This window comes from Spea bombifrons, chromosome 5, assembly GCF_027358695.1.
Source record: "Spea bombifrons isolate aSpeBom1 chromosome 5, aSpeBom1.2.pri, whole genome shotgun sequence".
Lineage (NCBI taxonomy): Eukaryota > Metazoa > Chordata > Amphibia > Anura > Pelobatidae > Spea > Spea bombifrons.
The window spans coordinates 21,490,277-21,634,455 of record NC_071091.1 but is presented as its reverse complement, the minus strand read 5'-3'; the positions used below and the strand labels follow the sequence as shown (position 1 = coordinate 21,634,455).

Genomic DNA, 144,179 nt, shown 5'->3' with positions numbered 1-144,179 from the left:
GATAGAAGAACTAGAAATTGGACTTTGTCGGTCAGATCCCCCTGGGACTGAGAGAGCTGACATGTTTTTAATTTATAATGCAATTTACTGGCACACTGTCTGTGGGAAAAAGCATAAAAAATACGTACAAGTTAAAATTGGACTACTTAACAATATTTTTATGACTGGTTAGAGAGGAACAAAATAGTTACTGATAGTATGAATATTTAGTCAAATCGATATAGAGCTGTTGTGTCACTGTTAAGCAGAAATAGTCCATTTTGTTTGGTAGTAACTGCTCAAAATTTACCAAATTGTTCCAGATTTACTTTGAATTTATTGGTGTGAGCCCTGACCCAGGCCAGGGCCACCAGCCACCCCTTCTGTGCCACCTTCCCTACTACCTCTGGACCTTCTGCCTCAGGCCTAGTCAGCCTAGGCCAGAATATGCACCTGATGTATAGTCTGGTGTGACATGATTTGAAATCAAATAACCCTTGTTTAAGGGTTTTAGCGTTTCTAGGTCATGCAATGAAAGTTGCTCATTGGGTTTCACTGAGTAGTGTACATACATTATCATGAAAATCTGGTGTGTTTTGCGAGGCATCACTGGTTGAAGGTGAAATCTCTTTGTTGTGAGGCTTAGGCCACAAAGTCTTAGCAAGAGAGGGTACCTGTCCCATGTACTGCCCTGATATAAAGATTTCGCCCCACTGTGTGTTTTACTTGCAGTTCCACATGCAGCCACCAGAATGTCTAGAACAACAAGGGCTTTAGGCAGCATTTACACCTTGACTGCATCCTTTCTGTGTATTTTTTGTTTTGGACGTTCTGTGCAGTACATTTTAATTGTGTGCACTGAAAATTTTGCAACATTATATTATTGGAGTATTACTTTAGTCTCAATGGTGCCAGCCATTCCCTGAGACTTAGAATTGTTATTGGCCATGTCGTATCCAGTTAGTTGGAACCAATTGAGACTCACCTCTGAATTCAGTGTGTAGGCTTCCTGAACAATGGATTTTGCCAGGACTTCAGAAGAGCTCAAAATTGTATGGGCGTTAGGTATATGATCTCCTTTATCGTCTCTCGGAGCGGGGGCTCCGTGTACCCAACACAAGAGACAAGCTAATATTGAGGTCAGAATCTGAGCTCGTCTCCAGAAGTAAACTGAAAGAAAGAAATACTTCATCACTTGAGAAACGTACTTATACAATCCTTTATGTAACATAAATATATATATTGGCACCATACGGTGAGACCAAGGACTGATGTGTCTTTACATCTAGACTAAATGCGCTGAATGGTTGTTGTCTATATATATTATACTGTATTAAACACTGTAATGAAGATGAATTGCAGCATTAATATTGAATGATAAAGAAACAATTGCCTATGAATTGAAGGAAACCTTTACTATTGCATCAACAAAAGCCTCTTTCTTCAGAAATGCCATCATGCCATGAGCTCAAAATTGACCTTAGAACATATTCTTAAAGAATTATGGAAACAGATATGTGATGTTCTATTCTATTGAGTCAAAGCATTCAATAAAACAAGAGATCACTTTTCTATTGTAACATCTGGTATAACTTAGTCTTGGATAGTTTGACTTACTTGTAAACTGCATTTTTTTTCCTTTTCTTTTCGTTTTGTTCTACCACTGTTGTTAAATGATTAGGTCCCGTTGAACGCTGATGGAGTGAAGGCATGGTCCTTTATTTTATATCTATGTGAGGCTTATTTCATCACTAGCCTGGGGATTCCCACTTTACTGTGTCTTCTTGTTTTTTTTTTAAGTAAAGACTGAAGAAGTTGTTGGAAATTACAGACAATTGTGAAATAGTAAGTTAAAAAGAAATGTTTTAAGAATGGAAGTTAACTTTTGCCCATGATGAGTGGACATGGTAAATTTATACTCATAAGGCAAATGAGCAAACGTAATGTTCAAAAATAATATATTCTTTTTGTAATCTTTTCCAAGCAGGGAAATATCTAAGAAACATATTATTTCTTTACTACGGAGCTCCTTAAGTGACCAGATGGATTATAACCATAAAATATGACAAGGCCAGTCTGATTTAGCCCAGCTGGATTCCATTCCATATAATTACTTGATACTCCTGTCGTTAGATCACTTAGCCATCTAACAGTAGACTTTTCTCTTTGTCTTTTACCTTTCATATCACAAACAATCACTTTAGGTATTCACCTAACCGGTTATACCCTTTTCTACCCCAAAACTCCAACTGCCCTCCACTTCATAAATAATTTATCTGTCTTTGTAACTCTTTCCTTCTCTGGCACTGACCTGACCACTATGTATGTGCTGCCTCTGGGTCATGGCCATACCTGGAAACTCTCTGGGTTTGACCCGGAGATTGGCGGGTGAAGCACCGCTTCTCCGATTCAAGACCCGAATCCCCCTGGGTCGCGGGAGCGGGGTATTCACAGGCCTTGCTCCCTGCCCATTTTTCCTTTAAAAGGGGCCGTCCGCTGACGTCAGTGGGCAGCCCTGGCCGCGTCCTACAAAGGAAGTCTCCGGGTAGCCGGCGACCAGAAGTTCCCAGGTATGGTCAGGGGTACTACTTGGCATACAGAGTAGCACTAGTATGTGCATTCATGCGAACCTTATAAATGAACTGACCCTGAGTCTCTTGAAATATTAACCTTTTAATAGCCCACTGTGAAGAGACTATGTAGTGATTAACCAAATGTGTTACCCAAATGGCTCTATTACAGACACTCATAGAAATTTTGACTTGTCTTTATTGATACAGTAGCATATCATATCATTCATAAATACTGGTAGCAAAAGCACCAATTAAGAATATTTCATATGAGCTTAGCAGTGTAGAATAGGAAGGAGTCAGCACCACTTCTTTAAGGACGCTTACAACATTGCACATTAACTCCTTCCCATACTCCTTTAGCTCACCTTTCCTAGTCCCTCTCCTGCAATACTTTTACTAGTGTGGCTGCTCCATCCCTAACATCGGCACTTTTACCTATTGTGTAATACACCCAACTCCCTCTAGATTGTAAACTTGTTTGACCAGGGCCCTATGTTACTTACTACAGGTTATGTCCTGTCCACCCATTGTACAGCGCTACGGAATTTGATGGCGCTATATAAAGCAATAAATAATAATAATAATAATAACTCTGAATTCTCCAGGTGTAATGATAAAGTGCTAGGGAGCTCAGATACAGAGGTCTGTGTTAAAGGGAGCACAGATCTCTGCTTTATCAAACAAAACTACACTGTAGGTTGGTCAAAATAAATCATCTCATAGGCAGAAATATAGCCCAGAGCACCGTAGCCCACTGTTGGGATATCTGATCACCCCTTTTTTAATGAGGATTCATTATGGCTTGACCTATGAGCCATACAAAAACATAGCTCAGCTTATTTGGAACATGTTTCAGCAGGTTTCTTATATCAATGAGGGTGTAATCGTACCATATGGAATGTATGTACTATGTAAGAATACTTTGATGGCTACTGGACAAATGCTTACAGTTGAGTTTAGGAATTAGAATGAGTGGACATAGAACACGTATATATTATTATCAACCAGGCATATTGCTTATGCGGTCTTTTTTCTAGTTGCTTTGAATATGGCTATAATTATCTCCTAATCATCAGGGAAAAACACTTCTTGCTTTAAAAATAGACTAGTATTTTATTGTTTGCTATTTCCCCTTATAATGCAGAAAAAGGGAATTTTGTATTAGGTTTTTATACCCCGTAAGCAATAATTATGTAAAGTGTTTTCTTATTCTACATTTAGAACACTTTTTTTTGCGCAACCAGATTTGGAAAGTGCAGGAGATTAGTTAAAAAAATGTCAGATGCCCCTATTCAAATATACAGGGTTATCTGCTTTCTTTATGGGGGCAGTCTGAATAGCGGGCATGCTACACGGACCCAAAATGGGACACACGTGCGCCTCAAAATGTAGCAGATCTACACCTAGCTCTACTAAGAGAACGTTCGCTGAACACAATGTAGTTATTTGTCCTTCACTTATGCCTATCCTGTTTGGGAAATCCAAAGACACTATTGCAAAGTAGGTACAAAAGACAATTTCTTTTTTTTTGTGTTGCCACAAAATTTGTGGAGAAATATATGTGTGAAATGTGTCAACATGGCTATGGTTAAATGCAATATTTTGTTTTAAAATATATACTGTACATTTAAGGGGCCGCTTCCTACTGGCTACCCGCCATTACAGGTGGCATAAAGTCATGTACAACTTGAAAATGTACCCCATAAATACAATAAATTGATGAATATATTATGAACAAGTTTAAGTTAATGATTTTTATGAATTTTTTGTTTTACATTTGTATTCTTTTCTAAGTGGAACAGTGGCTTTAATCACTCCTTATTGAACACAATGTTAAATGTCATTTAGTCCAGTCTAAAATCATTGTAAATGGACACATTAACTGCTACAGTACACGTTGTTTCTCCTCGCTGATTCTATAAACTTGTGTCTTCTAAATGAAGGCTATGTTTAAATAAATGGGGCCACAGATCTAAAACTACTGGCTTGAGAATACATATAAAGAAGATCAGTTATCAAATTATTAATATTTATAATAGTTTTGTCAGACCATTTAGAAGGTGCTAAAGGATGCAGATATTCTTGTTTTCCCGCAATATAACATTGTGTCATTGGTAGCTCATCCATAAACCATTCTCATCTATGTCTGATCACCATAAAAACTCTGAAATTCGTACGCATAATAAAGTGGAAACCATATACGTCTTCTTCAGAAAAATGTTCCGACGCCCACAGGAAGCCATTCTGATCTGTCATTTATTTATATAGTTACAAAAAAACAGAAAAAAACAGTGCATGTGGCACACGCTGAAATTATGGTGAATGAATTGCTTCCTATATTGTAAAATACTCAACCGTTCTTTATCATGCATCTACTTCTGTTTTCTGCTTCTCTAACACATGTGGAATTCTTAAAAAAACAGGATTATTTGTACCCTTAACCACAATGAGCAACAGAAGCAACATGTAGGTGTATAAAGTGACATGACAAGTCAATACAACATTTTGAAACTCATTTCCTTGATGGTTGAAATAGTCGAGTCATGATATTCCTAGAGTTTTGGTTCAGTGTTGCTTCTCTAAGAAAATATGTTTTGTAATTGTTCCAATGTTGTCAGAACCCAACCAGGGGCGGGCTGGGCCGAAATCTAATCTAAGCGGCCCCTGGGTGCTGATGCCACTAGCCGGCGCTACTTTAATACTTTTTTTTTTTTAAATGTTTTTTTTTCATTTAATAGCCGATCCGGCTTGCCATATTACATTTTTTTTAAAAAGCATTAAAGTAGCTCCGGCCTGCGGCATCAGCACGCATCGGCCAGTTTTCCAGCAGTCTGATGGCCGTATAGTAATGGGAGCAGCGTGAGGGGTGAAAGCTCCACCCCCTCGCACTCAGACTGCTGGAGCACCGGATGTCGTGTCACTGACATCCTGTATACATAGAAAACAGTCTGTTGCTACCAGAGGATGTAGGTTTAGATGAAACCCCCCCAAAAGTAGAAGTAGAAGGTTAGTAAACCAATTTATTTTTGTACAAGCTATGTAATATTTTTTTTGTATTCATTAAAAACAAAAACAATTGGTATGTGTGTGTGTGTGTGTGTGTAAGTGTGTCCATGGGGGACAAACAACATAATGCTTTTTTAAATTATTAAACAAAAAAAGAAATCTCTGTGTCTGTATGTGTTCACAAGTTCAGCTCCTCCCAGTGTCACCTCTGTCCCCAATCAGCTCATCCCAGTGTCACCTCTGTCCCCAATCAGCTCCTCCCAGTGTCACCTCTGTCCCCAATCAGCTCCTCCCAGTGTCACCTCTGTCCCCAATCAGCTCCTCCCAGTGTCACCTCTGTCCCCAATCAGCCCCCCCATGTCATTGCTGTCCCCATTCAGCTCTTCAGTGTCAGCTCTGTCCCCAATCAGCCCACTTTAAGGTATGATCCTGGTAGGGTACTCATATTAGCCTTTACAATTTTCCTGCTGCTGTGTACTATACTTCCCATAATCCTCAGCCAGTATCATGGGGGCATTTAACTGGCTGAGCATCAGGGGGACATTAGGTTTTGCTTTTTTTTACCATCCTTTGTTGCTATTAAATTTACTTATGTTGAACCACATTTGAATCATATTTGTATTTTTATAATAAATATGTGTTCAGGAAAAGATGGGCATGTATGGTGGGCTGATTCGTGGCACAATGGGCCACTTCACTTGACTTGCCCCCCAGGCCTTAGGCTGCCAGCCCTCCCCTGAACCCAACACACATAGTACTAGAGGAATACTGAATATACCGTATTTGTCCGAATATAGGCCGCACTCCCCCCCCACACACTTTAAGTCTTTAAAGTGGGGGTGCGGCCTATATTCGAGGTCTAGCGCAGGAATGCGCAATTCGTATCGCCCGACATCCAGTTCCGGGCGCCGGGCAGGGTTAGGATACAGATCCCCCGCAGCACTGCAGGGGACCTGCAACCTACGCTCCGATATGCTGAGACAGCCTCCCCTGCCAGCACTTTCCACGGGGGGGGGCGGCACGGGAGATTGTTAAAGCACATCGTGCAGACGTGCCAGCAGCGAGAGGTTGTTAACGCTTGCTTCGCCGCAGCTGGTGAACGTCTGCGCGATGTACGTTAACAATCTTCCTTGCCAGCACTTCCCACGGCGGAAGTGCCGGCACCGGAAGTTGTATACGCGTACTGAGCTGAGTCTGCACTGAAAAGTCTAGGGGGGGCACATCTTGGGGGCAGAGTGGCGGCAGCATATCTCGGGGGGGCAGAGTGGCCGCATATCTGGGGTGGGCAGAGTGGCAGCACTAAGTGTTTTTTTTTACTAAGAAATGTTTTTCTTTAAAAAAGCACCTAACTTTTAGGGTGTGGCCTATATTCGGGAGCGCCCTATATTCGAGCCAATACGTTATATCCCTCTCTGTTCCCTTTTTTAGGAGCCAAGAACATTTGTTGGGTATTAGTGTATTAGAATGTTCTAAAACCTTAAAAGTCACAATAATGTGTATAGAAATAGCTGAAAATATTTGTAGCATTTTATCTCTCTAAATACCTTAACTACTATCATTAAGAGTTTTTTTGTGTGCTTTTAAAGTTTATTTACGCATGGATAAAGATTTGGTCACAGGAAATGCCACGGTGGAGCTGGATCCCACAAGATTTAGCTTTTTTGGTAGATGAGTGCCTCTAGGCTCTCATCTCTCCTTGAAGACTTTCGTTGTCCCTCTAAAAGCACTCTTATGAGGTACCAAGAAGATCCAGAACCCCTTTAGGTTTTGGCTGAGGGGAGAAGGAAGGGGCGGCATTTCCCTTTAAAGAGTGTCAACCTCTGAGGTTTTTTGGGACCATACTGAGTGTATCTACATTCTAGTGTGATCCCTTTTATTATGGTTGCTGTGCCACTGGAGCGTTTTCTCTGCTTTTAATAGATTAAAAGAAAATATTTAATACTTAAAGACCTTTTTTAAAGACTGCATACTATTTACAAGTTGTGACACGTCCCCCATTTGCTTGATATACAACCCTATTTTTGTTTATTTCGCTCCTATATTTTGGAGATCTCCACATCGGCGAGTCCGATATCGCTTTGGAGGTTGCTGGAGTATATATGTAACAGGTTCACCAAGAGAGCTGTAGTAACTCCCAGAGATCACCCACATGTATCCTCCTGTTGTCCCCGGAATAACTTCCAGCACCAGCCAGCATGCGCACCTTGGAACCCTGCTATGTGTACCCAATAAGTAGACACAACTACCTTGAATTGAGTACAGCAGGAATGAACAGTTTATTGATGTAAAACATATACTCATATAGCCACAGAACTTCATTAACATAAATTAACATTGATAAACAGGTACATGTAGACAACCCAACCTTTAATACCCTTTAGCTACTGAATATCCCCCTGGCAGCCATCCTGTTAATGGGATTAGTTTACACAATGGAGTTCCTGCCTGTGCAATCTCTGTTTGGCAGCCAGGCTGGAGCCATATCTGACTACCTTGGGGCCTTGTATGACAGGTCATTCTGTCACAATATATATATACTTTGCTGATTTTTTATTGTGGTAGTACATTCCCACTGGTGTTTTTGTTTGTCTTTTCATACATTGTGTTAATAAATAATTATTTCTTAACTGACCCATCTTATGCCCAAACTAATGCAATGTATTAAAAGGAACTCCATTTGTCACAAAATCACACCTTTTGATCTAGTTACATGTAGATTAGGACAGATGATTAAATATGAAACAGAAATTACCCCTTTCCAAATTATGTTTATTTTGATAGCAGATTAGCGAGAGAACCCACCCTCATGATAAACTTTTCTGCGTACTTAGATTAGGTATTGGTCAGCTAAATGAGAGAATAATTCCAATGAAATAAAAAAGAGAACTGAGATAATGATTGTATACTTTGGGTATCTCTCTCTACATCATTTTTTGTAATGAGTGTTTTTTCTAGTTATTTTTGTCATTTTATTCTCATGGGCACCATCCTTTATTTTTAGAAGTTGTGATGGACTTTTTTTCTTTAAAGATCAGATGAACAGATCCACATTTTCTCATTTATATAGTTTTTGTCTAAGTGTTAGGAGCCACTGTTTCTTTGGAAATTACCGTTTGCTTTGTGTTTTTATTTTGCTCTGGTCTGTTTTTTGGTTATTGAAGGTGCCCTTTTTCTCAAATTACATAACTATTGTTGTAGGGAAGGCTGGCATATTGTGTTTTATTATGGATGAATGAAAATATATCAGCTAGGGCTATTGGCTTTTCTTGTCTAAAACCTCCTTCAATGTTTATGCCCCCTTTATCTAATGCTCCTATAGTGGGTTTATTGGTTAGCCTCGTGGAGGAGGAAATTGATAAGACTTGGATCAATAGTACAGAATCTGGTGGACCTGACTGTACCCCAAATGAAGTCTATTAGGAAGTTGGAAAATATGTCATGGATTATTATCAAGCTTCCTGATAAGAGGGGGAAAAGTGGCTGTTCTGTATGAAAATGACTAAAAGAGAGAGAGGTCCATCAATATGTGCAATATTTGATCCAGATCTATATTTCCAGTTGCCAAGCAATACATTAAATCAGGTTCAGGCTACACTTCTGGAGATTTTGCACATGTTGCCCTGTTAAGGTACATCGATGATATATTGGCCCTTTGGACCAGTGCCCCTGAATCATCTGGGTCTTTTATGTTTTAGCTTAACATGAATGACTTTAACCTTAGATTAACCTCTTTTAGTTTTCAGGAGATTGCATTCTTGGATGTAAAAATCTGTAAATCTGGGGGATTCCGGAGAAAGATGAATATAGGAAGGAGACATCAACAAACAATCTTCTCTTTGCAAGTATTTTTTTTTTATATCAAAGTAGCTCTAAAACACACCTTTAATCATGTTTCATTCCAGGCTTGCTAACTCCTGACTCCAATTAGCTTTTGTTGAAGTGGTTAGTCTAGGGGTTCACATACTTTTTCCAATCCACACAGTGAATGTTTTAATAATGTATTCAATAACAATAATAATAATTTGTGCTCAGGGCCGGCCCTACAATGGAGCCGACTGGGGATATTGCCCCAGGCGGCAAAGTGCCGCCCCAATCGGGTTTTTTTTTGGTTTTTTTTGAAGCGGAGGAGAGAGAGAGAGGGGCGCCGAGTGGTTTTCGCTTACCCGCTCGGCGCCCCTCTCTCTCTCCTCTGCGGCGAGTCTCCCTGTTCGGTCTCGGTGCCGGCTTGTAATGCAGAGCGCCGGAAGTGATGTGAATTTCCGGCGCTCAGCATTACAAGCCGGCACCGTGGCAGAGCAGGGAGACTTGCCGCAGGACTGTTTAAAGGTAAGTACCGGGGGGGGGTAGATAACGGTGTCGGCGAAGTTTAAAATGCCGCCTTTTTAAACTTCGCCCCAGGCGGCGTTAAGTCTTCGGCCGGCCCTGTATGTGCTATAAGTTACTTCAGTATTGTAAGTTAGGTCATTTTAAGACAAATGTATACATAATGTATACATAAAGTATACATGTATACATATACAAATGTTTACATAAAGACAAATGTATACATAATTTATGTATACATAAATGCTGGTTAATATATATATATATATATATATATATATATATATATATATATACACTGATCAGCCATAACATTATGACCACTGACAGGTGAAGTGAGTGGATGGGATACATTAGGCAGCAAGTGAACATTTCCTTCTTCATGTGTTCAAAGCAGGAAAAATGAGCAAGCGTAAGGATCTGAGCGACTTTGACAAGGGCCAAATTGTGATGGCTATACAACTGGGTCAGAGCAACTCCAAAACTGCAGCTCTTGTGGGGTGTGCCCAGTCTGCGTTGGTCAGTACCTATCAAAAGTGGTCCAAGGAAGGAAAAGCGGCAATCCTTTGATAGGGTCATGGGCAGCCAAGACTCATTGATGCACTTGGGGTGTGAAAGCTGCCCCATGTTATCAAATCCAATAGACGAGCTACTGTAGCTCAAATTGCTTTAAAAGTTAATGCTGGTTCTGATAGAAAGGTGTCACAACACACAGTGGATTGCAGTTTGTTGTGTAAGGGGCTGTATAGCCACAGACCAGTCAGGGTGCCCATGCTGACCCCTGTCCACTGCTGAAAGGTCTAGTGGAGTCCATGCCTCGACGGGTCAGAGCTGTTTTGGCAGCAAAAAGGGGACCTAAGCAATATTAGGCAGGTGGTCTATATATATATATATATCCTTTTGGTAATGAATATTGTTATATATATATATTTTTCATTATGTTTGTCCTTTTATTCTCAGTGAATGCCATATACTGGAGTACTATTGTGTCCTGTTATTACATCACTGTTAGTAACTCAGTTCAGGCCACTTATTTGTAGAAGTGGAAGTGCCCTCTCTACAGGTGCTGAGGTGCAGTACAAGCAGAGTATGGTTCGAGCTGGCTAGACCTCCACACAGGGCTAGTGCAAGGATTTTTGCCACCTTAGATAAAACCTCATTTCCACTATCTATCTCTCCCCTTTCTTACTACCTATCCCTCCCCATCACTGACTGTGCTGAAGCCCTGTGGTGGTAGTGGGAGGCCTATGTCTCACTGCTCTGTTGCGGTGCGCACGGCTTCACTGCTGAGCGCCGGGATATGATATCATATGCCAGCATCCAGTATAAATCGCCTATGGGTATGGGTAGTTCTCCATAGAGCTGCCTCCAATTCACAATTATTCTGTATTTCTATTCTATTCTATATTTGTGTTACCCTTTTTGGGCAAATATTACACGAGCTGCCTGACTGACTCTCTCCATTTTGCAAATACATATGGTAAAGCAAAATTCCAGTAAATTACTATTTTTGTCCTGTAATTTCCTAATAAAAAAAATGCCCATTTTGAACAATATGTGAAAAAACTGCATTTTTAAACAGCAAAGATTACATATCTCTCCATAAATTGTCAACCAAATCTTGGCGTCATCAAATTAACTCACAGGAGTGACATGCAGAATAAACATTAGGAATTAAGTGGTATTTTATCTGAACAACAGGAAGCTATCATTCTTAATTTACAGCCGACAGCTTCCCATTTCATGCTACATGGCATTAGAATACACAGAAAAATACTGAAAATCAGATTAAAGTTTAAACGTTTACAACAGAGTTCCAGGCAATTTAGCCTAAATCGTTTAGCCACATGCACGTTGTTTCATGTGTGTTGTGTTTCATTTTGAATCCAATGCAAGTAATAATAATAATATTTTAATATGGATTCATTAAAGGTTACATTTTATTTATTTTTGGTTCTTTTTCTTTTCTCCTTTGTTAATGGCTTGCATAATTCTGTATGTGTTAGTATGTGTGAGCATGAATTTGTAAGTGTGTGTGAGTGAGTGTGTAAGCGTGAGTGTGTAAGTTTGTCTAAGTGTGAGAGTGTGTGTGAATATGTGTGCCAGTGCGTATGTGTGTTTCTGGGAGGGGGACAAGGGGCTCATGGGGTCACCTGCTTTACCTGCCTCCACCCCGAGCCAGAAGGTGCCAGCCTCCCATGGTTCCAGCTGTCAGAGAGGAGATTTCCCATGCACTGGGAGGGATTTAAGGTGTTACATTTGCATGGTGTCCTCTTTGTAAACTCATAGGGGGATTCTTCAGAATATATACTTAGGTTAAGGTAGACTATCCAACCCTTCACATTATATAATGGTAAAAAATATTCCTCCCTAACCAAACCAAATTGAAAAAATTAATCAAAACCAAAGATTTGTTAGTCGGTTTATCCAACAAATGTGCCATTGTGCCATTTTATTATTTTTATTAGTATTACTATTTTTAAAATATTTAAAAAAGTGGTTTAACACAAAGATGTATTACATATGATACAATAAAATGAATATAAAAAAGTATGACAGAAATGCCAAATAAAATGGCAACTATTTGTGGCCCAGAAAAGGGTATGTTTTAAATCAGTAATTTTAAAAGTGAATCATTTGTTCTCACTTCCTCTCTTTATATCCTGTATTAAAACAATCCTAGTGAGTCTGATTTCCCCTACGTCAATCCAGTGTTGAACTCTCTGCTTTGATGATACTAAAGTTTCATAACTGGACCTGGGAATTCTGCCTCACAGTATGGCAAGCAGCCAGTTTAAAAAAAAAACATCTTCGCTACAGAAAATAAAATAAAAATCATTATAGTAGTGCCCAGAAGCTACGTCAAACCAATACTATTTCATGAAAGTAAAACTACAGACCGATGTAAGAAACAACTTGAATGAAAGTAGCTAAGAAATATTTCACTAAAAATAACGCAAGAACGGAAATGTATAAACATGGCTGGGAACTTACTAACTAAATGGGTGATCTTTTCCTGTGGGGTTTCCCATTACCATGGGAGGAATGGCAACTACTGGCTAAGGGAGCGTGCCCAGCAACCAGTGATGTATTTACGTGGGGTACTGCCCTAGTCATAACCTAGTGCTGTATATTAATGGCCTAAAAGAGGTTATCGATAGTAAAACTCCAAAATTGCAGATGGCAATAAATTGTGTAGGATATTAATAATGATTGATTAATAATAATTGATGATTGCTAAATGAAAAGTTAAGCATTTGGATAATACAAATCAATGCTAATGTGTCATGTGTGCATAAATAGGGTCAGGTTGGGGAAATTATCACTTGAAAAAGATTTTGGAGTGCTGGCAGACTCCAAACCATACATAACGCCAAGAAGCAGTTAGCAAGGCTAAAATTATTAGCATTCATTAATAAAGCTACAGATCAATTCAAGATCTGAAAATATGACCACGTCTTCATATTACAGTACTGGTTAGACCCCATGTAGAATATTCAGTTTTGGGCACCAGATTGCAAGAAGGATGTGATTAAGTTGGAAAGAGTAAAAAGAAGAGCTACATAGTAATTCAACAGTTGTTGATTTAGGGACTATTTTGGCTGCTCAAAGCATGAAAAGCATGAATCAATTTATTTCTCTCTGACCCTTTATTTTGTTTCACCCAACTACAGGTCCTGTTATTCCATAAAAAAATAAAATGAAATTCTGAGTACATCAATATAGGAGATGACCATATGATATACCGTATTTTTCGCTCTATAAGACGCACCTGCTGATAAGACGCACCTAGATTTTAGAGGAGAAAAAAAAGGAAAAAATATTTTGAGCTAAAAAATGGGCTAAAATATTTATTACAATAACTGAATAACTTAACATGAACAATAGCCAACAGCAGCATTAAGAACCATCATTACCAATCCACAGATTCCACACATACCAATCCACACATATACCAATCCACAGATTCCACACATACCAATCCACTCTCACTGTCACTCAGTCTTACTGAATGATTTCCTACCTTCTTTTCTACCTCTTTTCTTCTTACAGCAGTCTTCTTCTTACAGCAATCCTCCTCTTCGCTCCTCTTCTTCTGTCTTCTTCCGGGTCAGAGGGCACTGTGGGCGCGGCTTCAGTGCCGCCGGGGTTTGTTGTCAGATCCCGGCGGCACTGAAGCCGCGCCCACAGCAGCAGTTGCCGCGCGGATCGCAAGGGAGCAGTATCGGAGGTCTTTAACAGACCTCCGGCTCCCTTGAGTGATATTAAGCCGGTTCAAGGGAACCCGCTTAAAATCACTCAAGGGAGCCGGAGGTCTGTTAAAGACCTCCGATACCGCTCTCTTGCAAGCCTGCTCCTCCAGCGGCGGACATTACTGTCCGTCTCTGGAGGGGTGCCGGGTGCCGGCAAGTTGGCACCCCCTGATGAGCGGCACCCGGTGCGGACCGCCCCCCCCGCCCCCCGCTAGGTACGCTACTGGGCGGCGGTCTCCAGATGAAGACCTCCCCTGGACGGCGAAGCGAGACAGAGACTGTCCGGGACACTTTTGGTGAGTATATCGTTGCCCCCCCCCTCCCTGCCTGCATCTTCGCTCCATAAGACGCGGCTGATTTTTCATCCTACTTTGGGAGGAAAAAAACTGCGTCTTATGCAGCGAAAAATACGGTAATTCTGATATTTCATTCTCTGTCAACATTTCTGTTCAAGAACTTGCTTTCTCAGCCCGACCTTGGTTTTATTGTATAAACTCTGATAGATTTGACTCTTAATCCTGTTCTTACTATGATTCGCAGGATGTTCTCGATGCCTAAAACTATGAACTCAGCCTTGTGTGGGAAGTGGTTTTCTGGTGAAACACTTGGCATTGATGGTACTACCTCTGTATTGTGTACTGTGCCGCCACAAGTAATCTGATGCTTAGGGTTGGAAATTAGTTAAACACATGTCTTATTTTAATAATAGCGTAATACTGATGTGCCACAAAATATTTTATTATTTTTTTCTGTTGACACTTGTCGATACCTTTTGGTATTGTTACATTAGGCCAGTATAAGCTAAGAGTTAAATAGTACTGTTGAATGTTCAAACCCTTTCAAGGTACAATATTGGCCATTTTTTTCAGGGATCAAGGATCAAGGAAGCAAATCGGCTAGCATACTTTACAGATGTCCATTAAAGATGAGGGACTTTAATTTTAGTTAGACTAGATAGTCAAGAAAAAAATGATGTGATTGTTTCTTAACGTTGGAGAGGATCCATTCTAGAAATAACGGTATGCTGCAAAAACTGTCCAGAAGGGGGATGTACAAACATTTATGTGCAAGGAGCAAACATAAAAAAGCATCTAATAGGGGATATGATAGGATTATAAAAAAGCATACTTGGAGCAATCCCCTCTGCTCTCTGATGACCTGGTTATTAATATGACTGTACAAAGAGCAAGACGTAATCCATTCACATATGAATAAATGACTTAAGTTAAGTGAAAATAGTTCTTTATACAATAAAGACATAGTGTTATTCATTTTGATAGGTGTCTTTAAATATGGGCTTGGTGACTTTTTTAGCAAAGAAAAATATACAGGGATCTAATTAGTTATAATGAGTTATAGCTTGGGGATCCAGTGAGAAATCAGATCTGCCATTTTGGATTTAGGAAGGATTTTTTCCTCCTTTTTGAGGCACAATTGGAAATCACTTCAATGTTGTTTTTTTACCTTCTTCGGGATCAACAGGAATGCTCATGTGATAGACTTGTGTCTTTTTTGGACCTAAATTGCTTTGTTACTATATATATAATAAGCTATATAGATGAAAATGCATGCTTTAACAAATGTAATTTAAATATATTAGATATATGCAATAATTAAATTGTATGTAAATGTACTGATCCCTTTTTACAGGCCCAGATTGGCCGTCAGTGTAAGACTGTAGCATGAGGCTGCATGTACCCTGCAGGTTTCCGCATAAATGCCATTTATCTGCAGCTGACCTTAAGGTGCCAAGGCCGATTTTAATTGCTGCTCGTTTATATTTGTGTTGATTTTGTAAATGATTTCAAAGTAACAAATGGTTTGATATATTGTTTAGATGTGCCAATATCAGTGTGTTGTGTCACATTCTAAACCAAACTCGCATATTTTTTTGGCCGCACGTTCTTACAGAGAAGACAGCAGTGGTTAGGGGTACAGAAATACTGAATTGTGTTCTGGAGACCAGTCCAGAGTTGGATTAACGTAAGGGTGAGAGAGCTGAAGTTCCAGGCTTGTTAGCAGGTATGAAACAAAAAGAGAGCACTAAAATACAATATATAATGCCTTTAAATAAAACAAATGCTAATTTTAAGGGATAATAAAATTACATATCTGCAGCCAGCTGGTGGATACACTTATGGGACGTCCAGCTTTGTATATCCATTTGGTAGCCTCAAATTAAAGGATGGGATCTGCCCCATGCTAAACAATGGTAAGTGGAAGGTGGCATAGGCTACCGATTCACTGGGCATTTGTGTGGCCGATCCAACAATATGTCATGAAGACCACAGACTGCTTTATAATTTAGAAGAATATATTAGATGCTCTGAGGGTGACACCTGCTGGCTGGCTTTATCCCGTATATGTGATTACCAATTAGACTATGTTTGACTAGGTAAAATAAATATGCTTTTTTATTTACATCCTATAGCTGACAATAGTATGAAACTGAAAATTCTAACTTTTTATAGCATGCAAATTGTTTTATTTTCTATCTGGTAGTATGGCTAGCTTCTATTTGCAATTTTTGTGTTTTTCTTTAATTTTTGTTTTTTTTTCTTTGATTTTTTAAAAGCTAGAGCCTAGTTTATTGACCTTTTTATGTAGCCAATCCCAAAAATAGAATCTCTGGAATACTGGATTAAAAAAACAGCTGTACGCTATCACATACAAAGTATATACTAAATTAAAGTGTGTGTGAGATGGTAAAGGACCAAGGGGTAGATCTCAGGTCCCTCATTTTAACCAAGTCAGGTTCATGTCAGAAAAATGCATCCATAAGAACAGAGTTACGTTCTTCAACTTTCCCATCATCACTGGCTTTGGCTACTACTCACTCAAGCTTTACTCAATGAAATCAAATAACTTAGTATGATTCAAAGTACTTTCCTGAGATGTGAATGACATTATATAACTTGTCAGCATTATTTTGTTAAAGTTACCTATGTGATAATTTGACCTGACCATTAATTAAACATTTTAACTTGTTCTCGTCGCCAATATAATCAAATAGATAATATCTTAATGATCTTTGTTTCTGTCATCTTTATGGTTTTATGTTGACAATATATTGGGTCGACTAAGCTTATATAGACTTCACTGAAGTCAGGGGCGTAATATAGGCCACTGCTGTGCAAAGGGGAAAGCAAGTCAAAGGGGCACCAATGCTTCTTAGTGCTCAATTAAGCCTTTTGGCGCTGTCATTTTTTAAAATAAAAGTACCGTATTTGCTCGATTATAAGACGAGGTTTTTTTCAGAGCAAATGCTCTGAAAAATACCCCTCGTCTTCTAATCGGGGTCGTCTTCTAATCAGACCTCAAATAGAGGTCTGATTAGGAGACTAAGATCCAGATCCCCCGCACCGCTGCAGGGGACCTGGATCCTCCTGTCTCCCCCCCCATCATACACACACTTACCGGTGCTTCCTGCTGTGTTGCCGGGGCAGCGGGTTGACGTCTACGCGATCCGCGTAGACAACGTCCGCTGCAGCCGGAAGGAGGTGTGGCTAGCAGCGGGGGTTGTCTGCGTCCGTCGCGTAGACCTTCCCCGACTGTCAGAGATCAGAGTTCCCCGCACCGGTGCGGGGAACTCCGATCTCTGACAGCCGGGGAAAGTATACGCGACGGACGCATACAAACCCCCGCTGCCAACTCCACCTCCTTCCGGCTGCAGCAGAAGGCGACGTCAACCCGCTGCCCCGGCTGGAAGCACCGGTAAGAGAGGGGAGAGAGGGGTGAGAGAGGGGGAAGGGGGTGAGAGAGTGAGTGTGTGTGTGTTAGTTAAATGGGGGTATAGGGTGTGTGTGTGTTAAATGGGGGCATAGGGCATTTCTGGAGTGGCGGTAAGGGGGCATTTAATAGAGCACTCTGCCTCCTGAAATGCCTTATACCTCCCTATATGCCACTCTGCCCCATAATATGCCTTTTAACCCCCTAAATGCCAGAGTGGCATATAGGGGTATAAGGCATTTCTGGAGGCAGAGTGCTCTATACAATGCCTTTTAACTCCCTTAATGCCACTCTGCCTCCTGGAATGCCTTATACCTCCCTATATGCCACTCTGCCCCATAATATGCATTTTAACCCCCTAAATGCCAGAATGGGATATAGGGGTATAAGGCATTTCTGGAGGCAGAGTGGCACATAGGGGGTCAAAAGGCATACCATGGGGCACAGTGGCATATAGAGGGTTAAAAGGCATATCATGGGCCACAGTGCCATATTGGTGTGGCAAGCCTGGGGGCAGATGTGCGTAACTGGGGGGCAGGTTGGAAAATACAAGGAAATAAAAACAAAAAAAAATATTTTTCTCAATCATAGCTTTTATTAAAAAAAATAGTTTACATGAATTAACATTTACTGGTAAAACTTTTTTCCTTTGGGGTCGTCTTATATTCAGGCTTTTTCTATTTTTCCTAAGTTAATATTCAGATTTTGGGGGGTCGTCTTATAATCAGGGTCATCTTATAATCGAGCAAATACGGTATATTCAATGCATATACAATATTTCATTGAAATCACTGGTTTGTTCCTCTCATAATTTTTTCTGTAGTATTCATTGCTTTTAATATGTGTCTCCTTGTGGAGAGTGGAACTGTCGTGTCTCAAAAACCTTAATAAGAGACAAAGTAAACAAAAAATAGAAAAACAAGTTATAATAAGTAGGGACTATTTTACCTTATATGGTGCACTGGTTGATGTTCTTCCCTCCAGAAGCTCTCCATGCTTTCCCAGGATCTTGTGACCAGGCAATCACAGTAGCAAAGTTCATAGTATTCAATGGGCAACAGATTTGGGTCTTTTGTTGCTCCATTTTCTGCCTTGGTGAGGTTTCCCCTAGAGGTCACCTCATGCTCTCTCTGAAGCAACCTCCTTTGGGTTGGTCAACACTAGAGCCTGCAGAAAAATAAGTTTCAATAACAAATTGAGTGAAGTGACATTGCGGCTGTTAGAGATGTTTAACAATAATGTATCAGTTAAACAAATAGACAAGCAAACATGGGGTAAAGTTCCAACCAGTTGAATATGGTAAAGAAAGAAGCTGGGTCAATGGAAGAAAGATCTCGCAATGGTCACCCTATCATAAAATTGCTGTTTGAAGGATCTGTATAATTATTCATCCTCATTAAGTTATATCACTATATTGTTATGTTGCTAATTGACATTGATTGGTTTCCTAAGTGTTGGATGAGGAGAATGGAGAGAAATCAAGAAGTTGTAAAATGATTAAGTATTGATAGATGCGCCTCTTGAGACATCAGTCTCAGCTTTCTTTACAAAAACGTTTAAACCACATATCTCCCAAAAAATGATACTGATTAACAACCAAAATAATTAGCTATAGGTAGTTTTAATAAATAATTGTATTTATACAACATGCTATAATGAGATATTTCCTCTTTAGGTAACAACAAACACCCAACTTCACTTAAAGAGATATAAAAGATAGCTCTTGAGTTATTGTGGTTATTGAGGTTATTGTGACATTTCTGTTCACTGATATCAATGTCCACGGTACATTTGAAATAGTTTCTGATGTGGCTTGGGTGCAGTTAATGTGAGAGACAGTAGGTGGCAAACTGAAAGCAGTTTCTCACCACCCCTAAGAATGTATGACTTGTCTAGCTAAAGAAATGTTTTAAACAAAACTAAATATATGTAAACTCTTGTTATAACCCAAAGACCACTCCTATAGATAACAGAAAGACAAATAAAACCAAGTTTCCTTTAGCCGCAACCTAGCAAGGGTTGCAGGTGAAAAGTCATGCTGTGCAATCCAGCTAGAAATACATGTGTGCTTCTCTACAATGCAGAGGGGCCAACCCTTGTGATGTTTGTGTCCGGGCAGGGACACTTTGCCAATTCCTGTATTTATGTTTCGTGTAGTTGGATGAAGATAAAAAACATGATCGTTCACTTGTAGGGGCTAAATGTCTAAAAATTACTGACGTTTGAGTTGTAGTATTTTTTTAGATCGACTTTCAGTCACACAACTTTAAGTTTTGTTGTTTTGGATATTTTATGGGATAGGCTAAAACTTTCATGACAAAGCCAATTAATATTAAGGCAAACATATTTTCCACTTTTAAAGTCTAAATGATGCGATGGAGACTTGAGTAAGTTGATGAAAAGTTCAGAGAACCATACAATATATCCTCCCAACACCAGAAACCTCCAACGTTAATAGATTGTAAGCTAGCAAACAACAGGACCCTTTTCTCTTTATGTACTAGTGTGTTTTAACATGTGTTAATGATATTGTTACTCTTCTATATCGTCAATGTTAATGCTATTGTTAATTCACATTTTTTCCCATTGTAATAGCACAGAGGGATCTCTATAAGGCTAGATTTCCACTTGGTTTTTTTTTTTGCTAAAAACGCCAATAGCGCCACCTGGCGTTTTTTTAGTGAAACACGGCTGCAGCCAGATGTTAGCTGTTCTTCAATAGGAAATCGCAAAATGCCATTTCCACTTGGCGTTTTTCTGTTTGGCGTTTTTTCAGTCCTCTTTGGCGTTTTTCTGCTTTTTTGGGCTCTGTGGCAGTAGAAGTCTATGGGAGAGAAAAAACGCCATGAAAAAGCCATGTGGGTTTATTGCCTTGGCGTTTTTTATGGCGTTTTTTCCACAGTTACAATGCAGAGGATGGACCCAGTATCTGTGTGTCCAACGAGAAATAGGCTGAAAACAAACAGTTTCACACAAAACAAAGTCCTGGACTGGTTCATATTGAATTTTACACCATTTGGAACAAACATGCCATTACAAACAAACATACCCAACGCATCAACTGGATCCTGCGTGCCAAAAGCAACAGCAAACAATTTGCACCATCATTTGGGGCCAATCTTCCCAGAGGAGCAGACATTCGGAATAAAGCATGCCTTACAAACCACAGAAAAGAGACAAAAGGGTCTACCAAGTAAATGACATCAGGAGAGGGCAGATACTTGCCATTTATCCTAATCCCTTTTAGCTGGGTGAAACTTCTAACTTGTAAAGGCTGGAAAAACTGCCTAAGGTCAAAAAAAGCAATTTCCACAGAAAGGCTAAAACGCCAGAAAAAACGCCAGAAAAAACGCCAAAACGCAGGTAAATGCAGTGGCAGTTTTCTTGGTGTTTTTCCTGGCGTTTTTCATCAAGAAAAAAACGCAGGACAAAAACCCAAGTGGAAACCTAGCCTAAGGCTAGATTTTTAAAGGTCTACCTGGTAGGTAGAATTCTGTTGGCATCAGCCAAACCCAGATTTGTCCATCAGACATTCCAGATAGTGAAGCTTGATTCATCACTCCAGAAAGCATGTTTCCACTGCTCCAGAATCCAGTGACAATGTGCTTTACACCAAGCTGACGCATAGTGATCTTCAGCTTGTGTGCAGCTGCTCTGCCATGGAAACTCATTTTATTAAGCGCAGTGTTTGTGCTGATGTTCCCTCCAGAGGCAGTTTGGAACTCTGTAGTGAGTGATGCTATAGAGGACAGGTGTCTGTTTTTTAGCTACATACTTCAGGACTGGGCAGATCTAGCAGGGCAGAAATTGCATGAATTGACTTTGTCCATCCAAGTGGGAAACTGTGGCAATTGCTGTAAAGATTATATTTCTGCAGTGTAGTGTGACTTCCCCTGCAGCAGTCGTGCATGTTTGGGTAAATACAAATTACTTCAGCTAAAGACATATGCCCATACCTGCGAACTCTCCGGGTTTGACCCGGAGTTTGACACGCCCCGCTCCCCACCCATTTTTCCCTTTACATGAGGGTGTTTCCCCCCGACATAGCAGGAACGCCCACCAACGTCAGTGTGCAGTCCTGGCCGCGTCTCGCAAGGGTAGGCTCCGGGTAGCCAGTGCCGAGAAGTTCCCAGGTATGCATATGCCTCTTGTTTATACTTAAATGTGATGGATCTGTTGGGGAAGAAGTGAATGTTGCTGTTTGGCCATTAACCAATCAGCATCTGCTCTAAGGATGGAACATTAAATGCAGTGCATGGAGCAGGTAGCCAAATGTGGCTGCACAGAAGCACATACTCACTTCCAGCCAAACTCTAGTGCAGGCATGTGTGAGTGCTCCAGGTGATCTAATGAGACCACACGCATGCATGTACAGAAAATGCTCACGTTGATTTTAATGGAAGAGCTTTCCTGACAGTAGAGTGGTGTCCTTCATTAATTTTAGGTACGCGTAAATAATTCATATTAGACTACTTAATAAGATTTGTGGGCTGTATGTAGTATTAAACTACCAGTTTACATTTTCTAAAATAAAATGTTGCTCAAAAGGGCTCTGAGCTTATGTGATATTACATTCTGAAAATGTAAAAGGTTTGGAAAAGTAATAATGGGAGAGGAAGAACTGAAGTAAATACAAATTGGCATCAGCTACTTGTCAAACAACATATTAATGATATGTATATATTTTACAAGCTGTCATGTTAATAGTCATTTATTAATCCACCAGGTCTGATCTTGCATGGGAGTGGAATAAGGTTTGAGAATATTACATAAGAATGACTTGAGCTTTCAATGCAAGCACATTACGTATCGAGAAAGTGAAACGTATACAAAGAAACTGTTATATTATATAGGTAAATGTTTATATCGTATGTTATGAATACATGGCTATATAGCAAATATACTATATGCTACGGTTTTGATTCGGGCTAACACTGGGCACTGACTTTGTGGCTGGGCCTGGCAATGGTATATGGCTGGGTGCAGACTAGGGTGACCACATTTTATTTCTGCCATTCAGGGACACACTATGAAGCCCATGAGATCACACTCATGAGATATAAAAATTAGCCCCTGCTGCTGATATTTATTAATATTAGCCCCTGCTGTCAATATATATATAAATATTAGCCCTTGCTGCCAATATATATATAAATATTAGCCCCTGCTGCCAATATATATAAATTTTAGCCCCTGATGCCGATATTTATTAATATTAGCCCCTGCTGTCAATATATATATAAATATTAGACCCTGCTGCCAATACATTTTATATTGAAAAAAACTGGACCCTACGCAAGCATTTCCTTTGGCCCCGCTCCAAGTTCCCCAGCATGCAATCACCCCCTCCGCTCCTGCACCACAAAATAGGTATAGATCAAATAAACAACACATAAAACAGTACTTGCATGTATAGATCAACTGAATAAGACATACAAACCTACATAACTACATACATAAATAATGTATGGAAACATTGCATAACAGAGATAGATCAACACATTAACACACAAACCCAGCTTTGCATGTATAGATCACATGTGAACACAGCACTGAAGGCATAGAATCCTGTATCCTGTATTTGCAGGTATACAATAATAACGTATGGGAACATAGCATTGCAGGTAAAGATCAACAGAACACACAAGCCCAGCATTGCAGGTATAGATCAACTGGAAGTCACATGTAAACTCAACACTGATGGTATGGATCAAAAAACAAATGGAAATAGCACTGCAGAACTCAGCAATAAAGGTATAGATAAAACCCCCTAAATTAAAGGCATAGATCACAGGTTGTACACCCCAAAGCCAGCCATGGTGTCCACATTGCCCACAGAACCTGACCAGCACCCAGATAACACACATAAGACTTGCCATCTTTGTCCCCAAACAGCCCACCATGAGTCAACTTTGTCCCCAAACAGTCCGTCCTATGCCACCTTTGTCCCATAAACATCCTTCCTGCGCCATCTTGGTCCCCAAGGTACAAGCACCCTGCTTGTGCCATCTTTGCCTTTCCACAAATTTATTATACATCTATGATAAACACAAACACTTTTACAGTCACTCACTAATTCACACTTTCATTCACATAATCGTTTATCTCCCTCATTCAGACAATTCATCCACACACTAATTAATACTCTCCCTCCTTCAGACAATTCATCCATACATGAATTCATACTCTCCCCCCTTTCTCACTATCTACCCCCTCCTTACTATCTACCCCTCTCCGTCCCTTCTCATAATCTACCCCCTCATAATCTACCCTCTCCCTTCTCATTATCTACCCCTCTCCCTCCATCCCTGTTATCTACCCTTTCCCCCTTTGTAGTTCACTTACCTTCCAGAAGTCCTGAAGTGAGAGCGTGAGGCCTCTGTCTCCCTGCTTTGCCACGGTGCGCGTTGCTGAGCGCCGGAATATGATGTCATATTCTGGCACTCAGCATGACATGCCGGCACCGCAACCGAGCTAGAGGCCTCGCGGTGGAGACAGAGGGGTGCCGAGTGGTTGCTGAAAACTTAATGAGCGACCGCTCGGCGCCCCTCTCTCTCCTCTGCGTCCAAAAAAAAAAAACGCCACTTCAATTCCGGGACAATGCATTGTCCTGGACTGAGGCTACCCGGGACCCGGGACTTAAAGTGCCATTCCGGGCAATCCGGGACGTGTGGTCACCCTAGTGCAGACATACCCCTCCGCTGACGCTATCGGTGGTCAAGCTTATTTCTCAATGCTGAATTGGGCTTTTGCCAGAGGCAGGCCAGGATGTGGATGGACAGGGCCTTAAAAGTTTGACATGCCTTTTATAAAGGTGCCTTTGGCAATTCTAGCAATCATTATAATGTGATCAATACATCATTTAAAATACTTACGTTGAAGGCAATATTACTAAGAAATATATATAATATGTGATACACTACTAAAGTTTGGAATGTTCCCAGATCCCGTATTGTGGTTTTCAAGATCAGAACACATCACCAGGAAACATGAGTTGGAAAACACAAATTCTCTGGTCTCCCGATTAAACTCGTGGGAAGAGCTGATATGTTACAGTGAGCAAGTTCATGGAAGCTGGGGGGAAATCGGTTCTTGTAAGCATTGTTATTTGATGTGGTTCTTTTAATGTCTGTGTTGTCTTTTGCTGCTCTTGGATATGGCGTAGTCACCTATGATTACATGAAACTGACCACTTTCCATCTGTCGACAAAGAAAACATTAGCATCATTTTGCTGATATTTGCTTGTCTGACATTTTTGGCTCTGTCGAGAATAATACAGCTGTGTGGAAGTGGAAATGTAGGTTTATGGCGGGCAGCCTAATTTTCTAACCTTGTAGCTCGATCTCATCCTGGCCATATGTCCCGGAAATACATCACAACAATATCTGTAATCCTCTTCCAAGTGCTGAAGGTGACATTGTAATGCTTCCAATAGATCAATCTACATCTACTGAGCTATAGGGAAAGGATCTCTACCATAAACATTTTTTTATGTTAAAAGTTTAAGTAGTGTTGAGCACTATCATAATTACCGGTAATATGGACAAGATTATGTCTGCTACTCTGTTCCAAAAGTGCCTTTGTCAATAAAATAACCATATATTAATTGAACATAACAACTGTCTGTGTTTTGTTAAAATATGTTGAAATGGTTTAGAATCTGTAAAAGGTTTTGTAACACCTTCTCAGGCTCTATATAATAATTTCATATCTGTCAAAACATCATTCTTATTAACCTGCCCGAAAACCATCTCTGTATCACATTAAATGGCAAATCATTCCTTTGCCATTATTGATGTCACATTAAATCTGGCCTGTTGACTTGTAAAATAAATGAGATGGCAATGATAGGTTCAAAGGCTTTGTTTCCATAGCGGCACTAAAGTGTTTGTCTTGTTTTTACAGGACCACTCCAGCATTATTTTCATGTAAAAGGCATATTTCAGTTCATTTTGCAATAATGCCGTGTACTTTCCATGGACTTCTGTCTAATTTTCCTCATTTATCTCATTTGCGACTTTGATGACCCCAAGGACAGTCCTAACTTTTGACCTGGTCAGCATTACACCATCGGAGTCATTCTCTCAATTTTTTTTCTTCTTCTATATACATCCTCAAACATACACTTATTCCACACATTTGTGTGGTTTCTTCTCTCATGTGCCTTCAGAATTGATTGAGAAAATGAGGAAATGTTATAACAATATTGCAAGTTTAATTGTAACTTGATATGTTGTATGTGGCCCCCCCCCGGCCCTATTTTTCTTTCTGTATCCTTAAGAAATAAAAAAAAACTGAAAAAAAACAAAAAGACATATAAAAAAATGTAAAAGTAATAAAGCACAAGAGAAATGTAATCAAATGAAAAGTAGGTAAACAAATTATGTACAAACGTGTTCGTTGTACTCTTTATTGTATGCATATCTGTTGCATGTATGATTGCACATAGAAGCACTTTGTCAGGACATTCCATGTGCATACATGACTCACACAACTGCTGAAGCTGCACCTCTGTTAAAGCCACACAAGGGCAAGCAAATATCCCTATTTTCTGGGGGACTCCCCTGAAACTTCTGATCCTAGAAAACAACACCCGTGACGAAAAAAATTGACAGGTTTTACCTCTCCTGTTACTTCCCAAACAGTGCACCAAACAATTGTAAAATGTAGTTACCATCAACCCAGAGCCCACTCCCTGACAACTACCTCTGCCATGTCCTGAAGCTTACAAAATCATGTAGAACTTTAGTGTCTTTTTATACATGGTCTACAAAATAGATCTGGACCTGGAGCCTCTGGGCGAAACCCAGTGAGTTCCCAGGTATGGTGTCACAGCCAGCTGCCTGAGTATATATTAGCAGGTACTAAGGCAGAAGCACGGCCTGAAACAAGGTCATTACATTTTTTAATGAAGCAATTCATACATTGGGACACATTATCACAACTGCCCTACTTTTACATGTACCCACTGGGATACCACTTAGGAATCATGGACTACGAACATCAGTAACATGAGCTGTAAGTGAGAGGGTGAGGGAGTGCATGATAACAACTTTGCAAATAGTGGAGGCTGTTGTGGTATTTGTCTCCAGCCTAGCTCAGAAAACTAGACTTGCCCTTCCACTCTGCTTGTACCCTCCTGACAAGCAGGGATGTGTGTTTAAACCCCATTATCTCACCTCTACATTGGGAACCCATAAGCTCCCTTCTACTGTAATTCCAGCATTAATGAGGTTGAAATGTCTAGGTGTGGGGGTCACCGGTGGTCTAACAGTAGGGAGTAGTGTTTTCTGTGATCATATCTCCCAACCATACTGATTTTACCCAGGAACACTAATAGCTTTCTGTAAAATTATAGTGGGTAAAAAAATTGATATTCACAATGAAGATTTAGGAAATAGGTTGTGGTAATGTGTATTATATTGAAAGGAAGTAAAAGCAGCGTTTCAGCAAACATCTATGTACTCAGCTGTAGCTGGCTTGCTTTGGAAATCAAACAAAGAAAAAGGAGGGAGAACAAGGTCAACAATTCTAAACATATCCATGCTAAAACCATATTCTGGCTGGTCTTTTCTATTAAGTATAAAGGGAGCTCATGTTTTGTTTTTAGTCAAAGTTGAAAACTTTCATGGGACCAATATAGACAAAATCTAAAGTCCCATAAGGTTTACGGAACTAAACTGTTTCTGTTGACATGGTAAGTGCCTACCCCATCCGAGAAAGATACCCAGTGTGGTTGAATGAACAGTATCCTAAAGTGGATAAATTACATTTTGACCAGGAATATCCACCTAATCAAATCAATGACATTACAGATCTGAACTTAACAAACACAAAGGTTTGAGAACAACTCAACCTAGAACTGTCAGCCGTTTAATGAGACTGACCTATGGTGTATGCCTGCTCAGAAGCATCTCAAGTTGTAACTCACTTGTGCCGTTACAGAGAAAAAGTCTCCATTGACCTAATCAGTCTGATCTTGCTCACAAGGACAGCCCAGAACTGATATTAAAGGCTAATTTCCTCTGCACAAGGAAACCAGCAATGCCAGACGTACATTTCAGCCTCCATGGAACTTGCCAGTGGGGTGCAATTGGCACAAGGAAGCAAGAAAGTCCATGTCTAGACTAACCTGTACACTTGAGGTGGATGTCAAGAATTCCCAGAAGGGTAAATTAACACAAAGTTTTGAGAACAACTCAACCAAGAACGGCAACTATCCTACGGTGCATCTCTACTTGGGAACATCTCATGTTTAAGCTCATTAAGCTCATTAAAGACAAAAATTATCCATAGACATATCGGTCTGATTCTGTCCATCCTTTGAGATCTCTTGGGGTTCTCCTGAAGCATAAATGTGACGTGGACCTCTATGTTCATTGTATTCCAAAAGAGATACGTATTGCACCCAATGGCAAGGCTAATGGAGGCTGAAATGTAATTCCCTTGTGCAGGGGAAATTATCTGCGCATTTCAGTTTTGGACCGACCGAGATGTTTGGAGATTTGCTCCCAAGCACAGACACATCATAGGGCAGGTTACCAAGGTAGCCCAAGTTCAATTGAGATGTGACAATGTTCTCACTCAGCACACTTATGTTTATTTTCTCATAGTTGTTTAATTTAGTGCAACTTGCTCTGATATTCCAACTTAATATGACCATAAAAGATTACTCTGCATTAAAAGAAGGGTAGATTTAAACACTCTTGTGAAAGCTTGTCGGAAACAATGAATGAATCAGTATATAAAAAATCAAATATATAACCATTTTCTGTAGCTGAATAAACTGGGATTTCGTACAATTTGTCCCAAATTCACTGGGATTTCTGGTGTCCCTCTGGGGCGCCTGTATACTTGATTTAAATTGCTTCAAAACCAATTATTTGAGTAGGGACTGGTCAAAATGAAATTACCAATTGTATCTATCAGGAGGATCCTTGCAAATTTGCATTTGAATGAAATGAACATGCCAGATATCATGTCATACCCAGCATTCTCATTCATTGAAGCAACAAATCCACATGAGGAATAGTTAAAGAAAGAGTCATCTATGCAATTGAAGAGACACATAATTTCTCCTCCTCATAAGGTTGTTTGGTCCCTAAATAGTGAGTTTTAAGATATCATGGGGAAAGAATAAGCATTTTCTTATTTGTAAACTTCCTGGTTTTTTTCATGCATTGAGAAGGGACGACAAAAATGTACCTGTTGGTCTGATTTTTATAAAATGGAAAATCATTTCATTATTAATTGTCACTGGCACTGAGTTTGTGGTCAATGGACTAATATTCTTTAGTTTGCATTCATAAAATAATAGAATAATATATCAGAATTGAGAAACATCTTTTTTGTTGCCTTAATTCAGTGGTATAACACTATTGTGTCCACTCAAACTGTGTTCAGGGTCCCCACTCCCCATGTATATGATCAACTATCTGTGTCTCAAAACATTGAGCTCCTGTATGCATTTATGTGGAGTTATTACAGCATAAAACACAAGAGGATCTATTCACCAACCAAGCGCAGGCTGGCAGAGACGTTGTTGGATACTGAATTAAGTCTGCGCGCTGGTACTGGATTGCACAGACGTGAGTGGACTTGAGCAGCAGCAAGTGCGACAACAAGGTGGTAGAAAAGCTGCAGTATACGTAGAGTTCATATTGAAAATTGTGTCAGTGCCCCCAAACAGCTTGTCTGTGCCATCTTTGTCCCCAAACAGCTTGCCAGTGCACCCAAACATATCGTCTTTGCCATTTTTGCAATTAATCAGCTTGTCAGTGCCTCCAAACAGCCTGAACCAAAAAGATGAGCAATAGGATATCCCAGAGAAATCCATTTTGCTGTTGTTCTTTTTTTAAAAATGTTATTATTAGTTTTTTTGTTTAAATATAGCGGGGTGGGGGTTGTAATTTTGCGAGTTAGAGTTGAGGACATGCAAGATCACATTGAACTTGCCTGACTTCACCTGTAATTTGAAAAAAATTAGATTGCAGGCTCTCGCAGATTAGTAAATCAGCCTAGAGTTAAGCGTGGTCAGTCAAGTTAGTAAATAGACCCAAAGGTACAGTGTGCATAAAAAGGCCAGTGATATAATGACAAACACAATGTTCTCTTTTAGTAACAAATTAATTAGCGAAAGAAGCCAATATCCTTGTCCCCCAATGCAATGCAACGGCTGTAGAGACTTATGTTATCCTCCTGCCAAAGCTGTTAATTAGTGGGTTTTCTGGCCTTGTGATTCTTAATTAAATTGTGTGGTTATCAATTTCCACTTTTTGCCAATGTGTGTGAGGTCTAAAAGCAGCAAGGCAACTCTTCTTTTTTTTTTTTTTTTTATACCAAAATAAGCATGATAACCAAATTGTTTGAAAGAGTTAAAATAATGTGTGTATTATCAATTTAATATGAATGTCATTAATCTCTAGCATTAACATACTAATTTGCCAAGTAATAAATGTATCCTCTTATTATAACCTTATTGGATTCACCAAAGTACCGTATATGTCTCATATGCACACGCAAGAGTTATCAACTGTTTAATATATATGTTAATGAGCAGCCACAAGACTAGGATACCAACATTATTACGCTCTGGATTAAGTCCAGTTTTTTTGAAACTGTAAATAGGGTAACTATATATATATATATATATATATATATATATATATATATATAAATATATATATAAAGAACAACATTTAAAAAATGAATTTGAATATAACAGCCACAATGTTAGGGTATTTGTGTATTACACATAAAAATCCTTATATTTAGGAGCCATAAAAATGTACTCTCTAGGTGTCAGAATAAATGCATGTAAACAAGCAGTGATGAAGAGGAATGATGCCCTTTTTCTTGTGAACAGCTCACCTTTAACTGTTTAAAAGGATACAAATATAACAAGAAAGTCCTGATTTCTATCCGGTGGTTAAATTGGTAGCCACCACAGTACAGAAGATTAAGGGAACATCATTTGCACTTTACTGTGTGGTGTCCCTGTTTCAAATACATGGGGAAGTTCTGTAGAATCCTCCCATATGTATTTTCCCCTTTGCCTGTCCCCCAGCTATTTTTCTTAGTCAAACAACTGTAGCATTGGCTCATCAGCCATTGTGTGGGGGGATGTCTAAAGAGACCGCCATACACATGCGCAGATAGTGCTCCTTATCATTTCAGTGGGAGCACTTTCCTGCCACTCATTAGCTGCTTCGTTCAGCCCATCAGTGGTGAGAAATGTCAGACCACAGAGGAGGTGGGGAGCTCCAGCTTTTACGTAAGGTAAGTAATTTACTTATTTACGTTTTTAAAGAATGAATTATTATTAATATGCAATATTTTGTTTAACGTGCTTCCCGGGAATATTACAGGACCAAATAAGTATGACAGTGATGAAACTCAAATTGATAAATTGCACAAAGTTTCTCTACCAGTTCCCGAGCCAAACTAGACAAATACACATCAGGATCATCAGAGAATTCAGCGGTGGCCAAAGTGAAGGTTAGATGAGTACAATCATTGCCTATAATCCAATCCATTAAATAAAAAATCCAAGCATTATATGGACCATATCAAGGAAGAATTCAACGAGAATCAGACCATTGATAAATGAAACGATAATGAGAACTAATCTTGTGATGTTTTGCTTTTGTCTACTAATGACCTGGAACCAGAAATTCCATCCTTTCTGTGGTCTCCAGCTCATGCTTTTTCCAGGAAAAGTAGAAACGGATACATCTTAAATTAGTGTGTTCTGAATGCTTGCATTTATCTTTAGCGAGAAGTTCAGTGGCCGTAGATATTGATAATATCCAATGCAATGCTTCACTTTATCCTAATGCTCAATATTAGAATATTTCTCAAAGCTCAGTATTGCATTTATTTTCTTTTATGTTTCCTCTCTTTATCTCTTTTTTCTTTATCCATTCTTTTTTTTTTCTACCATTAACTATGCATAATTCATGCATTCAAGTACCAATCCAATCAAGTGTCTTCTGCTCAAAAAGACTATTTAAAAAACACAGTTTATGGTTTTGTTTTCCCTCTCACTAAAGTTCAGCTATAACTCCATGTTTAATGAATTAGCACAGTTTGTTCTCTCAACTCTCTGGGACTTATTCACTAAAGGAAGAGTTATCGGAGTCTACATGAGAGTTGTAGTTTCAAATCCCTAGCTTCATTATTCATTATGAGGGGATTTCTCCAGCAGGAAGGGATGAGATTACCCTGTATAATGCACAATTCAATGGGTGAATAGACTTTGAAATGTTTCACTGACTTAAATACACATTATAAAGGACAAGCCAAGCTATTCCTGCAGCACAAGCCACTGGGATTCAACCTTTATAATGTCAACAAGGTATTTTGTAAACTCGTCTTTTAACTCTCCCTATAGTAAATGGACTTCATTTTCTGCTTGAGGGAAAGTGTGATTAGAGAGAGTAGTTTTATATTCTTCTAAACCACATGAACCCCATCCCCACCTGCTTTAAAAAGTTATTGTTCATTTTTTATTATAAAAATGAATACATATTGTGCACCTACTCATACTATGTTTCTTAATGACTTATGCCTTTTCTCTTTAAGAGGGTTGTACTTGTTTGCTTGGAATAAAAATCCTTGTTTTAAGAAGCATTAGTGGAGGAGTGCGAGATGTGAGATGCACCATGGACAAATAAATGTAACCATTTCCATGTCACTAACTAAAACCATGATTAACCCGATTAGCACGATTTGTAAAGCTAGGGTATAACATGTTTAAATAAAGCATTTTTCCTGTAATATGTTATGGTAAAAACTGTGCTTGCTGCTACGTGACAAATAAAGGTTTAAAAAACGAAATACGGAAAAAAAAAATTTTCATGATGCACATGATGTTTGCTTTTTCGAAAGGGTACATACAGTAGTTGTTTGCATCCTGTTTCTGCAAGGGAAGAATGAATGACTGAAGAATATGTGCTTTGTTATGCAAGGATACATTCACTGCATTCTGTTTGTTTCATTCTTTCTTATCATTTTACAGTCACAAATTAAAGTTTAGGCTTAATTATTGAAGCATAAACAATAGTGTGATGGGCTGTTTTTAATTTACACTTTATTTTAAAATGATTATATATAATTAAAGCTGATAGTTCCGAGTCATAAAAATTCTAAAAATATACATGATTTCACCATTTGACCTTCCCCATTGTTTAGGTATTGTGCTTCAGCGCTATGTATGAATGAATGACTCAATGAGTTCCTATAGAGCAGCAGCATAGAGATGTAGATAGTAGAACGCCAGGATCATGGGATTTCCGGCACCTGTGCATATGACCTCATCTTTCCCTAAATAAACATTACCCCTCCTCTTTCTATCTACTCTGAACTTTTTCTCCTGACATAACCTCTTCCTGGCAATAGTCTGGTTGACAAGGCCCTTTTTTGTATTTATATGACTGTCCCCCTTTGGAAAGGCTAAGAAAGATGGGAGGTGTGGTATATCCTGGGGCATGTGGAAGCTCAGAGGGACCATGGATAGACCACAACTCCCAACTTGGAGTCTCGATGTTGTCTAGTGAGGAAGCACATGATCTGCTCATAGGGCTGTCCCAAGGTATTGTGCTGCCTAGGTCCAAATATGTAATCCAATCCCCCACGCACACCAAAATCACAGCCACATTATGTGATATCGTGATTAGTAAAACCAAAATGAAATTTATCATGAACTGACACACACATAGGCAGACACGTGCTAACTTACACAGACACACACAAACACACTAACAAAAACACATTCACACTAACAAAAACACATACACACACTAACAAAAACACAAACTCACATATCCAGACACATACTAAGATACCAAGACACACACACTAACATACCTAGACACACACACTAACATACACATAAACACACACATTAACATACCTGGACATACACACACACTAAAAATCCCACAGACACACAAACATACCCAGACACATGCATAAACATAAGCAAACACACACTAACATACCCAGGCACGCAGATACTAGCATACCCACACATACATACAGTTACACTACTACTCACTATCTATGGAGAAGCCTAAGCCCGTCCTTAAACACAAACCAATGTTTCTTTGTTGCCAGATACAATCTTTAGCCCACTCTGACGTGTGTATGCTGGCAGGTGTTATTACATTCTATTACATTGATAAAACCACATCAACATTTATTAGCTTAAGATGTCAGAACAAACACAATTCTCTATTAAATCATAATAGGTTAACTAAATCAAAGATTGGATTATACTAAAACTCATCTGTTACAAAATCAGATTTGTTTACATCTCAGGAAAATCTTGTCATCTTCCTCGTTATTATACAGTCCAGTGCACTTGGGTGTTGGTTGCTCTGACAACCAGAATGCGAGAGTATTACACTTATCATTTAAAGGAGAAATATCAGCGTAAAGCGAGTGTTTATTACAGCGCTGAATACAATGCACTGTGGTGTCCTCAATTCACATAAATGAAACGCCCTTCAAATGGAGAAGTTCTGTTAATGAATATGCCTGAGGGTCCAATACCCGCATTCTTCAAAGGAAATCAGGCAGCGGTGGGAATATACTCGCCCCCATTACATGTTCCACTAACCTTATTTTCACTCTTGGAGGAATAACGAGGGTGGGGTGTGAAGGGCAGGTGTCCCAGGTATGGCAGAACGTGTCGGCACCGGAGAAAGGAATTATATATGTATATTCACAGTTGGGTATGGAGGTACAAACCCTGTCTAGGCTGTAGAACCTATCAATTAGTTGACCACATCATGCACTTCTCCCTATCCATCCATTTCACCCATAAGCACAAGATTTGCACTCCGTCCTTTCTTGAAGGGTGAATGGCTCCAAAGGACCAGGAACATGGTTGTTTGACCATGAGCTGCTGGAGAGAGCTATCCGGCATAGAGTCATAATCATTTATGAAAAGGTCTGGAAAATATTGGTGCGTTATCTCCAAATAGATCTCTCATTATCAGCTCAATAATCAAATTGATAAAGAAAAGCAATTATATGTGTACCTTAGGACAAGGTGTGTCATATTCATTTTCACCAAGATCAGAAAAAGGACAAAATGTTTTGTGTGGGAAACAAGGCTACATGTGTAAACTAGATCCTAAAGCAAAGTAAAACACTATAAATATTTAGTGAAAGCAAGTCTGGATTTCCCATCATATAATGAATATTGCTGTAAAGAGCAACACAGTCACATTATCACATGAATACAGGAACAGTCTCAATATTTTGGCATAGCCTGACTTTTATTGGTAATAAGGATTGTTGGCTACTTAGGGAGAACAGGAGACTCCTCTGAATATCTCATCAAGTTATGAAATCAACTGAGGTCTGTGCTTTTGCTGAAAGACCTCCATCACAACTTGACTTGTTCTTTATGGCGCATCGAAATATGATGTCATATGATTGGGTTCTACCTCAATGTGACGCACGGAACCTAAAGCAGTGTAGGTTCATTTCTGGTTATATTTCACTTGTGAGCATTTCCATCCTACATCATTCTACTTATATCTCACCCATGTTTTCTTTCTTTGATTGTGGTTAATAGGAACATGATGGGGTTCACTAGAAGACTCCAAGTGAGGGATTTAATGTCTGGGAAGCGGAGCAGCATTTGCTCACATCACCTACTCTCTATCTTCACCTGTTACCCTTTTTGGGGCTAGCCATGCCAATCAATAGTACGATAGCCCATAACACATGTTAGGGCATCTTACTGGCCATATGTGGAATTGCAAGTAAAGGAAAAGATTTCAGGTAATGGCCCCAAATCCTTCAATCAGAGCATCATTGGGGGCACCTCCACCCCTGCTGATGTCCATACTTAGAAACATAGAAAGTCACGGCAGATAAGAACCAGTAGGCCCATCCAGTCTGCCCAACTTGAACAATGATGTCCACGTGTTCATATCAACATGTGTGGACATCAATAAATCACGAGACACTTAGGTTGGTATCTATATACATACTTGGGAACTTCCAGGCTCTGGCTAACCTCCCTCTTTGGGGTGACTGATGATGTTTATGGGGGGTGCTAGCCCCAAGTTTGTATGGGGACGAGAGGAGAAATGGGTAGGGAGTAGGGAGTGGGGGATGATATCCACTGCTCCCACGGCCATACCCCGACACCAGTGCCCATACCCCGACTCGTGCCCATACCCCGACACGTGTCCATTCCCCGACACCAGTGCCCTTACCCCGACACCAGTACCCATACCCCGACACCAGGGTCCATGTCCCGACACCAGTGTCTATACCCCGACTCCAGTGTCCATAACCCAACAACAGTGTAGATACCCCAACACCAGTGTATATATCCTGACACCAGTGTCTGTACCCCACCAGTCTATGTGCCCTGACACTAGTATATACCTCGACACCAGTGTATATACCCCGACACTAGTGTCCATGACAAGGCTTGTAGAAGCCATGGCTGTTTATGGGGCGTTCAGTAAAATGCCGTTCACATATCGCTGCCTGGTGGGAAGTGTATTCCATCTACCTTGCTGGTGTTGGAATCACCTTGGAGATGAGGCCATGATAAACACATATATGTTTGTGTAATGGAAGCCTTTGCATGCACCGCGTGTGTTCTAATGGCTCGTGCATGTTGCTGAAATGCACTGCAGCAGCCGCACTGGGCTCCACATGCAGCGCGCTGGATCCCTGGCTTTGCGGTAGTGTTCCGTCCCCTCCCTCAGGAGGCAGGGGTGTGTTTGCGTGTCTGACAGACGGAGGTGAGGCTTCAGCCCGCAGATACATCGTGCTCGCGTCCCTGCCAGCTGTCCCCGGTGCTGGGAAGCCGAGCTGCCCGTACCATGCGCCCCGAGCCCCTGGCAGCAGTATGACTGTAGCGCAGGTGAGCAGCAGGAAGATGCAGTGCCCTTTGGATAGCAGCAGCAGTAGCAGTAGCGCCGTTTCCACCGCAGGCACAGCTCTTCCCTCCCTGAGCAGGAGCCACAGTGTCCGGGAGCAGCAGGCGCAGCTGAAGCACAAACTCCGGGAGCTGCCTTCCCTGCTGAGGAGCGGCCTGACCCTAAGGAGAAGAAGCTCGGTGTATGGACCGTCTCCCTCCTTATCCGAAGCTGAGGACACGGCGGCAGCCACCGCCACCACTGTCCCGGTGAGTCACCGACACCTACTGAGAGACCCAGAGCTGTGCCCTCAGTGCCAGTGCAGCCAAGCAGCCAGCGAAAATACCCCCACTGCCTTTTACACGGCGAACATGGCAGCCAGCTTCCCCCTGGCTTACATGTACCTGGCTTCCATGTGTCCTATTAACATACTCACTACTACTATATGTCTGCACCCTTACACCGCTGACATGCCTGTCAGACACTTCTGCTTCGCCTGCTAATCAGCCCCTGCATCCATTACATGCCGTATAGTTCCCAGGACTAGAACCCTGTTTGCTTTTATTGCTCTTCTGGCACTCAATGAAATGCAGTTTCACATGATATTTGCAAAGGGATTTCTACAGGATCAAGAATTAACCTGTATAGTATGTTTGTGTGTATATATATATATATATATATATATATATATATATATATATATATATAATCTGTAGATATGTGTTTGTATATATATATATATCTATATACCATATATTAATAACATATGTTAGTATATGTATATATATATATATATATATATATATATATATATATATATATATAATCTTATTATTGTAGCCCTAATTTAATGGTTATTCTTTATACTGTATGTATATTTGTAACCATGGCTTCCTTACATACTTTAGTCTTCTAGAAATTGTAGAATTTCAGCAAATAAAAGCCCAGAGATTCCCCTTTACCTGGGAACTTGGTAAACATATCTTTCTTAAAAAAAAATGCTGCCCCGTATATCTCTGAAATGCCCACAGAGCAGTAATTTGAGTTTGCTGCCTTATTGTTATCCCACAGGACCAATGATATATTATCTGACCGTGACACAACTAGTTTATCCCTGTGAAATGGTAACATTATCAGCAGCAGGAGAAATTCTGTAGTGGGATGTCAACACGGGGCTTTTTAACTCCTTTACTGCCCCAGGCTTGTCATGCTTCGCAATCCTTGCTCATGCGTTTGTATTCATCCAGCGCTAAAAATGTACAAAGGGCTTTACAGCTGAAGCCATACACTGAGCACACATGCCTTAGGAAAAAAGGGAGCAACCCATAAAGCTTATAATCTAGGTGATGACTGCGGAGGAGTTAATAATTAGTAAAGTGACTTTCCCGCGCTGTTTGTTTTATTTAACCTGTTTGTTTTTTGCATATGATGTTATATGAGATAACGCAATGTAAGGCACCCTCTCTGCGTCCACTTCTGTTGTCGACCTACTTGGAAAATATAGTCTGATACTTTCATAAAACGTGGTGCAATTTGGTTGTTATGAATTAAAAATCCAGCATTGGATTTGGGATGACAATGTCCTGTGGATACCATGCATTTGCTTGTTGATATTCAAGAATTGCTTACGCTTTCTGCCTGCCGTTGATTTATGAGGTGCTGTGCTTTTATTATTCTGTCCGTGACTGACACTAATCCATCACGTCGAGGAAAACTGCAGTGATAGGGAGTGAATGCAAGTCTGGATCTCCCATCATACAATGAAGCCATGCAGCTGGGGTGCCCGAGACTGCGGTGGCCCTCACCTATTGACCTTTAAATGTTTCAGCATAAACCATATTTAATTGAATAATTGTGAACCAATATTACAGAACACTATGATGGGTGTTTAGTGTTCAAGACAGAATAGGGGAGCACGGGGGCTCTTATAGTTCTTGTAGGTGCCCACAATCAATGGATGCTTTTCATTGATACGATTTCTAGTCTTCTAGATGATTGCTTTTAGGAAATGCAATCATTTTCTTAATTAGCTCCCTGCATATTCCCACCCCCGCTGATCAGTCTTTTATTGTTGGGGGGTACATCACTGAGGGGACGCTTGGCATGGAAAGTAAACATCCACAGCACACAAGCCAGAATCACGCGGCTGCTGAGTGCTAGTTTATATTCCACTAATGTCACATGCTGTACGCAGAGAATCACACTAAGCGCTTCTACATTTTCATAGACCACTGATGTCTTCAGCATGGTTGTGGATGGTCTCATTCGATGTCTTATATACAAAATCGTGCCCCCCTCTGCAAGCCATGTTAAGGGACCCCCACCCTTATATAGCCTATTTTGGAACTAAGAGAACACATTATTGTGTTTGTCAGATTTACACATCTGCTATGGAATCATTAAATACAAGGTACCTATTTGGAACAAAAATAAACCAGTGATGTTATTAATAAAGATCTTGTGCGTATTTGGTGAGAATTACAACATTAGCAGCTCATGTAATTAGCCACCTCTTTAAAGGGTCGACTAGAACGAAAAGAATCCTTAAGACGGACCCTACAACCACAGGGGCCTACATTACAAAATTATTAGCTCAAATCAGCATGAGTGTACAAAGGATACTTCGTATCGGACCAAGGGCCATGACAATGCCATGGACATTTTCTATTTGAATCTTACAAAAGCATTTGATGCAGTGCCTCAGAGGGGTTAATATTTAAAATTGGGGGTTTATTTACCCTGCAAAATACAGGACCTCATAACTATTCTCAAATACATGACGGGTCAGGGGAATTGTCTATCCCATGGGTAGAGCAAATTACAGGAGGCCGTCATCCAAGGTTGGAAGAAAAATGGTCCCATCCTAAACAGAGGAAGGTGTTCTTTACAGCGAGGAGTGTAAAGCTCTGGAATATATTACCTAGAAAAGTGATGAATGTAGATAATAGTAGTTAGACTATTTTTGGCAAGGGAAGCATTCATCGACACACTGTTTTTAAATAGATGGGGTAGATCCAGGGAGCAATGTTAACTACCATCTGATTCAAAATCAGCGTTGGCTGATGGAGGGTTATTCTTTACCTTCATCTAGCTCAGCAGAGATAGAGATGTCTTGGAAGAGCTGAACTAAATTGATTAGCCTCATTAACTATGTACATAACATCCCTGGCCTTCTTTTATTGTATGAAGGACTGTAGCGTGTACTGTGTTCTTTGTCACGTGTTTCCTGGCTATTAGACTATGCGATGATCTAGATGTTAGGTGCATTGTGCTGCCATCATCAGATGATCCCAAATCATTTTGGCATTCGGGGTACATGCGTCTGTTTCTTCCAGTGTCACATCTGGTGACACAGTGTTTACATTGCAGTATACAGGATATGTTTCAGAGCTACTGTAATTGCTTTGGAGATATTTGGGTTTGAAAGTAAGGGGTTGTTTCAAGTTAGAACAGGGTGACAATCTTAAATCTGGCTTAACAATAGGGATGGAATCACTCAGCTCTGCCTATGAAACCCGTGGCTTGCTCTTTATTCACTGCCGCTTCGTCCACAGTTAGTTCCCAAAACAGAGAGATTTTTGAGCTGTTGCAAAGTGATATATGTCTCCGGGAGAATTACGCTTTCTGTTGCAAAGACACCAGCACTGCAGAGGTGGTGTTACTTAGCGGCTCATAATTCTGTCACTGGTGGCACGTAGATATATATTAACCTTAAATGTACGAGAACGCAGCTAATATAAGAAGCCAATACTGCATGCAGGTGGCATATACTAATAGCTTGCTGCATGAAAAGCGGCCAGAAAATGCTAACACAGTTCTTAAACTGTAGCTGTAAATCTCTTGCATTATAACGTTGGGCTATTTAATGCTCGGAGATGTCCATACTGTGGGTGAATGGTGAAATGTTTCATTACTTTACTGTCATCATCCTTTACAATGTACCCCAAGTACATATTGCCTTTCCATTTAAGGGCTGGACCTAAGGCTTCGAGCTCCGAGAGAAAAATATGATTATGGAGCCCCTCTCCTTACTTGCTTGCTAACATAAGAAAAAAAAGATGGTGATGCCCCCTACCGAGAGATTGTACCCCTCACTGTGGCCAGTTAGGTTGACCAAGATCATAAACATAGTTCATGATATTTACTTATTGAACACCTAATACAGAAGCCCTGTGTATTTTGGTGGGATAAGTGTCATATTAGTAGGCTTTGTTTGGTTGTATTGCATCTGTTTGGCAGTGTCGGGGAGTCATCAGACTGATTTGAGCTGTTGAGCCGGGAACTCTTTAAGGGAGGACTCTTTGAGAAGTGAGCGCCAAGAAGCAGACTTTTCAACTTTAGGGAGTCTCCCTTCTTAAATTGGCACGTTCATAAAGACAGATTACCTTAAATTTCTGCTCAAGTCTGCACCTGAGAATTAATTATTGGACACTGCAACACTGGTGTGTCAATATGCCAGTTTATTATCTGCAGAAACCTTACACTTCTGTGTTCTAAACCTGCGTTACCATCAACTGGTAGCCTAGCCATCTTGGTTTGCAGCCTCTTTTAGAGAATACTAGTGGAATCCATGGGGGCAAAGTTACCTACCTTACTAATAGGGCATTTGATAATTGATTATTTTACACTGTTTGGGCAACAGCATTAATTTAACTTTTTTTTTTAATTTAATGATATTTAATCTGCAGAAACCTAAGAAAAGATTGACTTAATGGAAATAGCAAGTGAAGAAACATCTGCCGACTCAGTTTATGTGATAAGTGAAACCTGTTTGACCAGGTGTATTGTGTATATAAATTAGTTGCAATGACCACTGCTCACATTTGTGTACGTTAAAAAAGAGGTTCAAATTAGTATCCCTGTGCCGTCTTTAATACCTATGCAAATATCCTGATGCTTTTCTGGATAATTCATTTGCATTTGAGGTTCTGATGTTGAGGACAACCTATCCACAAACTGTAAACCTATTTTTGTGCTAATCTACATTTGTAGGACTACGGGACATCTCACAAGCATCTATGAAAAGACATGTGGTATGACTTTAGTATGTCTCTCCAATAATGATGATTTAACATCAAATATATAGACCAGAGTCATAAAGAGCTGATATACAATTAAGATGAAAGCTAAACAGTGTATCACCTGAAGTTGCAGAGATCTTATATGGGGATGTCCTCTCCATCAGAAGTGTACACTGTGCTACGTGTATATTTTGCAGGTCAATAGATTGTTTCTCTTGTTGGGTTATTACCACATCATTGAAACAAATTTAATCTGGTTTTCTCCCAGTGATGGATTATCTCTGCAATATTACGCAGTGATTCTGTTTTTGTCTTCTAAGAGCGTGCTGGCCGTGCAGATGCATTTCTTTATTGCATTATTTAAGCTGACATGCCAAATGGCAATGCTTTTCTAGATTAATTTACACCCGCTGAATATAATGCATGCTTATTATACACATACGACAAAAGTATTCATAGCCTCAGAATTACAAGACTTTTTCATTTAAACCAATAGCTTCCTAGCCCATTTTGTTGTTATTTTTTCTTGGAAAACAAATCTTCTGTCCGTGTATTCATGTCATCTGCCTTATTTTTCATAACTCCTTTTTAGATCCGCTCAATGTATGTATTAGGAGCATTCCTCCTATTTGCAATAGGCTTTTACATTCAGTAATAAACCAAGCAGCTAAAGATAATGCTATATTCATATAATTCATCCATATCTATATAATTATAGCATATGAGCGCAAGAATGGCTTACATACACACACATTCTTTTCATAATCTCATTAGTTCAATCCATGCGTATTTGGATGAAGGTTTTAGCCCTGTAAATGGAAATAATTATGGGAATACTTGTAGATACCTGTAGGAATTGTGCTGCCGCTTGCTATTCAGAGGTTTCTATCTTTCTTTATTCCATTTTTTATATTAGTTTTCCTTCCTTTTCACACCGACTGTGTCTTCTCCCAGGTTATTCACTTTATTTTCTACTTTTCAATATTTGTTGTTAACAATCACACCTTTAGTGTCCGGGTTGGCACTTGGATAGGTCATTACTGGAGGAGACCTGAGTAAAGAAGGCTTGTAGGTTTACAATGTATTACTAATTGCTGCCATGCGAAACCAAATACATTGTGTTTGGCTAGCAATCTTGTACTGCAATGCATAAAAGATCATCATAATAATCAGAAAACCATATAGCGGTACAGAGGTATGTCATCTGTTTTGAGATTCTTTGGAGCTTTAGTGAGAACTTAGCTTTTTTTGCCTTAAAATAATTAATAATAATTGTATATATCATATACAAAAGCCACAATTTTCCAAAAATATGAATGTCATGGTAGAGTGGTAGGAGGGAAACTATTTCCAAATCAAAGACCACCAGGCATCTGTTTTTATTTATGCAACACACAGGACTGTTGGCGGTTCATCATTTTTTGACGTAAGAAGTAAACTTCTAAATTGTGATCTGGTTGCAAAGTGCTAAGTTTAGCACAAACTCATTACATGGGTCATGCTGTGATAAAAGGTGGACAGTATGGGAATATTGGGAATATACATGTATTTTAGCTCCACTATTAGAATCCCAACCAAAAATCTGTCACTTTTCCCATACCTATATTCTGCAGTTCTGGACACATTACATACTTGTGTAATTGTAATTGAAAATAAGCAATATATATACAGTGACGAGACGGGAGAAACATTCAGAACAGGAAATTGATTAGATAATAACGCTGTCGCTGATCTTAACCTGTGTGAGCGTGAAATAAATATCTCCAAAATAATTATACTTGTTCACATGCAAAAAGCTATAGGAAGTTTTGATTAATTAATGTACCAATGCTAAAATGCGTGACTGCACGCTTTAAATATTTGAGGCGCAAATTGAAGGTTGCTGTACAAACAGTCACCAAGGTTCTTGACAGAACTAAGTTTTGTGAAGAAGAATGGTCAAGATTTGCCAGTAAAAAGGCTCTCGTCGTGTAATTGCTGGCTTCAGCCAAGTGTTTACTGAAAGAATGGAGACTTTTACAGTAATCATATATCAGTTTTATTTTGTTATACATAATGTTATTCTAAATAAAATGATAAATTGTATTTACGTATTCAGTATTCAATAGTGTGTAGATAAAAGCTAAGTTCACAAAGTGACAGTCAACAGTATAAAGTGTATAAAACAAAGCAAGAATTTAGCGCATACCATTCAAAAAACACCTATCTAATATATACATATGGGAACCTGGGAACTTCTGGGCTCCGGCTACCCGGAGCCTTCCCTTTGCGGGATGCGGCAAGGACTGCTCACTGAAGTCAGCAGGCAGTCCCGTGACGTCAGTGGGAGGTCCCGCTGACGTCGGGGGCGTTCCCGCTGAAGGTAACGAGAAACACCCCCATTTAAAGGGAAAATGGGTGGGGAGCAGGGCCTGTCAAGACCCCGCACCCGCGACCTGGAGGATTCGGGTCAAACCCGGAGAGTTCCCAGGTATGCATATTGGGGATTCCACCATATATTGCTTAGCCCACCACTACTTCAAAGTACCCAAGTTTGGCGAATCTAATTTCATTTTTCATGGCTGTATTGCTAACCATGGTGCGGAATCAGAGGGACTGCACTGCATTTTAACCCAATGAGACTATCAAGCACTTGACACTTTGCTACTCTTAGCTCTGTATTTTATGCCACAATTGCAAAATGTGGCTTTGTTTGCTTCAGATAAAAAGCATTATGTTAAATAGAATTGTTTTATTTACATAGAAAACAAAATTTGATCTAATTTTATTTCTCAATAATTTTGGCAAGAATTTAAAAATAAAAGTGGTGGACCCTAGTACACACTTGAAAATGTATAAATAACAGACATTCATAGTTCAAATACTGTTTCTTTTTGTTGTATGAAATATTCCAGTACTTTTCTCACACATTTCTGTATATTTCTTTCCCTTCAGCAATTTTTGCGGGTGCTGAAAAGGTACTTAATAATAGTACAGTTGGAATTTCACACTTAGTAACTTGCTAAATAAAGGGTGGAGAAAAACCTGTAAAAATATATGCATTTATAGCGATCTTTGTTAATTACCTGGTTAGTCATTAGCAGTGACATTGTACGTCACTGGCTGCTGTCATTTTGTTCAGTAATAAGTGATATGTTGCTAGGGGTTTTGGTATTTATACATTTTAATGTGTTCATATGTAGTCAAATACACTATTGCTTTGACTATTCTATACATTGGACCCAAATATTTCTATTACATTTTTCAGATTCTGTTAAAAAATAATTGTAGCCTAATATCTCTTACGGCTGCCATTAATAATGATGTACTTTCATTTAAATTATTATATTCTTTAAGAAAATATATGTTTAAATATATGTTTTATGAACAACATTTTTTGTTTTATTAATTTGACAAGCAAGCAATTGCTTGCATGTAATACAATATCTGAAAATGTGAAGAATGTAGTCTGTATATATCTTTTTACAGTAGACACTGACAAAATGACAGGACTCCCTAGAGTAACACCTGACATAAAGCCCTAGGATACATACCTGTTTCATTAACATACCTGGGAACTCTCTGGGTTTTACCTGGAGATTGCCTGGTGAACGCTGCTCCTCCGGTTCTCTGGGTCAAGACCCGAGTCCTCTGGGTCCTGGGAGCGGGGTCTTGACACGCGCAACTCCCCGGCCATTTTTTTCCTTTACATGGGGGTGTTCCCCCGACGTCAGCAGGACCGCCCACCGGCGTCGGCGGGAACTCCCCCGGACGTCGGCGGGAACTCCCCCGGACGTCGGCGGGAACTCCCCCGTTGACGTCAGAGTGCAGTCCTGGCCACGTCCCTCAAGGGAAGGCTCCGGGTAGCCGGAGCCAAGAAGTTCCCAAGTATGTTCATTAAGTCCTCTTAAACAATTATCATGCATAAAATAGTCAAGCATAATTACCTTTAATCTAGTATGGGTATTGTCATCAGCCTTTATTCCAGATATTACACATAAATGTACACGTGACAAAGAAACACATTCCCTAAAAAGTTAACTTAATATTATTTTTTAATATTTTTTTTCTTTTTTTTTATTGAAAATATAATGCAGTTTACAGAAAATGTGCTGCAATATCCGGCAATCCTACAAACCAAAAGGAGAGCCAAAGTACATGTAAACATAATAATAAATAACATATAAACTTTTGGTTTAACCGGTTGTCGCTACCTGTACAACGTCCGTCCTAAGATAATTTCGAGTGATCTTATATTATGAAAGGCTATTTAGGAGACATGTCTACTCCTTAGAAAGCCAGTTTTACACTGAACTCTGATGTAACTTATCCAATAAGCTAAGAATTTGCCACTCATGATTCACATCATTGATTTAATGTGATAACAGGCATTTCAGAGCATTTTTATATTTTAGGATATTTAAGCTGTGCCCTTTCCGTAATGTAAAAAAATCCTATAAAGTGAGGCTTGTTTTCTGTTTGTCACTTCATGATGATTTACCAATCCTCTTGCTTTGCAGAATTTAGAGGGGGGGGGGACAAAGTCTAAAATGCAATTTTACAAGTGGAACCCCACATTTTTATTCATTGCTTCATATGTCTAAAAAAACCACAATTTCATATTTACAGGAAATTATTATACGTAAATTAAATTGCCTCATTTTATTAGCAAAATCTCTAGCACTAGCAATTTCCTTCCATTCTGGATTGTTGTGAGCTAAGCATTTATATCTTTGATTAAAAAAAGCCTTGAAATTAACATTTTCACTAAGCAATACCATAGCGGGTGTTTTTTTTGTGTTAAAATCGATTTTGTATTCTTAGTTTTAAGTGAATGCGTGTAGATAAAAGACATGTAGGAGTTTGTGTAGGGGATAGGGAGGCTTCTACCATTATCATCCAGACAGTCTAAATTATACATCTACACATTGCTAATAAAGATCCGTAACAGACATCTCATTCCACACAGGGACGCATCTACAACACAGAGAAGAAACCTATATACCTATACCTACATACCTATATCATCTGCCCAAAATGCTAAGAAATGCATTTCCTTTGGCAATTTCAGATTTGAACAGCACAAAAGAACTGGTGGAAGCCAGTATTAGATACTATCAGAATGTGTATTCTGAAAACATTTGCATAAAATTGGTGCCTTGCACACAGTAATTTGTTTAATTGTGTATACTAGGAACATATGGCAAAAATGTATTTTGTCATCTGTATTCTGCAACGTTCTCTGCTTCCCTTCTGAACATCAATGTACCGTTTTAGGAATGTGATCCTTAAAAGAAGACAATATTATGCTTTGAGAACTATTTATAACCTACACTGAACTAAGCCTTTGACTGCAGCAACGTCATAAAACCAAATTATAATACTAGAAGTCAAGAATTTTATATTGAATTTGAAAACCTTGACAATCCACTCAGCATGATTGACATAGCCTTTGTGTGTATGTAAAAAAACAAGAATTCCTACATTCTTCCTTACACTAAATTATCGAATACACATCAGTGCTCTAAAACAGAACTCAAGAAATCTTATTTTTCATTCCTTTTCATTCTTGTACTCAAAGTGACAAAAATCATGAATAATCCTTGTGCTGCAGACATAAAAATTTAGAAAGCGCTTGTCTTTGGCCTGTATTTGGTCTATAAGTCTCTGTTCTCTTTTCAGAATAAGTTGGAAAAGATAAGTGGTGAATTTAACCCAGGATGGAGTGAGGGTGATTATTTTTTATTTGTTTGGTTGTCAGCGGTCCTCTTCACATACATCACATGAGGCCCTATATTTTCAGCAGAAACACTGTCGTTTTATTTACAAGTGTAGCTCATCTTAGATAACACAATAACTGGATGACTGGACATGATGGAATTGATCTATCATGTATCCCAAACCCTACATTTTCCAGTTAAGTACAGTAGCTCAAACCGATGATGTACTTACCTTGGTTGGCACTCTAGGCCACCCCCGGGGCTCAGTTCTGTGGTCACAGTCCTTACTGCTGCGCCCCGGGATGTGACTTCATATAATATCTGAGTGCTCTATCTGTTCAGGACTTATGGTGCAGGGTACAGCCTGCCGTGGAGGCTCTGCCAGCTAGGCACAGTCTTCCATAGTAATGGCCCTCGCGCCATTATTCCTGGTCTAATGGTAGCTATGCGACTTATGAGTCAGGGCATGAGAATTCACGCCATCTATTTTCTGACTCTGGCCATCAGAGCAAATTTGAATATTAATGCCAGGATTTATAATGTTGGGTGTATTCTGAGGCTTCTTTCAGCAAACAACAGGTCTGCTGTCAAGTCATTGGGTTCTTTGTGTTTAGTCACATAGTTAACCCCCAGTAATTTTGGGGATCCATTGATCCTTGTGCTTTAACAATCAGTCTCTAATGTCCTTAGGCTGGAGTTTGTTGGTGGTGTGGCCACTCCTAACCATACTCATTCCTGTGTAATCGAGCTTTTAAAGGCTTGTTGCTGAGTGACAATGTAATAGGGGGTGTGAAATGTAAAGGTGTTTTCCATAAAAATCTTAGAGAAGCTGATATGCATATTTCTGGAGTTTTTGGATGATTTCACTCCATGGGAAAATGTAGACCAAATGTATTAGGTTTTAAAAACTTTTATTTGATATTGATACATGTCTATTTTTGTGGATTATTGAAAGTATTGGAGGAATACTGAGGAGTTAGGCAGCCATATATATATATATATATATTTTGGGGGAGTTCTTTATTCTGATTCTATCACATAGGGAGACTTTTTGGTTATTATGGCTATTTCAAAGATGCCAGGACACCATCATGTTATTATACATGTTTAGCTTGGGGCTAGAAAAGGTCAGGTCAGCACCTAATGTGTGAAAGCCTGAATGACCGGGTTCGGCGGGGAAATTCCTGATTAGTTATTGGGTTTGGTGGGATGTGGTGATGTGGGGTTTTTTTTAGGAAGGATGAAGTCTTTGGGTGGAGCTAGGAGGTTTTAATAGTGCTCCATCTCCTGTGCTCCTTTCTTTTTTCATACAGCATACATGCAATTGCTTTCCCACCCGTCTCTTTTTTTTTGTAGGTGATGAGTGTGGAGATAAGTGAGGTATGGAGGGGAGCAGTTGTGTTTGAGCAACCACCTCGGGTGAACAGCCTAGAGGGCTTGTTGTGGTCTTACCCCGTGGGTTGTGTCCCTGGGAAGCCCATATAGCATACACATGTGCAAGATATCAAGTACTAAAATATAAAGATTGCTGCACCTGAAATCACCCTACCGGCTGTATCAAGTTAACAAATATCTATCATCCTTGTTAGAAAAGAACTAAAAACAAGGTGTACTACAGATAATGATCCATAAAATGATTCCACAGAATATACAATATTAAATGTATACCATATAACATATATATATATATATATATATATATATGTATGTTAAATGGTAGATACTGTGAATCACTTATGAATCATTATCTGTTGCACACCTTGTCTTTGGTTCTTTTCAGATATCCAGGGTGGACTGCTCTGGGTTTGGTTCACTATGTGTTTACAGAATGTTTTTAAGTTTAAATACTGGGCTTCATGGCTCCTGGTCAAGAGTGACTTCCTAGGTGCTGAACTACAAAAATTGTGGCCATAATGTAATTTCATAGATATCATCCACGGGCACAAATAATGTTGTCTCTTTTTATAACCTCTGAGAGAATATATAACTAGCTGATATGGAACTACAGCATGTATGGGAGCTACTGGTTGCCTGGCATCTCTAGCGGATAATGTTATAATAGGATGATTGGTGTCAGTTGGCATAATATAAAATAAATTTCTGCTCAGTTTACAATCTACCCTTTAAAGTGCAATTTCACAAAATGCATATTTTTAAGCAGTGGTTTATCACTACTACACATACGCCAAGTGATGATTGCTGTCGCCAGATCGTTTCAGCAGGTGATATACTGGTTTCATTGTTGGTGCCATTCATGTGTAAGGTAATTATAAGGATTCATCACAATTGTAACACATTTTTTCCTATCTAGCATTTACACCTCTATAGTCTATAGGCGTTTTCGGGTGGTATAAAAAATATATATTTCAGTGGCTGATTTACAGAGCTCAGGGCTGTATGTATCTTTACTACCGCATTCAAAACTACTATTCCTGTGCTGCGTGGCAAATAACACTATTTGTTGTAACTATCTGATGTAACTCAGCGGAGGGTAAATGTAAAGAAAGATAATTTTAGTGAAAAGTTTCAGAACTTTTCACAAGTTGTCCAAATCAAAGAATGTATCAGTTGTCTGAGGGTCTGGATTTTGACATCTGTGATGAGTCCATCATGTTTCCAATAAGTATTTTGTCCTTTGTAGTAATTCTTATTGTGTCTATGGTATATAAATACCTCTAAGGGGAAATATTGCCACTAAATAGTGTTCCGTGTTATCAGGGGTATTTGTCTCATTAGACGTTGACATTACAGGTAATTTGTTGGAAAATGTCAAGGAATTCTTTAGACAAATGATCCATGACTTCTATGTAAGTCAATAAAAAAACAAATATAATTGCATATTATATACAGTATATATAATGGCTAAATCCATTTCGTATTTCTAAATGTATGTTATGCATTGAACCCCCCCAAAAGTGCTTCAAAGACACTAAAATGATGAAGTTATAGTATTATGTATTCTGTTACAAAAAATTTGATTTACAAAATGTATTGCTTGTGAAAGCGGCTTATATCAGGAGGGTTAAAGGTAAACGTGGGATAAAGGAAATGGAAAGCAACACCATAAAATAAAACAGCTTAGTGGATTATGTTAATGCCGACAAATTCATGATGACTGCTGATCTCCTGTAATGTTAGATAAATGTAATTCATTTTCTATGTAGCATCACTAATACAAAACTCAAAAGTGTATAGCTTTGAGTCTGTGACTTTTCATGGCACATCTCCTAGTATTTACTATACTTTATAGAGACGTCTCCACTTGCTCTAATAAATGTGACCATTTCGTAACAAGATGACTTTTAGAAACCTAATTCTTAGTACTGTTACTATGCCCAGTTTGCAGAGTGCCACCAAACACTAGCGCACTGGCCCGGAAATAACGGCTCACGTGAGACGCCAGGTCCGGGGCTTTACTAGATGCTCTTTTTTATGTTTGGAGTTTCCTTAAATTGAGCTCCTGAATGGAGTCCCATTTGGGAATATATTGCAGATTTGAAGCTTTGATGGATCTTTGGAGGTCCCAATGATCACAAAATCACAGAGCACCTCATATTTCAGACCCCAATATTGATACTGCACATATGAAGCCTCCACGGGCTTATGCATAGAGTCAGAACGCCAAATAGGTTGCTGGCAGATGCGTAAAACATTTGTTGGCTCCTGAAATTCAATTTTGTGTATGCAAAAGCAGCACTGAATTGTATAACTTACCTTTAGGAGAAGCTGCAGCTCCACTCCCTCACTGTGATCCTCCCCTTCCTGAGAACACTTGCAGGTACGGGAGCTGACGGTGAGTATATAATGTGGGGGCAAGTAGCCGAGGTGTTTGGCCAAACACATCTTGTGCAAGACTATGAGCTAGGGGATGCCGAGTCCCTCCTTGCATCTGCAAAGGGAATAACCACACAAAAATTTTAAGGGACCACTCAGCTATCGTATATTTCAAAGTGTACCAATTATATGTGAAGCGTGCTATTAAGCGCAAGCCAGAATTTCTATGAAACAGAGTATTTTTATTTATTGTAGAAAAGGCTTACACAAACCAGTGATAGCACATTTTTAGTGTTTGGTTTTATATGTGAATACGGTTCACTTTAAATAATGTGCGCATTCTTGTGTAAGTGACAATGCACAAATGGTAATTTGTACTAGAAGCCTCCGCCTGCACTTTTGGGCAAGTCGGTAACGAGGTGCTATAGTATAAACTCTCAGGAGATTAATGTCCTATTTTTATGGCTAAGTACGCTGTAGAGAGCCGATGACGGCGAAGCTTCATATTGCGAGATGTAAACACAATGACTCATCTAAGGCAATTCAGGATCCTTTGAATGAAATATAATATTGTATAGTGAGCGGCGGAGCTGGAGAATAACATCTTGAAAGACAGTGCTTATTGCTTAATCAAGAACATTTTTCACCATGAGAGTCATTTCCATCATTCTGTATTATGACTTATGATTGCTAAGCTCCTCAAATGCTCTGCAGACGTTGACTTTTTAAAAGAATGCAATTATTTCACCTTAAATACACATTAGTGTTACTTATATGAAAGTAATTGGCTACAGGGGTGTTTCTATGCCAATATTAGGTGTTTTTGCTTGGAATGGGGTTTTTCTTGCACAAAATCAGCAGTCAAATGTTCCATATACTAAATACCGTATTTGCTCGATTATAAGACGAGGTTTTTTTCAGAGCAAATGCTCTGAAAAATACCCCTCGTCTTCTAATCGGGGTCGTCTTCTAATCAGACCTCAAATAGAGGTCTGATTAGGAGACTAAGATCCAGATCCCCCGCACCGCTGCAGGGGACCTGGATCCTCCTGTCTCACCCCCCCATCATACACACACTTACCGGTGCTTCCTGATGTATTGCCGGGGCAGCGGGTTGACGTCTAAGCGATCCGCGTAGACAACGTCCGCTGCAGCCGGAAGGAGGTGTGGCTAGCAGCGGGGGTTGTCTGCGTCCGTCGCATAGACCTTCCCCGACTGTCAGAGATCAGAGTTCCCCGCACCGGTGCGGGGAACTCTGATCTCTGACAGCCGGGGAAAGTATACGCGACGGACGCATACAAACCCCCGCTGCTAGCCACACCTCCTTCCGGCTGCAGCAGAAGGCGACGTCAACCCGCTGCCCCGGCTGGAAGCACCGGTAAGAGAGGGGGGAGAGCGGGGGAAGGGGGGTGAGAGAGGGGGGAGAGAGAGAGAGAGAGAGTGTGTGTGTGTTAGTTAAATGGGGGTATAGGGTGTGTGTGTGTGTTAAATGGGGGCATAGGGCATTTCTGGAGTGGCGTTAAGGGGGCATTTAATAGAGCACTCTGCCTCCTGGAATGCCTTATACCTCCCTATATGCCACTCTGCCCCATAATATGCATTTTAACCCCCTAAATGCCAGAATGGGATATAGGGGTATAAGGCATTTCTGGAGGCAGAGTGGCACATAGGGGGTCAAAAGGCATACCATGGGGCACAGTGGCATATAGAGGGTTAAAAGGCATATCATGGGCCACAGTGCCATATTGGAGTGGCAAGCCTGGGGGCAGATGTGCGTAACTGGGGGACAGGTTGGAAAATACAAGAAATAAAAACAAAAAAAATCTTTTTCTCAATCATAGCTTTTATTAAAAAAAATAGTTTACATGAATTAACATTTACTGGTAAAACTTTTTTCCTTTGGGGTCGTCTTATATTCAGGCTTTTTCTTTTTTTCCTAAGTTAATATTCAGATTTTGGGGGGTCGTCTTATAATCGAGCAAATACGGTAATTACAACTATAATGTATAACGTACTGTCTGTTTTTTTCATCAAGTGAAGGGAGCTGTACTTTTATTTTGAACCTTTCATTTCACCTTTAAGTCATTCCAGAGCTGAGATTCGATGGGATCCGGTCTCTGTTAAGAATGCTCATACTTATAGCTCATTGGGGGACTTTGCATGGTCCAGATCTTCTTATTACATAACCATATTACATGCCATTTTAACAGAGCTTCCTGTCATCACAATCATGTGGGGAGTGCTATTAAATTAACCGAAAGCAATAAACCATCATAATGTGCTTGTGCCATAAGCACATCAATTAATGTCATGGGCTGTGCTCATGCTCAGACATTGAACGCTCATGAATTAACTCTTAGCAGTTGTCTGTTGGCAATGAAACCTCAAGAAGACAGATTCAGCACAAGCTTAATGGGGAAACGCAATTTGTTTTGAAATCACAAAGACATCGACGTTATACACTGAAAACGAGGAGGCAGCTGACTTTCCTTTTGTTCGTACCTGTCCACTTTACACGTCGCTTGTCAGAAAATTGGACCGGATAGGACTGTAACAAATTACAATAGTAAGACAAGTCAGGAGGAAGATAAAAAAAACCTTCGGAATCTTGCATATAACGTTGGTACCTTTCACGTGCAAGCGGTGCCATCTGTCATTGAGTGGCAGTAAATGGATACGCACCTTCTCGCTTTATCTGTGTTTTGCCATCTGGTAGTTTTAGGTAATCTGATAGAAGGAGGTTTTGTATAGATTTTGAAAGCCAGCTGTTAATCCAGATGTGTGATGTTTATTAGACGCACCTGTGATTGTTAATTTGTGGCATTGCCTATTTCTTGTGTAGAGGAGCGCGCGGCTAGCCTGTAGAGGAGCGCGCGGCTAGCCGTGTAGAGGAGCGCGCGGGTAGCCGTGTAGAGGAGTGCGCGGGTAGCTGTGTAGAAGAGCGCATATGGCAGAGAGAGTTTGGTGTGTTTTATTGGGGAAAACACAGAAGAAAGACGCAGAGACTTTTGGGACCTCAGAACTCTCTTCTTCAGATGGAAAGAATCATAATTTGCTTAACAAAAGTGTAGTTGATGCTTTGTCTGTGGAATAGCACCTTCAGTTTCGCGAGTATGAATTTTGAGGTATGTGATGACACTCAGGACATTATATGAAAATTACAACCCAATTTCACGTAATCAAAGTCTCTAACTATACCAAGCGGAATGTTAGTATTAATGGTGTTAACAGACACTCGATAAAAATATGAATTGTGCATGACACTATTACCGGTAAATCATGTGTTCTGTCCCTCCAGGCAAGACTTGGATCAATGTAAGGATGAAGCACTGCGTACATTGTGGAGCTATGCTATATAAATTAAATATAATAACATTTTATTGGATGATTCAGCACTGTTCAGTTTGGTTTACTAGTGTTTTCCCTACATAAGTAAAGTTTAAGGATTATGTCTTTAAAAGGGTCACTGGACCTTAAAAATAAAGAATAATCAAAAGCTTTATCCTGGACAGGTTTATACAGAAATGTTATTTACATTCCATATTTTATTTCGTCTGGCAAACTATGCAAATCATTTGATGAACCATTTTTCAGTCTACATGCCCTGAGTTGCCAAAAGTCCCCTGCTGCCCCACCAATGGAGAATGCTTGATCCAGCCAATCCCGTTGAAGTAAATGGGAGACTTTTCTGTGAATGCCTGAAACAGTGATAGTCATCTGGGGTTCTGCATGGCTGAAAGCAACTCGTGGCAAATATAGATTCACCAAGTGAAGTTCAGCTCTCACTAGTGGAGCTCACTGGAGATTAGGGGTCTTAACATTGTCTTCATTGTGCGTTATAAAGGACCGGCACTGGCACATTTCCTATACAAACTTAATCTTTGGTAAATAAACCCCTAAGGTTTGGCATTATGGGGGCTAAAGTTCTAGACTTCACAAATAGGCTGAGTAATTTTGCCGGTGACGGCAAGTAGTTAGCCTATAGTGCCCTAAATTCATAAAGGTAAGGAAGAGATTTTATGGATCATGTGCCAGGCTTGCTTATTATAATTCACCTTTCCATTTTTACGCTACCTGTTGCAAAATCCTTGATGAATGCTTCCTACCTTTATGTTGTATCAGTGAATCAGCGCTTGTAACTGCTGCTTTAATAGTTAATGCCTCGTGTTTACATGTCTGATATTTCAAGGAAATGATCACGTCATCTAAAAACTGTTGATGTTCAGCTAATCTGTATTGAAAAAAGTACAACATGTCTACAAACAATGACAACATTAATACTCATAACCAATGTAGTAACATACAGACCATTTAGTAACAGTCTGCTCACAGCAACTAAAAGTGCGTCTTATGTCGACAGATAACAAAGGTTAAAGAAAAATACTATTTGTATTTAGGAATAAAAATCTTCAGCAGACATTTATGAACTCAGCCATGGTTTTGAATCTGCTTAGCCTCGAGGAATGATCAGTTACCAAATTAGGTGGGATTTGGAAGGATCGTCTAGAAGATACAGTACATGATGTCCTGTGTGTATGTATATATATAAACGTGTAAGAATGATTGTTTAGAATTCAGAGAATTGCACCATAGCCGCTGTTATCACACATGCTTAGTGTTAATGATGTTGGAAATGGCAGATGCAATAAGGTTAAGACACTTATAAGGTTACTGAGAACTTAATTTTGAACTGCCTTAAACTTTTTTCAACTGCAGATGTGTTTCAGTATGTTTTTAATGCTCTAAAAAGCTCTACAACATGGTAATGTAGCAAGCCATGCCATGCATCTCTCTTTAGAACAACTAGCCCTTAGGTGGCAGGTTCCTTTACCTTGAAACTAGTAAGGAGGCGGAATTGCCCTCTATAGATGACGCAGCCCTGGCCACCAAAACCTCTAGACTTCAGATCATTAATGGATTGAACTCGCCAACCAATCTCACGTGAAAATGTCCTATATGCACGGTTGCCTTAAATATATATTGATAACATTCCTTAAGGGTAAGATTTACTATTTTACCAGTGTTTGAAATATATACATTATGTCTGTGTATATATATATATATATATATATATATATATATATATATATATATATATATATATATATTATATATATGACAAATGGGTGTTTAATTGCAAGAATTTTATCAATGTGATACTGCTGCAATTAAACATCCATTTATAAAATGATGTAGATACCAAATTCCTCTTTCCCTAGTCTGGTACTATCAGCAAAGGATTGAACATTTCATTTTATTATACTTTTAAGTGATTAAATCTGCATCATAAACAGAAGCTAAGCTAAATCATTTGCAAATGGAGCTACTATGCAAACATCTTTTTCTATATCCATGCACTATATATTTGAGTAAAGAAATACATTAACATCCTGTTTGAAAACCACACATTTTTATTTATTTGATGTTCTGACTTGCGTTATTTGAATACTATATTTGGGTGGAAATTGATTTCCTGATGATTCTGATGCTATTTTGGGGAAAAAATGAGGGAAAACTAAAATCAAACCTTTGGTAAGACCTGAACAGAGGGAGCAGACACTTGAAGCACATATCATCTGGCATGTGTTGCTCTGTCATCCTGCTAAGTCCTGTCTGAACTTATTAAACACGCTTTTGAAATTTCTTGTAAAAAAAACCCTTTTCATGGCTCTGTGTTCAGCTGTGCAGAATAACGTATTACTCAGATCCTTCGCCCCTAGCACTGTGTCTGGCCACAAAGCACACGTCACTTTGAATAAATACACGGAGAACATTGTCAGAAGTATGGATCTATCACAATAAGAATCACTATGCAGTCCAATATAAAAAAAAAATCACATTTATTGTCATTTATTTCATGTTGGAGTAAAGTGAGATGAATGAGAATCCGACAAGGAAAAGCAAGCACACGACTGATTAGGAGAAAGTTGGGCAACTGTGACATTGGTGGGAGGGAGAAGGACATGGCATGGGTTGTACAGGTAAAGGAAAGTCTGACGAAATCTGCCGCAGACACAAAAGTCAGCGGTGTAAAGGGGCATTTGTTATCTAATGACAAGTAATAACATGAGCTACACTGAAGGTATAGAGATTGACATGGGGGAGGGGAGTTGAAAAGGGCTTGTATTGTAATGTAGTGCAGAGCAGGTCTAGCAGCCTGTCTATTTTGGGACAAAGGGAGGGCTGCAAACGCAGGGGCAAGACCAGCCAGGTAACCCAGCGATAACGCAGCTCAGAACGCATTTGGTAAGCAAGGTACTCCACGTGCCCTACCGACTATATGTGAAATTGCAAGTGAAACACAGAACAACGCTTTAGGTAGAAGCCCCAAATCAATAAATCTGATTAACCCAAGGGTGCAGTTGACCCCCTGTCCTCTTGTTTGGAACTCCGATGACCTTTGCATAGTCCGAGTCGGAGAAATTGAGTTTTTTTTTCAAATGATAAATTGTTTTAGCTTACTGGTAATATTCTGGTGAATATTGTCTATGTTTAGGATTTGTAATCAAAGTGTATTCTAAGGACTAACTAGCTTAAGGACCAATTGGCACGATGAGCAGGAATGAATATAATTCATGCTTTGTTTGCAGGAAGCTCGGTGGGCATGTTTCTTTCATTATTGCCTAAGGCTAAAACGAACATTCATCCCGATTAGCTGCATATCACAGGTGCTTCTCTGTTGTCCCTATGATTTCTACTATTCAGGCCTTTTGTTTTTCTGTGAGCATCAGTTTGCTTGGAAATCTAGGCACGCAAAGTTTCTTTAAGACAAAAAAATGCTCCATTGGGATATTTGATTCCAAAAAAGTCGGTGGTAATTACGCGTGATGTGGAATAGACTTAAGTTATGCAGCATCTGTTGATTTTACTGATCAAGTTCATTTTCAGAACAAGCCAAATGAGGCATGATTCAAAACATTTAAGCAGCTGCTAAAATGCTGCCAACCAGTAACTGAGGGCACAAGCTGCAAATAAGTGAGAGTTGGACGATAAACTTCATGAGTTGGCACTTCCAAGACATCTTACAAATGTCACTGGATTATTCTACAGATCTGGGGTTCTCAAAATCTACAATGTGTGTTTCATCTGCAGTTTGCGGGACCTACCAACGCATTAGAAATCAATAACAAACTAGTGGAAACGTGTCTAGTATGGTTGAAGAAATGTCATCGTAATCCTAAATAAGTAGTCCTTTTTTGGTAAGACAGGTTCTGGTTTAAAACCTTGGATGAACCCTCGGATAACAAGATATTACCCGAGAGAGCAATATCTTGGGACTCTCCCTAGGAAATTATTTGGCAGGGATCATCATTCAACAAAACTCTGAATTAGAGTGTTGGATCATTCACCTAAATTTTAACTCACTGAATTTACTATTAGGAAAAAGAAGTCTTGGCGAGTTTCCTCTGTAAAAATGACTTGAACCTGCGTACTGCATACTTTAATATGTGAAGTGGCTTCCTTCAGGCTCTCTCATATTTAACAATGCATTAAGCAGGACTAAGCCAGCCATCGTAACAGAAAAGCTTACAGGGTTTGGCTTTTATAATGCATCGTTAAGCCAGTGAGCCCATTTTAAACTATGCACTTCTCACCTACAAATGTGCTTTTTTCCCTAAATAGGTACATCATAGTTCATCCTTTTGGGAATTGTTGCCTAGTTTAGAACGCAGAAAAAGCAAATCCATTGCCCTTCACGTGATTGGCTGAAATTTAACTTGCAAGTATACAAGCAGACCTACCATCGATTTCACTTAACAAGTACAAAAAATGTGGATTAGAAAGTTCCTTAGCCCCTGTGCCTTATGTTGCCCACCCTGCTTTAGATTTGTAAATAAGGGTAATTGTTATGGCGGCAATTTTATTGATTGTGGAGAAATGTTCATCTCTCCAAGAGTACCCCCTTGCCATTGTCACACTTTTAACAAGAATACTATTTGATCTGTGTATGGTGTTTGGTAGGAAAGACAATCTTGAATTTTTTTTATAAATAAGAAAAAAAATGTTTATCAGTCTGATGAATTTGCTATCAGATATCAAATATCCTTGTAAGATATGTAAATATATATCTATATATGTTATACACATATACACTAAAAAATAAACAGACCAGGTTTGTGTACTTTTCTGCCTGATTTATAGGCTGACAGCTGGTGTAGCAAAGTGGGACCTTTCCTTTTCTTTCCAAAGCCTTTGTTATCCCAGGGCTGTGGAACCTGAGACTGTTTGACTTCTAATCCCACCTGCACGGCAAGCTTTTTATGCGACCTTGAGCTAATTAATCAACCTCCTGTTGCTTTTCCTTTAAATCTGTCGTGCTTTGTGTTCCCTTTCCTCTTTCTTTTACTTAATAGGCAGAATGATGGCATATGGATAGTGCACTGGTTAAGGGAGGTGACCTCTAATGTCTCAGATTCTTTCCTTGGATTGTTGGCGTGGGCTAAGGTTTCCAGGGCTAAACTGAAATGACCCGAAGATCATCAGTGTCTTACGTCTGGGGTTGGGTGGGCGTATGGGATTAAAATGTGCAGGGATAATGGTATCTAAACTTTACTAGCGTTACTATCATACGTAATTATTATATTAATAGTATTTATATTGGACAGGCTACTGTAGGATCACAGTGCTACCTTCATTTAGTTACTGTGTGTTGTTTTCTATAGAATGCAAGGTGTTTGATCAGAGTTTTTTTGTCCAATAATGCCACCAAGTACAATAAAATGTACCTGCCTGCTATACAGTGCTGTCGAATGTCCTGTCATTAGAGCACAATGGCTGCAGTGAACCAAATACTTAAAGGTGCCGTTCCACTTAGACAATTAGTTAACTGACTTTTTAGTATGTTAAGTAATTTAACCTCGGCAGATGTGTCGTTTTACACTTTTACCTGAAGACTTAAAGACTATGAGCAATGCAAAAACACCTATGAAGCCTTTTCAGTTTCTAAGCTAACAACCTATCACTGCCTGCTTCTCCGTCACATGACAGGTATGGTTTCCAGACCAAAAGAATAAGCCACATCCCACTTCATTAAATAATTTTTTCTGGGAAGGGTTTTGGCATTGAACAGTACTATTATATTTTAAGTTCTGCTTACAATTACAACATTTTTAAAATTCAGGAGTATGTGGAAAAGCACATTTAAGTGAGGTCTATGCTTTGGGCCTTTTGGTGGTATACGTCTGTTCTTTGGATGTGTTATTTTGCATGTGAATTATTTTATATGGAATTGGGCTTTGGGGCAGCCTGATTTCATAGGATTGTATCACTGTACTGAATCTGTATTGCATCATATGATACTCATATGTGACATTATAACAGCCTAACAAAAAGAGTGTCAGACAATATCTGTACTCTGTTAAGGTCCATATACATATAGACACACTGTTTGTATGTAATTTTACATATGTGTGTATCAGCCCACAAACATGACAAACAACTCATGGTGTTCCTTTAACAAATGTATGGGGGAGGGGAGGCTGCAGAATCCCCTATATGCAGGGCTCTCTCCACCTAATGTATCGGTTTGAATATATGTATTGTATGAAGCGCTGCGGACATTTTTGGCGCTTTATAAATGAAGGATAATAATAATAATTTGCCCCTTCCCTCTGCTATTTTGTGCGCAGGAGATGCGTTCAGCCGAACACAATCCCCCCATGTGATATACATTCCACCCATGTGATATACATTCCCCCATCCAGCTCTAGCAAAGAACTCTGCGATTCCTCTCCGGATTCCTGTATGCTTGAGAATGCACTGTGCGTTCTTCAAGGACATCAAACTGTCCCTTTATTAACTATATTCAAAGATACTATACCTTATGAATAATTTGTCTCCCCCGAGCTGCCGCAGACTGCATCCTTACTGTAAAGGCCGTACGCTATTGGCTGCTGCGCCATCCTGGCGACCATACACCCAATAGCAACATCAGGGAGATTTGCCTATAGAAGTAGGTGATGTATGTAATCCCATCCTTAAAATGATTTGTGACCCTTTTGTGTTAATGTCTTTGATGTTTACTACCCTTTCATTCTTCGAACACAGTCGTCAAAACAACGCCATTTCATATAATTGTACACCTATAAAAAACACCATATCACTTTTGAATATTTTGAGGATACATTCGTTCTTTGCTGATTTTGCAACTAACCGGTGGTATTTAACCAGGGCCCTCCTTACATTTTGTTTCTGTAAATCCAAATTGTTATGATTTGATGGCGCTATATAACACAATAAATCATTTTAGGCCAAGAAGCTTTAATAATGGTTAATCTTACTTTTAGTTCCACAAAGCTAAAACGATGAAATCCGTCGAGCCTCTGTTATAAACATTGCTGTTCATGTGGAATGAATGCCGTGGAATAAAGCTTCTTCAACTGCTAACCTATTTGGGTGGAATGCAATTCCGATGTAACCCTTTGAGTACCAACGAATTGAGTTACACGCTCACATCCACATATATGGCTAGAGCATGTGCATTGTAATGCATCACTCTTCCACCTGGCGCTGCGCTAGTTAAACTCATTTCTTACTAGAACACATAAAAACACTGGATGGCCAGATATGTGTCTGTACAATGTTAGTGCATTGTTAAATATGTATGTATTAGAGAGCATGGCGTTGTCATGGAAACCTCAGCTTCCTGACACCATCAGTTGATGCTGCGCAGTTTGTGAGACACTTAATACGGCTAAAGAAATGATACAATGTATTTGATGTTTAAAATGTATCTCAAATCAGCCTACTACAATTACTAATATAGAAAAGAATATATATATATATATATACCGTATATATATATATAAAAGGGGTGGTAGAAGCATTATTAAACACTCATCCACATCTACCAGACAAGCCAGAAGGCTTGTTTCCCCCCTGAAATATATATATATATATATATATATATATATATATATATATGTAATTTGGTATAGGGTGACATGTCATCTCAGTGTCTTATATCATCATGTTTCTGTTTTTCTGGATTTATATCAGCTGTAGATGTAGGTTCTTCGTGCTGTCTTGTTAGGCTGCCTTTTAACCGCTTGTCGCTGCGATAGAGCTGTTAGATTCTAAAGTAGAGCTTCATTAGAAATAACCCAATGGGGGGGTAAGGGTCCCCCATAACTACGACACTTATTACGAATACAGAGCAGCTAATTGAGCTGTCAGTTGCAGAGTCGCAGTAAAAGTAGAGTTTGTCATCTAACCAAAGATTGAGAATCAACTTTAAAAGATCTTTAAACCTTTACAACGTACTAAACATTTATTTTCCTGTTACAAACTTATGAGAGGATTATATACATAGCTGCAATCTAGTAAAGTATTTTTTGATATATGAGGATAATACCTTTCTAGCAGAAGTGTTAGAGATTAATACAATTTAGAAACAAATCTAAACATGCTTGAAGCCATTTTTCCTTCCATCGTTAAGACTGAGTATCTTTTTACAATCTCGTTGGTGAATTACAAATTATGAAATCTACATGATGAAATATTAATGTTAATTTTATGAAGAATCTCATCTTATTTAGAAGACATTGACATATTGTGCCAGGGCATTCTTGTTCATCCCATTGTACATCACTGCAGAATATGTAGGCTCTATATAGATCAATAAATCTGAATAATAATAATAATGATCAGCTGTCTCCTAGCATTACATTTAACGAGGGGCAAAGTGTTTGGCTGTTCCTCTGTTGTGATTTAATTTCCATTTGGGAAGAGTTTGTAGCTGAAAATCACAAGCAGAATAATCATTTTAGCGGCACGGCGCTTCCCTCGGTGGCATGCTGAGACAATAATGTGGCTTTACGCTGTGAATTGCAGTCTTTCCAACATAACAGAAGGTGCTGGGAGGCAAGGATTAGATAAATGTGAATATTTTAAAGGTTTTGCATGACTTGGTACTGAAAAAGAAAGGCTGATGATATTCTGGAATTCTCATTTAAATAACGTTTCTGAAGAGATGCGATAATTGTGTTTGTGTAAGTCGTGTAGTGTATACGGCACTAGGGTTCCTTTCTGGGGAACGCAGTGTATGATGAAGCCTCCGTGTACTTCTACCTTAATCTGCACATTAATCTTTACAGAATTTCTCGCGGAGAAATGACTTTGCACAGACTAAGTTAAAATGTTTTTTTTTCTGTCTTGCTTTTAAAAAAAAATCCTTTTAAAATTCTTTTCAGATTCCAGTCTGACTTTTATATGAATAAGGTGGGGTAATCCTATAATTTTAAAATGCTAACCACACCTGCTCCATGGCAATTAATGTCTTTTTTTTATTTGGCGGTAGCTCATAATCCATGTCATTTGGGCACATGGCCGATAACATTTTTTTTACATAGTTATCTGGTTCATAGTATTGTTTTGGTATTTGGAGCCAAAAACAAGAACTGTAGATTTGTACTCTATAGTATTGTTATTTTTTCCTTAAAGAACAAAAAAAATGCTTACATGCTACATAGTCCCAATGTGTGTTAAGAAACCTTATTTGATGGAGAGGTGCCCTGTTAGTTGAATTTTTTTTGCAACTTTTGCCCAATTAACGCATAAAATTTGTCTGCATGATGCAAAATAGAAGAACCGAATGATCAAAATGGGGACCAATCGGAAACGTATAATTCAGGTGCCGTTACTCTCCTAAAAAAGCATTGAAAGTCTAAACCCTTTTACAAAGTAATGCCTTAATTAAGTAAAATTTAGCTTCTTTCATATTTTTTTCCGGGAACACTTAAAGGGACATCAGACAACCTTTTAAACAAATAATGCATATTAAAAGTACTTAAAAAACAAACAAAAAAACTTTTCATGTGAGCTGCCTGTTATCTACCGCGGGGTACCATGTGTTACACTCGGGGTAACATGCGTTACGTGTCCCCTCTTGGCGCCTCGCTTAGCGGGGGGCACCTGGATGTCGTGGACATGCTGCTCCTTTTAACATTAATGCTGCTCTGTGGTTTAAGGGTCCGCAATGGCCACCCTCACTTAAAAGGCAAAGTGCGTTTCAGAATCCATCATTCCTTGTGGTCAGATAATAGCATATTTTATATTTGTGAACCTGCAGAAACAAAAACGAAACGGACCTGCAAGATCGCCTGTATATTGGTGAAAAAATGTTTGATTTGAGGATTTTTGTTGTAGACGTTCATTTAAAGGCAGTCCGTTCCGTTGTTCACGTTATACTCGCCCAACCGTAGGTATAAACATTTTCATATAACGCCTTAAAAAGAAATCATGCAAAATGGAGCAGAATCGCACGATTCTCTTGTGTAAAGCCCCACACTACACACGATTGGATTTAGACAAATGCGTTAAGTGCGCACAAGATGATCATCCAGACATGAAGTGTGAACAGAATTTTCATGGAAAATGATGACAATAAAAGTAATTCTTCTTTTTTCTTTCTTTTAGAGCGCACCAGAAAGAATTTCAACTCTCTATGGTGATAATCCGCCCCCCAAGGTAATTTTTATTTGTATAGAATGTAGATGAGTGAAAAAGGTCAAATAAGTTGAAAATGTATTAATGTTTTAACCCTATGAGCTTCCATAAAGGAAATGTAATGGTATGTAAGGGGAGACCTCACAAATGTTTAGGAATAACTTTTTGGACCCACTATGGACCCAAAACCATCTGTTCCTCTTTCCTCTTTCAAAGTGTATTTTCTAGGAGCTCAGAATGCTTTCTACAGTCCTGAAAAGTCGCGTTAATGTGCATGAAACCGCAGAAAAATGTGTCAGTAAACGAAATTATGTATTTTAGTTCCTATAAATCTCACAGTCATAGTTAATATTTAGCTATTGATACGTGGAATAGTGAGATTTGCCCTTCTCAGGCCTCTAACCCAACCCAGAAAACCAAAGTATACCCCTTTGGCTATTCGAAATGTTAGGAGGTATAATTTAATGAGCTTAACGCTGATCAGGAGATAAAGAGCTAAATGAACATGCCGTGTACTGTATTTGCTCGTACAATCATAGTGTTTATTTCAAGAGGAGGTGATTGCACACGGGCATATATGTAAAAATAGTCATCTTAGAGTTTGACCCACAATCTCTATCCTGACAATCTATACAAGGGCTTTAATGAAGAAAGAATAGGACGTTACTAATATTGATATCATATCATTTTTATAATTAAAATCCAGAGATTGACAATGCAACCAAGAAACAACGCAAATGTTTTGTCTTTTTAGTTGTGCGGAGAGAGCGTTGCGTGCGCTGGGAGAGCATTACGGAACGCGCTGAGAAGTCAAGCACCGGATCTAATTCGGGATCGCATGTACCTCACCTGTATCTGCAGGTAAGCGTAAATCCATTGCATGAAAGGAGTGAATATGTCAAAGTAGTCACACTGGTTTATACTTAAGTAGAAAACATTTCGGGTTCCTGATTGATTCCTAAAGACCTGTATTTAGTTACACCTACCAGTCATAATTAACCTAATTGCTAATTCATGCTGAATCTGGCCAGTTTTTGACCCGAGCCTTATTAGTAGCCCCAATTATTCTGAACAACCTACAGGAATGAATACGTTTGTAAATGTGATCACATTCACTCTTTCTGGCTTCGGGTTCTCAACAGGGCCTTTTACTGAACAAGTCTTGTCTTGGGGTTTTTCTGGTTTACAGTCTTTACTGTGTTTTCTCAAACATCCCCCCCGTAGCCTTTTGTAGATTAAAGAAAAATGGGTTATTTCATATAACAGACCATTTACCAATTACAGTTCCATGTCTCTTATTTTCTTGGACAATTAGTATCCACATATGCTTTTTTTCTGTGTTCTATATTGTAATGGGGGGGTTTACAATGGAGATTTTTTATTTTCTTTTATTTTAAGCTTCTTTTTTCCGTTGTGTTCTTCCCCCATATGAGTATATAACATCTTGCCTTTTTCTTGCCCCTCGGCTCTACAGGAAATGTTGTGTGGGGTCTGAGCTGGTAGACTGGCTGTTGCAACATTGCCCGTTTGTGCAGTGCCGGTATACGGCGGCTGGGATCTGGCAGACGTTGATGAAACTGGGGATTTTGATTTCAGGTTTGTTCGTCCTCCTCACCCATGTGAACGAGAAGTGGAAAATTTAGGCTTAAAGTGCTAGAGGAAGAGCATTGCTCAGCAATTTGCTGCACAGCATTCTGTAAAAGAAGTTTGCTGAACGGATAATGGCTTTTTAGTGGCGCCTAATAGCTCTAGATGCTTTTTACAAATGCAGTACCGTTACGGGCGGTTATGGTTAAATATCACAATTCTTGATTTCATAAAAATTCCAAACAAATTCCAAACGTGCTGAAGCTCACACTTAGCGTAGAATGAACACCCCTGCGTGCTGACTGTATACACAGGTACGGGATAAATCATAATAGTTGTTATTTCCCAAATTCCTTGACTAATCCTCCGCAGAGTTTGTCTGTACTCAGGAATATTTCTCAATCCAGATAGCCTCCCATAGTCGCTTCATGTGGTAGTCCATTTCCCGTTGGTCCAAGGTTGAGGAAGTACAGAAGCTGCGCATTGATGTATTGATGGATTTATTAAGTTTACATTTTCTATCAGGATATAAATGTCTGTTTAATGTTTAAACAATTTCATAGCACGGATTTTACCAAATCATTTGCTTGGAGGCCCCACTGCCCTAGTTTTGTTGATCCTGGTTTCCCCGAAACGCTGTTTATTCTCCTCCCCGTACAGCCGAGTACGTGCGCGGGGAGTACCGTACCTTCTCAGACTCTCCTGACCGGTTAGGGAGGCAGAGGTGCCCAATTGACAAATTATTATTGTTTTATACATCCCCATCACTTTCTTCAGCGCTGTACAATGGGTGTTACTTCATTTTTTTGCCTTCTGTTACAGTGGACAAGCAGCTAAGTTTCCAGGACGCGTACGTTTTCTATCAGTTCTCATCTTCTGAGTGCACTGAGACGGCGTGTGAGTTTGGGAGAGACAAAGCCTGGCTGATGGGTGTCCATCTTTTAAAGCAACTTGCTCCCCTTGCTCCTTTAACATCGAACATATGTGACATGTAAGTAAAGCCTCTACATACCAAATAAGAAGGCAGTATCTAGTGCTGGAGGTATGCTGCTCACAGACGGCAGCGGGACTGCTCACTGACGGCAGCTGGACAGCCCATCTAAGTCGGCATGGGGGGCTCTGGGTAGCATGAGCCAGGTAGGAACAATGAGAGTGTTGGAGTATGAACCCCTATTCATGCACACAGATGGCAGCGCATTCTTTACTGAGAAAAAATCCACTTAATTCAGTGAAAGAATTCACTTTAATAAAGTACAGGTCAAACACAAATGCAACAGTAAAAAAAAAAACAGGATCATTTCATCTGGTTAAATATGTCCTACCGAATCTGCTGACCAACCTAACCTCGTTCCTGCTGTTGGATTCTCAAAGCTTTTTCAGAAATGGTTCTTTAGATTTTTAAGATTTTGCATTATTCATAGTTTTTGCAGAGAACAAAAGGTTTTCGTCATAGAAACTGAAAACGCCTCTAAAAACCTTTTGTTTTTTATGCAATGAAACCTTCAGCTGAAAGAATAACCTGACAGATTTATGAAGGCTCATTTACATAGTAGAATTTTTTTGTGTAAGTGGGACAGCAACTTTACGCATTGCAAATTCAGCTGAAGGCTACGTATCATGTTTGGTGCTGTCTGAGAAGAAAACCTAAACATTTCAGAGTAATTATTGAGATAACTGTAAAGGATAACGCCGAATTCATAACTTGCTGATTTTGTTGCTTGGCAAGCAGCGATTCTCTAAACATCCTTAGAAAACTGGAACCCTTCTCTAAGCCGTTTGTATGCTATCAATCACAAACGGGATGGAATAAAATCTGTGTGCCTGCTTCTGTTTACTATACATTCATTTGTTAACACACAGAGGAGGGCAATCCATTGCGGTACCTTGCTGGACTCGTCTTTGCTTTGAGAACACTACTTGTTGGTTTGTGCAGAGTTAGTTATGTTGTATTCAGACTCAGGGGTCAGTACTTGTGAGGCGGGGGCCTGGATTCCCGTCTAGCAGGATTCTGCATTACTACATCTAGCGAGAGTCATGCGGTGTCCAGATTGTATGCGCCTCGTCTCGTGTTTGTTGTTAAGCATTGGTATCTTTAAAATCTGCAAGTGTTTGTTTGTTGTGTACACATTACAAATAGCCAATTTCAATGAAATGTTGCCACGGCGGGTAACATGGTTGTGTGAATGCTGTTTGCCCCGGCGTGCTTACACTTTGCAGTTTATTCACAAAGTCAGAAGTGGCAGGTGTGTTAACTATGCATTATGAAGGGCCTACACGGTGGCATGTGTCATACGTCATGCATGACCATGTCAGGGGGTGAAAGGCTCCAGCTCACGCTATATGAATGAGCCCCATTGGGTAGCGTCAAGCATCTGGAATTGCCACAGAGGGACACCTTTGTTTTAGAGGGCATGCCAATGGGGGCTTGGGGCTCTACCCAGACCTTTTATGTGACTCTCTGACCCGTTAATAGATGTGTAAATAATTGAGTAAGGAATTCCCAAGAAGAAGAAGAATGTACTTTAGTCACGCGATTAAATTGAAAGAAAATTGAACCTAAAGTTTTTTTTTGCTGTTTATGTACAAATTATTATGACCTTTATGGCTGTAGAACAATTTTCCTGATCTCCAAGAAAAAAGAAGCATAATCATAGGAACGAGGAACAGGCAATTAGGGTCCTAAGTGGGGGGTCTGATTATGTAAAGCAATGGTGTGGGGGGGGGCAGAACATTATATTGTAATTAATACAGATTTAATAAAAAAATGGTAGTGGTGCTAAGTAGTTAAAATTAAAATATAAAGACTTAGCGGCTAGTGGACAAAATGGACCCCAAGGTGCGTGGAAGAAGTCGGAAGTGTCCCTTTAAAAAAAGAAGTAGCAATCGCTCGTGATAAAAGACTTTATTCACGTTTACTCATTTGCAGGGCTTTCGTGTGTTTTGGTCATTTTTGTAATACTTGTGCATTGACTAAAAAATTTCATGGAGAAATGGCTGAACAAACTGTGCCATGCATACCTTAACCCCTGATGTGCCGGAGGCGAGAGTGAAAACATGATACAGAGTAACATTGAAAGACATGCCTCGTTCCGTGCTATACCCCACAGCGTGTAATTCTTGTACTTTGCCTTTAAGTAGATGAAGGTTTTGCAGATGTAATTTGCTTTCCTCTTTGTTTATTCAATGCACCTTTTGTTTTAAGCAGAAATCCACAGTGCGGTTGGAAAATAAGTGGGAGTCAGTAAATAAGCATTCAGTTCAGGTTGTAGTTTGGCCGCCATGAATGAGCCGATCAAAATACGTTACAGCAGAGCCTATTAAGTCATTATTGGTTTTTTTTTTGCTAGGTTGCCAGCGAACTACTGACTTTACATTCCCAAGAGTCTGAAGCAGTTACCTTAGAACAGACAGGGTGTGTGTGTGTGTGTGCGCGCGTGCGTGTGCATGCGTGAATGCGTGTGTGTGTGCGTGGGTTAAAGAAAGGCCCCGGGACATTATACTGTGCTGTGGGGGTATGAGTTTCTCACTTTATTGATCAGAGCCACAGGAGTGCGAGCATCAAAATCTGGACACTTGTAACCTCGCATGTCCTTTTCTGCTACAAAGCTGCCTAGATCTTTCTTGAATAAATCTTACGTGTGCAAGCGTTATATAAATAAATGTAATGTTAGATAACGAAGGTATTATTTTATACTGTAGTGCTCGTGTGACCTATGTGTATATATAACATATAGTGTGTGTGTATATATATATATGTGTGTATATATATATACCGTATTTGCTCGATTATAAGACGAGGTTTTTTTCAGAGCAAATGCTCTGAAAAATACCCCTCGTCTTATAATCGGGGTCGTCTTCTAATCAGACCTCAAATAGAGGTCTGATTAGGAGACTAAGATCCAGATCCCCCGCACCGCTGCAGGGGACCTGGATCCTCCTGTCGTAGCCCCCCCCCCCACTTACCGGTGCTTCCGGAGGTGAAGTTGGCAGCGGGGGTTTGTATGCGTCCGTCGCAAATACCTTCCCCGACTGTCAGAGATCAGAGTTCCAGAGTTCCTGATCTCTGACAGCCGGGGAAGGTATTTGCGACGGACGCATACAAACCCCCGCTGCCAACTCCACCTCCTTCCGGCTGCCGCGGAATGAGACGTCAACCCGCTGTAAGTGTCAACCCGCTGTAAGTGTGTGTGTGTGTGTGTGTGTGTGTAGGGCATTTCTGGAATGCCTTACACCCCTATATGCCACTCTGGCACTTAGGGGGTTAAAAGGCATATTATGGGGCAGAGTGGCATATAGGGAGGTATAAGGCATTTCAGGAGGCAGAGTGGCGTTAAGGGGGCATTTAATAGTGCACTCTGCCTCCTGAAATGCCTTATACCTCCCTATATGCCACTCTGCCCCATAATATGCCTTTTAACCCCCTAAATGCCAGAGTGGCATATAGGGGTATAAGGCATTTCTGGAGGCAGAGTGCTCTATATAATGCCTTTTAACTCCCTTAATGCCACTCTGCCTCCTGGAATGCCTTATACCTCCCTATATGCCACTCTGCCCCATAATATGCATTTTAACCCCCTAAATGCCAGAATGGGATATAGGGGTATAAGGCATTTCTGGAGGCAGAGTGGCACATAGGGGGTCAAAAGGCATACCATGGGGCACAGTGGCATATAGAGGGTTAAAAGGCATATCATGGGCCACAGTGCCATATTGGTGTGGCAAGCCTGGGGGCAGATGTGCGTAACTGGGGGACAGGTTGGAAAATACAAGAAATAAAAACAAAAAAAAATATTTTTCTCAATCATAGCTTTTATTAAAAAAAATAGTTTACATGAATTAACATTTACTGGTAAAACTTTTTTCCTTTAGGGTCGTCTTATATTCAGGCTTTTTCTTTTTTTCCTAAGTTAATATTCAGATTTTGGGGGGTCGTCTTATAATCAGGGTCGTCTTATAATCGAGCAAATACGGTATATATATATATATATATATATATATATATATATATAAATATATCTATATATATAATATATAAACAAATCTTTATCCTTTTGTTTTCTCCATTCCCAGGTCTGGTGAGAAACTAGAAAGCACAGCAGACGCAAATAGCAAGATACTACAAATTCAGGCTCTCGCCCGGCTTACATCTGCGGTACGTTCGTTGCTCTATTTATTAAGATACAATGTAGCAGTCCGGGTTAAATGCTTTGGGTAATATAGCTGTATGTGTGGTGTTTCTGAGCTTTAGGGATTAATTAGTGATAACTGGCAGATGGAGTTAGGCCGTCTCTTGTATCAGTATTATATAACGTGTCCCTCTCTTGCATCTTCATGTGGAGCTTCAGCCACAGGTTGTTGACCATTTTGTAAACAATGTGGAGGGGTATAAATAAGATGCTATTTAAAAAAAATGTATTACCCGTTCCTAAATAGTATCATGTGTTTCATGTGTATCACAAGCGCTCCTGAGACAAGGTAAGCTGCCCTTTCTGCAGTTTATTTGGGTGGATTGCTGATCCAATCATGGCTCGGTGCTCAGCTCTGTAGGAGGCTAAGATATCCCAACTATCAGTGATTTAATGTAGTTGTTTTCATCAATTACATTGGCTTCGGTCAGAATGAGGTGGAACATGGGCAGACTAGGTATAACAACCCCATTGGATTCTAAATGGGCCAACAAAGTTACCAGCTGCTTCTTGTTCACTTACCAAGTTAGTGGCTCTCCATCCATTCAGTCAACACAGAACCCTCCTCTACAACTCATAACAACTCTATGGAGCACACGGAGGGCTTTATTATTATTATTTAACTAAAATAAATGTAAAATGGGGATTACTGTTCCTTCTAATAATCACTTCCTCAAGGTACAGGCTTTGGAAAGGGTGACTTCAGGTTTCACGTTGTATGCAAAGTTTGCGAAAGCTTTCTGTGCAAATACTGTATAACTTTACCCAAACTACACGTGGGGCTCTTTATGTAGCACACGCACACACATGAAATCTAGTAAGAGCGGCGTTTTGAAAGAGTTATATTACAAAGAGGAAGAGAAACACAGCGGTGGCAGAAGTGTAAAGTCCACAGGGTTCTTTCTTCCTATATGTTTGCTATACAGCTTGGTTCCCATCCGCTTTTGGCACAGTCGGGTGGACACACCTATAGTTGTTTGCAGACGTTCAGATTTTACTACCCGGCACTTCCGTTATTATCGCCCCTGTCAGAAAATCATTTGCCAGTAAAATGAGCAAACACATCTTATTATGGAAAGTACTTCTTTAAACAACTAGAACGCCACTAAGTGATCTTTAGAACCCAGTAGTATTTAGTGCATTAGAGAACTCATCTACCACTATCAATAAAATGATTTTTTATTGTGGGAGAGTTAAATGATACCTTTTTGTTCTTTGATCTATGATAGGTTAAAGGCAGCTGTCAAAACAAATCCTTGCTAACGTAGAAATCAGCACCTCGGTCACAAAGCAATGCATAACTGACAGCATTCATCATATTAATCCATCCAAACAAGCCTGTCATGGGCAAACGGGATGTGCTTCAACACATACGTGTGCTACTCCATGCAGAAACCTCTGATACACTGAATAAGCAAAGCGTGAAGACGTTGGATGGTTTTTCGACTGTGAATATCACCTGCCTTGTTTTAACATCTTCATGTATGGGCTGATAATTTCTTAGAAAAAAAAAAGCCTACATTTCCATAAAAGATATTTTCCCAATCCCTTTTTTGGTAGGCTAAAGGCATGTGTATAGAAGCTTGATTTTCAACCCAAAAGCATCTGTCTGGCTTTGGTGTGCGTTGAGCTTCTACAAGAACCGCCGAGCTGGCTGTGTACAATAACATAGTTCTAAGAGTCAGATGACTTTCAACAAGTCTCCCCACATTGACTATACATTATTAGGGTCTATTCACTAAAGTGGGAGTCTGCAGGGGAGTTGAACATTTGACACCCCTTCTGCACCTTTCCTGTACGAAGGTCTGTGCTGGTATCTTACATGTTTAATGTGGAGTGATATTTCAAACGTCATCTCACATATATTATACCGGGTTGGCTCTTCATAATCCACAGTGAATTTAAATAGTTGAAGCTGCAACTGTCTGCAAGCTCTTTCTTTAGTGAATAAGCCTTTATTAAGTAATGAATCCATATTTGATCAGTCTCACTCCCTACACATCCACCATATTAGAAGAAACTGAAAAAAATATTAATAAATATTAAATATATTAATATGAAAATATAAATATTCATAAAGGTTTTTTTGCTGTTTGGCATTTTCCTTAAAACAAATATGAATTCATAAATATTTTTGCTTTGGCCCCTAACATTCTAGAGCTGCACCTGATAACATATTTCTTAAGAAGAAATTCTGGGATTTGTTAGGTCCTTGGCAGCCGTCAATGCTAGAATCCAGAGATTATTTAAGAATGTTTTGGTAGTTTTACTACCGTCTGTAGAGCATGTGAAATGCACCATGTATATACTGTATGTATGCGTACAATATATGTATAAATATACTATATATATATATTTATTACACCAACTAGGTTTTTTAGGAGATGGGACCAGCTTACGTAGGACATGTTAGTCTAGTGTTTGGTGTGTGAAAAAATTGGAGATTTAATTATCATTAAGGGTTTCAAAGTTAAGCTAATTGTTTCTCAGATAAATGGTGCGTTTACTAAATAAGTCTTCTAATAGCAGTTTTAGAGTTAAATTCCCATTACTTTCTCTGATCTTATTAGACCTTCAAATAGAAAATCACAAAATGTAGATGCAATTAGATTAGCGTACAATGACTCTGCTTTATATAGGATACAATAGTTACGATTCAACAGTATACCAACATAGAAAAGACCAGAAATGTAAGGAAGTTGGTTTGACCTTACTCATCCCAATGACCTTGAAAACATACTGCAGGGGTATATTTATGGGGGTCACTGCCTTAGGCCTGATCCAGCTAGGCGCAGGCTTCTGTAGTGTAAACGGGGCTCGTTAAATAGCCAACTGCCCTGTAAGCAGCATGACATCTTTCATTCGATCCTAATAAATGTGTAGTATGTTACACGTGTGAAGTTGTGTGTTTCTTTTGTCGTTCTTGTTCTGTTGGATCACACTCTGCACACAAATCATACAACCTCGAGCATGTTCCTTTTATGCAGCCATTCTCTATGTAGTGCTGCCACCTAGTGTTTGTCAGGGGAAAAGATTTGTTTACATTTTTCACTCATTTTCCAAATAATTGAGATTTCACAACATGTAAATGTACATATATACTAAAATTGTAAATAACATGTTTATAAATCTGAAGGATAATATTTGAAATTTAAGAAGAAAATGATGCTCTAGATATAAGATATATTTTAAAACTACAAGAAGGAAACTGCAAGTATATTTATTATGTAGGTCATAATTATGTTAAATTTGGCTGTAGAGCACCAGCTTTAGGTTATTTTATAAATATATTTATAGAGTGCCGTTAGGCTCCACGGCTTTGTATCCATATTAGCCTAGGAGAAGACTGAGTCTAAACTTTACCCTATGCGACTATCATAAAAGAGGAACTAAAGTCACATAAAGCTTTCTAGGGCTCAAAGGTGTCTTTTTATTGCGATGTAAATAGCATTTATATAAAGTGACTGTATATATATATATAAGACATACCTTATATATGTGAGGTAGAAAATGCATGTGTAAGTGCCATACCACAAAGCAAAGTGCAGGCATTGGGGCTCCAATCTGTATGGATAATAACCTTATGCCGTCACTCTGATTCACCAAATTTGCATGTATACATAACGACCCCCTTGGTACCCTGCCCCCCACCAGACTCTCTGTAAGGTACCCTATAGACCTCCGTAGAGCAGTGTTTGTTAACGAGTGCTATCCGTTATCTCTATGGGTACTCCTTTGGTCAAGGAGGTGCTTCAAGACTAACTTAATTGCGAAAGTTAATGGCATTTGAGTGTAAATAGTTAATGAGATGGTGCAGATAACGGTGGGGAAACACTGCCTTTGAGTGCCATTTTCAGGAGCCCCAAGCATAACTTATTTCTGTAATAAACCTGAGCCTTGAAACCCAAATGGGCAGATATTTAATTGGAAATATTGGCTATATATTAGACCACTTATCCTGAAACATGAATTTGGATTTCCAGAAACTAAAATGATCTCCCAATCCCAAAGGGGTCTGACATGCCCCATCACCCCGGATCAGGGCATCTGACAGCCAAAGAATTTGTTGTGTTTGAAGCCACTCTCTTCTTGCAGCGACGTATACTTACTTTTCTGTTATGATTAAATCAATTAAAATTAATGGAATTTACTTTTGGTCTTGTTTGATGTTAGGATGGACCGTGTCATTCTTTATTTCCATTTTCCATTCCAATTTTAATAAGAAGCCATCTTCAGTTTTCATCTGCATTTCTCTGATGGCTGGAATGGATACGTATGCCAACACTGATTTATCATCTCGGTCTGAATAGTTGCCAAACAAAGCAGAACTTCTACAGGAATTAGTTTTACTTGACTAAGAACTGTTTTTCCGCATTAATGCCTTTTTGAAATGGACATGTGCTTTTTTCCCCTTCTCTCTGGCTTTATAGGTGCAACGTGAGCTGGCTGCTGTTATTGCTTTGAAGGCAAGAAAATCTGGTGAGTATTAATTAGCTTCAAGCCGCGCAAGCTTAGCCTTCTGAAATGAAAGCCTTCGTATAAAATGTTAGCTGGCGCTGTTAGTAAGATCCAAAGGCTATTTCCAAAGTTGGTATCGCGCAGCAGAAAATAAGCCTCCTGTATGGTAAAAGGGTGTTGGGCCAGAATACCAAAAATAAGTAAAAGGAAATAATATGCCTAATATATAAATGGTTAATGAAGAATGTTTCCATGGGTGTTTCTAGCTCCTTATATCGAAGAGGTGGGAAACAACCATTTGCTAGAGGTTCAGAGAAAAATGCAATGGATGGGTTACTGTCTCCAAATTTGGTGAAAAACATTGTCATAGCCTTCCTTTCATTTCTCAGTAACCCATATTTCACTCCAATGCAACTTATTGCCTCCATTACTTCCCTGTATGTATCGGTGCAAATAAGATTGATGCACTTTTGTTCTACTCTGCCATTCACTAGGTTCACTATCATTCACCAAAACTCTGCAACACAATAAGTACTAATATATACGGTAATAACTTATAATAATAATATAATGGAATATGCCTCATTGCTTATCATCAAGGCTATAGATGTATAGCAGGTGGTTAGAGTCCTCCCTGTCATTAAACACAATAACTGGGTACGTTGCAATGTATAAACCATTGACCTTCTTTGGCACATAGATGGTTAAACATTAAGTAAGAAAAATAAATCATCATTTAATTTGCTCTCCGCAGTTTTATTTCTAGACTATTATTATTATTACTGTGGATGCTGATAAAGCCCCGCTCCCCCATTTTTACTACTGTACAAAATACTTTTTTACCTTTTAGGATTCAAAAGAAACCTTCTCTTTAAACAATATTTTATACTTGGTACTTGCATGTCTAAGTGTGTGATAACGTTTGTTTTTCACAAGACATTTTCAACATTTTAAAACAATTTTCCATGAGCCTTGTGTTTGCTATACTCAGGATTGTACATGTCTGTAACGGAATAATTTCATTTTCACCTTCTTCATGGGGGATTCATTTCTTTGGCAAAATCATAGCCACTTATAAGTTCTCTTGGTCTGACGTTGAACTCTGCAGGGTCTGTGCTTCTGGGAATGGAGTTCAGGATTTTGTAGCCTTTTGTGAGTGAACATGGGTCAATTTTGTTATTATAAGAATTAATCCTGTGGTTTTGTATTTTTGATTCAGGATGTCAGTCAGTGACAACCTATGCCCAGGTAGGTCACCCACTTGGGTGGTCAGCCCCTGGTGTGCGGCTCCTCAATGGGCGCATGATGTCATATCTAAAAACCCTGTAGTGAACATGGCTGTGGAGTGAGCAGCTGGGGGCGCTGCCCGGGGGAAATACACAACTGATATCAGTTATATATGAGTTGTATATGAGTTTTAGTTAACATCGTGCTATGGTCCTATATAACGCAATATTGTTTAAGCACATAGTATCAGATGTTATCATTTAATACCTTAAATATTGATATCAGTCTAATACAGCATCTGATATTGTCCTCACTTAGAGCTGTTGGAATTTTAAAGCAAAGGTTTCCAGTCACAATCCGTTAAAATTTGTGGTTCTTTTTTTTCATTTGGTGACAAATAATAAATCCTAATCCGTGACTCTTTACGGTTTAAAAACAATGGCTGTGTTTTCAGAATTCTTGCTTCAACACTGCCATCTACAGGATATCCTAGGTAGCTACATTTGCCTTTTCCATCTATTTTTTTCACTTTAAACTTTAAAGAGAATGCTTAAATATTCTCTATATCAATATTTTAAACGGTCATCGTATTCCAACACACTGTACTGTTCTATGGCTACATGGATGCTGTGTGAGTTATAATATTTTCTAGCAAATTCCATCAGCTGTGGTATAATATTATGCTACAATTGTAAATATGTAGATTTTCTTTAGTACTTTAGTGCGTCTGGCTTACTATAGGCTTAGTAGTATTATGTGCAATGTAGTGCGTGCTCCCCTGACACTCAATGGGTTAAGTGGTATATTTAACAGTTTGCATCCCTCTGTAGAATCAAAGTGATGTGTGCAAAGCATTTCATGTCTCTAGCAATTGAAGAGTCATTCAAAATGTTTGAGCGTGGTTTACTTTTTAAAACAAGTCTGCCCACATTCACGATTTAATTTTTATTGCAAATAAACAATCTATTTTTTACAAGCCCCCCCCTTAAGTGTATGCCACTGTTATTCCTCCCCATAAAGCTATCGCTCCCTGCTGTTAAGTTGCTGACTGTGATTCGTTTGTTCAGGCAGCCTTACTATGATAAATATGATAATATCGGGATAATAGTTTTACATCATCACAGAAGAAAAGACAGTTGTGCTCTTTTGTCTCCCTTTGTTATTGAAAAGGGAGTAGAATTGAAAGGGAAGCCGTGTACTTCTTTGGCTTCATTTATATTCATCCCAGTGACACAATATGAGGAACATCTTAGAACAACACCGAAAGAATGGAACTTTTATGGAGCACACTGGCGTATTATTAGAGTGAATGGATTTGTCTGTGAACATTATTCTGCGGAATTGGTCCTTGTGGAAATACACCATTGTGGCTTCTGCTTTGTCAGAAATGTAATGAAGATAATAACTCTTATATAACACAGACAAGTCCGCCACCTTTAATTATTTAAGTGGAAGCTGTTCCCATTTGCTGAACAATAATCTGGTTTAAAATGTAACACATATTTTACATATTATATATATATATTAGAGCTGAAACAACGAATCGATAAAATCGATAATAATCGATAACGGAAATCGTTGTCGACGATTTCCGTTATCGATTAATCGAGTGATCGATTCGTCGTTGGAGCACTAGGCTCCTTTTACTTACCTCCGCCTGCGTTCCCCGGTTCTGCTCCACGCTCTGCAGTCTCCGCCTTCTTCATGCTACGTGACGACGGAGGTGACGCGCGTCTACTATCAAGTTTGAAGTGGAACAAGTTCGTAGCGGAGGTAAGTACTCTTTATGTCTATTGTCTGTGCGAATGTTTATGTGCGAGACTGGGGGGGGAGAGAGAGAGAGAGAGAGAGAGAGAGAGAGAGAGAGAGAGAGAGAGAGAGAGAGAGAGAGAGAGAGAGAGAGAGAGAGAGAGAGAGAGAGAGAGAGAGAGAGAGAGAGAGAGAGAGAGAGAGAGAGAGAGAGAGGGGTGGGGGGCATTGCAGGGTGTGAGACTGGGTGCAGAGCAGAGTGGGGGTGGGGGGGCAGGGCAGGGTGTGAGACTGGGTGCAGGGCAGAGTGGGGGTGGGGATGCAGGGCAGAGTGGGGGTGGGGGCACAGTGCAAAGGGGTGGGGGCACAATGCAAGTTGTTTTTAACATCTAGTTCTTAAAATTATTTTAAATAAACGAAAAATTTGCATATTGTTTTTTTTTATCCGATTAATCGATTAATCGAAAAAATAATCGGCCAACTAATCGATTATTAAAATAATCGTTAGTTGCAGCCCTAATATATATATATATATATATATATTAGTGTAGGTTTCTGTAAAAGCTGCATTAAGTCAGTAATCCCGACTATGCAACTAAATGTAAATGGCTAAACACTTAAAAAGCAGTTAATGCATATAAAATGCTATTGTTCTAGCTGCTGTATTATTATTAGATACTTTTTTTGTGCTTCTGTTTCCTGTATCATGGAGATCTTTCTTCATTAAACTCAATTTCTTTATTACGGAAGTACCTTGACTCACATCTTGATGACTTGAGACAAGGAGCTTTTTACACAAATAATCATCAGTAACCAAGAATATTTTATGAAACAAATTATCAAACAGAAAAAAAACAACAAAAGGGAAAATGTTTTCACCTGTGGGAAACACCAGGATATGAATATTATAGCACAGTTGAGATATGGGGTAGAGCTAGCAGGCACAACAATGGGCAAAAGGGGTGGTTGTCCCCAGGTGTCCCCACTTGCTGCTTTCTTGACGCAGTTCAGGAATAGTTGTGCTGGGTGGTGTGTGAGCCCGGTTCAGTGTCCACTACGTGCACCCAGCCCCTTTCTTGTAGCAGAGGTCAGATATTCCACGGTCAACTGTGGTAATTTTGGAAAGTGTCTTTGGAACAGCAGCTACTTACCCACGAAGCAGAAGACCACATAAAGTCACAGAACGGTGTGACTGAGTGCTGAGGTGTACTGCTGATTCCATTGCTGAAGAGTTCCAAGCTTCAATTGGCATTAATATCAGTACAAAAATTGCGCGACGGGAGCTTCATGGAATGGGTGTCCATGGCCAAGCAGCTGCATGCAAGCCTCACATCACCAAGTACAATGCCAAGCGTAGGATCGAGTGGTAGAAAGCACTCCGCCACTGGACTCTGGAGCAGGGAAAACATGTTCTGTGGAGTGACAAATCTTCTCTGTTTGGCAGTCTGATGGGTCTGGGTTTGGTGGATGCCAGGAGGACATTGCCTGCCTGACTGTATTGTTCCAACTGTGAAGTTCCAGCGTGACTTTGCCTCAGTTTGCGGTCCATGGTTGATTGGATGGGTTTGGTGTGGACAAACATGACTGGCCCACACGGAGCCCTGACCTCAACCCCATTGTCCAACATCAGTGCCTGGCCTCACAAATGATCTACTGGATGAACAATGTCATCAAAGTCCCTGTAGTAGTATACAGTATGTGTAAAACATACATTTAAAAATCTATTTATAGTGTGCTAATTATCTGTGCACACCATTTAACTGAACAGTAAAAGATTTGTGTTTATTTCATTGTGTATTTTTTTTTTAAATATGTTGCAGTCTGGAAACTATAGATGCTATTTGGGGATTAGGATGCTGAGTCGCATTTTCAACCACCGCTAAGTGTTCAAAATGTAACAATATGTGAGGTGTCCAGTTAATCTTTCAGTTTACATTACTTATTAAGTATCAATGGCGGCTATGCATATATATATATATATATATATAACTGTTAATTTTAGGCAAGCAATTAAGTTAGTTTTTGACAATGCTCATTTCAATACACCTTATTTGGGCTTTTTTGTGGAAATTTGGCTCACGTGCACACAGACATTGTAGACCATTGTCTCTTCTGTAGTCACAGCATTGCGGGAAGGAAACATTAGTCACTGCTGAAAAATTGTTTCGCAGCGGAGTGCTGCACAAGATGGCAAAATCAATGTCACTTTACACAGCATGCGTCTTGCTTTTACCTGTCATCTGCATTCTGTCTGTATTGGAAACAACGGGACAGTATTATAAATTATTTGAACCCTTTTGGCACCCATGTAAATGTAGAATGACTTCAGGACGAATTACCTCCCCCGGCACGTCTGAAATCCGGTGACATGATCTATCATTGTCATTATATCATACAATAACAGTGTCGATATGGGAAAATTGCGTGTAGATTTCCCCACCGTAACCATTCTTCAAGTCTTTATGTTCTCTCCTTATCTACACGTTCTCTCAAATCCTTTCTGAATGAAAGGAAGTGTTTCTGTGTATCTTTCTTGGGTCCTGCTTCCTTTTTTCACGATATCTTTGGTCCAACAAGCTAAATTAACCGTCAGGATTGTGGTTATGTTTTAGTTGTGTTGGTAAGCGCTGCTAATTCCGTTTGATGAAATTGCTCTGTGCGTATTGATTATTATTGGTACATGTAAGGTCAAAGTAAAGTTAGTGGTATTAATGGAGTGGAGATATGGTAAAAATATCATCTTCAGCTAAATGTTAATGTATGCATGTGCATGCCTTCTCTTTCTACGCATTATGACCGAAATATGCGGACACCAGACCATCATAGCTTTATAAGCATGTTGGACATCCCATTCCAAAACCATGAGCATTAACCATGTCTTTGCGGACCTTGCTTTATGAACAGGGGCATAGTCATGCTGGAACAGGAAAGGGCTTTCCCCAAAGTTGGAAGCATATAATTATCTAAAATGTAAAATTATCTTAATGTCTTTGTGTTCTGTAGCATTAATATTACCCTTCATTAGAACGAAAGGGCCCCAACCCTGAAAAACAGCTCCAGACAATTATACCTCCTCCAACAAACGTTTTTCTCTTTTTTTCTCTTGGCATCCGCCAAACCCAGATTGGTTTGTCAGACTTCTCTTTACTAAAATGTGATTCATAACTCCAGAGAAGACGTGGTGATGAGCTTTACACCACTCCAGCAGACACTTGGCATTGTGCATAGTGACCTTCAGCTGGTGTGCAGCTCCTTCACCATAGAAATCCGTTCCGTAAAGCACCTGACAGACAGAGCTTGTGCTGATGTTGCTCCCAGGGGCAGTTTGGAACTCTGGAGCAAGTGATATAGATTACTAGAAATGACAGCCGGGGTTTACACGCTACGCACTTCAGCATTCTGCGGCTTCGCTCTGTGACTGTGAGCTACCTCTTCGTGGCTGAGCTGTTGTTACTCCTAGATTCTTCCACTTACAGCGCTTACAGAGTACCGGGGAGGATCTAGCAGGACAGACATTTCTCAAAATGACTTGTGGCAATGGTGGCATCCTATGACAGTGCCATGTCTAAAGTCATCGAGCTCTTCAGTGCGACCCGTTCTACTGTGTTTGTCTATGTAGATTTTTTTACACCTGTTATCAGTGGATGTGGCTGAAACACCTGAATTCAATAATTAGGAGGGATGTCCACATACTTTTGGTCATATAGCGTGAATGTGTGTGTATATACAAAATGAACAAAAAAGTGATTATTTTGACAAAATCAGGACTTTTTTTAAAGATAATGCATATATGTAAAAACCGTGTCTATATAGATAAAATATCAGACACGTGTGTGTGCAGTATAATGCTACGTAGCGACACTCAATTTTGCATTTCTGCAACATTGCATTTCTTTGGTGTTCATGTGTAATTGTTCTTAACCTCTCACAGAGCTGAATATTTATAGAAACCATTAGTCTCCCTTTTGTCACTTAAGTGATTTATTTAGCAAACTATGCCTATGAGCTGCCACTGAGGGAAGCTTTTCCCATGGGCTACAAGACCACTGCAGAATTAATGAGAAAAGGCTGAGCTTACATTGGGATGAGAATTAAGCCCAGTAGGTGCATAATAATAAGGGCTGCGTTAGAATGATTGATAGGCTTTACTTATTACATATTGTACGATCTCTACTGAGCTATCAGTTAATTTATGTAATCACCGCCAAACTGTACAGAGGGCATTACAGTGCATTAAACCCTTCAACACGACAATGTATTACGGACATTGTTATTTAACAAACCCCATTTATCGCTAAGCTACAAAACAGAGAAGCAGGTTTTGGAGCAAGAATGCCCGGTTGTGTCTTGTGTCTATGAGAAATGCTGCTCATTTACTTACATGGGGTCTGGGTCAATTATTCCTACTCTAATAATGCATTCGCTCCTTGTGACTACTTTAGGAATTGAAACCATGAACCATCCATGCAGTTGGCACACTAAAATTAAGTGGGTCTTTGGTATCATGAAAAGGGTCCTCAGAATGAGAATAGTCGTTCTTCCTTGTAGAAATCAGGATGTAAAGATGGTTTTTATTGGGAAGGAGCCATATCTATCATGAGACATCTGGCAAGCAACTTGTTCTTTCGTAAAGGAACCTGATGTGTATAAAAGGAAAAGATGTATTAAACTAATTATAGTAAGGTTTTGGGAGGCACATATGTCTGAAGTGTCCCTGTGGACCAGAAAGGAAGAGATGCTAGTCTAGAAATCACAGAGCATTTACAGAATCAGCTACTTTTATCACAAATTTACGTGGCCATGAAATGTGAATTTCCCTCTTTATTCGCACATAATATCCTGTGTGTCATACTGAAGTAAGACGTCAACTCTGTGTTGTCTCCAAGTACCCTGCCTAGGTGTCTTTTGAACCGGATATATTTCAACATCAAAATGCTGCTCCTAATACCCTTTGCGTAAAACACAGATGCGATATCACATTTGGAAATGTTCTATATTTCACCGATAAACATGCCATCACGTTTTCACAATGATAGCCAATCTTTCGGATTCAGCCTTAGTTTAGTATGGTTCCCAATATACATTGTCTACAGTCCTGTACAGCAGCTTGTGTGTCACAAGGTAGTCATGATCTCCTAGGCCAGCCCTAGTCTCTGGTGACACCTCCATCAGGCACTTTCTTACATAGGTGAGACAAACTATTCACCCAAGGAAGAGTTGCCAAACAGTTTGCATAAGACTTGTGTTTTCCATTCCTTGCCTTCACTATATATTATGAAAGGTCAATAAGCTTCTTGGCTGGCCCTGTATAATACGTAGCTAAATCAGTAAGATTCCTCCTAAGTTTCCTTAGTTAAGTGAGGGAGTTTAAATCCCAATTCTCCTTACATCTCAGCCTTTAGTGAATAGACCACTATGTCTTCAGACCAGCTCAGCATGCTAGGCAGTCGCCTATATGGTAGGGCTACCCGCGATGGTCAAGACAAGAGTTAGGTGTGTGCAAAGTCACTGTGGTTTTTGATGTGCTTTCTTTTTTATATGCTTTGCTCAGATAGATTACACAATGACTTGATCTTTTCTGTGCTCCTTTCATTGGAGTTCTGTGCATTATTTGGTGAATGTGTACTTGATACGACTAAAACATATTCTCTGCCAAGTGTCTTTGGCTTGCCCACAGGCTTATAGTTTTGTGCCTCCTCTGCTTATTAATTATATTGAGTCTTATGTACCATTCAGCAATGTATTTTGGCCTAGGCCGACTAGACCTGGTCTAGAGCGGCAGATCATCCTCTTGGGTCATTGGGCCCCCTGGTGTTCTGCTGCTCAATGGGTTGTAACAAGAAGATCTCGGATCTCCCCAACTGGCTCATTTGCACTAGGGAGGACTGCGGCATTGTCCTCAATAGACTCCGTTCAAAGGGGCTGTGTGCCTTTAAGACACAGTGTCCGGATAGAGGACGGCGAATATAGAGTGGACGGGTGAGGGTGCTGTCTTGGGTCTGGCCTAGGTAAAAAACATCTCTGATACTACTTTGTGGTATTGGCTAATTATATCATTCTGCTGCTTGCTGGTGATATTATATTAACTTTATCAAGACACACAATTAACTTGTTATTTTGGGAAGATCACGTATCACAGTATTGCTTTAGCTATTAGCCTTACACAAGAGTGAACTACACATTTGAATACGTGTAACATAGATGAAACCCAGTTAGAGTTGGATCCAATTACCTGAGATATAACTGGATTTCATCTCAAAAAATCCTAATGGTTTTTTGGAGGAGAACCTGGATTCAATTACGAGGGATCCATTTGTCTCTGGTAATTGACTCCGGCTGGAGTTGGAGGAATTAATCTAGATGCCTGCAGGTGACATGCCAGAAGGAGTACTCCGTAAGTGCTCCTGACTTGGTCATCTATGTGATTGTTATAATGGACACAGCTTGCCTGCCTCTTTTATTTCCACTCGCTCTACTTGAATTATTTACTTAGTGGTGAGAAAAAAACATATAAATCCTTTCTCATCCTTTCTGGACACAAGATAGCACATAATGACAAAAAAGCAAAATCTATATCTCAATCTGCGTTTGGTGTTAAATTATATTTGACACACACCTAAAACACGCCACAACATACCGTGTTGGTTTATTATGCGCATAATCACGGCTGTTGTATCACATATTTGCTCCTTGGGGATTAAGTGCTCTGGCCCCTGCATCAGCCGCTATAAAAGGTTCAAGGTATTTTTGGAACCAACGCTTACTTGTTACCCAGTAGCTTCCTTGCGATTTGAGTGGTATAGTATTAATCTGTAAACTGCTAATGATACAGATTCTGGATGGTTAATTCTTCTGTCTTGTAGCTATTGTTAGCGGATCAGTGGAATTGTTTATGTATCGTAGTGACAATCTGTTCTTTTTTACATGTCCTTTGATTTTTACTTTGTCTGAGAGAGCAGTGCTTGGTTTCTATTCGGGTTTATACAAGTGTCTCCATTATCCCAGCAAATCTGTTGCAGGATTTCATATCAATATTATGCATACGCTGTGATAGCCCTGCTATTGAAAATTTAGGGGGCGCTCGCCAAAAAGCATGGGTGCTGTTGGCCTCTGGGTGGCCCTCATTTGAACATTGAAGACCACAAGTGTCTTTTACTTTTAATTCAACACAAAGTTTAGGTTGCATCTACGCCATCTCTATATCATGTTCCTGCTATGGGACCCCTATTTAATGCAGCCCCTTTTTGATGATGTATTGTATCTCAAGCATGTTCTGGTCGTCTGTGTTAATGGACCACCTGGCTGCGTTTCCCCCTCATCCGGGTGCTGCCAGCCCTCCCTTGTTGGTGCCTGAAGGATGCAGAGAGGAGGTGAAGTTTTTGCTACTTTTGCTGAGCGGAATTAACATCCATGGGGTGCTGGGCAAGGTGCCAGTTTGAGGCCCCATTCCTAGAAACTTCATTCCTGCGACACAAGATCCCAGCTTCAAGTTTCTGCTCCCAGGCTGGGCTGAAGTCTGTCGGGGCAAGGGGATGAGTTCCTCACCCACACATAACCTGTCTGAGTGATCCGGCTGGTGCCATTACACATAGTGGTGCCAACTTTCCAGTCAACATTAAAAAATAAATAAAATGAACAAATGTTTTGGAAGAAGTTGGAATTTCGGTGCTGGATCTGTAAAAGAAATGGGAACGTTCAAGTATATTTCCAAAAAGGGTCGAACCGATGAAAGCAATTTAATTTTATTTGCCATTTTTCCAATCTCACATTTTTTTTAACATTTAATTCCTGGAAGAAGTTCCCAATGTAATTGTTCCTCGTTCAGTTCTTATTTATTAAGCACGCACCGTCCCGCTGACACATTTCCCTGCAGCAGCATTGTTTCTGTGGCCAAATATTTAGAGGGCACACAAATGTTCCTTTTCTGCACATGAAGAATTGAGATGACCTTGCTATGTTCTTTGCAGGTTGGATCTTCTGTATCTGAATCCTACATATCGGGGATGCTTAGCATTTCCACAGCAGCGTGGTTTCAATACACTTATGTGTTAACTGCCATTCTAGCATTGTATAAAGTATGATTAAGTAAATTTCTTTTTCCTACGTAAATGTCCTCTATACATTTTTCTTTATAGTTATTTCTTGTCATAGCCTTGTCTTTAATGGGTAAGAAAAAACATGTATATACGTAAACGTGTAACGCATCATTTATATCTTTCTCCCCTTGCGTATATTGTATACATCATGAGAAACCCACTGTGGCTAAAGTAAGATAGATGTAGAGTTGTTTTCTCCCAAGCTTGGGATATGATAAAACACTAGCACACAGTTTATGTTGGCAGCTTTCATTTGGCTTCTCTCCAAAGGCTACGGTCTTACGTCTATGTTGTGTTACAGGGAGGCTTCCCAGAACACTGGATTACTGAATATTCTTGTATCTGAACTTTTTGCTCCTTACTTTTTTCCTTGAACTCTACTTTTGAGACTTTGGCTTTTAAATAATAATTTCCCAAGCTAGGTTCTCCTATGGGGGAGATGCGAGATGTCAGGGCTATCCCCAGACAGTCTTATTTTGGTGGGTATTACGCAGGGAGTGAGAATGGTGGTCAAATGTCCATCTTCTACCCAAAGAAAATGACTCTAATATTCAATATAGTCTAATCCTTCTAGATTGTAAACTCAGAGCAGGGCCCGTCTTTCCTTTTTCTAAGCCCAAATTGTTATGTTATGCACTACTTTTTATGTCCTGTTTACTAATTGTACGACCCACATAACATAATGGGGCTATATAAATCAATCATCAATAATAATAATAATAAAAATAATAATAATTCCATAATGAGATACACTGTCTTGTGGCAGCACACAATGGCCGGTGGCCCTATGTGTAAAACAGGGCTTTAGAACCTAGATAGTTCCAGTAATAAATCCCGAATTATAACATTGGGAATTTTTCAACTATTGTCTCCTTTGATTTGCTGTAGGCTGAGTTGGAGGAAAACACTTTTCTATCTGCTGTATGAACATGGAATTAACTCTCAGCCATTCATATTCTATGCTGTCTTTTAAGGCTCTGTCTAAACCAGCAGTCGTGTACAAATGGCCCATGTAATCATGGAGAAGGAATCAAAAAGTAGCAGACTTTGTTTCTTAGTTTTCATTTCAACATGTCTATAGTGGCATACGTGTGTTTTATTTATGAGATGAGCAGATATAGGCAAGACTATCACTAAATTAAAACAGATATTATGATGGGTTCTTTTTATGTGCTTTGAACAGACATTTCTCATTTTAAAACAATATAGTCATAAAGTGATATTAACAATACCTAACAAATGAAGCAGGTTTGTCTGTTGCTCAAAACATGTTATAATTCCATTTTAATGGGTGACATTTTTTTTTATTTTCAGTTTCAGATGAAGAAGACTTTAACTGCCCCCAGCAGTCAATTCCAGTGAATGCTGAACATTCACCAGTGGAGACAGAGGTAAAAGCACAAATGGTGTCCATCTTCTTATTGTTTATAATGTGCTCAGGAAGTGATATAAAAGGTATATTGTGTGTACTGACTTTCTATATTCTCCAGAAAGGTTTGTACACTTTCAGATGCAGTTTTGTGAAGGTTTGTTGTTTTAGACAGGAGCAGCTTCTATTGGTATTTCTCAAGAACATATGACACACTCACACACTCTTCTACTGTTGGCTCTCCTAACATCATGCCATGCGACCCTGCTGACCATCCACCTCACACAGCAGGCCACCCCAGTGTTATGGGCCATGCTTGACCAACCTGGAAGGACAGTTGCCCTCCAGGCCAGCTCACCCCTGGTCATAACATATTATGCTCTGATATACAATGGGGAAGTTCTAGATAACTGTGACAGACTTTGTCTGTGTATGGGAGGTCCTGAAGACCTTCCCATCTCTTATTAGAGATGAGCAAGCCAACTGTAGCATGAACCATGAAAAACCCTGAGCTGAGCCCAACCCACCAAGAACCAAATGAAGTGGAGGTGTCTTAGCTGACTCACCTATAGCTTTGTTATAGCTTGTGTTCTCCCCCACCTGATAAGCTATGCTGATCCATGTGTTAGTATCAAGCCCCGCTCTACTCTTCTCTTTCTCTATCATTGATGTAACAATATGAGAGGGAGATGTGAGGTCCTCAGTGGGTTTTTGTATAATGTGCTTCTATGCCCCACAGTGGTCTTCCAAGGACAGAGATAAGGAGGTAACAGAATAGGGCATAACCAGGTACCATAGAAAAAACAAGGTTGCTTGTAAAATAGTTTTGTTCTTAGGATCCTCCATGTACTTTTATTGATCCTGGCTGTTTGTGACAGGTGAGAAGAAGAGCAAAAAAGTTACATAATTACCCATGCTGACACTGCTTAAAAACAAAAGTAATTGTCGTAAATGATGCTAAAAACTAGTCAGGTGACATCACCTCTTTAATGACTCACTCACCATGTCATACCGTAGTGAATCACATCCACAACCCAGTTTAATGTTGTTTTAATGCAGGGTGGTAATTGATGGGATATACTTGTAATACTATTTAGAAATCATCCCAGTGCTTTCAGAAGCCCGTGCCTTGCCTCTGTATTTTCCTTGTTGCTTACCTCGTTACTTGTCACTTATTGAGATGATGATTTTTAATAAATACATTTTTTTTCTTGAAAAAAAAAAATCCATATACATAGCCACATGTATGTTAGCACTTTGGTAAGACATTTAACTACTCTTGGAAATTAGTAAATCGACACATGAAAGGTTCTCGTTTTTTAGGCAACAAAATACCTTAAACACAAGCAATGTTACGCACACTAATATGTATGTATATTTTATTTTAAAAATGTACAATAAGTCATTTATTCATATCATATTTATGTTACCTTTGTATTGACCTCTTTGCTCTAATTTGATAAATATGCATATTACCATTATGCGTGTCCGCTAAGGATTCTTGTCAGTGTCTGATTTATTGGTACCGTTGGGTAACTATTGATTGACTGGAAAACACCAGAGAAGACATCCAGTAACAGAAATCGGTGCCTTCTGACTGTAAACACAAATGTAATCACCCCATGCTTATCAAACCTAAAATATAGCAATGACAACCAACTCATAGCCAAGCTCCGATATTGTTCTGAAAAATCCCAGGATGAGTTGTGATTTACACGGAGAAAGCAATGCATGATGGAATATCGTATGGAATATTGTATGGAGTAATATTATGCTAGTGACACATTCATTGCTTTTATTATTATTATTATTATTATTATTATTATTATTATTATTATTATTATGTGTTATATTACAGCACTGTAATCCATTTTCAAGACCGGTCCCTTTCTTCAGAATGTTTAGTACTTTACTATTTGAATATATTATACCTTATACTATATTTCAGCTGGGTGGTTAAGCTGAGGCTGTTCAATTCTAATAGATACACCATACTCCGTGGCAGTTTATAGAAGGTTATAAGTTGACTATAGTAAGTGCTTTCTGTGTATTTGGGGTATTCCAGCTATCAAAAACTGTTGGCATTTTAATAAGCAGACTCCAATCAGAAAAGGCAAACTTACATACAAATGGCCTACCTTACTCAGACCTATTATTATTTATACAGCACCAACAATTTAATAATATACAATTTATAATTCAAACGGTAGGACGAAACTAGAATTGAGGGACTGGGATGAACCGATAGATTAGGGCCCTGCTCAGAAGCTTACAATCCGGAGACCTACAGAAAATATTGATGTTGAACATACAGAAAGTAACTGCTGCTGGGTTGGTGAATATTCATTATTTCATGTTTTTTTAGGCAGTTAATAAATTAATAAACTTATTTTTTCATTTGTACCTAAAGAATGGACCACATGGTGTAATTGATCAATGCACCCATGGCAAGTGTAACTTTCTAGCGTTCTAGAGTACGTTGTTCGTTTCTTTGAGGCAGGGGTTAAAACACAGTTATTGAGTGGGCAAACACTTAAGTTAAAGGTAAATAGTTAAGCTAATGAACATAAAATGATAGACAACCATTTACATGGTAAAGTAGAATACTAACTGTTCTAGGAGAAATCGGAATTCCAATTCCAATTCCAAAACCATTCCCCAATTTTTGTTAACTGCAAATAAAAAATATGAGATGGGTCGCCAGGGAAACGGAAATTAAAATTAAGGGTATTTAAGTATATAACAATGATACATAAAACATTACAGAATACAACTCCAGGCTACAAGCATACAATATTTTATTCATACAAATTATCCTTTAATATTGCTGAATCTGTTAAAAACATTCTTATTGGAATCTTTGTTTTTTTCCTCCATTGCTTTCAGAAATCGCTATAAGCAATTAAAACAGGGAAATCCAACATATTTATTATATAGAGCACGACCTCTACATTTATAAATGGGAAGTGGTAAACAGTTATGTTCGTATTAAATTTTTTTTTGTTCCTGTCCTTTAGCCTACTCTATGATGTCATTGAGGGTAAAATGTTTCCCACCATACATTGTTTGTCTAAACAGCCCTTTCCTGGTTGGGATTGCTTCCTTTTTTTTGTACGTAGACAGCATATCCTGCTCAATTTCACAGCATTTTTTAAATTTATTTTGGCGCTATGTTTGTTTTAACAAATTTTACAGTTACCTAAAGATGTTTTAAGATTCATAAATATTCAGCTTTGTTAAATTAAATTACCTTTCAAGTACTTTATTATGCGTTTACCAAAATTAAACAAGATAATACACACAACTTACCTTTAGGAGAAGCTTCAGCTGCAGAGCTGCAGCACAATCCATCCTCTGTGGTCCAGTCCTTCAGCCACTAATACAGTAATTTTATCACAAGGCAGAAGATGTGATTGAGTGAACGCATCTCCTGCACGGAAAATAACTGGGGGCCAAATGCATATGGGGGGATTTTGCAGAATCCCTCCATGTATTTCTAAGAGGGGACGCCATGAACATTTAAAGGGACCACTCGGCTATGACATGCATTAAAGTGTATATGATGGCTGGAGTGTCCCTTTAAGGTTTGATCGGTAGAGTGAAACGGTTAATATCTATATATTTACAATACTGTAGTCCTAGATTTTAACCCAAAAGGGGGACAAGGAAAAAAAATGGATATAAAACTAAAATTTTAATAGATCTAAGTTAAAAATGGGGTATGCTGTCTGTAGAAAACAAATGCAAAGGCAGAGAGGCGGTGATATGGGAAATAAATACATTGATAACAAACAAGCCTTCTGTATACAAAACACCATTTATGATATTTTTCTTTGCGATGGTAAGAAATCTGATCTCTGTTTCTTTTCCCTTATATAATCTATGCTGTGCTGTTTATTCTGTGCTTGAAGTTAGATATTACAATAGTTTCTGTGCCAGTGGGGATTATTCACTAGCTCACGATCACTGTAAGGAGTTTATACCCATCAGGAGTCTCTATAAGGGCCATCTGTCATGTAAATTATGAAGAATGGATCAGTGTGAGTCTATAGTCAGCCAACATGATTTTTCTGAATTAAAAAAAAGGCTGTTTTAAGTAATGTTTCAGAGAAATATGTCTAAAAATGCTATAAAGTGTACTTCCTAATAGTATTTTTGAAAACATTCACTTGATTGCATGACCTTCAGCAAGAAAGAACGTTGCTCTAGCTCATGGAACACTTCAGAGTATACCTTGGACACAGTGATGTTTCTTGGTCAGGGCCAAGTGTGTAAAGGAGGTGCTGCTTTGTTATTTTTAGGAATGACGAGCCTTCTCCACTTCTTCCAATGTCCTGACCAAGTTTCCCATGGGTCTGTAACCTCTTGGTACAATTCTCTTATGTAACAGGAAATAGGTGGAGGGGAACAAACAAAAAGTCAGCATATCATACCCACACACAGTGCTTCGGGACTTAGACGTATCTTCTGGTGTTTTAAAAGATACAACGTTCAGCTATCACGCGGACATTCACAGTGATAGTTCTCAAGGATCTATTTTAACCTGAGTGGACTGAATGATGTTTTTAAAGTGACTGTAACATTAATGCCATGTCCTGGGATTGTGGATTTAAGTACTTATTTGCTCTCTCTCCAACCCTCAAGGCCGGAGTAATGTGCAAACTACACGGACGCGAAGAATTAAGGCGCATTGATTTTGTCCAGAAGTTGGCCAGAGATAACAACTTCTTGCCATCGGCTACAAAGCAACTTGATAAGAAACAGCCAGTAAGTCTTTTAATTTTTCTCATCCAGTATCCGGGACTCTGTAATATCTCTTTTACAGTAACCTCACAGTCTGTGTCGTATAGAGCTTCATTGGATGGATATTAGGTGATATTATGCTTCATTGGGTGGATATCAGGTGATATGGTGTTTCTTTGGGTGGATATCAGGTGATATAGTGCCTCATTGGGTGGATATCATGTTATATAGTGTCTCATTAGGTTGATATTAGGTATTATAGTGCTTCCTTGGGTGAATATTAAGTGGTATAGTGTTTTATTGGGTGTATATTAAGTGGTATAGTGTTTTATTGGGTGTATATTAAGTGGTATAGTGTTTTATTGGGTGTATATTAAGTGGTATAGTGTTTTATTGGGTGTATATTAAGTGGTATAGTGTTTCATTGGGTTGATATCAGATGATATAGTATCTCATTGGTTGGATATTAGGGAATATAGTGCTTCATTAGGTGGATATTAGGTATTTTAGTGCTTCATTGGGTGGATATTAGATATTATAAGGTGATATGGTGCTTCATTGGGTGAATATTAGGTATTATAAGGTGATATAGTCCTTAATTGGGTGGATATTAGGTATTAGAGTGCTTCATTGGGTGGATATTAGGTATTATAGTGCCCCATTGGGTGGGTATTAGGTATTATAAGGTGATATGGTGCTTCATTGGGTGGATATTAGGTATTTTAGTGCTTCATTGGGTGGATATTAGGTATTATAAGGTGATATAGTGCTTCATTGGGTGGATATTAGGTATTAGAGTGCTTCATTGGGTGGATATTAGGTATTATAAGGTGATATAGTCCTTAATTAGGTGGATATTAGGTATTAGAGTGGTTCATTGGGTGGATATTAGGTATTATAGTTCCCCGTTGGGTGGATATTAGGTATTATAAGGTGATATAGTGCTCCATTGGGTGGATATTAAGTATTAGAGTGCTCCATTGGGAGGATATTAGTATTATAAGTGATATTGTGCTTCTTTGGATAGACATTAAGTGATATTGTTGTCCAGTCATATCTGTTCTGTTATACAAGTAAATGCACAATCTTCATGTTACTCAGGAAGCAGGTGGATGTTTTATTCCGTGCCAGGAGCGTGTTAACTGTTATTTTTGTTGTTGTTGACCAAACTGAAAATGCAGTAATTATCTTCTTAAGCAACTTCTTCTGCCTATCTAGAATGCATTCACGTAGCCCTGTCCTGTGCAAAGAACATTCAAATTTTCTGATAAAAACTGCTAAAATGCTTGACAAGCGGAAAATTACATCCAAGTCTTGTGTGTTTTGTAATTTTCCTTTCGTTATTTAGTTGTCAGAGTTTTTGTGGGAGTGGTTCATTTACCAAGTGCCGTGGAGTGTCATTTTTTAAATGTGTTTTTGTGTAGTAAAAAGAATATAATTTATTGACCTATTACAGTAAATAATAAAGCGTATAGCAGAATTAAAACAGGCCCTTTTGCTGACATAGTAAAGGCACACTCCGGTCATTATATGCACTTTAATGCGTATGATAGGTCAGAAAACCCTTAATATTTACATGGTGCCCCCTTTGGCAATCCGTCAGGGGATTCTGCCAAATCCCCCCATATGCATTTGGCCCTTTCCCCACCCACATATAGGATTTAAAGCATTATTACATAGGTATAAGTATTCCTTACCGGCAACTGCAGGGCATCTGCACTGTACGGAAAGGTTAATATCAGATAATTGCCCCACCCAGGATCAGGGATCATGGGAAACCAAGGGACATTCGTGCGAAGCGTCTGTGCCCTTAGTAGGCGCTAGAGCTGGAAAACATAACTGTAAAAAATGAAACATTAAATAAAAATAATAACACGAGTGATATTTTTCTTGCAATGTATTTTCTTAGCACTTTATCGCCCGCGTGATTAAGCGGGTTTATCATCAGTTAGCGCACATCTTATGTTTAAGCAAACAAATGTCACAAAGTTGACTTTGCTGATTAAACCGCTAATCTTTCATGTCGAGGCTCTATCTATCAAGAACAAACGCAGACATAATAAAGAGCAGCGGTGAAAGCCTAATGTTTATTCGGATATCCCGGTATTTTAAATGAAAGTATGTGAAATTACGTGATAATGGCTCGCATGTCTCCCGATGTATAAACCTTATCCTATTACAAAAACATGTAGGGAGCCATGTTTTTTGTAAGATAACAGTTTTGGCCAAGCTTTGACTGATTACCCCATTAAAGCCGTTTTCATTCATTGTTGGAGGCGGCAATGAAGTGTTGGCGTGGAACCATCAAGCGCGGTGCTGGAAATCTGAAGCCGCTTTCATTTTTGAAGAATTTCCTTGTATTTTTTTGCGCAGACAGTTTTTGTTTCTCAGTTTTTCGCATTAAAGCATATTTTTAGAATTAATCATGAATGGATATAAAATATGCCAATAGGAGCAGCTATGAATGCTTGGTCTGTAGAGATTTAGAAGCAGGAAAGTTTGTTTCCAACAAAAGTGAAATGGTTGCCCAAATAATGCCGCATTGTTTTCCTGCATTTTAATTGGATAAAATGTATCTTTTTTATTTTCCTTTCGCTCATTCCCCTGGGAATAGTTTAAAGGGGCGATTGTCACCAATTTCGTTTTTAGCGTTTATTACATTAGTTTATCCAAAGTAGTCATTGCTTGTGTTTTTTTGCTGCTCCATCAGTATAATTGTTTTAGTGATATTTGGATTAAAGGGAAGGCATACCTACCAAGCGTTACAGTTTTTGTGGGACAGTCATGATTTTTGGATTCTGTCCTATGAGGGTGCTCCATTGTCTTTCTTTTGGGGGCAGTGGGGATCATGCACCAGTTGGGGAAATCCTCTAATCTCTCTCGCCAGCCCAGGGAGCTGTAAAGCAAGTGAAGGTCTATGCTGTTTCAGCACAGACCTCAATTACAGCTCCCACCTGGCCAGCGGGCAGTGCTGTACAGCAGAACTCGGTTATCGTGGGCGAGTGGTCTGTCCTGGGTTCATGCACACCTTCCTGAGTCTTGGAGCCACCCCTGTCCATCTAGCCTCCACAACACATGTATCCCAGTTTGGCTTCTTGTAATATTGGGGGTATGAGATGCTGAGATCTGTGATAAAAAGTGGTAAAACTAACATAACAATTAATGATTAATATTCAGAAGGAAATCTATGACCTGAAATGTATGTTGTAATGTGCCACTAGATAGTGAAGACATTTAAGGGTTAATCCCTCCCCGTATGTTATTGTCATGCTGTTGCTAGATTGTTTCTGTTTTTGTATTTTTATACAAAAATTACATTCTGTTTAAGAAAGATGTCAGCTTCCTTATTTTGAGCTCGAAGATTCCAGGGACATCCTTGTTTATGTTTCGCAGTCTATTTTTATATTTAGCTTTGTTGAATAGCATATGTTTAGTAGTATGATGATGTGAGCGAGTAGCTTCCCGACTGGGAATGATGGCAGTTTGGGAGATTATAGAGCATATGTCATCACTCAATTATTTCTCCTTAAAAAAAAGTCTCAAAAATGTCCCAAAAAGCTTCTCTGAAAGCTGAAGTCTCGTTTGGCTAAAGTGGGACGAGAACTAATCACACTCTCCGCTGGCCAACTGGAACACAAGCTCTGTAGAGCTCTGAGTAACTGAAAATGCTGTTTTCGATACATTTGTGGTACTCAACCATAAATCATCAGAATTGTGTTGATGTTGGTTTTGTGATCACATTTTAAGCCTCCTTACCCTCTCTTGATGCACATAATCTCACCTCAATCCTTGTGTGACATCATAAGTACAAGCCCCAAAATAAAATGCAAGGATGTTTTAGATGTAATGTAAGGAAGCTGTACTTCCCAGTGGGGGTGGTAGATAAATGGATCAGCCTTCCCGCAGAAGCGGTAGAGGTTAACACAGTGAGGGGATTTAAACATGTATGGAATAGGCATAAGGATGGCCTGAATCAAAGAGAAGGTCCTGGACCGAATGGTTCTTTTCCACTGTCAGAGTCTGTGTTTTTATAATGGAAATATCCAATATGCTCAGCACTGACCTTACTGTCCTTGGTTTATAAAGGTTTCCTGTGTATTTATACACCCACAACTACATAAGAAAGGGTCATTCTCATTCTGCTCATGCTATAACCTTGTGGCTGCCTTCAGTGTACTGTCAAGTGCCCTTAGATAACTAAAATAAATGATTTCCCCAGCAGGGCCGCATTTATCTGCACATTCACAGACCTTTTTTTAATCAGTTACACAAGGTTCCAGTGTGATCAAAGTTTTTTTTCTTTTAGTATTTCGGTTTGGGCTTTCTTTATGCAAATTACTTCTGGTAACAAATTCCCAGGTTCTAAAATGAATAATTTACATAGATAAAGTTCTGTCATTGCATGAGTCAGCTTTTCGCACAAATACCAGATTTAGCTTTTTTTTCAACCTACTAGAATACAAATTCTATATACAGACAAACCCTATGTGTGTTTAAGCAATTATCCATACCACCCAACTGTCCCAAATCTGGGGCTCTTTCCCACTCTTATGCCAACAGTGATCCGGTCCTTTGATACAAGTCTTCGCCCTCCATGGCTGTCTTTGTTTCACGCGCTGCGTGCTCGGGTGTGATGTCACATCGGGGTTCACGGTACAATTAGTAGTGGGAGACCTAAATTGATCTACAGGGGGTGGTGGACATGGGAGAGTGGGGGCAGAGTGTAGCTGAGTGAGTGGCAAGCGTCCTCTTTTCTGGGAAATGCCTCCCAGTATTCTAAATGGCCAAGGAGGGGACACCTTTGTTTTAGTAGGTGTGATAGGAGCTGGTTTACCATCACTCCTTCAGCATTTTACATGCAGAGAGACCTAAACTTTACATAAACAATATTCCACTGGGCCAACGCCATATATCGTTTGGCCTTAGAATAGAGTAAAACTAGTCCATGAGATAAGATGGATTTATTGGGACCAAATAATTGAAAAATAGTGTTTCAATAAATAAATCTTCATATTCTAGTTGTTTTTGGGGCCCAAGATCAACAGGGAAAGAAAAAAAAAAGATTTGCTTAATGTTCCTCTGGTGAAAAAAAGTACATTGGATGGCAGTTGAGTTGCTTGGGAACTTTTCCTTACTTCTGTATTGATACGGGTTGCGTGATGTATTTCACTGCATTTTGCTTTATCTGTAGGTTTTGGGAAGATCTGGTATGGCTCATTTATAACATAATTACTGGACCATTTAGAACTACTCAGGCAGATACTATTTCCCTGACTCATATCACTGCAGGCTGAGGGATTTCAGCTAAATCAGCCACCATATACTTTCTTCACATTCAGTAGATTATCTGATGGTAACGACTCATTGGGAAAACGATCTCAATGTTTCCCATATTTTGGTTTCTTTAAAGGGGACTTCCCACTATTTTTATTAACAATATTAGGTTAAAATTTTTTCGATTATATATTGTGATAGGCAGCTGCATATCAGCCATTTGTAGGTGTTCTAGCTCTGTAATCTTAACTCAATCTACTAGGCAAATACTGGTAAATAATAGAATGCCTCAGTGTTAATCACCTAGTCAGACACTCTGACTAATGAAGAGACTTCATTAGCATTGCCATAGATAATCAGTTCAGTGTAGTGTCTGGGCATGGCAGCCTCTAGGCCTGCACATAAGGGACATTTATTGGAGCAAAACGGCTTTTGCCGTTGCTAACCTACATTACCCTGTACTGCACTGTATTTGGTACTTAGTGAGAAAAAGGTTTTTTGGGAATGGAACATTTAAATACATGTTTATTAATATTTGTGCTCTTAGGTTTATTGTGTTTTAGTTTTAGTTAACAGCTATTCTAAAGTAAGATTTGAAGAGATATGGTGTGTGTGACATTATAAAAGACTTCAAGAACTTATGACACAACAATGATGCATGGGGAGGACCTTTGGTCTAGGTGGACTTGTTGTGTTCCAGGGTGGAACGCCTGTCCTGATTACTGATGCCAATGTGGTGCCTGTGACGTAGTAACAAAGCCAGATGATTCCACAAGCAACCTTTTGGCTCCATCTGTTATATCACTTCATCAGTAGGACCTCATTTCATGTGACCCTTTGCATTTAGCTTTTGTCAGCCTTTCCTAAATGTTCTCACTACATCCTGGAAAAATATTCTCTGCAGCATTTGTTTCCGTTTTCCACCCTCTTCCTCCAGAACCTTTTGTTAACTCGCACACATTCTCCCGAAACACTTGGGCATTAATAAAATAGTTAATACGACTTTGTTTAGCCCAGCACCCATTTGACATTATGATGTGCCAGACCTCGGAACATACATTATCATAGCTAGAAGCTGTAATTAAACCTAAACGAGCAGACATACTGCATCAGATGTGATGTCAGCATCCAGTAATAAAATGTGACCTTGCCATGCCCAGTGACCTGACCAGTGAGGTCCTTGGGTCTCAGTGTCTTTATTTCACATACCGGTCTGTCGAGTGTGCTTGTTCTGCCGAGCAAGCCACCGTAGGATTAGTACGATATGAAACAGTATAAACCATCAACATCTCCGCAGGCATTAACTATTCCTTCTTTCTCTGTCCTTTGGCTCTGCCAATGTAGCCCTCATACGTCCAGTAGATGTTAACTCTTGTAAAAGATCATGATATGAATTCTATTATATTTGTTTTGTGTGGTAAGCCGTAACACATTGAGAACCCGTAACACATTGAGAACAGGATTTCGCAGCACTGGGAATATTATGAAACACAGAGAGTGTGAAGGTCAACACAGCGTTGTGATGAACCCTAGGGTACAGTTGCCTTCAGCTTCTGTCTGTCTACTCTTCGTCAAGTTGTATGGTCTTGTGACTGAGAAGAACCTTACCTTTCTGCTCCAAAGATACAAAAAAACGTTTCTATATTATTTTAATTATATAAATCATTTAGAAATGAAGAGTTGGTTCACTGAAGCTCAATGTCCCATGCGGGAATTTGTTATTCCTATAACATTCCTCCCGAGCAAATTAAGACTTCCATCAAATTTTACGCAACAAAGAAATGTATTGGAACATCGGTCCAACTTTTAATATAAATGTAACCAAATATTATGCGGTGATTGTGGTTACTCAATATACATATACAATATACATAAGTGTGACATATTCTAACTGAAAAATTCCAGTGGCGCTTCTTAGTTAAATGAAAATGAACTTTTGTATTTTAAGTGAAAGCCAAATCCTGATGGAACACAAAGCTCTTGTAAAGCTTTGTAAACGTATTATGTTCAGCTTTTTAGGCTGTCTTTGGTATTTTACACAAATTACATTCTCTACCAGCATACCTTTAAGTCTTTTTGTTCCTTGAGCGCTAAATGTACAGTTTTCCTTCTTTAAACGTTTGAGACATTGCATCTTCAGGTGAATGGCTAGTTCACAGCTGGTACCGCTTGATACGAATAAATAACTTTGTTTCAATGGTAAGGGCTGTGTTTTTGTTTCTCCATGGCATACAGCACTCCTTTATTACTGCATTAAGACTATGTGATCCTGTCACACAAATTAGTCAAACTTTTGTTTAAGCTTAACCTCAGTGTATCACTTCAACCACAAATCACAAATACGTTTGTGTTTCCTTCCTCTGGTAACAGATGTATCCCTGTGCCTGCCCTGCCCTTGGGATCCGCAGCCAGACACCTCTCCTTAATCCCACTTCCAAGTGATTCTGTTACTCCTAAGAGATGCGATCAACTCGAATTTAATGAGGAGCAAACTGTGTTACTGAAGCCGAGACTTCTCATTACCCATGTCTCTGATTTGTATATAATATGTTTGCAGACACATTTAGTCTCTTAAAGTGGGAATAGATATCAAGACACGTCCCTGAGGACATCAAATGATAAACACAGCAGAGGGTGAAAGAGTCATTTGGGAGCTGTAAGCCTCTCGAGTTACACATAACAAAGGCTTTGTGAATTCTAGCGAAACAGGTCCCAGCCCACCTCCTGCAGGGTACATCGGACACACTGTTCACCCCAAAGGTCACAAGAGTGCCCCTGATTTCCTAGGCTCTGTTAAGCTGGGACACATCACACGGTGCTTTGATATTTAATAGCTTTACTCCCAAAAGACTTTTTTTGTTTCTGGTCCTTTTAATAGGTGTTGCAAAAAAAAAAAAAGAAAGGAAAAAAGACCCGTGTTCACATGTCACAGGCTTCCATTACATCAAGAGCCACGTTAATTGTACATCGTAGTTGAGATGGAATACTAAAGTAAATTGAACGTGCATGAAGCAGAACATCAGTTTGAAACCCTTGTCTCTTGGGAACGCAGGTAGACGACAGTTTTAGAATAGAAATTTCACGTGGTTATATGTATGTAGGTGAGAGGGTTTTGGTACAGAATGTCTTTTTTGCTGAATAACGAAGACATTGAAAACATTTAACAAAGGGAATTTAAATAGACAATAGCATTAACACACATTTGAATGTATTGGTACAGAATGAGATGAGTCGGTATCACTTGCTTAATGTGTTTTAAGATATCACATATGCTTTTGTAAATAAAAGACAAACAAATGATCGCTTTTGGTATTGTAAAGGTACTGTTGAAACAGCAGTGGCTAGGTGAATGCGGAAAGCTTATCCCTTATAAAAGGAATGCTTCGTGTTTGCTCTTCGTTTTACCCGAAATAAGACACTTTATCTCCCTGTGCCCCAGGCACCAATTATTACTGGGTAAGCTTTTCTGAGAAAAGACAAATTTGAACACAGGTCAGCCATAAGCTAGCTAGTACTATTATTCAGCAGAATATATATGTCTTACGCCGTGGAATATGATGAGGCTTCATAAATTAAAAATAATAATACTAAATATATATATACTCCAAATGGACAAAAGTATTGGGACATCTGATCATTACACCAACAGGTACTTTTATGACATTGCATTCTAAATACATAGAGAATATGTAGTTGGTCTCCCCTTTGCAGCTATAACAGCTTCCACTCTTCAGGAAAGGCTTTCCACAAGATTCTGGCATGTTTGTGGGAATTTTAGCCCATTCATCCAGTAGAGGATTTGTGAAGTCAGGCACTGATGTTGGATGAGAAGGCCGGCCTCGCAATCTCCATTCCAGTTCATCCCAAAGGTGTTCGATGGGGTTGAGGTTCTGTGCGAGCCAGTAAAGTTCTTCCACACCAAACTCATCCAACTATGTCTTGCTGGCCTCATTAATGTCCAGAGAGGACTATCAGGAAAAAAATGATACCATTTATTGGCTAACTGAGAGTTTAACTGCAAGCTTTCAAGACCAAGCTGTTAGGTCCCTTCCTCAGGCATTAGGACTATACAATGCTTGATAGTCTCCTTTGTGTCAAAGTGCAGTCCCACTAATTTTTAGCTCCTTAGAAAGCAATATAGCCATTAGAAAAATTAGATAGGACTCGCCAGACTTCTGACTGGCTAAGCAAGATATGGCCATATAGTGTGACAGAGTCCCCAGTATTCATGTCTTAGATGTTTGAATAATATTCGCTGGAATCTGGATGTGTATTACTTTTATGCTTTTTAGGTTGAATGCTGCCTTTTTTGTTGTTTGTTAATAAACAATATCTTATTGTATCACAAGTAGTGTAAGTCATAATGGAAATTGGATCAATTCTCCATACGAGTATTTTCACTACCAGTTTCCTCATAGAGCAGAAGACAATACCATGCAGTATGTAGTAATTATATAGCTCAGCGTTTACTGTTTGACCGAACACCGTGAAGGGTCCTTGAGGAACGCTAGACATGAAATGACGCCGGATTCTCATATCGGTATGAAGTGTGTCTAAGATTAAAATGTAATTGTTCTAGTGCCACAGGCATTTCGTTCTATTACATGGCTATCATGAACATAATGTATGAGACAATCGCTTAGAACCAAATGCAGCACCTTGTAAAGTGTTTTGTGAGCGTAGGATACCCATGTTTATTGTTACTGGGTGAGGCTCACACAGACACATGGATGCTTTGAAAAATAATTATTGATGTTACTAAATCTACTTCATTGCAGGAAGGGAGTTATCCTAATAACACTTTGCTGTACTCTTTCGTGACAGTGTACATTGTGTTATATATGGAATAATTTACAGTTACCGTGTGTGTGTGTAAATACACTATATTTCAGTTCTTGGCTATGTATGTCCTGACAAGATGTGTCCAGCTCTTCTGTCTGGTTCTTGGCTTTCTAGGACTTTGGTCAGCGGGTGGGCTATACCATGCAGTTTGCTAAACAAGACAGTAGCCCTGAGTAAACGTATAGCCCCTCCACACAAATATACTTTATTATAACGCCAGGCTCACATATCCATAATGTGCTTCTGATAAAAGAATCACACAGCATGTAAGTGAAAAACGGCAATTCTGAGAAAAGCAATATTAAAATAAGTTGGCAGCAGCCCTATTGTGTAAAATGGCCATAATGTTTAAGCTTCCTTACAACTATACTTACACATTATTACCCGTCGGCCTGCTTTCTACCCACCGATAGCCCCAGGACCTGAGTCACGCAGCCTCCATCACAAAACACTAGTTTTAAGGGTTAAGTCTGCTGCTGGTTAATGTGTGGGAGATCTTTGTACTGGGGTCCCAATGGCCAGACTGGTTTCTGATGGAGGAGTTTATTGATAAAAATTGGCTACAAATAATATCTTAGATAATCTTTGAATATTTGTTTGGCTACCGGTGTTTTGCTTTTAAGTAGTTGAGACTTTTATTATTATTATTATTATTTTATTTTGTATTATTATTATTATTATTATTATTATTATACATTGTATTCCATGATCTCTTTTGCCTTATATTATTCATGCTTTGTCCTATTCTTTTATCCAGCTGTGATTCATATGTTCTTAGGTCACATGTCACGCATGAATGTGTCTGCACAGGTGTGGTTTTTAAGAGCGTATTAATGCGGGTTCACTCCTTGCTCTGTTGTTTGACACATCAACTTTTCCTTTTTTAAATTACATGACAAGATTGCAGTCATTAATTACAGTTTAAGCTTTAATTTCCAGTTTATTCATCATTGGTTGGTATGGTGCGTGTGCATCCTAAAGACGTGGTATGAATGTTAAAGTTTATTATTCACACACTGGGTTTTATTTACCAAAAAGAATACATTGCACTTTCTTTTGATATTCAAGTACGTCATGGTGAGCATTTCAATGCAAAAATAAAGTAGTTTGCCTGAAGTACTTAAATATCTTATGTTAGTAAGTGACATGAATGGGCTTGACTTATTAGTTTAAGAGTGTTTACCCCTTTAACTACAGTACAGAATGAATATATATATATATGTATATAATATATATATAGGACCCGAGGGTCCAAAGTAGGCTCAGTGTTAGGCTTGAAGTGATCCTTGTGGTCACAAAAAAAACATAAGCACATATAGTTTACACATAACTCCTTGTTGGGCATCTACGGGTAGGGGGAAAATGACAAAACCTGTTTAAAGTTCAATGCCTACTACAAGGAAGTCTAAAAGTGAAGATGCAGCCAGAGCCAGAGTCAGAGTCAAAGGTGGGTGATGTATGAAATTAGGTAGTCCTAACTAAATGAGGATATAATTAGGGTAGAGAATTTATGGAGTGGAATTGGAGGAACAAAAGCTTTGTCCAAGCTTGCAAAGATTCCTGCGGATGTCTATGATGTCCCTGTCCTAAAGATGGAGATCAAAGCCAGCTGAATGAAAGATTTGTTCTAATGTCGTTATCGTCCTCCAGACCATAGGCAGGGTTAACAGAGCTAGCAGTCTCTTAGAACATGTTGAGCATGCAGTGAACATGGTATGAAATGAAAGATTCACGTCAGTCCTTTCCTTTGAGCTTTCCAAGGAACCCACAGGATTAAGAATAATAACCCCACCGCAGCTGGAACAAACGGGGGCAAAGAGAGCTGCGCATGAACGCTGTGTGACTGCACATAAAACGAGTGACACCAAGAGACAATGTCATTTTTCAGCGTCTGTACTCCTGCACACCCCAACGAGTATTTAGGATATACACATAAAGACATACATTCATCACCCCGTATGACATGCTTAAGATTTATTTCCCTAACACCCACCTTACGAGTTCCTAATCGGTTATTCCTAACCTACGCCCATTGGGCCAACACTTATCAGAGGAGGGGAAGAGTATCAGACATTATTCCTGTTGCTCTTAAGGGTATACTTTGACATAATTGGTAAACCTGTTAATTGAAAAAGATAAATGAACCTTAAATAGAGGGATACACAAATGCAGTGACATGTTTATCATATGTCACGATATAGGAATTATAATTTACCTCTAGGGATAATAGGTAGTACCATAAGGGCATCACACTAGTCAGACTGAACACAGGTGCGCCTTTGTGAGCATGGGGTTGCATTTAGTTTTTTGCCTATGTGTGTATATGTGTATAAATATATACCGTGTATATATATATATATATATATATATAATCAGTTTTTGTTCACTAAGAAACACATATCTGCATAATGACCTAGTATCACTGTTATTTTTTCCTTTAAAGCCATATTTTACAGCTGCGAGCTTCTCATGCTGCTATATTAACACAAAGCCATTATCTCATTTCATTGGGTTTTTAGTATTGCGTTGGCTTGGATACCCCACAGAGCCAGGCCTACTGAAATCATTATTATATCTCATCTGCATGCTAGAAATTTACTTTGAATAGAGTCTCCCGAGAGATTGCCGCAACGGCCATAAAACTTTAATTGGCTTCTGGAAAATACCCCTGACCTTGCACAAGAATAACCCCTCGGCAGCAGCGAAAAGGCACGTGTAATTTCACGTCCACCGAGTCTAATGTGGGTTAACCGATCTAATAGCCCTTTAGGACTAAATATAATTTGCTAGCTGATTCTGGCATCCCTGATGATGTAGAATCTTTATGAAGGAAACCTCTACTTCTCAAGACAAATGCAAAGGGGGTACCGGATAAGATTCAGTTTTTTTCTTAATTTATTATTATTATTATCTTTTACTTATATAGCGCCGACAATTTACGCAGCGCTTAACCCCTTAATGACAAAGCCTGTACATGTACGGGCTCAAAATTCATTGTATTCAATGGGTTTAGGGAACGCCCATTGTCCTTAAGGGGTTAATAAACATTAACATGGTATTATGATTACTTACTTCTCACCACGTTTATTTTATTAAGACAATATCTGCTGAGCCTAAAACATGATTTTCTATGTAATTAGTCCCAGTCCATGAGAGCGATGCAGAATGACAGTCCGTGCCTCCTATGCTTATATTGGCAAGTCTGCATTTTAATACCTCCCTAAAACAATGCCAGATGTAGGATTTTATTCAGTATAATCTGAAATCTAAATGCTTATACGACTGGCCTTCGTAGCTCTGCACTCTCTCTAAACACTTAAACAAGCTCAGGAATTAATGAGCGGACTTAAGGATTTCATTGCCTCTGAAAACCCACTGGGCCGCGCATGCAGAAAGTGATGATTATTCAGCTTCTTTCAGATAAAACAGCAGCCGGGCAGAGAATGTGTAGTGCAGTGACCAATTGTCGGCTGAATCCTTCCTGCATCCGCATTGTGTATATATGTGTGTGTGTGTATATGTGTATACTATGTATGTGTGTGTATATATATATATATATATACATACATACAATGTGTCATCTCTAAAAGAGAGCATTGAAACCCCCACTGTGAATGCCCACTGATTAACCACCCCTGTGTGTGTGTATATATATATATATATATATATATATTTTTTTTTTTTTCCTTCTGGTACTAGCTAGTACTGATGACCTCATAAAGCAAAACAGAATAAAGCGATCTAATTTTCCCTAGCATGGATGACTCTGGAAGACTACCAGAATTATTATTATTTTTATTAGAATAATAACCCCCAAATAAAGTACATGATAGATTATTGAAACCTGTATAGAATTCAAGCACAAAAATGTCATTTTTTGAAATATTCTTTTTGCTTCTAACATCACAAGGTTGGAAATTTGTGGTGAGTTTTTAATTTAATTTTTCTTAAGCACAAAGTCTCAGTTTAACGCTAGCGTTGTTTACAATTAATGTCTGCGTTGAAGCTGATGGAAATATACGCGTTTCCCTGTATATGCCGTGACTCAATGTTCCAGACAATGATTCATGACTCTCTTTATTTAAGGTTGGTTGCTGGTAGGGTAAGGATAGACTGAATTATAATTTAATACTGCCCGGTTATATAAGGCAGAACATAAAGCCAAATGAGTGCGAGCGAACGGGCACACAGGCTGTTATCGGTAATGTGTTTTATTAGCATAATAGGAAGAACAATTGCAGAGGAGCCTGCGAGGGCGGTTAGGCTCACTGCCAAAAGTTTACGAGTCAGAACCATTGCCTTTCTTACTCTGTATCATTAGATGTATACAGTGATCTAATATAGAACACTAACACACACATCTTACCATATGAGTACAGAGATACATATATGTACACTTTAAAATAACAAGCATTGTTTTTTCTACCCTTAGAAATCAAAGGGGACACAAAACAATTAACCCTCCACATGCTTTATGAGTTACAGAGATGGCACCAACATATAAGCTGATTAAGCAGCCTTCTTGGGCCCCATTAATCTAAGGGACCCCAGAGTGGATGAAGGGGGAGACTATACTCGGGTGGTTTTATTTAAATCCGTGTTTTATGCATACTTTTTTTTATTACACATGTTAAAATGGGCCCCTATAATGTTTTGCTTTGGGTCCTTAAAAGCCTAGAGTCGGCCCCGGTGAACAGCTTGGATCTTTGGCGATAACTATACTATAGCTATTTTTACAATTTACCTTATTTGATCACGTAAACCTATTAAACACTGTTATGCACATACAGGTTAATTATTTTCTAGAATCTATAATAAACATATTTTCGACACATTGAAAATGATGTACAAAGTAATGTTTATGGCTGTGTCTGTTAACCCTTAAAAATCATCTCAAAACGCAACCTCAATTATTGTCATTTCCATATGCATTTGTATTGGAGGCACCTGGTATATTTGTATATTTACTTCTATGTAATACAATGGAAGCTATGAGGCTAGATGCTGGAGATATCGGCATAGAGTATTTCTACAAACACAGCAGGAGAGTATTGTGTTTTTTTTGCTGGACATTAAAATGTTTAATTATACATGGAGCAGGGAGCGTGGATATCAGATCACAGGCATTGCTGTATTGTGACGTGTTGGCATAATAAATCATTGGGAATTTTGGACAGCAGCTGTACCGGGTTGAGACTGGAATATGTAATAAGCCGTCTCCTTGTTCTCACGAGACATTTTTTTTAAATTTACTTATCTTTTTAATCGTTGTGTTCTTGCATCGATACAGGATGAAGAAGACACGACTGTTCAAGTGAAGGAACAAGACCAAGATGTTCTGGTGCTTAAGAAAGTGTCTTCGTCAGAGAGCCCAGCCCCCGCAGCAGGGAGTGGAGAGAGTGATTGGAGGTAAGAGTTTTTCCTTAGGCATACAGACACACATTCACACACACAGACACGCAGAAGCTGACTGCAGATAGCTGCGCTGACAGATGGATTTAGCCAGCAAGCACAGGACAGACGTGGGAATCCAGCGCACAATATAGGGGATGCCCTTTGTTGTTAATTCGCCACAATGGGAAGTTCAAAGCTGAGGGTCTTTGATCCCCACTTAGATGCGAAGGCTTCGGCGGCATTCACTGTGAGAGAGCTGCCCTTGCCTACTTTCGACGTGCCTTATTTTAAATACATTGATGAGGAGGATGATGAAGATGAATGGAGCAGCCGATCACAGTCATCTACAGAGGATGATTCTGTGGATTCTTTGCTTTCTGACAGGTACATGGTGGTATCGGGGACACCGGAAAAGATTTTGGAGCATCTGCTGAATGACTTACACCTGGATGAGGAGCAGGACAAAGACACAGGTGAGTAAAACAAGCCAAAAACATTTATTTCTTACTGCCAACTTTGTATTAGGTGAACATATATATATATTATTAAAATACACTGTTTAAAAAAATATCAAAATGTACAATCATATACATTGTAAACACTGAAGCAGGGACTGCCGACCCCTTGTCACTATTTATAGATTTATATAGCGCCATAATATATTGCAACACTGTATGTAGTAGTCCTTCATAACGAGGAGACACAACTTTGTTAGAATAAATTCACTGTTCTGAGTTCTGCAGCAGCTCAGAAGATCTAAGGATTTTTATAAGATATATACATTAAATCTACTCTAGATTGTAATCTTGTGAGTATTGTCCTCTTTACATAATGTATCGCTTTGTCTGTCAATTCTAGTTTTGTCTGGCCCTTTTAATATATGGACTGTAAGAAGTGCTGTGTACATTGTTGGTGCCGTATAAATAAAAGAAAGTGATAATAATATATAATAATATATGGTAGTTATGTATCGCTTGGTATGTGGCTCAGTAGGATTTGTTCTGCTGTCAAAAAGCTGCAGTCCTAAACATGAACCACTGTGTCTGTTAGTCGAAACGGTAATCATGTGGTACGCATCCAAACAGCTAGTCCTGCACCTTGTCACCGGCTTGAGCATTGTCTTCGTATCGGCTTCACTTCACTGCTCATATCCCGCATAAATTCATCTAGCCTGCAGCACTAATGATGTGCGCCTACTTAGAGATATGACCTGCCTCGTATCGTAATCTGGTACTCAACATCTGGAGTGCCGGAAACTGCTATGCATGAAGATCACAAAAGTTTCATTGACAAAAGTTGCAGCACGGTCCCAGCAGTGTATAATTGTGTGAGTAATGGATGTTTTGGAACTTTACCGTATCTGTCATTTTAATGAGTGATTAAATGGTTATTAGTCCACTGATAGGACTCCCTGCCTAAAGCCATCACATTTTCGTCAAACAGCGTTCAGTGGCAATAGGCAGTGACAATGCCCATCATGTGTTTTCTTCTACTTTTAATTCTGATGACTATTGTTTTGGACTCTCATAAACATGATATACTGCGTGAAGAAGACATACGTTCCAGCTTGTGTCTGGCTCTAGTGATCACACAGGAAGCCTATTCGATTGTTATAAAATGGCACGCATAAAGATGATAGCTTGTTAATCAAAATAATTGCTCCAGAGAGCAGATGTTAGCTGCTTCCTGCACATGTGCCGCTTGCTGCTTTTGCTAACCCTCTCATTTGAGGTAAGTGACAAAGACAGGCAGGGACCCCCCCAACCCTCATTACACCTAATAGTCTATTGTTTCCTGAGCTCCGTCTTCTTATTCCAAACCCATAAAAACATAAGACTTCAGTCCGCAGGAATTGTCTCTCTTGTGTACCCAGCTGGGGACTAAAATATGGTCTTTTCCCCTGTTTCTTCTCTGCGAAACCGCATTGCAAGAAAAAAAAAAACATTTTCAGCATAAATGAAAGGAAACTGTATAAGGTTGTTATTAGGAGAATTGACGCTTGTGATCTTTGCTCAGACCCTACATATTAGCACTAGAGGGAAGGTAGAGATCGGTACCCAATGACCTCCATAGCATTGTCTCAGATTTTGGCAATAGAGACAACTATCTGACCTCCCTAGTCTGTTCCTTCTGGTCTAAAAAAACACATTTATTCTTGATTTTATTATAATCTCAGTAGAACGGTGTACCCAGCCTAGGCATTCTCATATTGTCTCATTGCATCAACTCCACCTGTTCTCTACTGGAATACCGTTCCATGCACCCACCTTATGTAAGGTAAACGGTTCTTTTCCAGTCTCAGTTCTAAGCCTTCCGAGCCCCTTCAATGCCAGAACCTGTTTGCATGTTCTATTTCTTCATGTCTCTTTATGTGGGTGTATAGTGGCATCACCCATCCGTGCTGTTGTTCCAAGTTATACATAATCATATATTATGCAACTTCTGATTCGTTATTAAAAACACCAAGGTTGCTTGTGTGCGGTTTGCATAAATTGGAGCTTAATTGAATTCAGGGCTTTTTGGTATTAATCAGAAAATAAATGAACCACAGACTATTAAGTGCAATTTTATTTTTAAGTGCTTCTCATCAGACGTTTAATGTGTTCCATACATTATGTTTGTTGTGCATTGTACAGTGGTTTTCTCAGAATAAATGGTATGAGGTATGATGAGAGGTTTTAGAACAATGACTCCCAACCCAATCCTCAAGGCACACTAACAGGACTAGATTTTGTAATCTATTTCCATAAGGAGATTTATAAAACCTGGACCGTTGGGGCACCATGAGGACTGGGTTGGGAACCAGTGGTTGAGAATGAAGGTCCTTGTTATGTAGGAGTATTGCCGAGATAGAGGGGCGGCTAAAATGTCATTACATAGGAATGATTTGTATGGCAAACTTGCTCTCGTTCACCCAAGGGAGTGGATGGATCAAGCCACCAGAAAGAATAATGTCCATCCATCTACATGTCTGATCAAATCAATGATTATTTCTGCAGAAATGCATAATGATTTAATCCTCTCTAGCTATATCTGAGAACTGAACACTGGTGACAGCTAAAGTTCATAAAGTGTGCCCTCAAACATGCTATAAGTGCCAGGGGGCTAATACTCTGTTAGATATAATATAATTAAAACCAGGAATAAACTACATTTTTAGATTGTTGTGGTAAAAAATGTTAGTGATAGCACTAGAAATCTCTATTATATATAGACTGACCAAAATGTCTACAACAGAATATATGTCCGATATTAACTTTCAAAACAGAACTAAAACATTTTGTGAAGCCTAGCCTTGGGATTTAGACTTGACACATTAAAGCTTTTTTATTTTTGTTAATATAACTGCTGTTATTCATACACCTTGGTACAGGGGCTCCACGGAGTTAAGGCAATTAGGTGAATTGAGCTGTCAGTGTTCACAAAGTATGGATTAGCGCATAACTGTTTGGGCTCCACAGAGATGAGTGGCTTTGGGTTGTCAATACTTCAAAGGCAATTGCTCAGTTTCCTTGAATTTGTCATTTCCTAATCAATACAAGGACAGCGATCATTCTCTACACAGCTGTATGAGGCTTCTGCGGGTATATGTGTGTATATAATATATATATATGTGTGTGTGTGTGTATAAAAATACATATACATGCAGAAGCCCAATAGATAATTTACATTACACTAGCCAACTCCCCTATTAGAAAAAAAGAAAATCCAGCATATCCAACATGGGCCAATCTAGTAACTTTTAACTTACTAGAAATGTGTTCATCCATCTAGTACATATTTTTGGAGGCTGGAGTGTGTGTATACATCTCGCTGTGAAACATCAAGCTCTAGGTATGTTTCTGTTTTAATCAATAGAGTCTAGGACTCCCTAGGCTAAGATCCTTTATTCTACACAGATTTATAACGATGGGAAACTCTGTCTCTGTCTCTGAGTTTTACTATTATGATCGAAGAGTTTCAAGCTATAGCCAACAAGCTAGTGGCATAGCTATATTATTAGTGACGAACCCCTTTGACATTGTCCAGACAAAATATATAAAAAACATTCAGTTATAGTACAGCCTAACGTTAATGACACTGCAGCTTAAGTGATTGTTGACCTTATCTCCATACTTGTACAAGTGACTATTATTATTATTAAAAGATGGGTAAATGTTCCAAATGGAAATAGTTTTCATTTATGAAAAAATTAACTGCTTCATCTACCTTTTAGGATAATTATTTGATGAATTATTATATTAATAATTATTTATTTTCCCTTTAATCTAGCAAGATGTGAAAGCAGTGAATAGAAGTTCCTATTGGCTGTGAGGTCATTTGACTTAATGCTCCTAATAGGATGTTGAGCTTACTATCTGCAAAGCCTTCATAATACAGAGAGCAAGCCAAAGATTAGAGGTTTTCGGGGCTGTAGACATAGTAATTCGATAGAAATAAAAGCAGTAAGGCATTTCGGGGATATAAAGTACTTTGAAGGATTCATTTCCAATTAAATATAAAAGTGATCTGTTAATTACAATGTATAAATGCAATGCATATTGTAAATCTACCAGGAATTAGTTAAAGGAACAGCCAATCATATGCAGGAAAGCATAAAAATCAATGAGTCTGAGTCTGACCACCAAGCCAGGCTGGAGCTCGCCAGGGAGTGGGGGAAGGGGCACATGCATAAGGGGGTTCTGCATGGTCCCTCTAAATATCATATGCATATGAATATAATTGCTGGAGTGTCCCTTTAAGAAACCCCAAAGTTAACTGAGGTACCTTCTCCTATCCCAAATCCTCTCGCATTCTTGTCATGGCTCATGTAATAGAAAAGTGTGCCCATAGTCTACACACTACCCACTTAAATCCTTCGCATATCCCCCGTTCACTGCAGGCTGTTGTGATTTCTCTCTGCTATGCGTCCTTTATATTCTGCGGTTATTTTAGTCAGCAGAGGTATGGATTTCCAATGCGCTTATAACATTTCCCATTAGAATATTAAATGGTTCATGATGCAGCGTAACACTATTGTTTCTTTATTTTGTCCTGATTAAAGTACAAGAAGGCATGGGCGCACTCAACTCGCTGTTCTAACACATACTAGTCAAACAATACATACAATGACAAGCTGCGACAAAGCAGTTTACTGTATGTTATGGCGCTATTAAGAGACAGCATCTGCCATGTATTTTGCCAGATCACGCGGACAGCCTCCTGATGGCCCTGCATTCAGTACAATGTACCGATAGATGGAGGCTACCTAGACAGGGTCACAGTATTCGGTGTTATACTTGGTTTTGTAACTCAAAGCATTAAGATGGTAATCTGCTACGTCAAACATTCTCACCAACAACAATTCTATTGCATACTCACTAAGTACTTTAACCCCTTAAGGATAATTGGCGGTCCCTAAACCCATTGAAAACAATGCATTTTGAGCCCGTACATGTACGGGCTTCGTCATTAAGGGGTTAATATGCATTGTTAACATGCCCCCCAAACCTACTAACCTGCTGAAGATGCTGCAGGGTACCATTTCCTCCTCGCCTCCAGATTTGTGCCAAGTTAAGCTCCTAGGAGCAGACAATCGATGGCAGGAAAGACATCCCGGTAAAATCAATCTGCAGAATCTCATGAAAGCCAGCGATAGAGCTGTCTGGCAGTAGGTATCTGGGTATACTCACTGGAGAGTAGTCTGACCAAGTTAAGGTGCTGGAAGGCATGGAAAACACTGCATGTGTGTACTAAAGGCTTCTGAATAATCCCTCCATGTTTCTGCATGCAAAACATATATGTAGGGTGTAAGCATGTGATGGCTGGAGTGTCCTTTTATGTGCAGCCATGCAGAACACTTTATTTTATACTAGAAAGATTTATTGTAATGGAAATAAGATTTTACAAAAAAAATGCATTAATGGGCAACTTAAGAAGGCTAACAGCAATTTGAGTTTATTTTGCTTAGATATTGTTCAAGTACATGTAGTCTTTTGAAATAACCGTCATCGGCGATGCTTCTGTGCTGTGAATGTGTGTATGCCACCTTATCAGCTTATGGTGAAGTACATGACCCAATTCGTGCTGTGGCTTATAAAATCTCCATGAACAGAAAACGAAATCATCTTTCATTTTCCCCATCAATGAGGTCACGTAGCGGTATGAAACATGGGTGAGGTTTTAGTTGGATTTTTTTTTTTAGATTTTAAAACTGAATTTCTTTTTAGGCGTTGTAACAATAATGCTACTGATGAGACTTCTAGAACAGAACTATTCGCAATTAAGAGCTGTGCTATTGGATGATGCATCCCTTTCACCTTCCATGATTAATGGGGTAGGAATTATAATTTGGAGGATAATCAGTTTAAAAGCATGTATATTTACTTACCTAGAGCACTTTGAGATAAATCAGTATTGCCACAAAGTCTGTTTCAATCTAATGACTTCATCAGAAGGAAGAGCAGATAGATCGAGGATACATTTATTTCTTCCCCCAAAACGTAAAACTCCGGCAGTTTGGAGGGTATAAGACACAGTCATAGGAATGCATGCACACATCTCTATAACCATGATCAATATCATATCTTCAATGTTAATCTATATAGTGACAATAATTATAATAATGAACAAAAATCAATGATAAAGATACGTTTTTACTCTGCTAGGTTGGGCTTATGGAGACATCTCTTTTCTTGTTAAGCAGACGTATTTGTCATCGTAATGTTAAATGGCCCCCGATTTAGCAACATTCCAAAAAAGCTTTGACAGCAGGTAATTCTTTTGATTCATTCAGCAGTGCATTAAAGTAGCCGCTCATTCACTCACTACTGCCTGTTTGTCATTAGATAATGAAGCTATGTGGGTGAGCCATCAGACTCACTGTGTAACAACATATTTTGGGGTCATATGGCACCAACTGCGTGTCAGGGTTTCACGGGAAATAAATATTCTATACAAGTAAAAGGAAGTCTATGGATAAGAACATCAGATACTAGAGAAGTTAATGTCGGGGTGCTTCCACAACCTAAAGGAACATGTGACCCAAACACTTTTTAAATTGTTAAATTGCTTGAACCAATTAATTTATAATGAGGCTATGCATAAAACTATATAGTCAATATAATTGCATTAGGAAAATCTGTAAACAGAGTACACAAGCCTTGCCGCTGATACAAAGTCAGACCAAAGATGCTAAAGATACAATTAAAACATGGCCCATGTTTCCTCAATAATGCAAATATAGTATTTTTTTACGTTGCACCAAGCTTGTTAGCTTCCACCTTGCCTTTAGGGGTCATATATATTACATGTACAGACTTTGATCTCCTGACATTTTCCAGTAAAGGGTGGGTACTAAGCACATCAGCAAAGTACCGGTAGCATTCCTGGATTAGTTCAGGTACATATTATGAAGAAGACATAGACTCTCTTACCCAGTGTATATTTGTTTTTGAAAACGCTCTTTACTGATTCAATAAATACTTAAACTGTTGTCATAAGGCTTTGTTTGCTAAATCGGTCATCATGACCTGTAAAAATCTGTTATATTTTTCTGAATGCTTGATGCGTTTTAGCAAAAGGAGCTGTGACCCTTCTGTATCGTGAAGTTAAGGCTTGCTTCTGCCCCATTTTCATGTTAAATGTTTGGTCCGTTTTGCATCATTTTCAAAGCATTTAACTCATCACCAGCTACCTCTAGTAATAGAAGTGCATACACCTTTTGAGCATGCTCAGTAACACTGAATGCCCATTGAAATCAATAGACATAGTGCTAATCAATAAGATGTACGCTAGCTGAGCGCTTATGGGACTGATGCTACTCCCAACGATTTCAATGGGAGTTCTTCTGAACATGTGTGGCGTCCACAGGATGAGATATGTATTAACAACATAACAAAACTATTGTGGGGACTTGACTGTCCCTTTACGTATAAAAGTGGTCTAAAGGAGCGGTTTTAAGATGATTCTACCCAGCGGAATGTTAATATGTCTCCTGTTCTGTAAGAATATAGAAAAAACATTGATCCAAATAGGGTAGTTGCCAGATTCATCAAGGTAATTTCTGCTGTGGTGGCTGCCAAACTCAGAATTGTGCTGCTCATATAGCTGCCTTGAGGCGGTGCTGAGTCCATGTGCCAAAAAATCCAAAACCAATTCTCATCAAAACCCATCACTCCCCAACCTGGTAAATGTCAAGCGATCCGCATCTACACACTCAAACACATCAAGTGTGACGTTTCAAACCACCGGCGGGGTACAACGGAAACACCATTTGGAATATGAACAAATGCCGACACCTGTTCCTCTCGTACGAGGGAGCGTTCTTACTTCGTTCAGCCAGAAGCAGCTTAAGAAACATAGAAGTTGGCTTTTCCCTCTGTGACAGATGGGCGATGCAAACATTTATCTAATTGGCTTTGCCCCAAAACCGAATGAGCAAAAATGACTATTAGATGGAGTGATGAAAATAACTTGGGCACGACTGTCAGTAAATAAAATATTTACACTGGCAAGAGATCTGCAAAATGCACATAAGAATAAATCCGAAGTGTTTGCTTATGTTTTATAACATTGTGTAATTACCGCTGAATAACAATAACAGGGATTCCCCCTTCTGCCACAATTTCCCAGCAATGCATGTGTTTGATCTTTTAGTAACAACCTATCTGTTGTCTATGCATTCTGTTACTTGAACCAGCTCAATGCCATAGTGAGTTACTACTGAATAATACCCTTAACATGCACAATCACAGTACAGCCTATGTTGTGATAGTAATACAGCTCGGTTCAGTGAATAATGAATGTTGGGAATGTCACTGAGGCTTCTGAACGCGCATGGGCAAAAAATGGCATTTACGGCAAGAATAGCAAAAAACTAGAATTGATAGATTAAGACAAACCGTTAGGGAAGAATGGCCCTGCTCACAAGCATACAATTACAATAAAGACAAATTTTCCAGGTAGAGGAAAAAAATAAATCGGATGATAAAGTAGAACATATCGATCTGTGGATAAAGTCCCCCATGTATCATCCAGCCTAGATTAAAAAGAATAGGCAAATCAGGCTGAGCCAAATCAGAAGAACCCATCGACAAGCGGAAGAGCCGCTGGGTATGGAGGTATTCTGATAATACAGTGCATATGGCAGTCACTTTAAGTCCCGTTTGACCTATATCATACCCCACTTCTGCCAGACAAACCCATGGGTCAAATGCACCTCATCTGCTGTACATGCGTTTAGACGACTGCATTGTCATATAATTTCTTTCTTGGTCATTTGAGTCATTATTATTTCTTATGTGAAGATCTCCTCTGGAAAGGTGACGGCTTTTACACGTTTTACCAGGTCAATAGTCTATTGAAATCACTTAAGGAATCAATGTGAAGCAAATCATATTTTCAGTGTTGTTTAGGAGCACTATATAGGGGTAAATAAGTTGCTAAAAGGTCATTAATTGTCTCTTGCACTAGCCAGGGCTTGTTGATATAACGTGCTTGGAAGTCTTAATTAGATGAAGAAACGGCATCGCAATTCACAAGGCTGCAGCATAATTTTATCAGTTTGCTGATTGACATGTTGTGAAACGCTGCAGCGATTGCCAACTGCCAGACGTTAATACGTTATCCACTACTTCTTCATGCCGCGCCAGGAATGTATGTTACAAAAGATATAACTTTTTCTTAAGGCACCTTCAAAGAATATCACAAGCTCGGAAATCCAGCCACAGCTTGTCACTGTCTGCATCGCTGCAAGCTTTTCTCTCTCAGCAAAACATTTTTATTTTTCGATACCACTTGACTTTTTTTTCTTACTTTGGGCAAGGTTGAGGTTTGTAAGTCATGTTAATGACAAAAAAAAGAAGTTAGTCACCGAAGAACACTACGTTTCTTGTGCCTACACATGTAATATTCTTTGTGGAATGTCATTGAGAGTAAATAGAAGTGGGTGAATGGCAATCTTCTCAAATCCTCTCTAGAAGCATCTCCAAGATCATTTTCTTGGTGAAAGGTAAAGGTTATAGAGAACAGACTTATCACTTATGGAATAAACGGGGACTTAGTCTCATTTAATTCACTCGGGGTGGTACAGATAGATTTATAAGCCTTCATTGAATACTAGATTTTGACAAATGCTTGCAATGGTAGGTAAATTGTTGATGAATGAAAAAAAGATAGACAGATATGTGATAACATTTCTAATGTCTAATAACTGGTGTAGTGTATAGAAAGACTGTTGCTAGAAGCCTAGTGGCATTAACATGTCTAAGGCTGCCAGGAATGGCTGAATTCTTCATCCAGGCTTCTGTTTTAGAGCATGTGTGTTATTGTGTGTGTATATATATATATATAACTGTGTGGAGTTTTAGAGCACGTACATGTTTACTGTTACATTCATATATTAGCAGGAGTGAGATTGCAAACATTATCTGTTAATTATCAATATACCTGTATATTGATAACTGTCAGCCTTCTTAAAAGTCACAATTATTTATTCTTGTTTAATAAACTTTTGCACAATGCTCCAGGAAACTGGGGCGGTGAGTAATGTAGCTGGAAGAGCAAGCAACAGATAATACGTAATACTTATTTATAAAATATGTACATATTGGTGCACTTAAAGGTCATATTGTACGGAGTCTGTCATATTGGATGGAGTCAGACCCTGGGTTTCACACTGATGACCTGCTAGGCTTGGTTTGCTCACATTTACATCAAGACATTGCTACAAGGCTTGTCAAGAACAGCAATGTCACATCTAATACACGATGGATAGTAAAATATCCGTGAAAAGCATTGAAGCTGTGTCGTGTTTCATAAAGAAACAAACAAAATAGTTTTTGGGTCTAAACTGCTTAGGTTTCTCATTTATGTTCAGAAACTGAAGCTAATCAATGCATTGCTATACGTTTGTCGGTTATAGAGACACTACGAAGCTAATGTGTCTAACACGAGAACCTACATTTTATTTAAATGGCGAGAATCAGAATATTTGGTTTAAACTGAACTCCAAGCTTATTTTATGCCTTCCCGGTTGTCAGCACATGATTACGGTGGGTGTTAAATTTTAAGTAGATGTGAGCGGCATAGCATGGGGTGATGCTGAATGTCACACAGAGACAGACAGGGAAAATGAAAGCAATCACTAGTGTTTATGATATGTGTAGACGCAGCAGGGGAGTCTGCATGATACCTTCTTCCATTGCTTTAGACGTTCCAGCCGAGGCTGCATTAGAATGCATGAATCAAACAGAAAAAAAATGCAAACAATAAAAAAAACGTGGAAAGTAAAACACTGGAATATCACATATCTAAAAAGATTTTTACAAAAATCGAATCATTTTAAAGTCAGATTTTCACATAGCGTAGCGGTCCTTTGAAAACTTGTATAAAATGCAACTTGCATTGTTAGTTTTGTCTAAGCTGCCAACTACGGGATCAGATTTATTGAAATGAAAATGCCTGCATAGGGGGGTTGTAATTGTGTGGTGATGCCCATAAATTATGTTTGCTTTACAATAGATACCCATAATTTTAAAAGAGAAGAGCACTCAATAATATCATACGTCCCAAACATCCTTGGTTTTTCAAGGGACAGTCGGGATTTTCATGGGGTGGTTGGTGAGGTCCTCTGATCACCCCTGATCGCTCCAAGGAGCTGTAAAATCAATGGAAGTCTGGGGTGTTGTAGCATAGACCTCCATTGCAGCTTCCGCTTGGCCACCTTGTTGAATGCTGCAACGTGGCTGTTCTGGTACAGTGCTTACACCTTTTACCAAGTATACTTTCTGCTTGTTGGGCTTTTGACACTTTATATTTGCTACCCATGTGCCTTGTGTTCTGTATTATTACCCCTTGGCTACATATTACATGTGTGTTTCACTAGATTTTTGGTGAGCCTGTGAACTGTGGGTCATCAGAGAGCAGATGGGAGACATCAGTCTATGCAGCGCTAAGCGACTGCCCAAAACTGAGCCACCTGATACATTTTGTTCTAGAAAACCAGCTCTGGCCCAGATGTTCTCGATGAATGTTTTTAATACCATAGCGTGACAAGTTATCTCCAATTTTAAAGAACATTTCACAGCCTGGGCTCATCCGAAGCATAAAGCAAAACTGTATTTTAAAACATAATAAAACAATAATTTATTATATTTCAGCCACATCATTCTTTGTATCAAAAGCTGTCCAATCCACTTATATTACATGAGGCTCAGGTTGAGAACCCTGACCTTGCCGTGTTATGACTAATTGAATAAATAATTCAATAAAGCCAATTAAACTGAAAGATCTGCATCTCTAATTAAAGTTTCTATTGCTCTCAGCAGCGCCTATTTCCTGGCAAATTCAGGAATCCGTCTTCTGAATAATTTAGTCTATTTTTTATTATTAAATCTTTTTTTTGTTGCATTCCCTTTAGCCACATTCATGAATATTGCTGCACGTATAATTGTCGTCCTTGGAGATTGAGTCCTTACCTTGTGATTTTTTTGTTTGTTTTTATTTGCAGATACCCTCCTGGATGACTTCCTCCTCACATACACCGTCTTCATGACAACCGATGACTTTTGCCAAGCATTGCTCAGACAATATCCTTAATTAACTGAAACAGTCATGCTCTTAATATTAACACAGTAGAGGCTGATGCCCAACGTTCTAGGCAAACGGCATCTGTTTAATTGCCGTGAGCAGCATATGACTGACACTTTCTCTGAAGAGAGGTGACTCTCGGGTTTAAGCGATGGCGGTGGGGTCATAATAGAGTTTTACAGAACAGCTGTATTTTTGCATATTCTAGAAATGCTGCTGATTCATGTTTTCATCTCGTACATCGAAATCTCCTTCTTCTAAATAAAAGCAAGTAGATGAGTTGTAGAGAGAGACATGCTGGCAAGGATGGTGTAGCACGTAAAATTTGAGCTATAACAACGGAAAGTTTGCAAAATAATCCATCCACAGAAATGATATGGAAGCTGTTTATTACACTGCCAAGGAGCAGATTCTTTTCTCCGTGACACTCGGCACGAGTCACGTGTTTCCCACTCTGCGTGTTCCTGGATTTTTTTAAATTAATAATAATTCATTAATAATTTCTCCATTTTGTGGTACAAATGAAAAACCGCGTTTAAAAGAACATTTCCATTTCAACAAAAGCATTGCATCTTATAAGGTCCTATACTTTTAGTATGATACGATTGCTGCTAACATGGATGTGATTGAAATAGTTGAAATCAAAGGCTAGAAATAATGAAAATGAAAATAATGAAGAAGAAGAAAAAACTAAGGGAAACACCAGTTATTTTAAAGCTATACAATTGACCATTGTCATCTGGAATGGGAATATCCCCAAATGTTTGTAACATAGTGTTTGTGTATGAAAGTGAAAGGGTTAATAGTGCTTGACAGTGTACACAGGGTACAGTGTGGCACCTTGGATGCATGTGTAGTGACGGGGAGATTACAGACACGCGAAAGAACACGCAAAGCTCTGCCTCGCATTTTTCCTTTATGACAGTTCTGTGATTAATTGTTTTCCCTTTGTGCCGGAGGACACTGGATGCATTCCATTCTTCACCCACATGCCAGGTTCATGTACTGACTTTTGAAAGGTGCAGACCCCCAGGGTATACATGTCACAGATTATCCTTGAGTATGAGTAGATCAAACATAACATCGCAAACAATCCATAAAAAAATTATGTTGCCTCTAGAGTCGTTCTTTCAGGTACAGAATAAGATTGGCAATTAAATTCTCACCAAATACAGGCATGTCTGTTCTGGTATTGTCATGTTATAGAGAAGCAATACAGCATGTCTTCAAACAAGAACAAATATACCAGGGTGCTTGCACTCCAGGTGGTAGTTTAACCTATGTTATGCTTGAATGGAGCGCAATAAGTTTTCATCTTTGAAGTATGGTCCATGTCTTATATTACATTTATTTATATAGCACTAGCGCCATGTTTACCACCAAACACACCTATGGGTATTTTCACGTCAGTTTTATGAGATCTAGACCCAAGTGGCCACAGACTCCAGATTAGCCTTCGTTCAGGAACCAAGCTCCACTTGAGTGAGATATTGGCGAGTCTTTCCCATGTTTGGAAAATCCGGGGTGTAATTTGGATTGATCTGGTTGAAAATCCCGTCAATATATAGTGTGTTTAACCTCAAAATCTTGCAGATATATCCAATTAAACTTCCATTATTGCAATAAAATAAATATTTTCTGGTGAGTAGTAGCTTGGGGTAGCTGAGCAGTTATTAGTGCATAGCAATAGAAGAGGGCCACTTCATTAGGTCTCTATTTTCTGCAGCATGTACGTCTAGTATCTACAGTTCTTCTATCGAATGTTTTTCTTGTTGTTCCTTGACCCGGAATTACCTATTGTGCTAAGAAATATGACGGCAAAGTAGAAAGCCCAGAGGCTCTGTGCACCAAACGCAAAGTCTTGCATCTTGCCTCCCAGTGGACTGCTTTGTACAAAGATTGGCTACACAATGACGAGCATTCAAAGCTGTTCCTAAAGGTAAGATTGAATTTACAAATGCAGAATGAAGAAATAAACACACCCAAGTAAAATAAATCTACATCTTTGAAAATTTGTTTTGAAAGGTTCCCGTCCAATTCTTTGCACTCTTGTGACTATGGTTAAACCATTCTTAAGGATAACGGGCATACAAATGTAAAAGGTTCTCTTGGAGACCTGACAGGGAGCAGCTGCACTGGTCATGAATATATTACCCACGAGAAAAAACTGTGTCACCAGATTTTCCTAAAACCCAGTACACTTCCTTATGGTGAAATTACCATTTATGGATCGAATTTATGGATTTTATTATATATATATCATTTGTTTAACTTGTAATGTATGGAAGGGACAGAAGGAGCTTACGTGATTATCAAGAATCTACAGCCTATTTTATCATGTTCTAAGGATTTATTTTTTTATATTCTTGAGTAATGTGCTATAGTGGGACATTAACTCATTTTGTAGATAACGTGCAGCCTTACGATCAGCCCTGATTCTTGTATGGCTTCAGACTGATTACCCAGCCTGGAATCCCGACGAGTAAAAGCGCTGCGTATTGTGTGGCTTGATATTTCCTGCGGCAGACTAATGAACTATGGAAAACATAACAAATGAGCCATGATATTTTTGTTGTACTATTTTTTTCATTAGACTCTCTATCGCTACGTGCTGGATGATGTTTATGAATATCCCACGCTAGAAAAAGAATTAAAGGAATTTCAAAGAGTGCTGCGAATTCACCGTCGTCAGTAAGTGTTTCTTTTTTTTTTTATTGAACTAATTTGCTAAATTCAGGTCACAAGGACACAGGATAAAGAACCAGAGAGCAAGGTTAATGCAGTAATAGAATAAGCGCAAACATGGGTTGAGGGAAAGGAAATATTATCTCTTGATGTAGGATAACTATGTTAGGAAGGACAGATGAGCCTTAATCCTGAAGATGGATGGGGCTTTAGTGATTATTCACTAGCAGATACGGTAAATCTATATTTACTATAATTAGTGTTTGCTTTGAAGCATTTAAAAAGCCCATCCTTGTCACCCCTTGAGCCAGGTAGCCTTATCTCCTACAGTTTTGCTGCTACCTCCTAATTACCCGAAATGTCTCATTCTGGTCTGTATGGACACATTTCTTCCAATGATTTTCTCTCTGGCTCGGTTCCTTGGGCTGATCAGATGCCGAGGCTTACGGTTTTGCACCTTGCACCTTATTCATTGAGATGAGTTGAAGTAGAAGCTTCACTAGGATTACCCCCTTATGCATAATGAAGTCAGAGAGCTGAAAACCCATGGTTTAGTGAATACACACCATATATCCTGGAGCGGAACATATGGGGACATATGGAGTAATATGGAGTTAGGCACTGCAGAGAGAGAATAATGAGGCGGTGGAGGCATATGGAAAGTGGGTGCCTGATTAAAGATGAGTATGTAACGGAGAAGACTACAATACAGTAGGATATGGGGATGATTAGAAGTGGTTGTACCATAAAACATAATGTCTTTTTTATTTTTTTCAGCACGGTTGATGAATACTCACCTCATAGAAAGGTAATACATGTACTTTTATTCTTCTTCCCCCTACTCTGTACTGTAGTTTCAGTATAGCATGTACCACTCAGTGATAATGTAACAAACCTTAAGGCCAGCAGAGAAACAGAGCTGTTCTAATGTTAATGCCATGTACAAATGCCAAGCCTGTTTAAATTCCCTTACTATTTTAACTTTTACCACTTCTGCTGGTAGGTTGTTTTCTACTACCCTCTCTATGAAGTAAAACTTGTTTACTTTACATCTAAGCCCCGGACCCTTTAATAATTTGCAATCAAGTGTCCTTTAGGCATTTATGCTCTCCGTGTGTTATCCTATCTGCCATATTGCATACTAGATGTGATACATCATAGGATAAGATTTCAATGTACGTTATGTTACATTTATACGTACAAGCTTTACCATGTTATAAGTCCCAACCTTTATACCGCTGATCCATAGAGCTTTTTTACCAAGGAGAGATATGTTTTCCAGATGTATCATTGTGTGTGTATGGTCTGCTTGGGGCTTACTTGCCCACACACAGGACAGGGTTAAAGCCTGTGTTGAAACCAGTGCACCCCGACATTAGAATCACAATTTATAATATATAAATTGCATGAAATATAAGAGAGCAGTTGAGTCCGTATAGTAATGATGCATTCAGAATTCTTTGGCTGTGTACAGAAACAAGAAAATCTAATTCTTATACAGTTAGCCTTTGTTTCACCTGTGAGCCCAAAGTCCTTTAGGATAATGCAGTTACAGCAATCTTTCGCAGAAGGGCTGATGAATGGATGGTCCGGTTGGCTGTAGGATGAGATGTGAACGGAAACGGTGTTCCGTGAATTTGTCGTGTCAGTAATACTCCCCTTCCCTTCCTTTCTGTAGAGCAGAAATGACTAACGCTCATGTTGCCTGTGTTGGGTGGGTAGGTTTCCTTCTCTTGAATTTTGTCAGTTCTTTCTGGGACCATTAAAAAAAACCCTTACAAATGAAATGATTACACGGCTATATTGTTCTTTATCTTTTGCTTACAGAATAAAGCCCTCTTCCACCAATTCAGCCTGAAGGAGAACTGGCTCCAACACAGAGGAAATATTAACGAAATAGAGGAAAGTAAGTAAGAAATCGGTGTTGGGTGGGGAGACTATTTAAAAGTGGAACTCCCACCAAATTGTATTACTAGTTTCACGTTCAAAATAAAGCACGAAATCATTGGGAAACTAATAAACCCAAAAGAAACTAAAATCAACTTTATGACAATATCTTTTAAAATGTTCCTAAAGGTGGGGAATATTCAGCCTAGAATCATAGGGTAATTGGAATCTCACACTAACCATTATAGTATACTCTTCCTAGACTCTAACCTGCATTCCTATAACGTGGGGCTATCCTATCTGTAAATAACTCCCTAAAAATCCCATATAGATGATGGGTTACTATGATTAAATATCACACTCTGTATGCAATAACTAAAGCAAATTGTATATACATATATACGGTATATTAAAGAAGCCAGCGCAATAAAGTGTAGCAAAAAAGAGAAAAAGCACATGTCTAGAATACTTTCTATGAAGAATAGCAGCTGGAACGATAAGATTTTCATTTTCTGTTGCCTTTATACCATACATAGCAGGAAAGTAGAAGCTGACAGTGTGCGAGTTTTATGGCGTTGTCCGTGGAATGCTAAAGCCTGTACCCTTCCTTTTTTGTGCAGTTTTCTGCCGTGTCTACATAACAGATCATTCCTACGTAAGCATCAGAGCTAAAGTATCCAGCTCTGTGCAGGATATATTGAAGATAGTGTGTGAAAGAATTCAGCAACCAGAGGAAGACCTGGCTTTGGTCACTGTCACGTTCTCTGGGGGTAATTTTTATTCTGTTTTCTTTCTACTAAAATCACAAATGTCTGTAAAGGAATAATGGTTGCCAATTCCTTGCACGGGTACCCAACACCCCTCGGGGATGCTCTCAGCTGGATGATCGCTTCCAAGGCACAGAACGTCTAGCAAGAGGGTTGTTACCATAGCGACAGCTGGTTCACTGGTCCTGAGTCCTGACTCTCTAGGCAGATCTTTGCTTACTTTAGAAATACACATCACAGGCTTGCGCATTTTCAATAAATCTTTTATTTCACCGTCTGAAATGAATTTCTTAGAAAATGGGAAATCTTGTGAGTTTTAGTTTAGAGGCCACTGTGAGCGAAGGCATGGAAGCTGCAGCATAGCTATGGTGAGAGAAGTGAGACAAAACGTCTTCGGGTGCTTAATTAAAGGCTTGGCCTTTTCTTAGCTCAGTACTATTGAAGGTATCACCCATGTGATTTCAAAATTGTTATCTAAGGTTTGATTTCTATAAATAACCTTGTCTCCTACTTAAAAAAATGAACAAAATCCCCAATATATAACGATTTGAGTTTCAAGAAACATATTATTTTTAGGTTGGTGAGAAGTATATAATTATTGAATGCATGCAGTATTTTTTAATGCTTAGGGTGCCATATGGTTTCATTTTAAGCATCCGTCATAAAGCCTGGGGACTTCTACCCCTGCACCATAAAATCCACAGCCTGAATGCACCTATTCTGTAATATTTTTCTCTCTCAAATCATGAATATTTATAGTTAGCCAGACCCTGTTGAGGTAACAACGTAATTATGTTACAGTATATGGTTCTTTTACTTGTGTTCGATTCTTTATAAACACAAGCTGTTGGGTCTTCGTTGTAAGAACAAGGGTGCGTTTTCAAATTATATGGATTCTGTATTTCCCTTTCTCTTAAAAAAAATTAAAAGACTAGTTTTTCATCTTGTCTTTTTGGAAATAATATAATCTATAGTATAGAGTAGTGAAATGAACTGCTAATCATTAACTATTTCTTGATGAATGTTTTTTTTTCCATAGAAAAACATGAACTACTTCCAACAGAAATGGCCCTTGTCAAGTCTCTGGAATCAACCAGTCGCATTTATACTTACAGGAAAGCGGCTACACTGGTAAGAGATGTTGGGTCGCTGTTTTTTTTGTAGCATCGCAATACCAAGACATGCCCATGCTGTCTTAACCCCTACTTCTTAAGTAATAGTGAAAAGTTGTCTGGCACAGAGGGAGTTAATTAAAGAACAAAGCGCACTTCATTTTTATGATGAGATCTGCCTGGCCAGTTCCTTTATAATTGAATTGCTGACCAGAGTACTTTGCTCAATGAGTATCAATTCATCACACTCTTCCGCCTTCAAGGCCTCTTCCTAAATTGACTGAATAATCTTATCGAAGGAGAACAAGCGTGAAAAAAATCAAGTGCACTCCCAGCGGATCGCTCCTCCAAACATTTGTAATTTTTTTAATCGTCTTCATAGTCAGACCAAAACATTTACACCACGTTTCCTTTTTTCCCCCGCTCCGCTATGGTGTAGAATCCTTTTGCAGAGAACGAGGAGACGCAGCACAGATCAGTAAGGATTCTCGGGATGAACACCTGGGATATTGCTTTGGAATTGACCAGCTTCGACTGGAGTCTCTTTAATTCGATTCACGAGGTGAGACGGCGAAGTGATGTCATCGTACTGTTAAGATTAGCACTTGGAAAGTTGTGGTTAGGAATGCCTGGAAATAAACACAGCAGGATTGGCGTAATAATTCAGATGTCTTTGTTGTCTGACAATTGAATGGTCAAATCAGCAGAACGATATCACTGGTTGCTATGGTGAAAAGACAAAACCTGCATTGATCTTGTCCATTTTAAAACTATTGTGAATCGTATACACATGCATATACATACATGTACTGTGCGTGTGTTCAGAGCTTCCGCATGTTGTACATTAGTACGCAGTTTTATCTCATTTTTAAGTGCGTCTCTTGCATTTGTTGCCTATGCCTTGCCTTTCAAGCCTTAATTAAGTGCGTGGACCATCAGTAGTCTTTGTGCCAAAAGACCTTGCGTGTAAATCCGGCTCTGTGTACGGTGGATACATTGTAAAGAAATACGAGTAAATCCATTTTCCTTTGTTCTGCAGCAAGAGCTTATTTACTTCACGTTCAGCAGACAGGGGAAGAGTGAAAACACGCTGAACCTGAACCTGCTCCTTCAGAGATGTAATGAAGTCCAGCTCTGGGTGGCCACCGAGATCCTGCTCTGTAACCAGCTGGTTAAACGAGTGCAGCTGGTTAAAAAGTTCATCAAAATCGCTGCTCAGTAAGTAGAAATATCTTCATTCTGAGCTCCCGGAAGTGCAGGAGAGGAAAGAAAGACAGAAGGATCTGGGTCTCAATGAGGGCCTTGCAAGGTCTGCTTTTACTTATCCAGACCTCATGCCATCTTGATCCATTCAACATGGTTAAACCAGACCGGCCCATGGCTCGAGCCCGTTGTAGCCTTTTGCGCTTGGTAACTGTAGACCCAGTGACAGGACAGTAATGGATATTATTCTGGGGAAGAATGTTTGAGGACCCTATTCTTTTTCCTTAAGATCATAAATAAAAACTGCAGTTATTGTACTTTACAATTATATTATTTTTCTTTTACAATTGATGAAAAGATTTGCTTTTTGCTCCCTGACATACAAATACTGTAGGCGTTTCTGCTTAACACTGCTGAGACAGACTTTAAGATGTCCCAGTAGTCTAGCCAGAGATTGTTTTTACAATGTGTGTGATTCTAAGTGGACATTGCCTGTTGTCTGGTTTTATACCGAATGAATCAGCTGGCACCCTTGTTCTGTTTATACGAGTCCTGACGTTTTATCCGGCTGTAGTAGACTCCCCAATGATTTACCATTTTCACACAGACACGCTCTGCCTCCAATCCTATTAGTCGGTAATAATTTATCACCGTTCCTATTACACTCTTTGCAGAAGGGTGATGCAGTATTCTCACTTAACATTTAACCATTTGATTGAATCCACTGGAGAAAAAGAAAATCATGCAATTCAAATGAACATCTGGTTACTATGATGTTAGATGTTTGACGATATAAAAAGTAATTCCTGAGAACGTTTCCTATTCGAACATTTAAGTTACGTTATGAGATCATTACATGGAGTTCCCGATGTAAGACATGAAGCACAATATCTTAGATTTAGTCACTGACTTATTATGCTGTGCTTAACAACGTCTGGAATTTCTGTATGGTTTATGATCCCTCGTTCCTTGAGGACAGGAGGAAAAACGTCTATACATATTCTATTTGCAATTCAATTTTCGAAATTAATTTGTGAAACACAACGCGGAGCCAGTGCTGCCGAGGGAATAAATTGAGTTTAGACATATCATATCCTTATTTCCCATGTGCCAAAGCCCATTCTGATTTAGAGAGTCTGTCATTATTTTAAATATGCATTACCTTGAAGTGTAGAATGACCAATTTAAACTGTCTGCAGTAGACCAAAATTGGCTTACTCATGATATTATTTTTGCACAACAAAAGTGATATCTCCAGTGCACTGATATAATCGGGATGCATTAGTTATCTTACTGATAGGTAGAGACAAAAAATAGCAATTAGTAGCAATCACGTGAGCGGAATGTTGCACAAAAAGCAAATTACAAATGAATACTTCACATAAATGATAAATATGTGCAAGCAAATGTGTAGATGAAATGATAGTGGTTCTCGCTTGCTCATGAACGAGCTGGCCTGTAACCGCCATGGACTGGTCATCATCGCGAATGATTGAGCTCACAACCTACCCACCAGCATAGAGGTAGTTTATAACTGTGTAGAAACAGAATATTGAAACAAATAAACCATTACATTTAAGTACACACGTTTCATTTTCTTCTACAGCTGTAAAGCCCAGCGGAACTTGAACTCTTTCTTTGCCATTATAATGGGTCTGAACACGGCATCTGTAAGTCGGCTTTCTCAAACCTGGGAGGTAAGAAGTAAATGCACGAAATACAACTCTTACTCCATAAATTTTATTGTCTGGTGATATATTTTTTTGCGTTTTGTAGTCAAGAAATTTTTGCGTTTTGTAGTGCTACAAATGTCGCATCACTCTTTGTTGTTTTTAATTACAACAAATTCACACAACAGAAGAGGAAACCTTTTGGAATGAGAGATAGTTGGTCATGATTAAGTCCCAGGTCCTTGTACTTGTTATTCAGTGCACATCCAGTACTGTGGAGTGTTTGGGAAGCTAGCAGGAGCCTTCAAAGCTTCAGGATTGTTGCTAACACATTATGAATTCTCTTTCTTTTCTTTCCAAGAAAATCCCAGGAAAGTTGAAGAAACTCTTCTCTGAGCTTGAAAGCCTGACGGTGAGTGCATCTTCTTTTTATTTCTAGATTTTCATCGATTCTCACTGCTAGTAACAGTAATTTCTTTAAATTAACTGGTGACCAATGGAACACTTATTTTGTTTTTGCAAGACCAGGAAACGACTCGAGCAAACATTGGTACATTTACCAAGAAAAGGAGCTTTGAAACAATACACAAACTGTAAATTAAATATAAACTTTAATCTACTGGGATTGTTTCATGCTCAGGGCCTTTCCAGAAGCCTTTCTTTTGTGTTTCATACATAACTATTTAAAATATAACCTTGTAGACCGGCTGTCCTAATGATGTATGTTCTGTACAGATAAGCTTCTCAAAGTCAGTCCTCGATGCTCGCCATGCATTTTTTTTTTACATTGAGCACCACAGGCAGAGTTTCTTTTTGATTTCCAAAATTCTGGCAAAATGATCCACCTTGTATTGAAAACAATGTGATATGGCCCTGTTCTTGAACATCTTCTACCAGCTCTAATACTTTTTCCCCATATGGCCATCTAGCAGAAAAGTGCATCAACTGCAGATCTATAGAAGTCTGTATCCATCCAATCAGGCAGAACATATTCTTTCAAACAACATGTTATGAAATGTAAAGGAAATCTGAAACACTGGATCTTTTTTTTAACCTGGGGTCCGTTTTAGATTTTCTTTGTCTAGGAATACATCCTCAGTTTTTACCCCGCTTAAATTGTCTAATGAGCTTACATCCCATTTATTTTAAGTAGCTCATGCCTTCTTCTTGTGAACATACACGATGTCTCTAGAACTATATTCGCTCTCTGTCGCACGCGTTGTATTTTCCTGAGGTCTATATTGACAGTCTGAAACATTTCCTTCGATAGGTCAATGACCTCTTATTTTCCATCTCATGTTCTAGGATCCGTCTCTGAATCACAAAGCATACCGAGATACCTTTAAGAAAATGAAGCCACCGAAAATTCCCTTCATGCCCTTGCTTCTCAAAGGTAATCAATATGAATGAATTAACATCTATATTGTGGAGAGGAAGAATGAGGAGTTTTCAAAGGCTGCAAAACATTCTCATTGCTTAGATGATGAGAACCAACAAACCCTTTGACACACCTAGACCTCACTGACAGTGTTCATTTAAAAGTCATTGCTCATAGATTAGTGCTGGCACCACTTGTGTAAGTCTGCAAGAAGCTTTTTTTTACCATACCACAGATCAGATCAATAATGCTTATCACAGACAATGAAGAAGACTTCTGCAAAGAGCAATGATTTTTTTCTATGAGCAGACTAGATGGGCTGTACGGCAATGCCCTTATCACCACATACGAAGTTTCCAGCATTGGAATTATTTCTTTCTATTTTATTCCTGTTATGCAGTATTTTTCTAAACGTAGGCATGGATATCTTAGGCTTGATGGCTGATTGAAATGAATAATGGACTTTAGGGGTTAATTTGGTATAATGGCTGTTGCAGCTTATGCGTATAGCACGTGTATGCTGCTCTTAAATAACTCCTGGCACTTAAAATACAGCTGTATCCATGCCGGTTTGCATGCAAATCACATCAGTTCTTTGATATCATTTGACATTGACTGGAGCACTCTTCAAGCATCTTGGGCTATTAAAATTTAATTAATTTATGTCCTTGCTAATGTTGAGCTATTCCTGAAGTGGCTAAATCTCCAGTCATTAATCAACCTGCAGACTGATCCATACTTTTGCAATTACTAATTAGTGTGTTTGTAATAGGTGTGTGTGTATAAAAAATAGATAGATAGATATAAAGAAAGAAACTCTTCCATGGCAAGAACAAGAGGCATTGTATCCTTACGAATAACTAGAGGAATCACTGGATGCAGAGCCTTTACAATAATTACCTTTCAGCCCCCTGGGTGCAAGAGCAATGCATTCTATTCTCTGTGATAAGACAAAAGCAATGTTCTAATAAAATCTGAAATATAGACTTATTTTTCTTCCAGATGTTACCTTCATTCATGAAGGAAATAAAACGTTTTTGGACAACCTTGTAAATTTTGAGAAGCTGGTAAGTAATTGTATTTGCTGACGATGGATATCACCACATATAATGTGTAATATTAAAAAAATGTATATTAGTGGTTACTTCTGTATAGCTCAATTCTCCGATGGGGTCTGGTCTCGGGATTGAACCTAGCTGCGATCCACAGAGAGGGTGGTGCACAGCGTTTCATATATACAACACTCAGAGATATTTTTCAGGTCTTACCAAAATAAAACTAGCATGATTATTCCTTTAATAAATATTGGAGACTTTAAGGTTATTTCTTTTATTGGGCCAACTTAGAAAAATACATAACCTTATAAGCTTTCTGGACCTCGGAGATCCTCTTCAGAGGCGAGACCTGAAAGGTCCTCAAAGTGTATGTGAATAAACATCTTGTTCTATGTTGGCCTAATAAACCGTTTCACCTTGGACTAAAGGCTCTATCTTCTCTATCTCTCTGTTATGGGTATATCCATTTTTTTTACTGAGCCTTCAAAACACTTGAAAGAACAGCAACCTATTTGGCGAGTCTTTTCACTGTTTTTTGTCTTAATATCATACTGGAACTGATGGTAAATTATGGATAAGCTGAAAATAGCTTCCTGTGTCTATCGCGTTGGCCAGATTCTCAGACCTCACAACATGTGAGTCATTTTCTTTTTTGAGAGGATGTGAAAATACTGTCAACAACTCTTAAAAACACATGGATGCCGAAGCTTTTGGATGTGCGCCCTGTGTTTTCTGCCTATTGTTTTTCTTCTCCTGGGCTGGTGGCTTTGTTCCTGTGCAGGAACACAATGTCACTCGGGCGCTGTTTGTATACAACCTCATGTCCAGATGTGGAAAGAAGTTCAAAGCTTTTTTTACAGACACATTTTTGGCTTCAGCTGCAGGGTGTTTTATCTAATAAATTATGATTCACTTCTCTCTGTTTATTCTAGATTTTTAATTTTTTTTAAACTTTTGAATATTGTTAAGTTAGCTATTTTTATCACCAGTCTATTGTTGAACTTTTACAGAGGATTTCATGAGTCTAACAGTTCATGATAACCTTTTGTTTCGTGGAATAAACAGGTTCATTTTAATTTTGAGGTCAATATAAAATGCTCATCATGTTTAATGGTGCAATCTTACCTAGTTTTAAATAAATATAATATTATAAACATTATTCCTAGCACTGCTGAGTGCCCAAGTAAACTTGTTAATAAATTATGCCAGGAACACAGGCGCAAAATGTATTGGGCGATAGAACCTTATCTGAGGTCTTACATGCCTCCTAACCTTTTTTAAATAATCTAAATGTTGCCGTTGTTTCAAAGGTGAGAGGCATGGCTTGGGGACGCAGCTTTACAAGATTCCTGTGTAGATTTTTACTTGGGCATAGGGATCTCTCGATTTAATTTCTATATTTCCCTAAAATTTACAATTCTAAGAGACAGCTCCTTAGGACAATAATAATAATTTATGGGTCTTTCGTATAATTAAAATACTAGGTGGGTAATGACTCTGTGGGAGAACAAAATGTCCCGGAATATAGTTTCCCTGGCACGCAGAGGGTTACGATTCCTAATAGTTAACCTCTCTGGAATCATAAGCATGAGGAAGGATGACAAAATCGCCAAGTACCAATGTGTGATATTATGGTAATAGAAGACTGGAAGAAAAGCATTATCTACATCCAACACATGGTGACTTTCAGCATAATCCAAGATTTTCTCCAAACACACTTCGGAACAGCGCTTTTATTTTAAAATGCAACACTGCTCCTTTTACTTAAACATTAAATTACATCTCGAAGTGTGCGAGAACCACCACGCTGTGCGGCCACGGGAATTAATTAAATGCTTATTAAGAATAAGTTGCGCATGTTAAGCAGCAGTAGCTCCAAATGTATATTTATTGGCGGGCTGGCATTTTCCATGGATTCGGCACAAAGGAGGAGCTTTGGCACATGGAAGTGTAATTAAGTGATGCAACTCCTCTTGGCTGCCCTGGCATGCAAGTAAAATCGTTTATAAGAAGATTAGAATAATTGTCGTAATGATTTAGAAAATAATGCATTTCTTTGCACAGTATGTACGATTCAGATGCGTAAAATCGAATGAGGTGTGTACTTTTATTAAGACAAGCATTCAGTTCGCTCCATACGTTTGTTTGCGATACGCATTAACAATATGTACCCTTTATTTTTCCCAGCATATGATAGCAGACACAGTGCGGTCACTTAGATACTGCCGGAATAACCAGTTTGGTAAGTGAGAAAAACAAACATATCTAACTTTTTTATTAACGATTGTTAAAATTGTTAATTTTGTTAATATTATTTTGGGAATATTGATTTTGATGAGTAAGAGTATTTATTTTATCGGTGTTAAAGTGATAATTATTGGTAGGTGGTGACAGTAGCTGTTTATACATTAGGTTCCCTAGGACAAATGAAATTTATTAAAAGCCCAAACTCAATTAATTCATAGTGTACTGGACAACAAAGTATGACCCATTTGGCTTGTGTTTTGTTAATGGGCTGTATGTTGTAGTGTTGAGGGACAAATGGAACAAGATGCAAATCTACATCAATCAATTTATTGCTTTTTAAGAAAAAATTCCATTAAAAGGGCTTTCTAGCCATCATTTGCACCTTAATGACTCCTTTAAATTAATAGTTTGTTTTTTTTGGTCCTTTGCAAATGCATGGAAGGATTCAGCAGAATAACCTTCTCTGCATTTTCATTGTGCCCCCTTACCTTAAATGATGTTTTCCCTTTAAATTTTGAATATATTTTTAATAATTGAGTCTGTAATGGTTATTCTCACAAATGATGTTTCCTTGTATCTTGATTTATGGTAATGCCGTATAATTATGGCACCGAAATCAAGTATTCTGCACAGTTTCTTCCAGTAAAATGCCATTATTAATTTACGGTGTTAGACACAGTAGTCTCCGGGATATGACTATTTGGAGAATCACAGAGATGAAAACACCCCTAGAAGCGTCTTATTGAATTTTACTAATTTCCTAAATGTCGAAGAGGCTTCTGTTTTTTGGGTAAACGCATGTTTAGCATCATGTAGCAGCCCTCTCAAGCAAAGGCAGAACAGAACAGAACATACCTGGACATTGTCATTTTTATTATGTACTTTACATTCCATCTCGAAATAATTTAGATGGAGGCATGAATTCCAAATCTGCAGAGCGAACGTCATTTACATTCCAATAGAACACAATGTATTTTCAGCTCAGGCCTAAAAGCTTGTCATCATTCTTTAGCAAGTCTAGTCTTTCCACTTTCAAATACAAAATTCATTGGCACGCTGAATCAAGCCACTCAGTAAACTGCTTAATTCCTAAAATTATCTTTCCCTAAAGAGGAAGGTGGTAAGAATTATTTCCTTCTTATATCAAATATTGCCTTGCTTTGCATTTCTGTATCCTCATGTAGAACCCCATATACCAGCATTTGGGGAGTCAAGGTTCATTTGCGCTGCAAATTGACAGAATTGGTTGTGGGATTAATAAGGAGCAGGGCTGTATGTGCACTGTGGAGACGAGTGGAAAGCTGTATAGTTTGATAACACGTTAATGGCAAAGCAGGTCTTTGATGGTGGTCCTTGACGGACGTTGCAGCTCAGCTAGGATGGAATAGCATGTCGTGGGCATGAGGGATTAATGGAGAGCATATTGTCTATCATATGTTACTTTGCCCTGCAGTAATGTGATCAGCTGCCTCATCTTCAGCGCTTTCATGAATTACAAGTGGCGCTAGAGAAAGCCAGACATGCCCAGGGTCAGGTTTACTCTCCAAGTGTGACAAAGGCTACTGGTGCCCCCTATGCTCTAATACATGACTGTGTGCAAGTCATTGGTGAAAAAAAAGCACGGCAAAAAAACAAGAACAAGCAAGAAAGTACACGTTTCCAAACATTAGTAGTTGCCAGTGAGTTCCAAAAATGTCTAAAATATTTTTTCATGCGCGACCGAGAACCAGCCCAGCTTGTGTGTTTTTTTTCTAACACTAATAGATGATTGACACCTAGAGGATATCTGGTAATGCAAAGCAAGGATTGAGTGATGATGGTGAACTGACTTGTACCCTAACATTCATTATTTGATAAGCAAAAGTGTTTCTGCTGTCTATATATTTTCTTATCATTGTTTCTTGTTTTATCTCCAAAAGGCAACGACATTCCTCAGAAAGAACGTCTGGAGGCGAAGTTTTACACGCATCACTTGCATGTGATCGACAACCAGCAGACGCTCTTTGAACTTTCGCACAGGATAGAGCCACGGGCATGAGTGCACAACAGACCCACAACAAGAGACTGCCGATGCCAAGCATGTTGCTTTACTGAGAATATTACTGAGTTTTATCAGTAGTGGACAAATCTATGTGTAAAAAAAGACTTCAGTCCAGTCTTTGAAGAAAATGGATTTCAAGTTCTGTAACATACACAGCCGTGGCTCCTCAACCTCCTGGATGCTCTTCATGAAACCACACATGTATACACTTTATAGACTTTTGGAGTTAATAGTTCAAACCAAGCAAAGTAGCCCTAACACTACTGTAAATATGTAGCCAGATATGTAGTTCTTGTTCTTGGGGCCATGATCTGAACTTCAATACACAAGGTTCTAGTGGCCAAGTAGACTCATTATAAATAATGTTGTGGTAAATATCTTACCATTAAATGTGCTTACAACAAGCTCAGAAGCTCCATGAAAGGTCCTGCTGAGTCCAATGCACATTACATTGAAAGTTATCCCGCATTACCCAGTAGTGACAGTAAGACAGTAGTGACTAGAATGCTCTGCAAAACTACTGAAATAGGATGACATTGCAGAGTGATCTGAGGTGAGTAAACGAGTTATACCTAATGTATATCAAGGGGTTCTAACCTGGTTAGGTCGCTACTTAACAGCGTATAAAAAGTGTTAATGGTGGTTGCCTATATTGTGTTAGTGGTTATGTTACTTCGCCGTGACATTCAGAACCATAACGCTGGCTCCAGTTTTATACTAAACATGAGCTCTTTTTCTTCTACATGCAGCATTTCAAAAAATCCTAACAGAAACGAGAGAGAATCATTCTGTATTTGGACTTAAGCGCTAACCTCAGCTGTCCCTCAGCGCTAACCTCAGCTTGTTGGTTCATGTTGTGTGTTCCCAGAACATTCAGAGCCCAGATACTGCAGGAAAGTTGTCAGCAGTTCAGTGATGATGTGATAAACTTTGAAGAAAAAAAGGGGCGTCTAGTACTGTAGCACAGCAAAGCAAGCCCTAGAATGAACTAATTAAAACCAAATTCGAGGCCGTTTGATACTTTAGAATTTACAGTGCCAGAAGAGATTTACGTAAGATATGTTACATCTTCTTTGGTACTAAAACATTTAACGTTTCCAGAACTCTGTATAAAGCACTGGGCATGTTTTAACAATATATTATACATTTATATATTTAATAGCCAGGAGGCTGTTACTACACTACCCAACGTACAAGTCTGGAGTCCCTCGCCGTGACTTAATGCTCTAATCGAATGAATATTTCATATATACGTTTCTTTTTTATTTTTGAATGTATTTCTATATTTTATATTACATTGTTGACATCAAAATGATCCGGTAACCATGTTAGTTGTACCGCTGTTTCTGCAGTGCATTCATGCAGTAAAAGCATTTTTGAATGGAGGTATCGCGGAAATATTGGCCTATTTTGTGATTTACAGAGCATGAAATAAGACAAGCTGAAATGGCTGTATAAACTATACATTTTTCTTGACAATAACGTATGTATGTGATAACAATTTCCTAGTAAGTGACTCTCCCTGCAAATATTTATTGATGCTCTATTTTTCTGAGGATTAAAATATACGTTGATACTGTAATAAACTGCTTGAAATGTTACGGAGCAATTTATACTCCTGGGATCAAATTTTCTAATTATTTAACCTAATGGTGCTCTGTGATATTGAAGCCTTTTACAGGTATTTTTTGTACTGTATAAAACTACAAGTTAACTTGTTATTATAAGGCATACAAATGAATCCGAAAACTTCCTGAGCTCAAACAACACTGAGCTAAACCCTTAGCTGTTTTTTTTTAAATTATAAATTGGCTTTTATTACTTTGTTCCCCAGTTTTAGTTAAAATTCATATATAATCAAGCACCACTCAAAAGCCCACCTACTCTGCCCTTTTTTTCTGATATAAAGACTCGGACTTTAATCAGTCCTTGGTCTCATCTTAGATTCTGGGTAGCTCTATGCTTTTCCCATACATCTTTATATTCCCTCACTGTATTATCCTCTACCACTTCCGGTGGGGGGCTGCTCCACTTACGTCCCACTCTCTCATGTTACAAGTGGGCTGGGATAATTTGATATATTAATACTTCATGGATGATGTGGAAATCATAACTCATTGTTCATTCTGGTCACCAGTTTGTGTGAATCTGCCCATTCACAGTTACCTTCATAGGATCCAGTGGTATTTTGACTACTGTATATTTATGGCATTGGCCATTATAGTAAATATCCTTATTATTGTAACAGTAAAACACACTTGGAAGAACCAATCATTTCGTACTATTTCCATGAGTCTGTAAGAGGTTTTTGTGCAAAGAATGCTTAACTCTGCCTCATTCCTAGCATAGGAGATGTCTGTAAAACTACGAGGTCGGTGGCCAGGAAGCTTCACTAGAAGCCTGTGTACATGTTCACGTATTTTGCCCATGCTTATTAATAGAAGCCAAAAAAAGTATATCATTTCACGCGAAAATGCTTTCTAGAACTATAAATAAAGGAGAATGTCAAATCGTAAAATAGTTGAATTTGTCATAAGTTGAATTGGCTAAATTGCCCCGGCCAATATCATTTTTATTAAGTGTCTAACAATTTAGTAATGTATTTATTTTATCACAGACCTCCATTACAATAGGTTCCCTTTCCCCGGACATGATAATTTACTAAAGGGATCCCCTTTATTTTTTGATCTTGGGGCTGCCTAATTTGCCAGCACTTATAAATAACAAAAAGAAAACATTCTTTATATACTGTATGTATTTTTTTCTCAAAAGGCTGTAGTGTATAATCTGTATGTTCAGTAATAATGAAATTATATGTAAATACACTATTCACTATGTAGAAAGCTGACTATATATTTATTGAGACGCTTGATTTATTTCATGTAAAAAAATGTAATGTTCATACTTTGAGTTCAGTGTATTGGCTTGGAAACCCATACTGTGCACTGGAACATAACTACAAACATACATGTACATATCCTTACAGCTCTATAGTAAGTACTCCGTTCCTTCTGCATGCGAAACTACTGAATATGCCTTTGTTTTACATTGAAATATTCCTTTTGTCCGTGACATTTTTGACTTGTCCGAGTACTTAGAATAGTGCTGTGTTCCTAGTGCATGCAAGCGGACGGCTATACAATCTGGAGTCTGAAATATGATTTTGTTTAGCGATATTCAGAACATTCCCTATAATTATAGTCCGTTGAAACAAGCATCACGCAGTGAAGTGATCTGTCGTGAACCTAGCGATCCCGGATACTCTCCATCAGTGACGCTTTGTGCTAAGGCTGTCAGCCCCACCGCTAGCTAAAAATAATAACTGCTTGGGATTCACAGCCTATCATCCCTTGCTTATGAAGGTAGTGAGTGGTTCTTTGTGGGTTTAGTTAATTGAAATGGGGGTCATCAACATTCCAACTCACCCACTTTACTGTGCATTATAAAGGCCAACCTTCCAGGCCCCAGGCTCCTTCTCTTTCAAACTCATTTAATCAAACAAAAGGGAGGTATATAAAACATACAATACTCCACTTATACCATATTTCAAGAGCAACCCCAGCTATAGAATGTAAAGAATCGGAATTAAGAGTAACAGTCAATTTAAAGAAGGTTAAATGCTTGGGTTTTTTTTAAATCCCAGCTTCTCTAAATGCATTATTGTTGGTTGTCCTGCCCTATAATGGAAAATGCTGGTCATCTCATATTGACTACTGTCAGTACACTTATTACACAATAAACATCATAGTCTGCACTGTGTCGATTTCATTGTGACCTCAGGCCACAAACTAATTGAATCCTGGGATAGCTTTGAACATCTCTTTCCTTCATGAGTGACAACATAATGTACCAATAACCCAGCTCCATAATGTGTAATGTAGTGAGACAAAACACTCGATATTCCGAAGGGGAATTTTTTGAATGTTATTGTCATGGTCCCAGTATCAAACTAGTAAACATAAAGGTAAGAAAATATTGGGTTATTTAGAGTGCCATATAAATATTCTTATATTACTATATTATTAAATTCTGGTAGGCTCTGGAAGCATCAGAATGAGTTGATTTCTCAGGGACCCAGGCTAGCGGATGGTGGGATTGATGGACCCTTAATGAAATATAATGATAAGAGTGAAGCAGCCTCTCTGTGGACTTATCACAAATACTGCTTACAGGCATTTTTTGTATTTCTGTGCTTTCTCACTTCTGTATATAACACTATTTGTGTATTTATTAGAGCTTGTAAGCAATAATTTAATTGTAAAAAATGCCAAGCAATATGGGATTTTGACTTGTGCAAGCCACTGTAATATTATATTGCATTTTTTGTTTTTTTAAATCTCTTTAAAAATAAATTTAAAACAATGTCTTGGTTGTCTTGTTTTCTTTGGAATATGATGTCATATCCAAGTGATTTTTGACTTATTCCATATATTTCCTCCTTAATGTGTTATAGTCCTCCATCCTTGCTATCTCTTTCAGACCTTTATGTCTTATATTAGCCTTCACCCATCTTTTTTCTCTTATGTACTTTTCGCCTCCATCTGTTCTTGTTATATTCTGCCCCCCCTTTAACATACACTATGGCACACATATGCAAACACACTTAAATACATTTACATATGCTAACACACATACACATGCTTACACATACACTTACTCATTCTCTCCCTCTCACACCACTCCCAATGTACACACACCCTCTCAAACCACTTATATATACACATTCATGCACACACAACACATACGCATCCATGATAACACACAAACACTTATACTTACATACTCAAGCTGACACACACTCCATCTCCAACAACTTACACATACATGCTCACACACACTTACACATACACCAATCAGCCATAACATTATGACCACTGGCAGGGTGAAGTGAATAGCACTGATAATCTTGTTATCACGGCACCTGTCAGTGGGTGGGATATACAGTATTAGGCAGCAAGTGAACATTTTGTCTTCAATGTTGATGTGTTAGTAGGAGTAAAAAATGAGCAAGCGTATGGATCTTTTGGAAACTTTGACAAGGGCCAAATTGTGATGGCTAGGGTCAGGGCATCTCCAATACCTATCAAAAGTGGTCCAAGGAAGGAAAAGCGGTGAACCGGCGACAGGGTCATGGGCGGCCAAGGCTCATTGATGCATGTGGGGGTGAAGGCTGGCCTGTGTGGTCAAATCCAAAAAATGAGCTACTGTAGCTCAAATTGCTTAAAACGTTAATGCTGCTTTTGATAGAAAGGTGTCAGAACAAACAGTGCGTATCAGTTTGTTACGTATGGTGCTGGGCAGCTGCAGACCAGTCAGGGTGTCCATGCTGACCCCTGTCCACTACTGAAAGCCCCTACAATGGGCATGTTTGCATAAGAACTAGACTATGGAGCAATGGAAGAGGGTGCATGTGCGTTACTTACCTGGAGAACACATGGCACCAGGATACATCCATGGAGGCCCCAGCTCGCAACTTAAAGGATCTGCTGCTAAGGTCTTGGTGTAAGAAATTATGACCCTCTTACAGGGATATTCTTTTAGGGAATGTGTGACGAATAAAGCACAAATACAAGCGTATAGAAAAATGTATATTGATATTGAATTAGGCTACTGTTACAGGTTATAAAACATATAACATACAGAAAACGTTTGATAATAATACAAAACAAAAGGGATACTTAAACACATTCTTGGGAAACCTCTCTCAGCTCACAGGCTTTTCCCAAACACCATCTTGCGCAGCTTTGTTCTGAGTCTCCTGACCCAGGACACTTCTGTTCACTGCGCTCTCCTTTCTCAGACTCTCCTTTCTCCGACTCTTCTTCTTCTTCCTCTTCTTTCTCTCTTACTCAGACTCTTCTTTCTCCCTTACTCAGACTCTTGCAACCCCTAACTAGTCATCCCAGAATTCCTTGTACCTCCCAGAAAGTGGTTCACCCAACCCCTCTTTCCAGAGATTTCCTGTATGATCCAATTATGGAGGAGACAGGTAGTCTATGCAAAAATACACACACGCCTATGTTAAAATACATCGGCTTCAGTTGTCTGACTCCCTGTGGGGTATCCCACCTCTGTTGGAGCCTTTGTTCCAAACCTTTTGTAATGCATTACTATGCAAATTACCTTACATTGTAAAACCAGATTTCTCACCTTATAGAAACCCAAATCGTCCCCAAAACATTATGCAATAAATGTAATATCACATTTTAAAGGCACCCTTAATTTCTTACATTGGTGCCAGATGCCACAGCACACCTTCACAGGTCTAATGGAGTCCATGCCTTGACAGGTCAGGGCAGTTTTGGCCGCAAAAGGGGGACCTACGCGATATCAGGCAGGTGGTCATAATGTTATGGTTTATCGGTGTATACTTATACATAGACATTCATGCTCGCATACAAACATACATACTCCCTCCAGCCCACACCGTCTTATTTCTCCTGAAGCTTTCATTATGGTGCCTGTACAGTAGTCTCGGTTTCCTTTCTCCCATTATGTTAAAATTGTTTAGAATTAAAAATTGTTTAGAAAGTGGTTGCAGGGGGTCACCGGTGCCCCCTTGAGATACAAGCAGCCACAGCATGGAGAAGGGCTAGTAAAAATCCAGGGTGAGGGGGACAAGCCCCCCTGTGGACACTGATGAGAATGTAAGTTGTGTGCAGAGCTTGCAATGATCTCTGGTGACACCCCTGATAAGAACCATTCAGTCCACCTAGTTTGCCCTTTTTCCTGATGTAAAGACCCAAACCTCAATCAGTCTTTGGTCTTGCCATAGATTCTAGATAGTCATATGCTTTTCCTATCCACGCTGAAATATCCAGTGAGTGGATTTTATGTGGAGTGTCACTACCAAATAAATACATTTGTTGCAAGCATAAGGGATTGTCCACTAGACTTGGCTACTGCCTAGGACCTCTGGCCAAGTATGGGCCAAAACAGGAT

At 39.0% G+C, this 144,179-nt stretch overlaps 1 protein-coding gene across 1 annotated transcript; it reads left to right on the top strand.

The window, feature by feature from the left end:
- The first annotated feature begins 36,652 nt into the window (after positions 1-36,652).
- Positions 36,653-137,699, top strand: RAPGEF5 (Rap guanine nucleotide exchange factor 5). Its single transcript, XM_053466112.1, has 26 exons — positions 36,653-37,026; positions 64,668-64,718; positions 65,452-65,558; positions 66,172-66,293; positions 67,107-67,275; positions 71,355-71,436; positions 75,901-75,949; positions 88,315-88,391; positions 93,014-93,136; positions 108,519-108,637; positions 109,007-109,095; positions 121,113-121,191; positions 122,987-123,131; positions 123,786-123,883; positions 124,655-124,685; positions 125,705-125,783; positions 126,385-126,534; positions 127,571-127,662; positions 128,083-128,205; positions 128,683-128,861; positions 130,453-130,543; positions 130,878-130,928; positions 131,822-131,909; positions 132,897-132,961; positions 135,137-135,191; positions 137,116-137,699. The coding sequence occupies exons 1-26, from the start codon at positions 36,748-36,750 to the stop codon at positions 137,232-137,234; spliced, it is 2,712 nt and encodes a 903-aa protein (XP_053322087.1). The 5' UTR covers positions 36,653-36,747; the 3' UTR covers positions 137,235-137,699.
- The last annotated feature ends 6,480 nt before the right edge of the window (positions 137,700-144,179 follow it).

Bases quoted from the DNA above. Each gene is read 5' to 3' on its own strand.
- RAPGEF5 (XM_053466112.1), top strand. From the start codon at position 36,748: ATGACTGTAGCGCAGGTGAGCAGCAGGAAGATGCAGTGCCCTTTGGAT. The intron at 88,392-93,013 runs GTAAAAGCACAA...CCAACCCTCAAG, and splicing joins ATTCACCAGTGGAGACAGAG to GCCGGAGTAATGTGCAAACT. The intron at 131,910-132,896 runs GTAATCAATATG...TTTTTCTTCCAG, and splicing joins CATGCCCTTGCTTCTCAAAG to ATGTTACCTTCATTCATGAA.